Source organism: Ictidomys tridecemlineatus, chromosome X (genome assembly GCF_052094955.1).
Source record: "Ictidomys tridecemlineatus isolate mIctTri1 chromosome X, mIctTri1.hap1, whole genome shotgun sequence".
In the NCBI taxonomy this organism is placed as follows: domain Eukaryota; kingdom Metazoa; phylum Chordata; class Mammalia; order Rodentia; family Sciuridae; genus Ictidomys; species Ictidomys tridecemlineatus.
The window spans coordinates 88,083,338-88,190,096 of record NC_135493.1 but is presented as its reverse complement, the minus strand read 5'-3'; the positions used below and the strand labels follow the sequence as shown (position 1 = coordinate 88,190,096).

Genomic DNA, 106,759 nt, shown 5'->3' with positions numbered 1-106,759 from the left:
GAAGCAAGTTTTAAAGAACTCAAAAGGAGAAAAATAGCTCATGCTGCAGTGCAGTAGCACACACCTATAATCCCAATGGCTTGGGGAGGCTGAGGCAGGAGGAGTTCAAAGCCAGTCCTCAGCAACTTAGCAAGGCCCTGTCTCAAAATAAAATATAGTCATGTATAACTAATTAAAACAAATTCTTTAAAAATAAAAAAATAAAATATATAAAGGGCTGGGGATGTGGCTGAGTGGTTAAGTATCCCTGGGTTCAATCCCCCCACCCCACCCGCACAAAAAAGCTCATTATGTTTACCAAGATATTTACCATTCCTGTTGTTCTTCCTCCATTCCTGATGTTCTGAATTTCTTTCTTTTATCCTTTTTTATTGTCTAAAGGATTTCATTTAATACTTCCTCTAGGCCAGGTATGCTGCCTGCGACTTCTCTTAATTTTCTTTCATATAAGAATGTCTTTATTTCACCTTCATTTCTAAATGCTATTTTTACCAGATATGGAATTCAGGGTTGCTAATTCCTTTCTTTTAGCATTTCAGCATTTTAAAATGTGCCATTTCCTTCTGGCCTTCTTGGTTTCTGATAAAAAAGCTACAGTTGTTCCCCTTCAGGTAAATGAGTCATTCTTTTCTCACTGCTTTCAAAATGTTTTGTCTTTTGTTTGCAACAGTTCTGATGTGTCTGGATGTGGATTTGTTTGACTTTATCCCATTTTGAGTTTGCTCATTTTTTTGAATCTCTAGGTGGATGTCATTATCTAGCTTGGGATATTTGAGCCATTATTAGTTCAAATATTTTTACTGCCTCATGCACCTTTCTTTTTAGGAACCCAGTGACTTGAATATTAGACTTTTTGTTGTTTTGCCTGTGTTGAATTTTTTTCAATTTTATCCTTTCTGTTGTTCTGGTTCGATAATATTTCTTGATCTATCATCAAGTTCACTGGATTGTTCCCCTGTCAACTTTATTCTATTCTTCTATTGATCTCATCCAGCACCCAATTATCTTTCTTTGGCAGGGGGCAGTACTTGAACCCAGGGGTGCTTATTTTAGTCAGCTTTTTCACTGCTATGTGCGGCAGCCTGTCTGGCTGGGCAAAATAAGGGGGGGGGTGACGAATAATTTGTGTACGATGATACAGCAGGAGAGGGAGCCGTTTATTGTAGGACAACAGAGCTATTTATACATTTTGCACAGCTTATCTTAATTAGCATAAACTAGATACATCAGTCGACCAATAAGGAATCTCCACACTTAATGGCTTGCTTTTGTTACTTCTCAAACCACTCCCTCTGGCATTTTGCCAGGCACCATCCAGACTTGTTTACCAACTCTAACATTCCCCTGGCAAAATACCAGGTGTTTTTTGACTTGTTTACAGACCTTAACAGCTATGACTAAAATACCTGACAAGAACAATTTTAAGGAGGAAAAGTTTATGTGAGGGCTCACAGTTTCAGAGATCTCAGTCCATTGACAGCCATTTCCACTCCTCAGGGCTCAAGGTGAGGCTAAACATCATCACAGTAAAATGTGGTAGAAGGAAGCAGTTCACAGGATGATCAGAAAACTGATCTACTTTCCAGATACAAAATATATACCCCAAAACCACACCCCCAGGCACTCACTTCCTCCAGCCACACCCTACCAGCCCTCAGTTAGCACTCAATTAATCCCTGTCAGGGGTTAATTCACTGATTGGGTTAAGGCTTTCATAACCCAAACATTTTTCCTCTAAACCTCTTGTGTTGTATCACACATGAGTTTTTGGGAGATACCTCATTTCCAAACCATAACAGTGCTCTACCATTGAGTTATACCCCAACACTTTTTATTTTTTATTCTGAGACAGGATCTCACCAAGTTGCTGAGGCAGGCCTAGAACTTGGAATCCTTCTGCCTCAGCCTCCCAAACTGCTGGGATTACAGGCATGTGCCATCCAGCCTGGCCACCCAGTTATCTTTCTAATTTTATCTTTCATTTCTAAAATTTCCATTTGGCTGACCTTTACATGTTCTCTTTTCTATTCAAATACTTTCCATTTTAATATTTGTTCTGAGAATTTTCATGATTGCTCATTCAATCATTTTTTAATAATGACTGCTTTAAAGTTCTTCTCAGATAATTCCAGTGTCTGAATGATCTCATTCTTGGCATCCATTGGTTGTCTTTCCCCATCTGAAGGGAGCATTTCATTGTTCTTTGTATACTCAGAGATTTTGGATAGTATCTAGGACATTTTGGATATTACATTGGGATTCTGAGTCTTGTTTAAATCCTCTGAAGAATGCTGGTATATTTGTTTTAGCAGGCAATGGTTATTGGATAGCTTCAGGCCACCAGCTCATTCTGTCTTCTGTGGATGTGGTTTCAATGAAAATTCAGCTTTCATGGGCTTTGCAATGTTATTCAAGTCTTTCACATTTGTGTACCACCCACTGGTTAGTCTTGGACTTGGACAGAGGTCTAGCATTAGCTCAGTTCTCAGTCTTTGGTATGTTAATTAGAACCCCTCTGGGTGAGATGGCCCAGCAGCTCGGTGGTAATCCCAGCAGCTCCAGAGGCTGAGACAGGAGGATCCTGAGTTCACAGCCAGTCTCAGCAAAATGTGAGGTGCTAAGCAATTCAGTGAGACCCTGTCTCTAAGTAAAATTCAAAATAGGGTTGGGGATGTGGCTCAGTGGCTGAGTGCCCCTGAGTTAAAAAGAAAAAGAAAAAAACAATGCATGAAAAGCAACTCCATAAAGTGCATGAAAAGCAACTCCATAAAATTGTTTCTGAACACCTGAGCTAAAACCCAACCTGCAAAGACCTTTTTGTAGGGGATCTCCAGGGAACACAGTGGATTTGTAAGCTTCAGGCTGGCCTCTTCCTGCCCACTCCCAACCCTCACTGCAGTCCACTAATTATCTGGTCTTTAATTAGTTCCTTCCCATCCCCATTTCTCAATTGAGAGAGTTCAGAGAGTAACAGAGCTGGGACAGGGTTCCAAAAAGGGCATAGACTTTTGTGGACTATCAGAAGAGCAGAGATAATCTGAAGTTTAAAATTGGGCATCTCACAGGGCGTGTTGGAACATGCCCATAATTCCAGTGGCTCAGGAAGCTGAGGCAGGAGGATCACAAACAAGTTCAAAGCCAGCTTCAGCAAAAGCAAGGTGCTAAGCAACCCAGTGAAATTCTGTCTCCAAATAAAATACAGAAAATAGGGGTGGGGCTTAATGGCCAAGTGCCCATGAGTCAATCCCTAGTACCCCTCCCACACACACACACAAAAGATCAGACATTTCCTCCACCCATACAGCTAGCTAGCCTCCTAGCAGTTACTTTCTGCCCATTTCTCTGTAAAGGTGGGTTAGAAAGTAGTGGAATGGCCAAGGAGTTCTAGGGGCTATGGTGGAGTATTCTGAGAACTCTGAGGAGCAGATCTCCTGGAAAAGCCTCCACTGCCCCTGGACCTGGATACTCAATCTTGTGAGCCACAGGCTCTGGCCTCTTTCCCCAGTGATAGAACACTCTCTCTGACAAACCTCTTGCACTGAGTCTTTTCTGGTCAGTGGTCTAAATAGCCATGGAGTCAAATAAAACTTCTAAAAAGAACATCTGGTTGATAGTAAATCAAGACATCTGGTCAAACCTGTGAACCCAGACCTAAGGTCAACACCCAAATCAGAACATTTTGTCAAACCACAGAGTAGGCCATCTGGTCAATCTGACTTGCCAAAAGACAATCTGCCAAGGTCCCTAAGGGTCCCTACACATTCTTTTGAGACATGCCAAGATAAAAGGCCTTGGATCTTTACACAGTCAATTGCTCAGTGAGCTCCCTTGAGAAATGAAATAACATTTCCTTCCAGAGAAAAAGCAGACTTTTTACAGCTCTATAAAAGCCATGAGGAGGCTGGTGATGTGGCTCAGTGATAGAGTGCTTGCTTAGCATGTGTGAGGCCTTGAGTTTGATTCTCAGCACCACATAAAAATAAATCAATAAAATAAAAGTCCATGGACAACTAAAAAATAATTTAAAAATACATGAATCCCCCACACTCAGCATTCTTCTAGAGCAACTCCACTCACAATGTGTACAGCCATGCATCTAGGCCCATCTGCATTACTCCCCTTAGTCCTGGGAGCATGGAAAACCAGCCCAAACATCGTGCATACTCTGACTATGGCTCTTTCTGTGAATAGTAAAATTCTTTATCTCTAACTAAGGAGAGTCGCGTCTTCTGATTGCATCCACAAAATGGGATAGCTTATTGTCTTATAAGTAGAATAAAATCTCAGACTGTTTATAGTTCTGAACATCTCCCATCAGACATTTGAGTCCAAAGCCAGGAACAAACACCAGACTCCTAATACCAGGCACTAAGTCCTATCTTCCCTCTGCCAGATATCGACTCCCAACTTATGCTGCCAAGTACTGCTTCCCTAGTTCCCCCGTGAATGGCTAACTCTACATTATTAGCTCCAGAACCTAAATCCCACTTTTTGCTACAGAGACTAAGCACTAACCTCTTCCTCCAGAGAGTGAGTCCTTATTTCTCCTGCCAGAAATCGAGGAAGGATCTGTGCCTCCAGAGGATAAATCCCAACTTATGCCACCAGCATTTGGTTTCCCAATTCCTTCTCTAGGGGCCAAATCTCCACTCTTTCTCCAGATAATAATTCTTGATCTTAGCCCCAAAGTCTGGTGCCTACATTGTGGGTATGGGGTTGGGGGAGGGTACTGGGGATTGTACCTAGGTGTGCTCCACCATTGAGCTACATTCTCAGCTCTCTTTTATGTTTTTTATTTTAAGACAGGGTCTCACCAAGTTGGCCAAGCTGGCCTTGAATTTACAATCCTCCTATATCAGCCTCCCAAGTCACTAAGATCATAGGCATATGCCATTATGCCTGGCTAGTCCTTACTTCTTTTTTATTAAATATTTTTTAGTTGTAGATGGACACAATACTTTTATTTACTTATTTTTATGTGGTGCTAAGGATCGAACCCAGTGCCTCACACATTCAAGGCAAGCACTCTGCCACTGAGCCATAATCTCAGCCCTAATCCTTACTACTTAACCATGAGATAAAGTCTAATTTTCTCTACAGAGGATAAGTCCTATCTTTCACAAGCAGTCATTGAAACTCTCCTACCACCCAGCCTCAGCCTGGGCATTTCACAACCCCATTTCTTTTCTTTTCTTTTAATAAGTATTTTTTAGTTGTAGTTGGCACAATACCTTTTATTTATTTATTTATTTATTTATTTATTTATTTATTTATGTGGTGCTGAGGATCAAACCCAAGACCTCGCATGTGCTAGGTGAGCACTCTACCACTGAGCCACAACCCCAGCCCCAGCCCCACACCCCATTTCTCCTGCATGGGAGAAAGGAGAGAGGAGGGATGGCAGAGATAGCCCTGGAAACTTCCACAGAGGATTCAGTTCTTTTAGAAATGACCCTAGGGAAAGCAGGAACAATAGGAAGACCTAATCAGGGCCTCCCATCCTCTGAGGCTAATTGGTTTTACATAATAACCCAGGCATCTAGTGGCCCCATTTCTAGGGTAGGGGAGTTTGGAGAGGAGCAAGACTGACAGGACAATGCCAGGAGTCAACACCAAGGGTGCCAAGGCCTTTAAGGAAGGGCCCACTGGGAACAGAGGCAAACCCATACACCAGCACTTACTTCCCCAGCAGAGCCATACAGACATGCAACCTGATACTTAGTGGCCCCATCTCTTGGACAGGGAAGAAAAGAATTGGGGAAGAATAGCACAGGTAAGTCCTGGGGTTCTCCATGGGGAGTGTTGTCACCTTTAGGAGAGGCATGATAGGAACTAGGGTATCTGAAGCCACAAGAAGCACCCCTCATGCAGTCAGCTGGTTTTGCAATAACAAGCACAGATTTATGGCCCTGCTCATTATACAGAGGAAGTTGTAGAGTATTGGAACCCTAGGGACAACCCCAGAGGCCAATATGAAGAATGCAAGAAATTTTCAGGAAAGCTGGGCATAGTGGTGCTCAGAGGTGACTCTGGAAACTGAGGAAAGGAGAATTGCAAGTTTGAGGCCAGCCTGGGCAACTTAGGTAGACCCTGTCTAAAAATTGAAATAAAAAGGTCTGGAGGGCTGGGGCTGTAGCTCAGTGGCAGAGTGATTGCCTAACACGTGTGAGACCCTGGGTTCTATCCTCAGCACACATGAAAATAAATAAATAAAATAAAGGTATTGTGTCCATCTACAACTACCAAAAAAATGATTTTTTTAAAGGGCTGGGGATGTAGCACAATGATAAAGCTCCCAGGTTCAATCTCTACTACTTTAAAAACAAAACAGCAACAACAACAACAAAAAAATTCCAGGGAGACCTTCTGTGGAACAAGGTTCCATTTGAAACACCATCTGAGTTCCACCCTCTTTAGTCAAACTGGTAACTCTCTGATGTCATGATCCGGAAGGTTTATTGACATGGTCAACTCATTTGTGGAGGCTGGATTGATTTGCTCAGGCCCCAGGGACCTCCACACAGGGTGCAGAGGCCTTTTTGGAGGTCCTCTGCAGGTATCTAGCTCTAGGAAAAGTCCCAGATCAAGCTCTTCAGGGGGCTCTCTCTTCCACCTGTCCATCCCAGCAGCCATGGCTTTTTAGCCCCTGTTCTTAGGCACACAAGATCAGATAGAAATAGGACAGTTTTACTAGTCCTTTGAAGGCTTCAACAGAGGATAGGCTTGCTGGGCCTCCTGCAGTGAGCGGGACCAGCATCAGCATCTCCTGGGGCTTCTGCAGACGATACAGAGGGCTTTTTGTGTGTATGGTACTGGTGATTGAACCCAGGAGCACTCTACCACTGAGTTACATCCCCAGTCCCTTTTTTATTTTTTATTTTGACACACGATCTCACTAAATTGCTCAGGCTGGCTTTGAACTTATGATCCTCATGCTTCAGCCTCCCAAGTGGCTAAGATTCAGAAGCCTTTTTAAGACATGACCCAACACCCAAGACTGGTTCCTGCAACCACAGCAGGATAACAGTGCTACTTCTATGTAGTAACTTCCCAGCTCTGGCCCTCAACTGGGAGAAATTAGAGTGCCTGGAATGACTGGGTGAGTCCCTGCGGAACTCTAAAGTGAAGAAGACTTTTAATCTGGGTGTGGTGGCACACACCTGTAATTCCAATAACTTGGGAGGCTGAAGCTGGAAGATCACAAGTTCCAGGCCAGCCTGGATAACTTAGTGAGACCCTGTTTCAAAATAAAATAAGAAGGGCTGGAGGGGCTGGGGATGTGGCTCAAGTGGTAGCGCGCTCGCCTGGCATGCGTGTGGCCCGGGTTCGATCCTCAGCACCACATACCAACAAAGATGTGTGTCCGCCACTAACTAACTAACTAACTAAATAAATAAATATTTTAAAAAATAAGAAGGGCTGGAGATATAGCTCAGGGATAGAGCACCCCTAGGTTCAATCCCCAGTGCTACAAAACAATGACAACAACAACAACAACAAAAAAAGCCTTTTAGTGGGGATTACAGTAGACCAAGGGCCATCCAAAGCTCCATATTGTGCTTCCCAACTGCAGATAGCTACCTGATTGTCCTCCCACCACCATCTTATTTCAGTGAGAGAAAGGAGCAGGACCAGCACCAGAAGGCTTGAGGTACTTGTGAAGAGGATGCAGAGGCTGTTTGTGAGGGATGCCTCTGAGAAGTCCACTGCAAACAGACAATACAGGGTTTAGAAGTTTTTCAGAAGATGTCTTTCATGGAACTGGGGTGATCCAAATCCCTAAAATATGCCTCCCAAATCCCAGCTGTAGCCAGCTAGTTAACCAATGTGAAGTAGGAAACTGCCCACCCCTATTTCTAACCCATACCAAATCTTCATCTTGACAGTAAAATCCAACCCAACCTGACCTCAAACTAAACTTAACCCTAACACTGACCCTTACCATATACCTGACCCTAATGCTAATCATAACCATAAACTTGATTCTAATTTGACTATGAACCTTAATTTGGAAGCTAACTATGAACTAGATTCTAAACATTACATGATCATGATACTGGCTGACTCTAACCCTTAACCTAATGCTAAATGTGATCTCTACCCTAATTATATTCCTAACCATGAGCCTGACCCTAACCTAAACCTAACCAGAATACTGACATTGGACTAGAACCTGACCTAAATCTTTTGGTACTAAGGATTGAACCCAGGGACACTTAACCACTTAGCCACATCCCAAGCTCTTGCTAAGTTTCTGAGGCTGGCTTTGAACTTAAAATGTTCCTGCCTCAGTCTCTTGATTTGCTAGGATTATAGGCATGCACCACCATGCCCAACCTAACCCCAATCTTGAAATTGACAATAAACTTGACTCATTCTGACATTGATCTGAAATTAACATTTATTCTAACTGATCATGAACCTGACCCTAACTTAACACTAATCATGAAATTAACCTGGCCCTTACCCTGATCCTAAATCTAACCATAACCCTGAAACTAACATTATCCTTTAACATAACCTTAATGCTCACTTTGTGGAGAAATGTGTTTTTCTGATCTTATTTTCACATATACTGTTTATAATAAGGTTCTTTCTAATTAGCCATAAGAAATTGCTTTTAAATTTGGTGTGGTGACACACATCTGTAACACTGGCTACTTGGGAAGCTGAGTCAAGAGGATCTCAAATTCAAGGCCAGCCTGGGCAACATGGCAAGACCCTGCCTCAAAATAAAAAATAAGAAGGCTGAGAATATAGCTCAGTAGTAAAGCATCCCAGTACCACATGCATGTGCATGCACACACACGCACATGCACATACATGTGTGTGCACACACATACACACTCTCCCCTCTCTCTCTCTCTCTCTCTCTCTCTCTCTCTCTCTCTCTCTATATATATATATATATATATATATATATATATATATATATAAAATTTCAATCCAAGAGAAGATATTGCCAGACTGGATTAAAAAGCAAGACAAGCTGAGCATGGCATACACTTGTAGTCCCAGCAGCTCAGGAGGCAGAGGCAGGAGGATAGTGAGTTGAAAGCCAGCCTCAGCAACTTAGCAAGGCACTAAGCAACTCAGTGAGACCCTGGAAACCCCCCTCCCACAAAAGAAAGCAAGACAAAGCTCAATGCTGCCTACAAGAAATGTACTTCAAATATAAACACACTCATAGGTAAAAATAAAAGGATTAAAAATCTGGGTGCAGTGGCACATGCCTGTAATCCCAGAGGCTCGGAGGCTGAGGCAGGAGAATCACAAGTTCAAAGCCAGCCTCAGCAAAAGTAAGGTACTAAGCAACTCAGTGAGACGCTGTCTCTAAATAAAATACAAAATAGGGCTGGGGATGTGGCTCAGTGGTCGAGTATCCCTGAGTTCAATCCCCGGTACCAAAAAAAAAAAACCAGGCTGGATGTAGCTCAGTAGTAAAGTGCTCCTGAGTTCAATCCCCATTATGCAAAAATAATTAGTTAAAATTTAAGAAAATCTGGGGGTGTAACTTAGTGGTAAAGTGCCTCTAGTTTCAATCCCCAATACTACAAAATTGAAACACACAAAAACCAAACCAAACCAAACAGTTACAAAATGCATGAAGCACAAATTGATAAAACTGCAAGGAGAAAAAAGTAAATTAACAATTACAGTAAGAGATTTATATAAGCTTCTCTTAATAATTAATAAAACAAGTAGTCAATCAATACTGGCAAGGACATAGTAGACCTGATCAACACTACTAACCAACTTAATTTCATTGACATTTATGGAACATATTGTTCAACAGCAACAGCATACATATTTTTTTTCAAGTGCACACAGAACTCTTACTGATACATCATATTCTGGGCCATCCATAAATTTCAGGCCTGTCATGGTGGCACACGCCTGTAATCCTAAGGACTCGGGAGGCTGAGGTAGGAGGATTTCAGGTTTGAGGCCAGCCCCAGCAACTTACCCTAAGCAACTTAGCAAGACCCTGTCTGGAAATAGAAAATAAAAGGGGTTGGGGATGTGGCTCACTGATTGAGTGCCCCTGGGTTCAACTCCTGGTACCAAAAAAAAAAAAAAGTTTCAATAAATAAAAATGAATTCAAGTGAAAGAAAAAAATGTTCTCTAACAACATAGGGATCAAATTTAAAATCAGGGCTCGGGGATGTGTGTATCTCAGAAGTAGAGCACTTGCTTAGTATATGTAATGCCCCAGGTTCCATTCTCAGCTCTGCAAAAAAAATCAATAACAGAAAGACCCTTGTAAAATCCCCAAATATTTGAAAACTAAATAACACACTTTAAAAAATTCATTGGTCCAAGAAATCAAAAGGGAAACTAGAAGGCATCCTGAAATGGATGAAAATGAAAATATATCAAAATTTCTGAAATAAATGCAAAAGCAGGACTTACAGGGGAGTTTATAGCACAAAATGGTTATGTTAGGGAAAAAAAGGAAAGGCTTCAAATCAATACCCTCAGATTTCACCTTCAGAAACTAGAAAACAAAGATCAGATTAAAGCCAAGGTACACAAAAGAGAGGAAATGTCAAGATCAGGGCAGAAACCAATGAAATAGAAAACAGAATAAATGAAAAAAAAACCAATAAAGCCCAAAGCAGATTCTTTGGGTAGATAAAATTTATATCTAGCCAAACTTATCATGAAAAAGTACTAAGACACAAATCATCAACATAAAAAAATGAGAGGTGACAGATCTACAGATATTAAAAAGGATATGGAGATATATATCTGGGAATTGAACTCTACCACCAAGCTAAATCTCTAGCCCTTTTTATTTATTTATTTTATTATTTTATTTTTTTTTTACTTTGAGACAGGATCTCACTAAGTTGTTTAGGGTCTAGCTAAATTCTTGAGGTTGACCTCAAACCTGAAATCCTCCTTCTTTGGCCTCTTGAGTCATTGGGATTACAGGCATGAGCCATCCACACCTGGTAATATGGGCATATTTTGAACAACTCTTTGCAAATAAATTCCACAGCATATATGAAATTGGAACAATTTACCAAAGCTCATTCAAGAAGAAATAGGGCTGGTGATATAGCTCAGTGACAGAGCACTTGCCTAGCATGTGTAAAGCCCTGGGTTCCATTCCCAGGGCTGCAAAAAAAAAGGAAAAAAAAAAACAAAGAGAAGAAGGAGACATAGATAACTTGAATAGTCCTATATCTGTTAAAGAAATTGCAACTACAGTTAAAAACTTCTCTCTCCACTACTGAAAAAAAAAAAAGAAAACTTCCAGGCTCAGATAGCATAATTGGTAAATTAGAAAATTTAAGGAAGGGGCTGGGGATGTGGCTCAAGCGGTAGCGCGCTCGCCTGGCATGCGTGCGGCCCCGGTTCGATCCTCAGCACCACATACCAACAAAGATGTTGTGTCCGCCGAGAACTAGAAAATAAATAATAAAAATTCTCTCACAAAAAGAAAAAAAGAAAAAAAAATTCTCTCACTCTCCTCTCACTCTCTCTTTAAAAAAATAAATAAATAAAAAATAAATAAATCTGGCTTCATTTGTACATGTTTAAAAAAAAAGAAAATTTAAGGAAGAAATAACTATTCTATTTGAAGATGAGGGACTACTTATAAAGTCATTACATGAGGCCAGCATTAACATGATGCCAAAATCGGATTTCTCATGTACATTGATACAAAAATTCAGCAAATCCAATCTAGTGATATATTAAAAAGATATACATCATGACCAAGTGGGATTTAATCCAGGATTTCTAGGCTGACATAACACTTCAAAATGAATCATTGTAGTTCAGAGTATTGACTAACTGAAAAATAAAAACCATATGATCATCTCAATAGATGCAGAAAAAGCATGTGACAAAAATCAAATATTCTTTTCTTTTTCTTTTTTTTTTTGTCCTAGGATTGAACCCAGAGGTGCTCTACCACTGAGCTACATCCCCATTCCATCTACATTCCTTTGTTTTGTGTGTGTGTGTGTGTGTGTGTTTTGTTGTTGTTGTGTTTTTTTGTTTTGTTTTTTGAGACAGGGTCTCACCAAGTTATTGAGAGTTTCTCTAAATTGCTGAGGCTGGCCTTGAACTTGTGAGCCTCTTGCCCTAACTTACCAAGTCGCTTGTATTATAGGAGTGCACCACCATAGCAGGCTTTTTTTTTTTTTAATAAAAACTCTCAAATGATAGGCACAGTGGCACATATCTGTAATCCCAGCAGTTTGGGAGCCTGAGGAAGGAGGATTGCAAGTTTGAGGCCAGCGTGAGCAATTTAGCAAGATCCCATCTCAAAATAAAATAAAACAAGATGGAGTGTATCTCAGTGGTAGAGCATCCCTGAATTCAATTCCCAGTAACACAAAACAAACAAAAACCTCTCAGTCAACTAAGGACTTCCTCAATGAAATAAAGGGTGTGTAAAAAAATTCTGCATCTAAAATAATGAGGTAAAAAAGTTAAAGCTTTCCTCATACAATCAGGAATACAATAGAAATAGCTACTTTTGCAGGGTGCAATGACAGATGCCTATTTTCCCAGCAGCTCAGGAGGCTGAGGCAAGGGGATCACAAGTTTGAGGTCAGCCTCAGCAGTTTAGTGAGGCCCTAAGCAACTTAGTGAGACCCTGTCTCAAAATAAAAATCTCTGGGCTCAACCCCCAGTACCTCTGCAAATCAACTCTTCTCTCTTCTCTTCCATATTATACTGGAAGTTCTAACTAATTTTATCAATGAGTTCTATCAAGTATTTAAAAGGAAAAAAAAAAACACCAATCCTACACAAACTTTTCCAGAAAGGATATCACAGACCTGAGATAGCACAAATAGTATGAGGAATTATTGTGTTAGAAACAATTTTACATAAAGGAATGCCTATACTTCTTCTCTCCACAGTTTCAATTTATCAGCTTCTGAATGTACATCTCAGACCTTTCTGCAGAGCCCTAGACACACACATATCTAAATGCCTACTGAACATTACCAATGGTTTATGAATATGTATGTGTGTGTGTGTGTGTGTTCAGAACATATATTTTTTTCTGTCTGTGGGAGTTCCATGAGAGCAAGGTCTTTGCCCTACCTTGTTCACAAGTGTATATGTGTTTGAGGTACATGCTTGGCATCATGGGGTTTACCTGTAATCCCAGCTACTAAGCTTGGCATCATGGGGTTTACCTGTAATCCCAGCTACTGAGGAGGCTGAGGCAGGAGGATCAAAAGTTCAAGGCCAGCCTCAGCAACTTAGAGAGACCCTCAACATCTTAGGAGATCCTATCTTAAAATAAAAAAATAAAAAGCTGGGAATATAGCCAATGGTAGAACAACTCTGGGTTCAATCCCCAGTATCAAAACATACAGATATGTACACATGCACACACAGTAAGTGCCTGAAGATTTTCTTTCTTTTTTCTCTCTAGTATTGGGGATTGAACTCAGGGCTTCATGCATACTAGATAAATACTCTTCCACCGTCTGCATCCCTGGCCCTTCTTAAACTTTAATTTTGAAGCCAGGTGTGGTGGCACATAACTGTAATCCCAGCAGCTCTGGAGGCTGGGACAGGAGGATCACAAGTTCAAGGTGAGCCTCAGCAACTTAGTGGGACTCTGTCTCAAAATAAAAAATTAAAAGGGGGATGGGGTTGTGGCTCAGCTGTAGAGTGCTCGCCTAGCATGTGTGAGGTGCGATCCTTAGCACCACATAAAAATAAATAAATAAAAATAAAGGTATTGGGCTGGGGATGTGGCTCAAGTGGTAGCGCGCTCGCCTGGCATGCGTGCGGCCCGGGTTCGATCCTCAGCACCACATACCAATAAACATGTTGTGTCCGCCGAGAACTAAAAAATAAATATTAAAAATTCTCTCTCTCTCCTCTCTCACTCTCTCTTAAAAAAATAAAATAAAGGTATTGTGTCCAACTGCAACAAAAAAATTTAAAAATAAATAAATAAAAACTAAAAAGGGTTGGGGATATAGCTCAGTGGTAAAGCACCCCAGGGTTCAATCCCTGGTACCAAATAAACAAATAAAATTTTATTTTTAGACAGAATCATGCAAAATTGCCCATGCTGGCCTTGAACTTGAGATCCTCCTGACAGTCTCTGGGTAACCCGGCTAAGAGTTTACTTCTTATTTTAAAAATATCTTCCGGGGCTGGGGATGTGGCTCAAGCGGTAGCGCGCTCGCCTGGCATGCGTGTGGCCCGGGTTCGATCCTCAGCACCACATACAAACAAAGATGTTGTGTCTGCCGAAAACTAAAAAATAAATATTAAAAAATAAATAAATAAAAATAAAAATATCTTCCCACAAAGAAAATAGTAAGCCTAGAAGTTTCACAGTCAAGTTCTATAAAACAGGGCTAGGGATATAGCTCAGTTAGTAGAGTGCTCACCTTGCATGCACAAGGCCCTGGGTTCTAACCCCCAGCACCCCACACACGCACAAAAAAAAAAGTTTCTACAAAACATTCAAGGAACATATAACTTAATATCTTATCAGTTCTTACAGAGGATTGAAAAGAGGTTGGTTAAATCCCTAATTCATTTTATGAATATAGTGTATTCATTTCCTAGGGCTGCTATCTAACAGAGTGCCACAACTTGGAGGCTTAAAAATAATAAAAATTTGAAAAAATTAACTCACATACACACACAACAGAAATTTCTTCTCTCTCATGATTCTGGATGCTAGTAGTCTGAATTCAAGCAGTCAGCAGGAATGAGCTCCCTCTGAAACCTTTAGGGGTTTCCTTCCATCCTCCTTGCCTCTTCCTAACTTCTAATAGTTAGCTGGTAATCTTTGGTGTACCTTGGCTTACAGCTGTATAACTCCATTCTCTGCTTTTTGGTTTTTTGTTTGTTTGTTTTGTTGTTTTGCTGGTACTAGGATTGAACTCAGGGGTGCTTTTCCACTGAGCCACATCCCCAGCCCTTTTTATTTATTTATTTTGAAACAAGATCTCAGGGTCTCATTAAGTTGCTTAGGGCCTCTCTTGCTGAATTGCTGAGGCTGGCCTCAAACTTTTTTTTTTTTTTTTTTTTTTTTTTTTGGTACTGAGGATTGAAACCAGGGGCAGTTTACCACAGAGCTACATCTTCAGCCCTTTTTATTTTTATTATTTTATTTTGAGACAGGGTCTTTCTAAATTGCTTAAGGCCTCATTAAGTTGCTGAAGCTGACTTTGAACTTGCTATCCTCCTGCCTCAGCCTTCCAAGCCACTGAGATTACAGACGTGTGCCACCATGCCTAGCCAATCTCTGCATTTTTAAGGACTCAACAATATCAGATACCTGCCAATGGTAGGCAGCACAGAATGTTTGTCCAACACTTTGACTCTTGACCATGGTTGTGTGGCCTTTATAGCAAAAGGCACATCACTATCACACTGCAAATGATCTGCGTGGAAAACGTGGAGTAATATTGAGGGGGGGAGATGGGAGAGAACCATGATGGTAGATGCATTGCCATATTCGGGAGACAATGGTAGTGATGTGCTGCACAGACTCCATCAGCTGCTTGATTCCAGTTGGTGTCATCAGACAACATGGGTGACCCAGACTGACCTCAACCACTGTCTCCATCACTCATCTCCCACAGACCTCCATCATTGTCCCCAGAACTCCCCATCAACCACTACAGAGACCCTTTCTCAGAAACAAGTCCCCTCCAACATGGCATGGTAGTGCACACCTGTAATCCCAGCTGCTGGAGAGGCTGAGACCAGAGGATTGCAAGTTCAAGGCCAGCCTCAGAAACTTGGTGAGACCCTATCTCATAATTAAAAGGGGTGGGACATAACTCAGTGGTAGAGTGCCCCTGGGTTCAATCCAAAGGAAGAAAGAGCCCCTCTCTCTCATAGACCAGGCCAGGCAACCTCATATCAAATTCCATTCCTATATCAACTCCCCACCCCTAAGACTCTCTTTCCAGGGGCTACTGAATAGGAAGCCACGTTTCCATACAGCACAGGAAAGCCAAACTAATTCTAAAGCTGTGATTTTTAAACAGATAAGTGGGCGGGGCTACCGATGGAATTAGGGTTTCTTAAAGCAAAACAAGAGTCAGTTAAGGTTTTGTTTTGTTTTTGGAACTGAGGTTTTAACCCAGGGGCAATTTACCACTCCCCTTCATCCTCAGCCCTTTTTATTTTGAGTCAGGGTCTCACTAAATTGCTGAGGATCAAACAAACCCCGTTTTTTCTTCCATCAGTCGCCCCACACCCACCTCAAGCAGACCTGCTTATTGGATGACAAGTGAGTTAGTCAAAACAAGAACCTACCCTTTACTGCCAAAAGACACGTACTACCCAAGGGACCCTGACTCGGAGGTTCTCACTGAATGGAAAGACTCTGTCAAGCTCTGATCCCCGCCCACTTCGCGCAAAAGAGGGGCGGGTGCAAACCCGGGGCTCACTGCTCAGCCACTTTTGTCAATCAGCCCTCATCCTTTAGCTCAGCACACCCTGGCACCTCAAAGCAGTCTCTGGGTTCTTGATTGGTCCTCCTGGCAGTCTTTAAAGAGTGTCAAAGTTCCTCCAAAGGACAGGGGACAAAACTAAGTGCTGTCTCTGGCCCACAGATACCTATCACCACTGGCTCCGCCTCTATTGGCACGGACGGGCGGGTCTGGAAATACTCCCTGAGCCTATCCCAGTTTTTCTCTGCTGGTGTTTTGTTTTGTTTTGTTTTGGTAACTGAGGTTTTAACCCAGGGGCAATTTACCACTCAGCTACATCCTCAGCCCTTTTCATTTTGAGACAGGGACTCCCTAAATTGCTGAGGATCAGGCAAGCAAGTTCAAGGCCAGTCTCAGCAACTTAGTGAGGCCCTAAGCAATTTAGTGAGACCCTGTCTAAAAAATAAAAGGGGCTGGGGATGAGCATCCTCCTGTCTCAGCCTCCTGAGCCACTGAGATTACTGGCGTGTGCCACTCTGCCTGGCTCAAGCGGTAGCGCGCTCGCCTGGCATGCGTGCAGCCCGGGTTCGATCTTCAGCACCACATACCAACAAAGATGTTGTGTCCACTGAGAACTAAAAAAATAAATATTAAAATTCTCTCTCTCAAAAAAAAAAAAAAAAAAAGGTGTCTTTTTCCGTGGCCAATGTTACCGGAGGAAGGAAGGCAGCCCGGCAGTGTTTGTTTTCGTGATGTAAATGGCAGCGGGGCCCAGAGTCTCAATGCAGCCACAGTATGTAAAAACAAAAATCTGGGGACGAAAATCAAAGGGAGATCTGCAGAGGAAAGGGACTAGCAGGTGGGAGGAGAAGCAGGAGGCGGGGGAAGTACCGGGGAGTGATGTGAGCCAAATTATATTGTTAAATTGTGTGCAAGTACGAATATGTAACAACAAATCCTATCATTATGTGCAACTATAATGCACCAATAAAAAATGTGGGAAAAACCTGGGGATGGGGCCAAAACACTCGATGTGTTGCTGTTATAGTTTCTTCTGTAGCGTTTAGGTATTGGCTTTTATCCAAACTGCCAGGGTTGAAACCCTGTATGGGAAATGATGAAGGTTTGTGTCTGAAACTGTTTTATAATACATTTAAATTTGATGAATCAAAGCCTTTTAGAGGCCAGATGTGGTGGCATAAACCTGTAATCCCAGCAGTTTGTGAGGCTGAAGCAGGACGATCGTATGTTCAAGGCGGTCCTCAGCAGTTTAGCAAGGCCCTTGGCAATTTAGCGAGACCGTGGCTTCAATGAAAAATAAAAGGAACTGGAAGCTCGGCACATCTGTAATCCCAGCAGCTCGGGAGGTGGAAGCAAGAGGATCACTCACGAGATCAAAGCCAGCCTCAGCAAAAGTGAGTGCTAAGCAACTCAATGAGACCCTGTCTCTAAATAAAATGCAAATAGGGCTGGGGATGGGGCCCAGGGGTTGAGTGCCCCTGAGTTCAATCCCCGGTAAACCCCCACCCAAGGAAAAAAAAAACTGGGGATGTGGCTTAGTGGTTAAGCATCCCTGGGTTGAATGCCCAGTATCAAAAATAAGTAAATAAATAAATAGATAAATAAATAAATAAATAAAAATAAACAACCTTTATTGGGTTAGATCCCAAACTGACTTCTTTGAACTAATTTTTTCAAAATGAAAGCTTCCCCCCAAAGAGGCCACGTTCATAAGGCAAGTAGAATTTTGGGGGGGGGAGAAAGAATTCTGGGTGAGGACAATGGTGGCCCCTGAGGTCACTATGACTTCAGATTTTTAACAGAAACAAAGGCTGAGAAGTGACCACAGACAGTGTTTAACATTTAGGTGGAACCTATTGGAATCCTAGTTTGGAAAGGTGAGAATGTTGTTGCACTTTTGTTTTTTAATAGTTTGGCCTCTTCATTTTTATTTGTTTTATGTTCACTTAGTTTTTAATCTTATAATTTTAGTTTTGCTATTTTATTTTCAAGTTTTATTATTTGTAAAAATTTTATAACTTTTAAAAATTTTATTGCTGCTGGTTTTTTAAATTAAAATTCCAAGAAAATGCATTTATGCCTCTGTTAACAGGTCTAAGAGTATACATTTATAATACTTTGGAGCCATTGATATAGAGTATTTATACATATTCATTAATTCATTCCAAAAACTCTGTTATATGTACTCCAATAATATGAAGGTCTTGTAGTAGATATCTTATTAACACTAGTAATTACTAATTATTAATAAGCTTAATTATTAATAAGCTTACTAATTATTAATAAACAGTTAATAGCTGGATGTGGTGGCACGTGCCTGTAATCCCAGCAACTAGGGAAGCTGAGTCAGGATGACCAAAAGTTCTCTGAGACTAGCCTGGGCAATATAGACAGACCCTGTCTCAAAATAAAATAAAGCAGGCTGAGGATGTAGCTCATTGGTAGAGCACTTGCCTAGCTTGTGGGAGACCCTGGGTTCAATCCCCACTACCACAGATAATAATAATAAAAGTTAATGAAAATAAAATAGAAACTCTGATAAGAAATGCAATTAAATGCTGTATTATTTAGTGTTGATGTGTGCTAGTAGGATTCAGTATGCATTGCAAAGAAATGTGATTGTCTCTTTTTCTCCTAGCTGGTTTATGTGAAAAATGTGGGCAGTTGTTTTTTTAAAGAGGCTTTAATGTCTGAATAACATTTTGTGTGTATGCATGTGCATATGCTGTCTCGCTGGGGATCAAACCCAGGGCCTTGTGCTCTAATCACTAAGCTCTCACTGAGCTACAGCCCCAGCCCTTGACTAATACTTATTGACTACTTGTTTATCCTAGGAACAATTCTAAATGCCTTTAGATGTTACCTCATCTAATCCTTACAAATAGGCAATAGGCACCTTTATTATCCCCATACTACAGATGCAGAAACATCTGTAAGTGATAAAGCTGAAATTTGAACCAAAGTCGTCTGTTTCTCTCTCTCTCTGTTTCTCTCTGTGTGTTTCTCTCCTCTCTCTCTCTCTCTCTCTCTCTCTCTCTCTCTCTCTCTCTCTTGATTTGAACCCAAGGCCTCTTTACCACTGAGCCACATCCCTAGCCCTTTTAATTTTATTTATTTATTTATTTATTTTTGAAAAAGGGTTTCCCAATATTGCTTAGGGCCTCGCTAAATTTCTGAGGATCAAACTTGTGTTCCTCCTACCTCAGCTTCCAGAGTCACTGGGATTATTGGAGTGCCACTACACCTGATGAACCAAAGCAGTCTTGAAGGTTTCACTGGAACAGTACATTGTTCTTCCCTGTAAAATGAGCACAATAATATGTGTAAAATGATTAGGATATATAGTCAACTCTAATTTGTGTCAACATTTATTAGTATTATAGTCTGCTGAAGACTCTAAACCATCCTCATGGATTAGGTACTAACATGACCCCCTCCCCTTGTCTATAAGAGGAAAAAGGTTCTGAGAGAAATGACTTTTCCAAGGCCACTCAGTTGGCACACAGTCTAGCTGTGCTCAAGCTGTGGTCACTTTTCTGCTATAAACTCTTAGGTTCCACATTTCTCTCTGGATAAAGTCTTGACTTTTCCAAGCTTGTGATTCTTAAAATGTCAGTATATTTCCAAAAACAAACAAATAAACAAACAAAAAAACCCCCACAAACATAAAAGAAAAAAGAAAAAAAGTTTGGCCAGGCACTGTGGGCAGGCATATAAGTCCCAACTACTCTGGAGGCTGAGGCAAAAGGATCACAAGTTCAAGACCAGCCTGGTCAATTTAAACAGACTCTGCCTCAAAAAACAAAAACAACCTTAAACACACACACACACACACACACACACACACACACACACACACACACACCAGTTCCTGCTTTATCCTAATGAGTTTTTTATGGTTTCCTTCCTCTCTCCCTCCCTATCTTCCTTCTTTTCTTCCCCTTTTCTTCTTCTCTCTCTTTAAAAGAACATAAGCATGCATGAGGCCCTGAGTCCAATTCCCAATAGAGCAGTAAAAACATAAATAAATAATAATAAAATAAGGTAGAGCTAGGGATGTAGCTCAGTGGTAGAACACTTGTCTATCATGTACAAGCCCCCCCCCTTTTTTTTTACTTTGAGACAAGGTCTCACTAAATTGGTAAGGCTGCCTTCAAAGTTGTGATTTGCTTACCTGAGCTTCCCCAGTTTCTGGGCATGCACCACCACACTGGCCCCAAATTTTATTTTTTAAGGGCACTTATTTTTTTAAAAAAACTTGCATGATCACTCATTAATATTAATGAGAATTAATTCACCTGGTCAATATTTACAAACAGCTAATCTGTGTGAGACAATGTTGTAAATACTCATTAATCCTCTCAACATCCTTATGAGGTCCAGATGTGATGGTGTATACCTGGGGGGGGGGTGGGGGGGGTAAGGCAGGAGGATTGCAAGTTTGAGACCAGCCTCTGCAACTTAGTGAGACCCTGTCTCAAAATCTAAATAAATAGGCGCAGAGGCACATGCCTGTAATCCCAGCAGTTTGGGAGATTGAGACAGGAGATGGCAAGTTCAAAGCCAGCCTTAGCAACAGTGAGTCACTAAGCAACTCTGTGAGACCCTGTCTCTAAATAAAAAATACAAAATAGGGCTGGGGATGTGGCTCAGTGGTTGTTGTCCCTGAGTTCAATCCCCAGTACCCTCCCCCCAAAATCTAAATAAATAACTAACAAGGTCAAGTGATGTAGCTCAGTGGTAAAGCGCCTTGGGTTCAACTCGCACTACATATGTATTCTTATAATATCATTAGCCCTTTTACAGAAGAAAGCAAGGGCATAAAGGCATACATTTGGTATGGAGGGGGTTTGGATTTATGTCCTGACAGTCTTGGCTGCCAGTGCTGTGCTCCTAACCATTAGGTTTATCTATCTTGAGAACTTAGCTCTTGTTCAAAGAGCTCTCTTTGGATTGGGGTGTAGCTCAGTGGTAGGGTGCTTGCCCAATATGCATAAAGCCTGGGTTCAATCCCTAGCACTGGAAAAAAAAAAGAAAGAAAAAAGAAAAGCCAGGCACAGTGGCACACGCCTGTAATCCCAGCAGCTCAGGAGGCTGAGGTAGGAGGATCACAAGTTCAAAGCCAGCCTCAGCAATGGTGAAGTGCTAAGCAACTCAGTGAGACCCTGTCTCTAAATAAAACACAAAATAGGGCTGAGGGTGTGACTCAGTGGTTGAGTACTCCTGAGTTCAATCTCCGGTACAAAACAACAACAACCAAAAAAATAAAATAAAATAAAACATAAATAACACAAAGTTTTCTCCTCAATTAAATACTTCCCTCAGGTCTTTCTGAATTTTTTTTTTTTTTTTTTTTTTTGCGGTGCCCAGGACCTTGGGCATGCCAGGCAAGCACTTTACCTCTTACCTCTGAGCTATATCCTTAGCCCTCAACAGTTCTTTCAGTGAGGACTTTTCCTTGGCCACTTGAACTAAATTTTCAACATATATACATGTGCATGTGGACACAAACAAAACCACAGATACACATATGCATATATGTGGGTACATATGATACCCTTTTCTGCTTCATTTTTCTCAACATTTATCACTGTTACATATTTTACTTATTTATCTATCAATTACCATTACCCCTAAATTGTTATTCCTTAAATGTATTGTCTGATAAAGGCCACAGCATGCTGAGCACTCTCCCTTTCTAGTTTGGCTTGATGCTCAAACCCCTTCTCAAAGCCCCAGTGATCATTCATTCTACAGGAACAAAGTATGGATCAGCAGCTAGCCTCCCAACGCAGGGGAGCTGCTCACAAACTACATGGCTGGTCCTGAAACCCTGGGCTCAATACTCACTGAGGCCTCTGCAGATGCAAATGAAAGATGGGACTAATAATAATGCCAGGTCTTCTGCAGAGTTATGTACTTTAAATAAAATTAAAGGGCCAGGTGCAGTGGAACATGCCTGTAATCCTAGTAGCTCCGGAGGCTGAGACAGGAGAACCATGAGTTCAAAGCCAGCCTCAGCAAAAGCGAGGTGCTAAGGAACTCAGTGAGATCCTGTCTCTAAATAAAATACAAAATAGGGCTGGAGATGTGGCTCAGTGGTTGAGTGCTGCTGAGTTCAATCCTGGATACCCCAAATAAAAGCCCCCTGTTTCTGCTGATGGGCAGAATCACAGCCTTTCAGAGAGGAGTCCCCTGTATTTTTTCTTTGCTAGCAAAGTAATAAACCTTCTTTTTCCTTTTTCTAAAAAAAAAAAGATATTTTAGTTTTATTTCCTGGACAATCCATGAGAAGAACTGTAAGCAATCCCATTTAGACAGTCCAAAATTTTCTGGGATGTGCTTTGCTAATCTGTTTTCCATAAGCTTCTGGCCAACTTTGTGCAGTGTATAAAATCTAAGCTCTTTCTAATTATGGCCCATGGAGCCTTACTGTTCTGGCCCCTGACCACTTCCATAACCTCATCTCTAAACACTCTTGTCATCATAATATTCCAGTCACACTAGCCTTCTGGTGGGATTTATCTGATGCTTTGTGTGCTTATTTATCCTCACCTTGCCCTTGTTAAATCAAGTTTTGAGACTAAGAGGCCTCTGAAATAAAGGGTTTCTTGAGCTATTACAGATAGTAGGCAAAGGTGAAAAGACCAGTGCTGGGACAAATTTCCTAAGTTACCAGATAACAGTTGGAAAAATGTCCACTGAACCTAAGGGGCCAGGGTGCTGTATAATGAATGAATTGTGGGGAGAAGAAATATAAATCATTTATATTGGACATACACTGGCTATAGATAAGAGGGGCAGGACACGGCCAGGTGAGCAAAGTCCTGGGATAGGCAGTTAGTCCATAAATAGAAGTTTTTGCTGCTTCTTGCTTGGTTGATTCAAAGCAGAATGCAATATTGCCTTGAGGGCTAATCTGTAGCATACAGGAAAGGAAATTTGGAGCAGTTTTTTCTTTTTCTTTGTTGATTTAGCTTGAACCTGTCGATTGAAATGACCTCCACATATCTCTGCCCCCCTCCATTCTCTGGCATGTAACTCAATTTAGGATATCTCAGAATGTCACCTACCAACCTATAAAGTCCTTGAGGACAGAGACTGTCTTATTTTGTGTCCCTGAGACAAGGATTGAAGTCAAGTAGTTTATGTAGGAAGTGATTCCAGGACATGCCCACAGGGCATTGGAAAAGTGAGGAAGTGAGACAATGAAGAGAAGGCAACCAAGGAAGTGTTGGAAGTGTTGTTTTGGTATCAGGGATTGAATGCAGGGGTGCTTAGTCACTGAGTCACATCCTCAGCCCTTTTTATTTTTCATTTTGACTATTTTGTTTTTTAGTTTTATTCTTCTTTTTCTTTTTTGTTTCTTATTTTTTATTTTGAGACAGGGTCTCACTTAGTTGCTTAGGGTCTCCCTAAATTGCTGAAGCTGGTCTCAAACTTTCGATCCTCCTGCCTCAGCTTCCCAAGTCTCTGGGATTACAGACATGTGCCACCACACATAGAAATCAATAAAGTATTTTTTCAGTTGTTTATCACTGTGGGCAACTGGAGCATATTCCCACTGAGGAGTTTTAGGGCCAGTGGTGAACATACAAGTTGGACCATCTGAGGGGTGAGAGGAGAAGAGTATTTATTCACCAGCTCTCATCAGTCAGGGTTGAAGGCTACTTTGGGGCAGGGTGGGGGTCTTCATTTCATGGCACCTGCAATCTGCCTTCCAGAAAAGCCACGTAGAATCTGATGGTTGGAAGTTGGCCAATGCACAGGCCTCAGGGCTATGGACAGGGAAATGATAGTACCTGCCACAGGGACCGCCTTGTTCACTGGGCCTTGTGCAGAAGAAATGCTCTGTTAGATTGAAGGATCAGGTTTGGTATCTGTTATGTTAGCAAAGCAAATCTGGGTCCCAAAATATCAACATTCAAATGGCCTTGGGGTCGAATGGTAAGATGAAACATGGTGATTATGTTCTCTGACTACTCACATCAAGCCCCCACCCTAGTCCTGGGATTCCTGAGAACAGAGGCTCATATCCATCAGTGCCTGGCACACTGTAGGGGCCTAACACTCCATAGACACTCAATTTCCACCCCTTAATCCCAATGTAGGCCCTAAAATATCAGTCACCTGCCAAAATGGATACACTGGAAAAGATGGAAAAGAATAAATGATGGTGAATCTGCCACAGGGGAGTGTACATTGGAAAATTGGCATGATCTACTAAAGCTGATTATGTTTACTCCATAACTTAGCAACTGCATTCCTAGATATATTTCCAAGGGAAATGAATGCATATGTCCATCAAAAGATGTGTACAAGAGGGTGTGGTGGTACATGCATGTAATGCCAGTGGCTTGGGAGGCTGAGACAGGAGGATTGCAAGTTTAAGGCCAGCCTCAGCAACTTAACAAGGCCCCAAGTCCCCTGTCTCAAAAAAATAAAAAGGGCTGGGGATGTAGCTTGGTGGTAAAGCACCCTGGGTTAAATCCTAAGTACCAGAAAAAAAAAAGATGGGAGATGTATACAAGAACATTCATAAAGAGCTAGAGATATGGCTCAGTGGTAAAGCATTTGCCTAGCACGTGGAAGGTACTGGGTGTGGTCTCCAGCACCACAAAAAATTATGTTAAAAAAATGTTCAGAAGCTGAGTGTGGTGGCACATGCCTATAATCCCTGCAACTTGGGAAGGGGAATTATAAGGCCAGCCTCTGCAACCTAGTGAGACTCTGTTTCAAGACATAAATAAATAGATAAATAAATAAATAATGGGTTAATGGTATAGCTCAAGTGGTAAAGCACCCCTGGCTTCAATCCCCAGTACCAGAAATCAAAACAGCTTGATGAGGGAAGTGTTCATCCTTAGGGCTATAAACCTGAAGGGCATGGATGGGCAGGGGATGTCATCTACATAAGAGGTAAGTACCAGAAGTTCATCAAGGGCTGGGGTTGTAGCTCAATGATAGAGCGCTTGCCTAGGATGTAGGAGGCACTGGGTTCAATCTTCAGCACCATATAAAAATAAATAAATAAATAAATAAGTGAATGAAGGTATTGTGTCCATCTACAAATAAAAAAATATTTTTTTAAAAAAGTTTATCAGACACATACTATGCCAGTCACTGCTCTAAGTAAGCAGAACATACCTGAATCTTTGCCCTTCTGAAGTTTGCATCCTGGTGTGGCGGGGTGGATTCTCTGAGCCACAGACTGAGATTATTATGGGTGCCTAGGTCAACATCCCCTTTCACTTCATTTTGGCAAATACAGGTTGGAGGGTAAAGAGTGCTCTCTTTGGGACCTATCCTTGAGTTGGTAGAGTGGCCCTAAGGAAGCACTCAGGTAATGATAGTCCTCATTTACAGGAAGGCTCATATGGATATGGTTCCTGCTTTAGTCACATACATATGGACTAGGGCCAGTCCTAACACTCACTCATCAGCCAGGAGCAGACTATTGCCTTGGTGGTGGGTCCAGCAGGCCAGATGAGCAGGGATGGGGGTGGAGGTAGGGTGTTAATGCCAGCAGACAAGGGAAGGGAGATAGTCTATTCTCAGAGAGAAAATGAAGGGAGGAAGATTTCTTATTTGAGAAAGAGAATTGGGGCCAGGAGAGAAACACACACACATGCAGAGATGTGGGTTTGTTTTTGGTGTTGCTAGAGATGGAACCCAGGACCTCATATATGCTAGGCAAGTGCTGTACGAATGAACTACACCCTCAACCCTGATGTGTCTTGAGTAAGAGACAACCCAGATTTGGAACAGAACGGAATAGAGAGCTACCTAGACTGATCAAGATATAAGACAGAGGAAGATCTCTCCAAAGCCAGAGAGCAGCAGAGAAGGGAAGTAGACAAATATTATTCACCCTCAGCAATTGAAAAGCTGTTCTCATGCATCACCCTCAATCTTTAGTCATCCCATTCCATCTTCAAATGTAGGCCCCAATATGCTAGCTTATTTCTAAAGGTGGCTGCCATCAATATCTTCATATCTGCCATCCAGAGAAGCCCTTAACAAACCCATAAGAACTCTAGTCTGTGGAAGAGAAGCCATGTGAAAGAAGACTGAAATGCCAGACATGCGGGTGAAGAAACCATCTTGGATGTCTAGCTCAATTGAGTTTCAGATGACTCTAGCCCCAGCCACCATCTAATTGAGATCCCAAGAAGGGCCACCTAGTTAAGCCCATGCAACCCACAAATCATAAAAAAGATTATACTATATATTATAGTTTTCAGCCACTAAGCTTTAGGATGTTTGTTACACAGTAATAGATAACCAGAACACCCAGGAAAGGCTGCAGTGGCCCTTTTAAAGCTTGTGACACCCCCCTCTTCAAACCCCCTTCACAACAAAAGCAATGGTAGCCAGTCAGATTTTTCAGTCCCTTTAATTACGCCCTCTGAGGAGTGGGTAGAATGGCAGGTAGCAGGTAGGGAAGGTGGTGCATCTTGAGCCCCACTCAGCAACTGGTCAGTCATCATCAGGCAGCTGGATTTTGCTGGGGTCAAAGCAGTTGGATTCCATGACGGGGAGGCCATTGGCCTCTCGGTATTTCACAAGCCTCTCAGCTTCCCGGCGGGCCCACTCTCGCATGCTGGAAGCAGAAGCAGTGGGGGGATATGAGGAAACTTCACTAGAAAACAGTACCCCACCCCACCTCAGCACTCCATTTCCCAATGGTGCAGGGACAGGATTTCCAGCAGAGAGCCCTGCAACTTCTACCCCTTCCTCTGCCTCCTACCCAGCCCACTCTCTCAGATACCCCTTGTACCTGTAGTCAGGCAGATAAGCCACAAAGGTGGTGCCTAAGACCAGGACAATTGAGACACCAAAGAAGAAGATAACCCGCATGTTCCAGAGGTCCACAACAGGGTCCTTGTCGTAACCATGAGAGTCTGGGTTCTGTGAAAAAGGAGAGGTGAGTGAGGGCTTCCCTTGCGCCATACAGCTGTATGCTGGCCCTGTATAACCTGATCTCTAATCTTCCTTCAGATCCATCTCCTCCCTCACTAACTTCTCTATCTTTAGGATATGTTAAGTTCCTTCCCATCACACAGATTTTGCACTTGCTGTTGTTTCCTCTGCCTAGAAAGCCTTTCTCCCAGATCTAATCATGGCTGGATCCATCTCCTCATTCAAGGTTTTGATTTCATTGCCAAATGAAGAGTTGACTCCACCAATTCCTTTAGGAGGTATCCCCTAGTCACCTTGCTAATAGATAACATAGGAACCACAGAAAACTGCTATTTTTATAGGTTAAAAAATATGGTTGAATACTGACAAGCTCTTATGGTTCAACCTAATAAAATAGCATCCTGCACCCTAGTTACTCTCCATGTACTTACCCTACAGCATCCTATATATCCAATATCTTCAACCAGAGATAAGTGTTGATGAAACACTTAGTATGCGCCAGGTCTTTTCAAATATGCAAACCTCACAACATCTTAGAGGTAGAAAGTGGCAGTAATGAACACCTTTTAAGGTTGAGTACTTTCAAAGTGCCAGTTGCTGTTTTGGCCATTTTTGATTCATTTAATTACATGAGAACAGATTGGTTTTTTTTTTAAGGTGTCCTATTACTTTTCCTATTCTATAAAGAAATCAAGGCACCAAGGGTTTAAGCTACTTGCCCAAGGTCACACAGATAACTGTTAGTGCTTGGATTCCAACTTGGGTTGTCTGGGTCCAGAGCCTCTGCTATTGACACGGCACAGGAGACCTGGTAGCTCTAAGTTCAAATACCAGTTCCACATGTATTCAGTTATGTGAGCTTGGGCAAGAAATTTCGCATCTCTGTGCTTCAGTTTCTTCATCTGTAGAAGAGAGTCCCTACCTTAAAATCGGGTTGTTTTGCAGACTAAATGAGTTAATGTATATAAAATGTTTAAAACAGGGAGGGACACCAGGCAAGTGCCCTGTCACTGTTTAGTATTAACGTGATTCTATTTTTTTCAAACGTGCCTGAGCGCTCCGCACTTCAGGTTTAATTTCTGTTTCCAAAATAAGGTCAATCCAGCCTCTGGCCCTGGACCGAAGATATCAGGGCACAAAGGACGAAAACAAACTAGGCAAAATTCCCAAGTCTTCAAAGATTTTGCCGGCTGAGCAATTCTCAGCACCTAAGAACGTCCTCTACAACTCCCGGTCCTCGGGTCCCCGATTGACCCCTCCGGCGTCCCGTTCCCCCTCCCTCTCACCTTCTCATAGAGGTTCTCGTCCTCCGGTTCTGGGTCCTCCTGCCAGCGCATGGTCGGTTCCGGCGGCCGCTTTCCCGCCACAGCAGACGGAGCGACCACAGCCCTTGAGGAGCTGGATTCCCAGCGAACGCGGGCAGCGGGGAGCCCTCGTATCGCTGCTGCCGCCAAAAGGCGGCGAGCGCACAAACCTAACAGCTCGGTCGCCATGACAGATTGTGCTACAGGGTCTCAGGGGCGGAGACGGAAATGGAACTGTGCGCAGCTGCAGTTGACTCAACCGCGATCATTGTCGCTCCGCCCCCACCTCATTAAATAGATCCCGGGTTCAAGTTTGTGTTCTTATGAGGCGGGGCGTCGAGGAGTCCTCCTTTCTCTCCCTTGTCATGGCCTCATGGGACCAACCATGCTCTTTTCCTCTTGGTCAGGCTGAGAAATTTCATCTTGATAGGAAGAAAGCGGTGACATCTGGCAGGCCCCGTGGGGAAAGAGGTGGAGCTTCCGCTTCGCTTTCAACTTCAAAGGAAGCCAAGCTTCTAAAAAGCGGGCCTTGCGGGATTGGCCAATAGCTACTCTTTTTCTGGACTTGCGGGGCGTTTTCACGGGGAGTGGGGAGGTGGCATACGCTTGCCAATCAGAAGCGGCCAGGGCCGGCCGACGGCGAGCGGCGACCAATAGACGAAGCCGGCCAGAGCGCGCTCCCTTAGTAGGTGGATGGTGGTCGAAGCGCCGGCTCCCTTCTCCTCGTCGCCATTTTGTGCTGGTGATTGCGGCCGGCTGGGAGTAGGCGGCAGTGAGTTTCTTTGGGAGGGCAGCGCGCTTGGCGCTTCTCCCCTCCCCCCTCCTCCCTTCTGCCTCCAGCCTTGGACTTGATTGTTGAGCGCTCCGGCCTTGGCTGAGCTGGGACAGTTGGAGGAGGTGGCGGCGGGCCGAGGTGATGCCTGGGAGCCCTCCTTTGACAGCCCGGGCCGAGAAGGTGAGCGTCGACGCTGGTCGTGGGGGCGGAGGTAAGGGGTCCGGAGCGTGTGGGGGGTTGCTTAGAAGAGGCGCGAGGGCGGACTGCGGTCGGGGGGTTCGCGTGGAGCCAAGGGATGTCTGTCTGGCCTGAACCGAGGAGGGGGGTGTCTTTTTTTTTTTTCCATGTTGGCGCAAAAGCGCGTGCGCGATTGGGACACGGGACGGGTGCACGCGGGTTGGGGGAAGGGAGGGACGGATGGGAGTGGGCTTCAGTGGCTTAGTGCCTTTGCCGCCCCGAACTTTATCCACCGGAAGGCGCATGTCTGCGACTTTGGTTTTTATCCATAAGGGAGGTATGCTGACTGACCTGTGTTACTTTGCTACTTATCTGTCCACGGAGAAATGTCCGTGGCTGTGGTCCTTATTCGTCGGGGAGGGGGAGGGTGCGGGTGCTGAGAGAGACTATGACTCTGGTCTTTATCTTTGGGATGTATATCTGTGACTCTGGTGGTTATTCTTGCAGGGGTTGTCTTGTTACTTGCCCATACCCACTTTAAGTGCAGAGCGACTGTCAGGGAATGTGTGACTTGCGCCCCTTTTCTTGGGGCGTTTCTGTGACACGGACTTCCATCAGTTGAAAAGGGGCTCAGTCTGTTGATTAGGCTCTTAACGTGGGATCCTTCTGTGATTTTGGTTCGTAGTTATTTGGAGCTCGTGTCTGTAACTTTGGCTCCTATCTGTGTGGATGCCAAAGTCTGGCCTTTTTGCCAGAGTCTGTTGAGGGTTTTCTCAGCCACCGTGGCCTGCTTCGGATTCTCACTTTTACCCATCTGGAAGCAGGTAACTCTGGTTCCCCCTGGCTTGAGGAGGAAGAGAAAATTAGTATGTGTGTACAAGGAGGAAAGGTGTGGTGGCAACCTAGTGTTGGGCAGGTGCTGTAACCGCCTGACTTCACCTGATTTCTATTTAGAGGGTGGGGCATGATTCTGTGATACATTCTGACCCCTAGCAGGGTCACATGGCTCTCTAGACTCCCTTAGTTCTCATGGAAGCCCTGAAAGTTGGATGCAGTTCTTCTGCATCTCCATCCTAGCAGAAAAGCACAGTGTTTTGGAATAGTTCAGAAAGGGCCTCTTTTGCCTTGGAGAACTTGGCCTCAGAGCCCTGGGGAGAGAGCCACCTTGGGACCCGGCTGTATATCAGAATCGAGTTAGTTGCTGTGTTTGGCCAGGAGCCCAGGGAGGTGGTGGCTGTCTCTTCTCATACTCCCCCAAAAGCCTTTCATGGTCTCTGCTGACTTGTTGGGTGCCGCCAGCATTTTGTTGAAGGATGAAATGGTACCTTAGGCAGGTGGAAGGTGCCTGGTGGGGGCCTGAGATTTCCATCCTTGTGAAGTCTCATCTCTGAGGCGCCTAATCTCAGGCAAATCTTTCTGCACTGGGAGTTCCCCTGAGGCAAGTAGCCCCTGGCTTGAATTTGCCTACCCGACCAAAAGCCCTGATTCACTGAGAGACCCAACAGGTCTCTGCAGAATGCTCCCTGATGAAGGCTTTGCTGTTTTCTCTGGCAGTGGGCTCAAGCCTCATGTTTGCATGAGGGGGCCGCTTTCCTGCTCTGATGCACAGGAATAGTAGGAGATTAAAAACAATGTCCCTGGGCTGAGGGACAGCAGAGAGCCTTGACAATGAGGGTCTCTCAAGGAGACCCTCTCTGCCCCCAACTGCCTTGATCCCTTTCTTCCTTCCCTTCTCCCCAGAGTCCCTGCAAGAGGCATCACCCAGGCTGGCAGATCATGGTGGCAGCAGCGGGGGTGGCTGGGAAGTGAAACGGAGCCAGCGGCTGAGGAGGGGCCCCAGCAGCCCCCGCAGGCCCTATCAAGACATGGAGTATGAAAGACGGTGAGTTTACTCCCGCCCCTCCCAAGCAGCCTAGGCTTGTTCCCTTGTGAGAACTGATCCAGGAGGATGCTAGGAAAGGACTTCTGGGCAGAGGAAACACACATTGGACGAGTGGTTTCTTTTTGGCACACATTTATTTGGCACCTGTTGTGTGCCAGGACCTGTGGTAGGTTCTGGGAGTGCAGTGACGGATGAGACTTAAGATTGTAGGTCTCCCTTTTGAGACCTCTGTACTTAGGGTCTCATGAGGGAGACCACACACTTTACAGGTGATTACAAAACAGCTTGATCAGTACCATGGTTGGATGTGAGGGTGGGAAGAGATCAAGAGAAAGGGAGGAATGAAGGCTGAGGCCCAGATTTCCAACTTTGGGGACCCAGATAGGTATGTGGTGCCATTCTCCAAAATGAAGGCAGCCATTACAGGAGGATGAGGGGGAGGAGGAGAGGGAGAGGTCAGGCCTGGGTTTTAGAGTCAGGGATTTATTTGCCTGGAACATTGGGGCAAGCCAGATTAGAGTGGAAAGACTCCAGGAATGGTTGGGTTGCAGTTAGCAGGGTGCTTGTCTTAGAAAGGATACTTACATACAATTTTATTTTTCAACTCTGATACAAACAAGAAACATTTGGGACACTGGGTAAATACAGAGTTCCTGGGTAAAAGTTTGCCATTCCTTGCCATCCTAGTGTATCCTTGCCACCCCAGGTGATTCTAAGGCAGGAAATCCGTCCACGACAAGTTTACCTAGGAAAGCAGATCTAACTCTCCCAGAAAGCCTCTCTTCAGAGTCAGTGAATGTGTAAAATGTCAGGGAGAAAACAGTTCCTGAAACGTCTTACAGAAGGTTTCTCCTTGCTGGGTGCAGCCTGTAATCCCAGCAGCTTGGGAAGTTGAGACAGGAGCAGAGGCTGAGACAGGAGGATGGTGAGCTCAAACCTCAGCAATGACGAGGACCTAAGCAACTCAATGAGATCCTGTCTCTGAATAAAATAAAAAATAGGGCTGGGAATGTGGCTCAGTGGTCAGATGCCCCTGAATTCAATCCCCAGTACCAAAAAACAAAACAAAAGGCTTCTCCTGAGCAGGGGAATTAATTCGGTGGCAGAGCACTTGCTTAGCAGCTGCCAAGCCCTGGGTTCAGTCCCCAGTACCACAAAACAAACAAACATACAAACAAACAAAAAACAACAAAAAGCAAAAACAAAGGATTTCTCTTTTAAAGTGAAGAATTATAGTGTTATGTTTTTTGAGAGGTGAACCCATATTTGAGATAGTATCATTGACTAGTATGATTCAGTCTTGACCTTCAAATATGTCTTTTCAAAGGCATTTGATTTTGGACTGTATTCACCAAAAGGACTCCCCATGGCTGTTTCTGAGTTTGAGTACGTGACATAATTGCTTTAGACTTTATTACCAAGTAAAGCCACTGGCTTTCTTTTGGCTTTTCAAGGATCTGAAGTGCAGAGGTTTGAGTTAATCACACTTTGCAGTTCAGGGTAGGTTTCTATCATAGGCCAGTCAGTAGAAAAAGCCCTCCTCTTGCTGTGTTTATTTTTTTGTTTGTATTCCCAATTCCCACCTCTGTGGGCAGCTGCTCTATTTTGCTTGATGTGTATCCTTCTAAAATAGGTAGTGTTGTTTCAAGTGTCTGTGTTTTCAATTTACACAAACTGCATAGTGCTACAGTCCTGTTCTGCTTCTTGAACTTCGTATTACTCAGCACTGTATTTTTAAGCTGTGTCTGGATTGCCGTTTGTATATTAGTGCTTTGCCTCTAATTGCTGCCAAAGGCACCATGGGGTGTGCTGGCTGCATTTTACTTAACGATTCCCCAAAGGATGGTTACCTGTTCTTAATTTTGATGTGCTAAAATCAATACTTTATTGCCTTTTAATTTGTGCTTTCAGAATCTTCTCTTTTTTTTCCTGCCCCAAATCACAAAGATTCTTATACTCTGTAGTTTTACCTTTTGCATTCAAGTCTTTAGAATCTGTTTTTTAATATGATATAAGGTGGATTCTGGTTTTATTTTTTTCATATAGTGGGCAATGCCCAGTACCACCTCCTAAATGTCCATTCTTTCTCTATTGATTTGTGGTATCTCATCTGATTTCAAGTTTCCTCGTGTGATCTAATTTGTTCCATTGGTCTACTTGGTTATTCTTGTGCCAGAACCTCACTGTTTTCATTATTATGCCTCTACAGAATGTCTGAATAACTCCCTCTTTGCTCTTATTTTTTAAAGTCAATTTAGATGGGGCATGGTAGTGCATGCCTGTAATCCCAGTGACTCAGAAGGCTAAGGCAGGAGGATCACAGGTTTGAGGCCAATCTCAGCAACTTAGTAAGGCCCTAAGCAATTTCATGAGACCCTGTCTCAAAATAAAAAGGACTGGGGATGAAGCTTAGTGGCAGAGTGCTTACCTAGCATGGGCAAGGCCCTGGGATGGGTCCTCAGCCCTGGCGGGGGTGGGGGCTAAAACAAAGGATTTAAAAAGACAAAAAAAAAAATTTAAAAAGGTAACATTCATGTGGCCCTAGGTTCAATCCCCAGTACTGCCATAGAAATTTATAAAGGGATAATGGGAACATGACATCTTCTGTGGGCCCTTCCCATGCCAGTTGTCTGTATTTTCTTAGTTTGTGCACCAACTAGATCCTGAGTCAGTTGATGTGATAATGAAAAGGAGGATGCCTGTGCCACAGATCCAGAGAATTCTGGAAGCTTTCATGCTGAAATTGTTGTAAGATATGAGGCATCTGGATACTTCAGCAGGATCCAACTACTACTTACTTTCATCTTTCACCTACATTAAGGCATTGACTACTGTCATCTCAGTTAAAATTCTTGTTGAGTTTGTTTTTATTTTTATTTTATTTTTTGCAGTACTAGATGTTGAACTCAGGAGCGTGCTCTACCACTGAGCTATATCCCAGCCTTTTAATTTTTTTTGTCATGTATTTTGAGACAGAGACTCATGAAGTTGCTGGGGCTGGCCTCAAAACCTGGAATCCTTCTGCCTCAGCCTCTTGAGTAGCTGTGATTATAGCATGTGCCTCCATGCCTGGCATCAATATCAGGAAATTTAATAATGATATAATACTTTCATCTTATATAAAGCCCATATTCAGATATCATCAGTTTTCTCAATAATGTCCTTTATAGCTGGTTTTTCTCAATCCAGGATTCAATCCAAGATCACACATTGCCTTAAACTCCTTTGTATTTTTAGGCTCATTTAATCTCTCGAACAGTTATTTGGTCTTTGTCTTTTATGACCTTGGCATGTTTTAAGGTCAGTTGTTTTGTAAACTGTTTCTTAGTTTGAGTTTTTTGAATACTTAGGAAATTTGGGCAGAAATTTATTTAGTGATCTCTGTATATTTACTAAATTTGATTTGTAATTGTAATATTTAGGGTATTTGCATTCGTATTTATCACTGATCCTATGATTTTCTTTTCTGTATTTATCTGGGATTGGAATCAAGGTAGCCTCGTGACATGAATTGAATAGCCTTTATTTACTCTTTCTCTTTTTATTGGAGAAATTGTACAAAAATGTTACTTTTAAAAATTTAAAACATGGTAGGTGTTGATAAGATACACACACACACACACACACACACACAGGATTGAATTCAGGAATACTGTAACACTGAGCTACATCCCTAGCGCTTTTTTGTTTTTGAAACAGTCAGTTGCTGAGGCTGCCTCTAACTTGGGATCCTCCTGATTTGCTGGGATTACAGGTGTGTACCTCCAGGCCTGGTTAGAACTCACTTTTAAAAGCATCTAGAGGGCTGGGGATGTGACTCAAGTGGTAGCACGCTCACCTGGCATGTTTGCGGCGCTGGGTTTGATCCTCGGCACCCCATACAAATAAAGATGTTGTGTCCACCGGAAACTAAAAAAATAAATATTAAAAAAAATAATAAAAGCATCTAGATCTGGGACTGGTGGCACACACCTTTCATCCCAGCAACTGGGAAGGCTGAGGAAACTAGCAAGACCCTGTCTCAAAATTTAGAAGGCAGAGGGGGCTGGGGATATGGCTCATTTGTAGAGTGCCCCTGAATTCCATCCTCAGTACTACACACACATACACACACACACACACACACACACACACACACACACACACACACATCTGGACCTGGGTTTTTGTTTGTTCAATTTTGCAGTGCTGGAAATTAGACCCATGGTCTTATACATGCTAGGCAAATGCTCCACCACTGAACATCCCCAGCCCAGGACCTGGGTATTTGATTATCATTCCGTCTCTTTTTTTCTGTCAATTTTGGTATTATGTGTTCTTAGAAATATACTCATTTTGTGGAGGTCCCCATGTATTGTGTGTCTGTCTTCCTCTAGTTGTGTTATAAAATAAGTCTGCCTTTGGAAGGTTTTTTTGCTCTGTGGCCAATTAAAAGCATTTCCCACTATCTAAATATTTTTTGTCATCCTGGGTGTCACAGAGTTCAAGATTTCATCCAAGAATTTAGGGGGCTGGGGGCATAGCTTAGTGGTAGAATGCTTCCCTGGATTTGATCTCCAGCATTGCCCCCATAATAAATAAGTATATAAATGAAAAAATGAAAATTTATTTGTATCAATTTAGTTCTTATATTCTGATAAAGAGTTCAGATAGCAAGGGATACCTATAGTAAACAAACATGGAAAGACCATTATATCCACAATCTTAAAAATAACTCATGCTATTGATGGGTGACTCTTTTTCAGTGCTGAGGATCAAACCCAAGGATTCTCTACCACTGAGCCACATCCCAAGCTCCTTTTATTTTTTTAGTTAGAGACAGGGTCTCACTAAATTGTTGAAGCTGACGTTTAACTTGTGATCCTTCTGCCTCAGACTCCCAAGTAGCTAGAAATTGCTGGGATTATAGGCATGTGCCACAACTGGCTTGACAGTAACTTATCATTTAGGCTTTTATAGTAAAGAAACAATTGGGGTCTCAAGCCAAGCTCATGACAGACTTCATTTTGTTCATAGCAGTATCTGTAGCACCTAAATGGTGCCCAACTCATAGCAAATATTATGATAATAATTGTTGAATGAACAAGTGAATGAACAATTATAAAAAAATAGAAAACAAGAAAAATGTCTGGAGGCATTTTTTTTTTTTCCATACCAGGAATTGAACTCGGGGCTTCACAGATGATGGGCAGGTGCCCTACTATTGAGCTGCATCCTCAGCCTTTTCCAGTATTTTAATATGAAATTTCAAGCATATAGACAAATTAAAAGACTTTTACAGTAAATTTCTGTCTACTCATCCATTAGATTATACCATTTCACTATACTTGCTTTATCTCAAGTATGTTATTTTTTACTCTTTAGATTTTTTTTAAAAATATTTATTTATTCATTCATTTATTTTAAATGGTAGTTGGACACAATACCCTTACCTTTATTTATTTATTTTTATGTGGTGCTGAGGATCTAACCCAGGACCTTGCATGTGCAAGGCAAGCACTCCACCGCTGAGCCACAACCCCAGTCCCCTCTTCAGATATTTTTGATTTTTACAAAGCCAATTGTATCTGTTTTCTTTTATGATTTCTGCTGAGGAAGGCCTTTCCCATGCTTGAAGTAATGAGTTTTGTTGTTAGATTTCCTAGTACTTTTTATGTTTTTCTATTTGGGGATTTAAATTTTTGATCTATCTGGAATTCATTTGGAATAAATAAGGTAGAGGGCTGGGATGTGGCTCAGTGGTAGAGCACTTGCCTAGCATGTGTGAGGCAATGGGGTCAATCCTCAGCACTGTATACAAATAAAGGTTCATCAGCAACTAATAAAAGTATTTTTAAAAAGGTAAGGTAGAGACACAGTGGTACATGCTTGTAATCCCAGCTACTTGGGAGGCTGAGGCAGGAGGATCACAAGTTTGAGGCTAGAGGTAAGGTAAGTATACAACTTTATTTTTTGGTGGTTAACACATTTTTTTCTGTAGAGATAGTGAATATTTTTAGCATCGCAGACAGTATGATCTCTATTGCAACTACTCAACTGAAAGTACTCATAGATCACATGTAAATTAAGGAGTATAGCTGTATTCCAGTAAAACTTTACTTAAAGTAACTGGATTTGGCTCATTAACTGTAATTTTCTGTCCCCTAGGCCAGATAGTTATCACCACTATTTATTGGCTAATCCATTTTGCCTTGTTAATTTCAGACATAACTTTTGGATTGTACTAAATTTCTGTGTGCATTTTTATGTGCTGTGGACTCTATTTTGCTGATCTGTGTGTGGTCTTTTGTTCGTTTGTTTGCTTGTTTTGGTACCCCAAATTGAACCCAGGGGCACTTAACCACTGAGCCACATCCCCAGCTCTTTTTTTAATATTTTATTTAGAGAAAAGATCTTGCTGAAGATCTTAGGGCCTTGCTAAGTTGCTGAGGCTGGTTTTGAACTTGAGGTCCTCCTGCCTCAGCCCCCCAGCCACTGGGATTACAGGCATGTGCTACTGTGCCCGGCTCATGTTTTAACTGATCTACTTTTATAATATGTTCTAATACTTGATAGAGCTCCTCTAGGCATTTTACTCTCTTTAATGTTTTTATTATTGCATTACAGTTATATATACTAGTGAGGTTCATTTTGACATAATCATAAATGTATATAACAGTTTGCTCATTTTCAATGCCTCTTCCCTCCCTCTGGTCCCCTTCCTCTACTGTACTGGTTTCCTTTCTGTTTATTTGTTTTTTGAACAGAATTTTTCTGACTTTGTAAAGTTGTTCCCTTGTCCTCTGCTATATTTTGGCTTTTTCTAGAGTTGTTTTTGCAATGCCAGGGATTGAACCTAGGGGCCTGAGCATGCTATGCAAGCACTCTATACTGAAGTACCTGCCCAATCCATTTAAATTTTATTTTGAGGCAGGAGCTTCCAGAGTTACTTAGGCCAGCTTTGAACTTGGGTTCCTCTTGCCTCAGCCTTCCAGGTTCTTGGGACTACAAGTGCATACCACTGTGCCTGGCTTCTTTGCTGTTTCAACAGTGCTGTGATGAATAGTGTTTTTATGTATGTGCAAGTATATCTATCTGTACTTTAAACTCCAAGAAGTAGAAACATGTCAGAGGACCTATAGATTTTTTTTAGTTTTGCTGACTATTGCCAAATTTTCCTCCTTAGGAATTATTCCATTTTTACCTCTACCATCTACATTATTGAGAGCTTGTTTCCCATACAGCTTTGTCAACAATTCATTGTCAAACATTTGGACTTTTGCAAATCTTTTGAGTTAAAAAAGTTGTATCATTAATTTTCATTATTTAAAAAAATCCCAAATATTATATGTATATATTCCCCCCTCTTCAGGAGGCAGAGTGTAATCCCTTGAATGTGAGTTGGTGTTAGTAACATGAATAGAGAATAGAAAGGGGAAATTAAGAATTTTACTAGGGAGAAACCTGGCAGACACTGCCTTAACCAGGTGATGAAGGTTAACATCAAAAGATAAATCATGTTTGATATGTACACCCTGCTATGATCTGATCAAAAGAGCATCTTTCTATTGTATGCTTCTCAAAACCCAAACTAAACCTATAATCCCAACTTTAATCAGGAGAACATATTAGAGAACTTCAGGGACATTCCACAAAATACTTGACCAGTGCTCTTCAAAACTCTTATGGTCATTAACACACACACACACACACACACACACACACACACACAAATGCTGAACATGGTGTCACATGCCTGTAGTCTCAGCAATTTAGGAAGACCCTGTCTCAGAAAGGACTGAAGTATATATATATCTCAGCGGTAAAGTGCCCTTGGGTTCAATCCCCAGTAGTGCTAAATAAACAAAAATGAATGGATAGCAATAAAAGACTTTCACAGACCAGAGGGGACTAAGGGGACATGTTGACTGAATGAAATACAGTATCCTGGATTAGATTCTGGGACAGGAAAAAGGACATATGTGAGAAAACTGATAGGATCTTAATAAAGTATAGTTCGGTTAATTTCTTAAGTTTTGATGTGGGCCATGGTTCTCTGAATATTAGGGAAAGCTGATAAAGGGTATACTATTATCTTTGAACTTTTTTGTAAATCAGATTGTTTCAAAATAATCTTTGACTTCATCATAATTAGAAACTTTTGTACATGAAAGGACACCATCAAGAGAATGAAAAGACAACCCACAATGGGAGAACATATTTGTGGGTATGTTGGTAAGGAATCAATACCCAGAATATAGAATGAATGCTTACAGCAACAACAACAAAAAAAAAACCCAACCCAGTTGAACAAAGGGTAAGGACTGTCAGATGTGGTGGCTCATGCCTGTAATCCCCTTGGCTTGGGAGGCAGGAGGATCACAAATTCAAAGCCAGCCTCTCCTTAGCACCACAAAAAGAAAGAAAGAAATGATTGTCAGGTGTGGTAGTGTGCGCTTGTAATCCCAGCAGTTTAGGAGGCTAATATGGGAAGTTTATAGGTTTGAGACTGTCCTCAGCAACTTAGTGAGACTCTGTCTCAAAAATTAAAAAGGGGCTGGGGAGATAGCTCATTAGTAAAGCATTCCTTGTTTAATTTTTGATTAATTTCCCAGTTCCAAAAAAAGAAGAAAGAAATTGTTGTTTTTTTCCATGTTTTCATTTCTTCTATTTAAATATCTGATTGATTTTAAATGTATCTTGGTGTATGTATGAAATATAGTCCTAGGTCTTGCACATGTTTAGGTATTTAACCTTTTTAATGTAATTGTAGTTGGTATTTTTCTATGTTCTAAATAATGGTTATCTCAGTACAGCAAGGTATTTATTTCTATTAATTTCATATCCAGCATCCTTATTTAATATTTTGTGATGCTGGGGACTGAACCTAGGGCATGCTTGGCAGATGCTCTACCACTGAGCTACACCTGTGGCTCCTGATTTATTGTTTGTAATCACTTTTCAATTGATTTTCTTAGGCTTTGCAGGCTGACCCTCATAGCAGCTACAAATAATGCCAATTTTACCTTCTTTTCAGCTTTTAACCCCTTTTCTTCCTTCCCTTATTTAATTGCTTTAGATAGTATCTTTAGAATAATGTTAAGAATGGTGTCAATGATGGGACATTCTAGTATTATTTCTAACCAGATTTGGAATTCTATTGCATTCTTCTCTAGGGTCTGATTTTTGTTGATTGCTCATATTTTCTTTTTTAAAGTAAATATGTTGGTTGCTTTTTTTAGCCATGATTTTATCTGAAAAATAATTGTTGGTTCCTACTGAGTTAGGTACTATGCTAAACTTTTGGGAATAAGCCTCTAGGTATGGTTCCCTCATTTCCTAGAATTTGCTGTCTAGTCATGTTTTGTGAGTATGTATATGTATATGTATGTTTTGGTACCTGGGATTGAACCCAGGGAGTGCTTAACCACTGAGCCACGTCCCCAGTCCTTTTATAGTTTATTTTGAGAAAGGGTTTTGCTAAGTTACTGAGGCTGGTTTTGAACTTGTGATCCTCCTACCTCATCGGCCTCCCAAGTTGCTGGGATAACAAGCATTCACCACCACATCCAGTTAGTCAGGTTTTTATTTTGTATCAGGAATTAAACCCACTGAAACACATCCCTAGACCTTTTCATTTTTATTTGTATTATGAGACAGCATCTTACTGAGTTGCTTAGGACCTCACTCTCAAGCAGCTGGGATTAAAGGTGTGTACCACCTTGCCCAGCTAAAGTTTTTTTGTTTGTTTGTTTGTGATGCTAGACATCCAACCACAGCCTTTTGTATACTGAACACAGGCTCTACCACTTAACTGTATCCCCAGCTCCATTTTTTTTAAGGTGGGATCTCACTATGTTGCTTAGACTGGCCCTAAACTCCTGGGCTCAAGTGATCCTCAAGTCTCAGCTTCCCAAGTAGTTCAGATTATAGACAGTAACTTTTTTTTTCTTTAGTGGTTCTGATTGAACATAGTGGGGTCTTGAACATGGTAGGTAAGTACTCTACCACTGAGCTATATCCCCAACCCCAGTAGGATAATTTCGATGAAAGAACTATCACTGTTAGCAAGGTGACTGTGAATCAGGCAGGGTGGCATGCATGAGGCACACAATGAGAGAGGTTGGCCAGAGACCTCCACACGCAGGATCCTGCAGGCCTGGTGGGACCTTGGTGAGCATTTCAGTATTTTATCTGGAGTCTAGAGGAAGCCACTGAAGGGAATAGCAATATTTGGTTTGATTTGTTTTGCTGTAGAGAACAGTCCTGTTTGGGATGCCAAGACTGAACTGGGAGGGGTCTGGGTGGAGATGAGGAAACCAGTCAGGAGGCCACACCAGAAGTGTGGGGGACCAGAGAGGTGGGGGAGGAATTGAGAGGTGGGTTGGCTTTGGGATGAGGTTTTCAGAACCCCTATCTGTGGGGGTGGAACTTAGGACCTTAATTAAGGAAGGGGAATTAAGGACTGTGGGGATCACCCTTGCCTCTTGAACGTTTCAGAAAGGGTGGCCCTCTAATCCCCATCCTTCTTCCCTAGAGGTGGTCGTGGTGACAGGACTGGGCGCTATGGAGCCACTGACCGCTCACAGGATGATGGTGGGGAGAACCGCAGTCGAGACCATGACTACCGGGATATGGACTACCGCTCATACCCCCGCGAGTATGGCAGCCAGGAGGGCAAGCACGACTATGACGACTCATCTGAGGAGCAGAGTGCAGAGGTGAGGACAAAGCCAGGCTGGGCCAGGCCTGGGGGCAGCACTCCTGAAGGGCCTGTGTGTCTGACTGCAGCACCAGGTACAGGCAGCACTCTGCTCCCGTGCCTTCAGACTGTGCTCAGTGGCTTTACCTTACCTGGAGGGTCTGTTCCTCTCCCTTCTCTGAGGGTTCCTCTCCCAAGTTGGGTCTCCCTGGCTTCCATATGCTTGCCTCTGTACTTCTGAGGGCCCCTGGCCACTACTTCTTTCCCTTCTTCCCTGTTGTTCAGTTTGGGCCCACGATTCACTGCAAGACCTGTACTGCCTGCTCCCGGCTAATTTAGGGCATTCAAAGAGTCTCTCCTGTGGCACCCGGCGTCTTGGGTTGGGAGGGCAACTAGGGGCAGGATATTACCCAGTTGAGCAGCTCTTGGGAGGCCAGCTGTGGGCATTCCTGGTGTTTGACATCTCCTAGACAGAGAGAGGGAAAGGACCCCTAGGGGGAGCCAGTTCCATATGAGGTGTTTACCTCTAACCTGAGGGGGTGAGGCATAGTGCTTACCATCAGGGAAACCCCAGTTTGAAGGGGCAAACAGGCAGCTCTCCTGTCTAAAAGGATGGACAGGGTATTCTTGTAAGCCCATCTGCCTGATGGTTAGAGTGTGAGCCACCCTCTGCCCTCCACAGGGCCCAGTGCAAAGACCCCATGGTGAACTGCCATCTTGTTCAGGAACCAGGAGTTGGAAGCAGCCAGGCTTTTCCAGGAGCCACTGTCAAGCTGTGCCTAGATGTCTCCAGGGCAGATTGGGCGCTGGGGAGGGCCTGTTGGCAAGTGTGGGAGTAGAGCACCTAGTTGTCTAGCTCTGGCCTGCTTAGTTTCTGGAATGGGTGAGTTGGGCAATACCAGAGAACCCAGCAGCCACACCCTGTTTTGAAGGAAACTCATGGTGATGGAGACTCAGCCAAGGGTATGGTCCATGGCTCTCATATCTTTGCCAGCTCCTGCTGGCTGCCTCTGGCCCACATCTGAAGCTGTTCCTGTGTGCCCTCAGCTTGGGTGTAGGGCCCAGTCCCAGGTTGGAAACTGTAGGAGATAGGTGTCACAAGGAACAACTGTGTACATACCAGCTGAGCTGGCAAGGGAGGAGGGGGAAGAGAAGGGGAGATGTCGAGGGCAGAGTCTGGTGTGCCGACCCAGGCCAGTGTATCCCAAGGAGGTTTAAGCTGTGTCTTGTCACCTGCCTCTGGGAGTTCCTCCCCCACACCAATACTACCATTTGGAAAGCAGTTTCTAAAAGTGTCCCGTGGAACATTCACAGACCCAGAAGGGTTGCAGTCCAAAACCTACGCACCCTGTCTGCCTTGAACCTTTAGCCGGAGCCCGCCCACTCCTGGCTTTCAGAGCCTGCTTGCCTCAGAGAACCAGCGGCCAGCCCCTAGGCCCGCCCAGACTGACTGCCCGTCTGGTGTCTCTCGTCTCATTCTGTCGGCCAGGATTCCTACGAGGCCTCCCCGGGCTCCGAGACTCAGCGTAGGCGGCGGCGGCGGCACAGGCACAGCCCCACTGGCCCGCCAGGCTTCCCCCGAGACGGCGACTATCGGGACCAGGACTATCGGACCGAGCAAGGGGAGGAGGAGGAGGAGGATGAGGAGGAGGAGGAGGAGGAGAAGGCCAGTAACATCGTCATGCTGAGGATGCTGCCACAGGCAGCCACTGAGGATGACGTACGTGCCCCCCGTGGCCCTGGGCAGGCGGCAGAGCAGAAGGCCAGGCTGGGTCTCTTCCAGAGCCCTCAATTTCTTCTTACCCCTCCCTCATCCCCACCCTCATCACCCTTCCTCCCTTCTCCACCACAGGTTCCTATCCCTGATCATTGTCCATCCTCTGTGGGCAGGCCCTGTTAGCTCCTGGTCTGGAAGGGAGGAGTGTCAGATAGGCCGGATTGGCCCAGGGGCAGTAGCTGTGGGTGTCTGGCACTGGTGGGTGTGGGGGAGAGAACATCCCTCCTGCACATTCCATTGGTTTCTATCCTTTCTGCATGTGTGGATTGAGGGCCAGATCCTTACCAGGCCTGGTGCTGGATATTGCTGGTGGCAAAGATGATGTCAGGGCCCTGTTGCCATGGGGCAGTAGGGAGTGGGGGCCCATGGGAATTTCTGAAATTCTATTTTCATTCTCCCCTACTCCTTTGTCAGCAGCATCAACTCTCATCTCCAGTCTGGCCACAGCACCTTGAAAGGCTGCTAACAGCCTTTCCACCCTGTTTGCCTTTGTGATATTCTCTCCTTTCCATCTTTCTCTCTTTTCTCCTGTTCCTTCTCATAATGAGCCATATTACAACCCAAAGACACTAGATTAGCTTTATGGCTAGCCTCCCTGATCCAGTGCCTCTGAGTTCTCTGAGCAGTTCTCTGCAGTCTACTAGTTGCCTGTTTTATAGCAGTAGAAATCTTGGGTATGTGAAGGCTTCTAAAGTCTGACCCAAGCTGGGCATGGTGGCACACACCTTTAATCCTAGTGATTTGGGAAGCTGAGGCAGAAGGATCATAAGTTCAAGATCTGCCTGGACAACTTAGATTTTGTCTCAAAATTTAAAAAAAAAAAAAAGAGGGGGCCGGGGATGTAGCTCAATAGTAGAGTATCCCAAGTTCATTCCCCCAGTACCACAAAAATAAATATTTTTTTGTCCTAATTAGTTATACATGGCAGCAGAATGCATTTTGACTCATTGTACATAAGTGGAGCACAACCTTTTCATTTCTCTGGTTGTACACAATTGCCCCATTCATGCAGTCATAGGTGTACATAGATTAATAATGTAAATAGACTTTAAAATGCCTGGCCCACCTACCCTGTTCAGGGTCAGATAGTCACTGGTTGTAGATATTCACTGAGGATTTAAAAGCAGGCTGGGCCACGTACCAGGTCTGACTGAAACCTCACAGTGGCTCTGCTATGAAGGTACCTCTGTAGTCTTTCCTACCAAACCCCAAGCAGCAAAGTGAATTGCCCCCAAGGTCCATAGATATAGATAGCAAGTGGTAGGATGGATTTGGGAGTCTGAACCTGGACAGCTGGACCCCAGAGCCCACATTCTTGCTGCTTCTTGAGTTCTTCCTGAGTGTTTGAAGTCCTCATAAGTTCTTCTGGATCTCTTTCCTTTTCAACCTTGTGTTGGGTGCATGTGTAGGCACGCATGCATGTATACTTACATAAGGCTATTTTCTTGTATGTTCTTTAACTTGATGAGGAAACTGAGGCCCCAAGGTGTGGAGACTCCTCCCCTGAGAGTGCCCAGCATAGTCTCTTCATCTTTCATTCAAGGCGTCGTTGACCTAGAGACTTTGCCTCACCTGGTCCCAGGTTGCCCCTGCCCTGTTGCTCACCTCATCCAGGAAGGTTTCCAAACCCACAACCATACCTTTTGTCTCCATCCTAAGTTCCCGTGGTTCTCATGGTCTAGGGCATATGGGTGGAATTGACTCAGGCTCTTCTCCCTGGTTTGCTGTTTGTGTCATGGGTGTCTTTTAATGCAAGCCAGGGGAAGGAGCAATCCCCTTGCAAAGGGCTAGAATTATATCCCAGCTTTCCTTGCTTTATGGCTGCCCCTAAGCCCCTTTTCAGGTCGCTCTGCCCACCATTCTTCAGTTGCTGGCTCACTTGCTCTCCTTTTGTCTTTGTGCCCATGGGAGTCATCTCGCTGCCATTCTTTACCCTGCCCTGTGACCCTGACTTCATTTGACTCATTTTCTGCAAGTCTGGGGCTGGAAGCTGAGGATGGGTGTTTGGTGTGGGTCTGGGTCTGTCATCACTCAGGGTAAAGCTCTGAAAGAGGCAGAGGAGACTGTGTGTGTATCATCACTGATGACCACTCAGGGTTCGGAGGCCTCCAGTGGGCCTCACATACCCAGCTGCGCCCTTATGCTGAGCCCACCTCCTCTGTATCTCCCCATACAGATCCGTGGCCAGCTGCAGTCCCACGGGGTCCAAGCTCGGGAGGTCCGGCTGATGCGGAACAAATCTTCAGGTGAGCTTTCGTTCCTAGTGCCCTCCCCTTCTGCTGGCCAGCCTCAGCCTCCAAATCTCCCTCCTGCCTCTGCCTCTCCCTCACCCTCCCTACCCTGCCTTCCTGCCACAGCTGGGAATGGGCAGCTTTGGGGGGTACCCTCTTTTCTCCCCACCCCCACTCTCCTCACAGCTCCAGCCAGCAGCTTCTATGGGGGGCTGTTGGGGAGGGGGTGCGGCTCTGGGCTGAGCTGAGTGCTCCCCGGGGGCAGGGCCAGGGCCAGGCTCCGGGGAACCTCTTCTTTGGGATTCTGAGTATCTGAGATGGTGACCCCTCCCAGTACACTCCCTTCCCTCTCCTTTCTCCTGCCCCTTGCTCTCCTCCACATTTTTCTGGCAACAGCCTCTGACCAGAAAGTGGGTCTGACATAGACCCACTCATGTATTCCAAGAGGGGAGGCAGGGATGGTTCTCATCCAAGGGTGCATCCCAAGGAGAAGCCAGAGCTTTCTGGCCTTGACTGTTCCCTCCCTCCCTCTTGCAGGCTGCTTGGAGCTGGCCTGAGGTTAGCAGGGTGGTGGGGGGGGAGTTATCTCTGCAGGACCTCTGCCTAGGCACCCCAAGGCAGGCACAGTGGGGCCTCACTCTGCCTGGGCTTCTCTCTCCATCTCAGTCTCTCTCCTCCCCACACCTCCTTTATCTCTTTTCTTTCTCTCCCTCCCCTCTGAGTTCACCCTTCTCTGCCATTTTTTCCATCTGTCTTTCTCTCTGACTATACCCTTCCATCCTATTGTGCATCCTAAAGGTGATTTCTTTTGGAGATCAAGCGAGTCCCCTCTCAAGTCCTACCACATCCAAAGCCCCAGTATGTACCCACCTCTGAAGGAGATGCTTTCCTGAGGCCTCAAGTCCCAAAACCCTTACTCAGCCCTGGCCAGGCCTAGAATCTGTCTTTCTTACTGGCATATAAGTCTTAACTTTGCTTTACTCCATCTAGACCACACACCAACAGATCCTGGGTCTCTCCCCACAGAGATGTTCCAGGTGTGGCTTCTTAATGTCCCTGGACACTTTGCCAAGGCACTCACTGATTCATACCTCTAAGGTCCTCATAGCCAATCCTGGCCACCAATTCTTCTGTCTAGGAGGAGCTGGACTGTTGTTGGCTGTAGTCTCCCTGCCAAGGTAGCTCCTAGCAAGTCCTCTCCTTCCCCTGTACCATGATGAGGCAGAGATGACATTGTGCCCCTAACTACCGCTATCACACCACCTGTTCCCCATGGGCCAGGATCCCCACTAGCCTCACAGAGCAGCCTGGCCCAGCCTTTCTTTTGTTCCTTTGATTAAACACCTGAACCAGGACCCCTCCTGTGCGTCCCTGGCCTTCTGCTGAGCTCGCCCTTGAGTTATTTGCCCTGACCTGTATGGAGCCAGCAACCTGCCCTCCCTCCTCTGAAGCTAGATCTCTCCTTGTATCCTTTCTTTCCCAGCTGCTTCTCTCTGTTTCTGTCACCCCAGGCAGGCCTGGCAGGTCGGCCTGAGCCCCATCTCTCTCCATCTCTGCCCAGTTGGGGTGTTGTCTCTTCCCCTACCTGGATTTCCTATTTTCCTTCCCTTTCCTACCCCTCCCAGCCATCTTCCTTGCCTCCCACACTCCTTACTCTTTCTCTGATTGCTTCTTTCTCTTCCTTTCTCCTCTTTCCCCTTCCCTCTCTGCCCCTGGTCCTCTCCCCTCGGGTCCCGCCCCCTGGAACGCCGTGTGTCCAAAGCTGTTGACTAACCCACTGCGTCTGTATCTGAATGCTGTCTCCAGGTCAGAGCCGGGGCTTCGCCTTCGTCGAGTTTAGTCACTTGCAGGACGCTACACGATGGATGGAAGCCAATCAGGTTGCTTTGCCGCACTTGAACCCCCCCCCAAACAAATACTACTTTGTAATCGAGCGCTCCCCATCGCCTGATTCTTATGGACACAGTTCCCCGCCCTGTGGCCCTGTGTCCTATCCCCTCTGTCCCCTTTCTCCCTCTTCCTGACCCTCACTATCTCCTCTTCCCATCTCTTGCTACCCTACTGGGCTTCCCATCCAGAGCCCGCACTCACCACTGGCCCCTTCCTACCGCCAGACTCTAGTGCTGTCCCTCCACCTCTCCCGGCTGAGCTTTCAGAGAAAGAGCTGCCTGGGTGGGTTTGTTCCCCTAGCTTCCCATGCTCCCGGTGGGTGGGTGAGTCCCTGGGGGACCGCCCTACTCCAGAGTTATCCAAAGCCAGGACTTTGTTTCTCTCTCAAGACCACTGGGGAATGTAGCTTTTGGCACATGAACTAGCAAGGCCCATTTTGTCAGCCTTCTCCCTGCGTGTGCATTTGGCCTTTCGAGTTCCATGCAAATGGACACTGTTAGTTGAAAGTCCCAATCAAGTGTGATAGTTTTATTAACATCCTGGACTCACTTTGCTGTCCCCTCCCTTCCTCTCCCCTTCCCACTGCCCTTTCTACCCACAGTGGGCACCGCCTCTGCCTTCCCAGCAAGGGTCCCCACACAATCAGCAATGGAGGGAGCCTGCTCCCCTCACACGGCATGGAATCCCAACCCAGCAACTTTGGGACCTTATGAGACCCAAGGATCTGCCTTTGCCACCCAGCCCAGACCCCAGATCCTAGACCCCTGGAGTAGAGCACTGGAGAGAAGCTTCAGGGGAGGAAGGAATAGCTGTGGTAAAGTGGAGGGTCCCAGCAGAGGCAGCCCTGGGGCCAGCTCTGTGGGTCATAGGCTAGTGCGGTGGGCCCAGGACCCAGCCAGCCTTGGGAAGGCGGCCTCATTCAAGGCGGGAATTTCCGTCTGTTAAATATGGCTCTTTCTTTTTCCCCTTCTCCAGCACTAGCGCGCGCGTGTGCGCTCTCTGTCTTTCTCTCCCCTTCTTTCCCTCCCCTCCCCGTCTCCCCTCATCCCCAAGTGTAGCCTGTGTAGTGCTGGCCCTGGGTGTGGCCTGGCAGTGTCAGGGCCGAGTGGGGGGTTCTCCCCGTTGTCCACAGGCGTCGGTCAGCCGAGCACTGTGTGCCTGGTGGTGTGTGTTCACGTGTGTGTGTGTGTGCCCGGAAAAGCAGCAAGCAGCTGCGCCCGAGAGCTGTGGCGCTTTCCCTCCCTCCCTCCCTTCCTTCTTCCCTCCGTCAGTTCTCCGACCTCCCTCCATTCCCTGTCCCTCATCCATCCAGCTGAAGGGCTCGCTCACTCTCTTCTCCTTTGCTGAAACGGTGCGTGGGGCACTGCTGCCTGGACCTCACTGCGCTCTGCTTTTTCCCACAGCACTCCCTCAACATCCTTGGCCAGAAGGTGTCTATGCACTACAGTGACCCCAAGCCCAAGATCAATGAGGACTGGCTGTGTAATAAGGTACAGAGGTGTTGGGCATCGGGTACTGTGGAGAAAGACAGCCCCAGCAGGGGTGGTAGCAACTCTCTCTGAACCTGTGAGGAGGCATGGGTGTCAAGGACTGGTTCTCCAGCCCTAGCTAGGCTCTGCCCTCAAAACAGTCTTGCCTGGATTCCTAGTGGGCTTGAAATATTCACATAAATGGCTACTAAGTGATCATGTGGGCCTATTGCAGTGTATAGAATGTGTGCTCTGGAGCCAGACTGGCTGCAGTCACACCATCCTAGGTCTGCCTTGATGATGGTCGAGGTGCTTTTCCTCTCTCTGCCACAGTATCCCTGGCTCTAAGAGGCAAGTTCTAATGAGGTTGTGGGGAGGTGAACGGCATCAATGGGAAGGTAACAGCCCACAGGCAACACAGTGTAAGTGTTCACTCTTACCATTGAAGAAAAGCACACTACGTTCAGAGGACCCATATCAGGTGACTCAACCTTGAAGGGAACCCTGACATAGCCACCTCAAATGTGAGCCTGGAGGGTACAGCATGTAGGTTTTGTGGTTACCTTCATATTCCCTAAGAGAATGCTAGGACTCAGAGGTAGAACTATGGATGTATTTAGCCAGGATTTGCTCCTGATCACAGGGACCACTGGTTCCCTAATGGCTTCAGGTCTGCCCCTGAGGGCCAGCTTTGCAGTTCCACAGCCTCATCTCCCATGGCCATCTGTCAGTCTCCAAACCAAATTAGAAGAAAGAACTAGTGGGGGTGCTGACCCTTTCCCAGAAAAGTAATCTGCCTATTCAGGGGAGAGTGGCATCTTCCCGTCCTAACATTAAAAAGTCCTGTCGGCGGGTGAGTGCTCAACCTTCCTGAAGAGGTAGGGACAAAGGAATAGTGGCATTCCATCCTTCCTATATTTTTAGATATTCCTTGAAACCAAGGTTCTCTTTGCCTCCTTCCCCTCCTTTATGCCCCGCATTCCTGTTGGTTGCCAGGTCCTGTTGCTTTCATCTCAGAAATGCCACCTTCCTTCCCTTGCCATTCCCGCTGCTCATGCCAATCCTCACGCCCTCCCACCCAGTCGCCGCGGAGCCCTTTCTGGTATGCTGGCCTCCTGCTTCTTTTTCCCACCCTCACCTGTAACATTGCAGGTGACCAAGCTCTGACCATGCCCCTCCTTTTCTGCTTAAAACCCTTATAACTCTGAGCTTAAGCATGAGATCCTCCTGTCACCTAGCATCTTCCCATCCCAACTTTGTCTCTTGCTTCTCTGCTTGCTTCTTTGTGACAGCTACAGAAAATCTCTTGTTCCCTCTGCTAGGAATATCTTCCCAGCAAAACTAAACTTCTGGGCCTCCAAGATCAAACATCCTGCTTCTGTGTAGCCTTCCCTAAGCCCCTGTTGGTGCACAGTCCAAGCAGACCCAGCTGCTCTCCCTATGCTACACCTACCTCCGTGCTGTTAGGCTCCCCGGGCAGTTGTGACATCCTAGCCACATATGGCAGACTTGGCAAGGAAGCAATGTTTAGTACCTGATAGGGATAGAATGTGGTAGAACTGGAAGAGGTTTACAGAAGCTGGAATATCCAAGGAAAATTTCTCAAGAGTAGTAGGATTCAACATAGTCTTAAAGGAGGGGTTGATAGGAAGGAAAATTGATGGTTTCTGATTAGAGAAGCAAGTCTTGGGAAGAGAAACCTACTAAAAGGACTGAGCTGGGCACTCCTGGGAGTTGGTACCCCCAAGGATACAGAAGGAGTTATAAATTAAGGGAGTTGATTGATGATCTGGGGGTGGCACTGAGGAACCAGTTTGAGACCATGTAAAAGAAGATTCACAGGACTGAGAATGACAGCAAAAGTTCCAGAAAAGGCCCCTGCCACCCCTACCTAACCCAGGGACCCCACTTCCTGGACTGTTGTGGGGAGGATCTCTGGATCCAGGTTTAGAGGGTACAATGAAAAGCCCTGTCCCCTCTGACTGCCTGGCCTATGCCTCACAGTGTGGCGTCCAGAACTTCAAACGCCGAGAAAAGTGCTTCAAATGTGGCGTGCCCAAGTCAGGTGAGACCCACCTACCTCCCCAGAACATGGGAATAAAGGGCGAGGGGCTGGTGCTCAGGGCTTGGTGTTGTGATGTGTGTGAGGGTGACCAGCTGTGGAGCCTCCCTCTTTGTTACCAGCCTATGTCCCACCATCCCCAACAGAGGCAGAGCAGAAGCTGCCCCTTGGAACAAGGTTGGATCCACAGGCGCTGCCACTGGGTGGCCGGGAGCTAAGCCAGGGCCTGCTCCCACTGCCACAGCCCTACCAGGCCCAAGGAGTGCTGGCCTCCCAAGCCCTGTCACAGGGTTCAGAGCCAAGCTCGGAGAACGCCAATGACAGTGAGTCAGTAATTCCTTCCCTCTTCCTACATGCCCTTGGTGTCTGGGCCCAGCCCGCCAAGGCCAGAGAAATGGTAATGAACAGGACTGGGGCCTCAGAAGTATCCACCTGGTATGGGGATATACATGTGATATAGGGAAAGCTGGGGGGAGGACCAGATGATGATGCAACTTTGGGGGTGTATTGGAAAGATTTTCAGCAGAAGAGCAACCAAGTTGGCACCTGGGAGGAGGAATTGAAGAAGCAGCAGGTGTACACTCTTAGAGGCCAGAGGACAGGGAGCTGTGGGGAGCCACTGGTTAGGGGCCAGGGCAGACTATCATGGATGTCTCCTAACACTGGGACCCTTCCCACAGCCATCATCTTACGCAATCTGAACCCACATAGCACCATGGACTCCATCCTGGGGGCCCTGGCACCCTACGCGGTGCTGTCCTCCTCCAATGTGCGAGTCATCAAGGACAAACAGACCCAACTGAACAGAGGCTTCGCCTTCATCCAGCTCTCCACCATCGTGGTGAGGGCGGCACAGGGGGGGGCCGGGCAGCCAGGGTCCCGGCCCCCGGGGTGGGGAGGAGGGACCCTTCCCCTACCCCCCACCGCGGCCCCAAGCCTGGAAATGGGGCAATGGAGCCGGGGGCCTCCCCGGGCCTGACCCTTCTGTTCCCTGCCACCTCTCTACAGGAGGCAGCCCAACTGCTGCAGATCCTGCAGGCCCTGCACCCACCACTCACCATCGATGGCAAGACCATCAACGTCGAGTTTGCCAAGGGTTCTAAGAGGTCAGGGCCCCACCTGTGTCCCCTCCCAGCTTGCCCCCCGGCTTGGGGCCTCCCATTTCACTCCCAGTCTCTACCATCCTCTCCAGGGACATGGCCTCCAACGAAGGCAGTCGCATCAATGCTGCCTCTGTGGCCAGCACTGCCATTGCTGCGGCCCAGTGGGCCATCTCACAGGTACTCAGCCCCTCTGCCCCCAGCACCCTGACACTTGGCTTTCTCAATCCTCCTGTACCCTCTCTGCAAACAGCAGGGCTGGCTTGCTATCTGAGGATACAAAGCCCTGTCACAGTGGCTGGTGCGGGCCCTCCACCTTGTTCCCAGCTCTGTAGACAACTCCGTCCTCTCCAGCTTCTTTCCAAGTCACCTCCCCGGCTTTCACTGACAGCACTCAGGGCTGGTGCTCTGTTCTATTGGGTGAAATTTTTTTATTGTCCTGAATTGGTACAGTGTATTACATAACACATACACACACACACACACACAAGTATGTATATATACCTTATTCCTTAATAAAAATGAATTTTTAAGTGGATGAAAGAAAATTGAGAGAAGAGAATAAAGAAGTGGGAGGATGGGTGTCTTCCTTGATCTCGCACCCAGCACACATGTCACTCCCTCACAACAATATCAACCTCAGGAGCATTGGGGCGTGTATTGTTTTTTGGGTTTTTTTCTTCTTGTTTTCTCCACTACCCTGTTCTCTCCTGGTTGGATGGCTCTGAATTTTCACTTGTCTTAAGGTTGCATGCTTATCAGTCAGGCAGATACATTAGCTTCACACATAGGACAGACACTGCCATCAGGTCTCCCCACTTAATATCCCCTCCTTTTCTAATGAGCCCCTCCCACCTGCCCCTCAGGCCTCCCAGGGTGGGGAGGGTGCCTGGGCCACCCCCGAGGAGCCACCGGTCGACTACAGCTACTACCAACAGGATGAGGGCTATGGCGGCAGCCAGGGCACAGACTCCTCCCTCTATGCCCATGGCTACCTCAAGGGCACCAAGGGCCCCGGAATCACTGGAACCAAAGGGGATCCAACAGGAGCAGGTGAGCCCCAGCTTCTCTCCCTGAGCCCAACTTGGGGCCCATGGGCATAGGATCCCCCACCTCACCATTCATGGGCATTCTCTCTCGGTGTCCCTCTTCCTAGGTCCTGAGGCCTCCCTAGAGCCTGGGGCAGATTCTGTGTCACTGCAGGCTTTCTCCCGTGCCCAGCCTGGTACTGCCCCTGGCCTCTACCAACAGTCAGCAGCTGAGGCAAGCAGCAGCCAGGGTACTGCTGCCAACAGCCAGGTGAGTGAGCTCTGGGGATATGGGGCGGGGTAGGACATGCAGGGGACATCCTGGATGGGCAGGGGTAGCATTGGCAAACACTGAGCCCTGTTCCTGTCTGGCCCCATGACCAGTCATACACCATCATGTCACCTGCTGTGCTCAAATCTGAGCTCCAGAGCCCTACCCATCCCAGCTCTGCCCTTCCACCGGCCACCAGCCCCACTGCCCAGGAGTCCTATAGCCAGTATCGTGAGTAGCCACGGCTTGTGGGTAGGGGGTAGGGAGTTCTTAAATCAGGGAGGAGTGTGACCCTCTCACGTTTCCTTCTTCCCAGCTGTTCCTGATGTCTCCACGTACCAGTATGATGAGACATCTGGTTACTACTATGACCCTCAGACTGGCCTCTACTATGACCCTAATTCCCAGGTGATGGGACAGCCCAAGGAAATCTGGGGAGGGGTCAAATGGGAGCTGACCCTGTGGGTCCCTTTCTCGAGTTCTTTCCTCATGCTCCCTCTCCTTCCCTGTCTCCCAGTATTACTACAATGCTCAGAGCCAGCAATACCTATACTGGGATGGGGAGCGGCGAACCTATGTTCCTGCCCTGGAGCAGTCAGCTGACGGACATAAGGAGACAGGGGCACCATCAAAGGAGGGCAAAGAGAAGAAGGAGAAGCACAAGACCAAGACAGCCCAACAGGTGAACCCTGAGCCTCTGCCTGGCTATTTGGTGTCTGTTCTGTCATCTCTTGCTCCTTCCTGCTGAGAGAAGTGGGATGGTGAGAGACCATGAACCTAACTATTTCAGACAAGGATTTATAAGCCAGAGGAATTCTCATAGGCCAAGTGAAGCCATTGCAGCTGGGTTCAGTGGCATACACTTGTAATCTCAGTAACTCAGGAAACAGGCAGGATCACAGTTTGTAACCCTGTCTCAAAAAATAAACATGCCTGGGGGTGTAGCTCAGTGGTAGAGCACCCCTGGGTTCAGTCCCCAGCACACATACACAAAAATAACTATTGTAGTGTTTTGTCATAGTAGGCAGTTGCAGGGAACTTCAGTATCTCTGTGGAGAAAGATTATGGCATTTGGGGCACAGTTTCTAGAAACAAGGACTAAGTGCTCAGCAACCCCCCTAGGAAGTCCCATCATCAACCTCACCATTCTAAACATGATAGCATGCCCCAAGGAAAACAACATGGAATATAGTATCGTGTCACACATGCAAATTACAATGGCATGCACAGGTAGGTAGACCATCCTCTGCATTGTAGAAAGATAAAGTGAAAGCACAGCAAATGTTAACAGTGCGGTGCCTGTCAGAGGAGGGGGGCAGCTAGAGGGACTTGATGAGTAATGCTGGTAACCAATGACACAGAATAGGAATTTGCACTGCCACCCTTCTCACCTGCTTGTTCAGCTTTCAACTTCATCTGCCTCCCAGATGGGCCCACTCTTATTCCCATATTGCTTCTGCCATCTTGTCCTTGCAAATCAAGGGGGGGGGGGCATAGAAGGGAAGTGAGGGAATGTTGAAAGATGGAGCCAGTAGGAGCCAGAGTGCCAAACACTTTGCAGGCCCTGGTCCCAAATTTGAGTTTGTTCTTGGTGGGATGTGACAAGAAAGAGTTTAAGGAAATTTTGTTTGGGGATGGTTTACAGTTTGTAGGAGAGCACTAGATGGTTGTGGAAGCTGTAGCCCAGAGACCAGTCATATCCCATTGCAGTCATTCTGACTAGAGAGTTATGGGTTTAGGGCTGTGGGAGAGTGATCTACCGTAAGGACTGTGAGCCAGCAGATTGTGGATGGTCCCAGCAGTTTGAGGGTTCTTAGGAGTTTCACCTCCACTCTCAACGTCCAGATTGCCAAGGACATGGAACGCTGGGCCCGTAGTCTCAATAAGCAGAAAGAAAACTTCAAAAACAGCTTCCAGCCTATTAGCTCTCTACGAGATGATGAAAGGCGGGAGTCGGCAACTGCAGATGCAGGCTATGCCATTCTTGAGAAGAAGGTATGTTGTGGCCACCCATCTGTACCCTGCCTGTGACCTCATCATTCCTCTGAGCCCTCTGTGGAACCCTGAATTTCTGTGTCCTCCACCCCAGGGAGCATTAGCTGAGAGACAACACACCAGCATGGATCTCCCCAAATTGGCCAGTGATGACCGTCCAGTGAGTGCCGGTAAAGAAAGGGGTAGGGAACTCTGATCTGGCCAGATCTGACCACCCACCCTCATTCTCTAACAGAGCCCGCCTCGGGGGCTGGTGGCAGCCTACAGTGGGGAGAGTGACAGCGAAGAGGAACAAGAGCGAGGTGGGGGCCCTGAACGAGAGGAAAAACTCACAGACTGGCAGAAGCTGGCCTGTCTGCTCTGCCGGCGCCAGTTCCCCAGCAAGGAGGCACTTATCCGGCACCAGCAGCTCTCTGGGCTCCACAAGGTGACTGAGGGGAAGGTTGTCAGGGACACCCTGTACCTGGCCCATCCCAGCTCAGCCACTTGATTCCATGTCCTATACCCCTTTGCAGCAAAACCTTGAGATTCACCGGCGAGCCCACTTGTCAGAAAATGAGCTAGAAGCACTAGAGAAAAATGATATGGAGGTGAGGTGTGATCTACTTCTCCAGTCCCTCTGTCCCTTCGAAGTCCCCATTCCCCAGGCAGTAGGACTTCAAGTCCGTACAGCCTGGTAGCCTCTGGTCTTTCTATCCCTATGAGGCCTCTTTCCAGTTCCCCTACCCTCAGGACCTGGGACCTACTGGCTAGATCAAGTTCCCCTTATGAGCCCATCCCATCCACACCCATGTTTCCTAAAGACAGTAGCCAGCTCCCCAACATTCTCACACATAAACACACACACAAAAAAATTTTCAGCAAATGAAGTACCGGGACCGTGCAGCTGAACGCAGGGAGAAGTATGGCATCCCTGAGCCGCCAGAGCCCAAGAGGAGGAAGTATGGCGGCATATCTACAGCCTCCGTGTGGGTACTGGGCTGGGTGCCAGGTGAGGAGAGGTGGGGCTGGCAGACCAACGACTCACACCGTACACTGTCCCCTGCAGGGACTTTGAGCAGCCCACTCGGGATGGGCTGGGCAGTGACAACATTGGCAGTCGCATGCTCCAGGCCATGGGCTGGAAAGAGGGCAGTGGCCTGGGCCGCAAGAAGCAGGGCATTGTAACACCCATTGAGGTGAGACTCCGTGAACCCATCCCTTTCCCAGTACTCGGCACTGTTGTGCCCCCCAACCTGTCTAAGCCTTCCTCTCTTTCTCACAGGCCCAAACACGGGTGCGGGGCTCCGGCCTAGGTGCCCGGGGCAGTTCCTATGGGGTCACCTCAACTGAGTCCTACAAGGAGACACTGCACAAGACAATGGTGACACGCTTCAATGAGGCCCAGTGAGCAACTGCAAAAGCAATTTCTAGAGATGTTGTGTGTCCATCCAGAGGCAAAGGAGGATGATGAGGTGTTGGGTGGTCTGAGGGAGGTCTTGCTCCTATATACTGGTCTGCTCCCTGGGCAGAGAGGCCCTGACCAAATCAAACTTTTGAGTTGGTGACTTTTGTTGGGAAATTGGGCTGGGATCATGTTCTTTTTGTAATAAAAGCTGAAAAGCCTGCACCTTATATCTCTTCTTTCTCATGCCCTGACATAGTTTATGGCCCATGCAGACACAGGAACACAAACATAGATGGACAGGAAGCCTCATCATCAGGTCAACACTAGTGGCACTGGTGGCATTAAATATCTAGTTCATGATTGCTACCAGAACACAGGCTTCTGGCCTGCACCACAATCCATAAGGTCCTGGTCAAGGCCCCTTTCCCTTGCCAGACTCTTGCAGGTCCTGCTGTACCAAGAAATCCATCACCACAAGGCTTGTAGTCCCCCAAGAAATCCAGCACCACAAGGCTTGGAGTGTCACAGCCGGGACTAGGAATCCCTCTTCCCCTGTCCTCACTGCCCCCTAGCAGCACTTAGGCCTATGATCCCAAGACCAAATTATGCTTTGCCACCCCTGGAGCTGGAGAAAATCCTCTCAGGCATCGCCATGGAGAAAACAACGGATGCTCAGGTGTGGTTGGCCCTGGGCCTTCAATATAACTGATGACACCAGAGGAAGCTCAGCCTGCAAATTCTGTGACCATTGGGGTCTACCTTAAGCCTCCTCTTCCACAGCTATTAACCAGTGCCCCACCCCTCTGGCCTACAACCTCTGAATCCCAAGCAGGTGTCTCATCTCTTGGCAGAGGTTCTGGATGCAGTGGAACATGAAGCTGGGGTTGCCCTCCCCCAGACCTCTGAGCGCTGAGCTGTGAAGTGGGGTCAGGAATACACTCAGACCCCCCCCCACGCTTATATAAAAGAACCATGGAAAGAAGGGAGTGCTAGAAAGCAATTGATATGAAATCCCTTTCCCACTTAATATTCTTACCACTCAGCACTAACTTTGCTTCCCCCCCCCCCCCAAAGAGGCTACACTCCACAAATATTCAGAATCAAAGCTGGCTTTTACTTATTTTTATGTGTTGCTGAGGATTGAACGCAGGGCCTCACAAGTGGTAGGTGAGCACTCTACCTACCGCTGAGCCACAACCCCAGCCCCCAAGGCTGGCTTTTAATAAAACATCTTAAGAGGCTGTAGGCAGGGCTGGGGTGGAGCGCTTGCTCTAGCATGTGTGAGGCCCTGCGTTGGATCCTCAGCACCACATAAAAGTAAAGGTATGAAAAATACAATGACATTTTTTTATAAAGAAAAAAAAAAGAGACTCTGGGTGAGGAAGGGTTTAAAGAGAAAAGGTCACGATGAGACAAAAGGCAGGAAATGTACATATGCAGATTTAGTTAAGCCCCTGCAGGGGGTAATCTCAATTCTGTTCTCTGGGCATCTGCTAGGTCAGTTGGGGCAGCACTTCAGCCTTTCCTCTCAGCCTGCGGAAGTTGCTCAGTTGTAGGGGGGCCCAACTTCAGTCTCTCACTGTACATTGTGACACTATCCTGCATCCTATTGTGAGAGGCAGGGCTAGAAAGAAGGGGTACCAGGAAGTGAGATATGCTGATCTGGGATAAGGTTGTTGCCCTGAAGGGAGGGAATGGAGAAAGGAGAGGGAATGGAAATGGGAATAAAAAGAGGCCACCTGAGCCTGAGTCTCAGGTGTGTCTTTAATCCGGACTCTAGAGCACTTACTTCCTTCCTACCCCAGAATACCAACCAGGAACCCTTATGCTTCGCTGGCGGTAGTGTACAATAGTATAGCCACTCTGAATGTGTGAAGTTACACATATGCTTAACCTATGACCCAGCAATCCCACTCCTAGATATTTAGCCAGCATAAAAATGAAAAACAGGGCTGGGGATATAGCTCAATGGTAGAGTGCTTGCCTAGCATATGGGAGGCTCTGGGTTTAATTCCCACCACTACCAAAAAAAAAAAAAAAGATACTCGGCCAACATAAATGAAAACATGTCAACAAAAAGACTTGTAGCTCAGCTGAGTGGCACATGCCTGTAATCCCAGTGGCTTGGGAGGCTGTGGCAGGAGGATTGTGGGTTCAAAGCCAGTCTCAGCAAAAGGTAGGCACTAAGCAACTCAGACTCTGTCTCTAAATAAAATACAAAATTGGGTTGGGGATGTGGCTCAGTGGTTGAGTGCCCCTGAGTTCAATCCCTAGTACCCCTTCCCCCACAAAGAAAGACATATGTATATTCATAGCAATTATAATAGCCCAAAACAGAAAACAGCCCAAATGTCCAATTAAAAGACAATTGGTAAATTGTGTTATATTCATATAATGAAACACAATTCAATAATAAAAAGGAACAAAATGTCACTACAATTATTGACATGAATATTATAAACAGTTGAGTGAAAGAAGCTGGACACTAAAGAGTGCATACAGGATAATTCCATTTATATGAAGTTCAAAATCAGAACAAATTTATGGTGATAACAGAGCATGATTGTTGGGCGTAGGGTGTTACTAGGAAGAGTTGCATGGTAGCTTTCTGGAATGATTAAAAGGTTTTATATCTTGACTGGGATACTGGTCATGTGAGTTCATACTTTATGTAAAAATCCAACCTCAGCATTTTATCATATGTAGATTATAAAGAAGTTGGAAAAAGACTGCCAAACCAAACTTCAACTAGAAGAAAATAGAGTGGTTCTTTGGTATCTGCAGGGAGTGGGATACTAAAATCCTCAGATCCTCATGTCCCTTATATAAATATGGTGCGGTATTTGCATTAGAACCTATGCATACTTTAAATCCTTTCTATATTACTTAGAATATCCAATACAATGTAAATGTTATGTAAATAGTTTTTAAGATTTTTATTTATCTTTATTTGTTTATTTTTATGTAGGGCTAGCTAAGGATCGAACCCAGTGCCTCACACATGCTAGGCAAGCACTCTGTCACTGAGCTACAGCTCCAGCCCATGTAAATAGTTTTTATACTGTATTATTAGACAATGATGACAAGAAAAGAGTATGTGTTCAATAGAAATGCAACCCCCTACCCTGCCCCAAATATTTTCCATCTGTAGTTGGTTGAATCCTCAGATGTAGAACCCACAAATAATGACTGTACTTTTTAATTCCAAGAGGAAAAATAGTAATTTTACAGGAGAGAAAGCTGGCAGACACCATCTTAATAAAGGAATTAAATTCTTGAAAAATACTGGATTGTAATTTTAATTTTCTTTGTTCTTGAAAAAATAGAATTGTGAAATGTTTCAGTGTATATGTACTACAAATCACTGTTATCCAATACATACAATTTTATGTCAGTTTAAATGAATAAAAACTACAGAAACAGATATGAAATATTTGATATATACAAAATAATTTGTGCCAAATGTATATAATAATGAAGTGAAATAATAAACACCCAACATGGGAAACAAAATTCTTGTAAAATACTATGTAATTTACACTCCTTAATTTCCTTCATTGAATCCCTCACTAGAATGAAAGCTCCATGGGGGGAGTCTGAAGGAAGGGACTTGTCTGCCTCCTTACCACTGTGTCCCCAATATCTAGAACAGAAATTGGCACATACCAGAGCTTAGAGGCAGGAATAAATGCATATACAACTGTCTAAATTCATCTCATTGTCAGTATTCTTTCACACACACACCTTTGTATGAATATTCAGGGCTGAGGATTAAACCAGGGCCTCACACATGCTAGTCAAGTGCTCTACTAGTGAGCCACACCCCAGTTCAGGATTCTATTCTAATGTTTGTTTGTTTATTTTTGGTATTTGGGATTGAACCCAGGGGCTTTTACCATTGAGCCACACTCCCAACCCTTTATTTTAAGACTGGGTAAGTTGCATAGGACTCACTAAATTGCTGAGGCTGACCTCAGATCTGTGATCTTTCGGCCTCTGCCTCCTCAGTCCCTGGGATTACAGACAGATTCCACCATGCTCCTTTAAAGAACTCCATTTTTTTTTTCACCCCGGGGGCACTCCACTACTGAGCCACATCCCCAGCCAGTTTTTGTATTATTTAGAGATAGGGTCTCACTGAGTTGTTTAGTGCCTTGCTTTTGCTGAGACTGACTTTAAACAGGCGATTCTCCTGCCTCAGCCTCCCAAGTTTCTGGGATTACAGGCATGGACTACAGCACCCAGCCAGGAAGTCCATTTTTAAGAAAGCTTTGCTGTGTCTGTGCTAGCCTCTTGAGTAGTTCCAGCCACTAGGAGGGTAAAGTAGAAGGATCACTTGAACCTAGGCATTCAAAGCCAGCCTGAGCAACCCAGAAAGACCATTTCAAAAGGCCAAAACAAACAAAAACAAAAAGCGAGGGCTAATATATAGAATTCCCAAGAAGCCATAAAAATTCATCCTCTCAGTGAGGCTTTACATTTCTGGAGGCAGTGTAAAATGCTCCAATCCTTTCTTCCATTCCCCCTCTCCTTTGCCTACTTTCCTACTTTACAGTTAGTTTTTTTTCTCTCTCTCTAGCTGTTCCATCCAATTGAAATGTCCTTCCCTCTCCCATGGGAAAGTCCAAATCCTGTTTCAATTACTGTGTGTGCAATATGACTATGTACAATATATAGTATATACTTAATTATACTTAATGCATCACTGATACAACTGAAGACAATTCAGAGAAGAACTTAGCCATATTCATAGCTTCAGGTGCCACCTCTGCTGCTCCCCAAATTCAGATCTCCAGTGCAGACTCCACCCCCTGAATTCCAGACTCTGTCCCCAGACCAACATCTCTACTTGGTTGTCTGACAGGCATCTCAAATGTAACAGCCAAAACCAAACTCTTGATCTTGCCTCTCATCCACTCCTGTTGGAGTATTTCCCATGTCAGTTGATGGCAATTCCATCCTTCCAACTGCTTAGGCTAAAAACCTGGAGGCTCAGCCACAGAACTTCTGTTTATCATACCCCACATCTAATCTCAGTAAATCTGGCATTTTTGCCTTCAAAATAAATTCATAAACCCGGTGTGATGACGCATGACTACAGATCCAGTACTAGGAGGGCTGGGGCAGTGGGGAAGATCACTTGTGCTCAGGAATTGAGACCAGTCTGGACAACATAGAGAAACCACGTCTAAAAAAAAAAAGTTTCTGGACATGGACATGGTGACATATGCCTGTGTGCCTTTAATCCTAACTACTCCAGAACAGGAGGTTTGAAAGTTAAAGGCCAGCCTGGGAAATTTAGGGAGATCCTATTTCAAAATAAAAAAGATGTAAACTCAGTGGTAAAGAGCCCTGGGTTCAATAACCAGTACCACACACACATAAAAAAAAAAAAAAAACTTAAAATGGTGAATTGGGGGCTGGGGATGTAGCTTACTGGTAGAGCCCTTGCCTAGTATGAGAGGCCCTAGGTTCCATCCCCAATACCACAAAAAATAAAACTAACCCAAAGGATCCCACCCTCTCCACTTCTATTTCCACCACCCACCATGGGCTGATTGATGATGTCTTATCATCTGCTGCAGTCTGGCTGGGCACAAATAACCGAGCCGCCACAAAGCCTTGTAGGTTCAAACCGCAACCCTTTATTCCCCAATTCTCACCGGCACTGCACCACACACTACTCGGGAACACACTGCTTCCACCAAGCTCCGAGCGCCCAATCTCCCCGAACCCCGCGAGAACTGCACGGGAACTCCAAAGTAGCAGGCGCCCAAGGCAGACTCCCCGAGCCGCCCTATTCCTGCAGCAGGGTCCATATATAACTCAATCAATCCAGCATCACAGCAATTATATACAGTTTAACTCAAATCATCATCTCAATGGTTCGCTGGTGTCACCTTTCAACCATTCCCTTTGGCAATATGCCAGGCATCATTTTGACTCAGCTGTGGCTCCCAACAATCATCACTTCTTGGACTCTTGTAGATGCCTTTTCGCTGGTTTCCCAGCTTCTACCTTTCCCCCTATAGTTTGGTCTCTCTCCACACATAGCAGCCAGACTGTTTATTCTAAAACATAATTAGGGGTGGAGCTTAGTGGCAAAGTGTTTGCCTAGCATGTTTGAGGCACTGGGTTCTATCCCCAGCTCTGCAAGAAAAGTCAAATAACACAAAACGTAATTTCTATTTTGTGATTCCCTGTTTAAAACTGTTATGGCTCCTCACGGATCGGTTCTTAGACTAAAAGGCAGACATCTCAGCTGGCTTGCAATGCCCTGCCTGGCCTGGCCTTGCCTTTCCCAGACCTCATGTCATAATCCTCCTACTTTCTCTTTCCTCTTCAACTCTACAGATTTCTATGCTCTTCCGCAAAAATGCCAAGATGCACCTGGGCATGGTAGCGCACGCCTGTAATCCCAGCAGCTCAGGAGGCTGAGACACAGGTTTGTGAGTTCAAAGTCAACCTCAGCAAAAGCAAGGTGCTAAGAGAGACCCTGTCTCTGAAAAAAATACAAAATAGGGCTAGGGATGTGGATCAGTGGTCAAGTGCCCCTGGGTTCAATCCTTGGTAACCTCTCAAAAAAAAAAAAAAAAGTGCCAAGATGCTTCTAACATCAAGACTTTTTGTACCTGATATTTCCTCTGCCCGGAATGTTTTTCCTCCATGTTTCCACATGGCTCACTTCCTCACTTCTCACCAGACATTTCCTGACTACTTCAAATGGTTACCAGAAAGGTCTCTCTGAGGTGAGGCAAGGAATAAATAAGAAACCAATCTGAGGGAAAATTATTCTCCATGATTGTCAGGTTAGTCAGTCTCCTTGCTATAGGTCTTGCTATGTCACCAGTGCCCTGCACTTAGAAGGTGCTCAATATATCTTTTTCAAATGTGAAGGTCATTGAAAGGATGTGAGATAGAGAATTTGGGATAAGGTGATAAAAGCATTTTGTGTTAAACACCTTTGCTCATCATCACATCAGTGAGGCCTTCTTTAATTTCCCCTTAACTTCCTCTTGCTCTATCTTTTCTCCATAGCATTTAGTAGTCATCATATATAGTGATATGCCAAATATTGTTTCCATCAACAGACTGCATATATGACAGTAGTCCAATAACATTAAAATGAAACTGGAAAATTCCTATTGCTCAGTCTTTCTTTCCTTCCTTCTTTCTCCCCACTCCTTCCTTTCTTTTTTATTTTTATTTTTATTTTTTTTGGTACCAGGGATTAAATCCACAGGTGCTTAACCACCGAGCCACATCCCCAGCTCTTTTTTGTATTTTATTTAGAGACAGGTTCCCCTGAGTTGCTTAGGCCCTTGCTAAGTTGCTGACATTGGATTTGAACTCATGATCCTCTTGCCTCAGCCTCCAGAGTCACCAGGATTACAGACATGCACCACAGCACCTGGCTCCCTCCCTTTCTTTTTTGCAAGTGCCGGGGACTGAATCCAGAGTCTCATGTGCACAACCTCTGACCTACACCCCCAAACCCAAACCCAAGACCCCCAAAGTCCTGATTCTTTTTTTTTTTTTTAAGAAGGGGTCTCGTGCTGGGATGTAGCTCAGTGGCAAAGCGTCTGCCTTGCATTCGCAAAGTCCTGGGTTCGACCCCGAGTTCCAGAAAAAACAAACAAACAAAAAGAACCCCACCAAGAAGGGGTCTCAATGTATTGCCCAGGCAGGATAAAAGCTGGGTCTAGAAGTGGGCACCACATGCATGGCTCTAAAATGCAGCATTCTGTTGCTATTTGTGTGCTTATGTGTGTGTGTGTGTGTGTGTGTGTGTGTGTGTGTGTGAGAGAGAGAGAGAGAGAGAGATTGGGGATTGACCCTAGGGCTTTGTACACGTTAGTCAAAATGCTATATTATCTAGTGCCTTTATTTTTATTTTATTTATTTTTATGTGGTGCTGTATCATTACTATGTTTAGATGCACAATACCATTGCATTACACTTGTCTACAGTATTCAGTACTGTAATGTGATGTACACATTTGTAGCCTAAGAGTAAAAGTTAAACCACAGATCCTAGGTATGTAGTAGGCTATACCATCTAGATTTATGTATGTTTATATCTATGATGTTTATATCACATCATTAGGCAATGCAATGACTTTATATACAATACATAATTACTGTTACTTATATAATTTATACAATATATATTCACATATGAATTTATATATATTATTTGCAGTGTTGAGGATTGAACCCAGTGCCTTGCACATACAAAGGAAGTACTCCACCACTGAGCTACAACCCCAGCCCTCGAATACATAATATACACACTGAATTTACGGTAAGACATTCATCAGATACAAATGCATGTGAATTATTTACATATTGATACTAGCTATCACTTTATGCAAAACGTGGTCCTTATGTGTATTCTTTTTTTTTTAGTTGTAGATGAACACAATACCTTTATTTATTTTATGTGGTGCTGAGGATTGAACCCTTGCCTTCCGCATTCAAGGAAAGCGCTCTACCATTGAACCACAAATGCAGACCTTTATGTGTATTTTATAATTTATATTATAGATGTAACTTTTAGTGGTAGAGGGCTTGCCTAGAATACCAAGGTCTGAGTTTGTTCATCAGTACTGCAAACAAACAAAAATCAAGCCCACCTAGAGACTTGTTTCGTCCCAGCTACTTAGGAGACTGAGGGAAGAGGGTCACTTGAGCCCAGTATTTTGAGACCAGCTTGGGCAACAGAAGGGAGACCCTATATTATAAAAAATAAAATAAGTGACTTATATTATATAATCACAGATACCTACTATGATACATATTTATATGTGAAACTATAATTTTTACTTATTTTTTTATGTTTATGGTCTGTCTCACTCCAAAATGTTAGTTTCACGAAGGCAAGACTCCCCATCACTTGGCCCACAGTTTGAGCTCCATAAACGACAAATGAATGAACTCCTTTGGCTACCTGAGCCTCAGTCTCTCCATCTGTAGGATGGGTGTGCCTTTTAATTTGGAGGCACCATCACTTTCCGTTCCCTTTTCCCACCGCACAGAGTACGGCTCCCGGAAATCCTCAGCTCATGCTTACATTTTCCCGAATTCTGCGCGCTGATACCCACCACGTGCACCAGGCACTGGCCAGACAGGACTACCAACCCCAGCATGCCACTCGCGTTTGGGACGTACCATAGCTTGTAGGGGTAACTGGTTCTGAAACGGGCGCCAGAAGCACTGGAGCAGAGGCAAACACCCCTCTTGCCAAGCATCTGTGGTACATTCCAGACCGGGGGCCCTCTAAGGCCCCGCGCTTCCGACCTCCGCGCAAACTCTGGTTCTTCTTGCACGACGGAGGTGGTTTGCTCTTCCGTTGCCCCGTGGCTTCGGCTCATCTCCAAAAAGAAGGCGAGGCTTCCGCCCGGCACAGGGGGTGAGCTGGAGCACCTTTTCCCCAAGCCCCTTGGACAGCATTTGGAGGAGGGCGCCCCCCAATCCCAACTTTGGGGATCCCTTAATGGGTATATCTGGTGGCTACGGGCCCGGGGTGGCATTTATGGGATGTCTGCTTTTGAGAAGACCCTTAGTAGGCGGCCTTTGGGGGACCCTGGGGTGGATTTAGGAGTCAGTTTCGAGGAGTACCCCTCTGAGGCAGGCATAATTATACCCCTCGGAGGCAGGACTTAGGGGAGGCTAGGGGAGACTTAGGGTCTGTATATGTGTACTCGTCCGGCAGGATTTGGGGTGTTTCCTTGAGAGAGAGGAGAAGTTGAAGATTACTAACGTCTAGGCGAGGTTTGGGGAGGGCTTGTTTCAGGACAGGACCCGGTGACAGTGGGAACGTTCGGGTCCGACGTGGCATTGTGGAGGTTATTTGTGGTCTTTGTGACCTCGGGTTCTATGATGAAGTCTCCGCACCTGATGAGGTTACTCGGGACTGCGAGACTGGACACGTTGGGGCTCAGACCCAGGGAGAGGAGGCCCCCCAGCTCAGGCTGGGAAAGAGACCGTCTGCTAGGCTCTTCCTGAGCGGACGTAGTGCTTCCCGGCCTTCGTTGGTCGCGGCTTTTTTCATTATTCATGAGGAGGTGGGGCTGTGGTGGGAAGCAGTTTTTGGTCTCTTTCGCACCTGGTTCGCCAGAGGTATCTGCTTGCGAATTATTCTCGAGGGGGCGGAACAGCGTTCCGAAGGGGCATGCTGAAGGGGTGTTCCCAAGCCTGCCGAGCAAACTAGAGTTTATTGCTTATTTATACAACAGTCAATCGAGGTGAGTAGTGCCCCGAGTTTTCTGAGACTTTTCTAGGGGCACTGTGCCCAATTTACGAGGGGCGTGGTTTTCACAGCTTCATCTGCATGATCCGCGGTTAGATTTCTCTTATAGATTCCAGGATTTAAGCCCTGTGTCTGGTGAAGGATGAGGCCTCGGCATTTCCTTCCTTCTGGCCCAGTAATCCCAGATTATCAACCGAGCCTCTGGATTCAAATCCCATGGCTTCATGCTAGTTGTGTGATATTTAGTCAAACTTTGAATGAGCATGAAAAATGGGTATCTGGATAATGGGTATATGGATAAAATCGCTCATTTAGCGACTTTAAAAAAATATTTTTAGTTGTGGATGGACACAATACCTTTATTTTATTTATTTATATGCGGTGCTGAGGATGGAACCCACTGCCACACACGTGCTAGGCAAGCACTCCACCATTGAGTTACAACCCCAGCCCTTAGTGACTTTATAAGTCCATTTTATCTTCAGAAAAATCCTAGGAGGTATGTTATTATTATCCCACTTTATAGATGAGAAAACTGGTTCGCCAGAGGTATCTGCTTGCGAATTATTCTCGCAAAACTGGGACACAGGAAGGCTAAGTAATTTGCCTAAGATCACACAGTGGCCCAGCCAGGATTCAAACCCAGTCAGTCTAGTTCCTGAGTCTATAGTCTTAATAATCAAATGCTATAACATCCTTCCCCCAAGTTAATAGTAGCACCACTGCTGGGCACAGTGTTGTACACCTGTAGTCAAGCCACTAAGGAGGCCAGGGCTGGAGGATCACTCGAGCCCTGGTGAGATCAGCCTGAGCAATACCCTATTTTTTTTTAAAGGACACTACTATTGTTAGTTATATAGTATTTACTATGTATCAGTATTCTAAACCCTTTCTACAAATTTAGGCATTTAAACTCCAACCCAAGCCAGGCGCAGTGATGCACGCCTGGTCCCAGCAACTCGGGAGACCAAGAGAATCTCAAGTTAGAGGCCAGCTTCAGCAATTTAGGGATACCCTGTCTTAAAATAGATAGAGGACTGGGAATGTAGCTCAGTGGTAAAGTGCCCCTGGGTTCAATTCCCAGAACAAAAAAAGAAAGAGGGAGAAAGAGGAAAAAGAAACTCCAATGCAAGGTAAGTTACTGTTATTTTGATTTTCTGGATGGGGAAATAGTGGCCTAAGTTGGGGGTTTCTGTAGTAGCTGGAGATATCCTCACCCTTAACTAGTTTTATATTAATGTAAATATGTTTGTGTGTCACACACACATATAGTATTTTAAAGATATACATATATGTAATTTAAAAAATTTAGCAGTGTTTTGTGGCGATATTGTTTTAAGGCTTATTCCATAATTCACTTTTTCTGATTTTCATAACAAATTCATCTCTATGAGGTGGATGGGTTCAATCACAATTTTAATCTTCACAGTTGGGGAAACTGAGGCACCTGTCAAAGGCAAATAGTGTCTGGATTTGGTTGGACCAAGGCGGCCCTGGTTCCTGAGCAGTTAGTGAGGGAAGGGAAGGAGGGGCTTATGCTTTCCACTGGGTTTCCCTGGTCTCTGCAGGGTCATCTATTATTACTCATGAACAGGAAGGCATAACCACATTGCCTTGACTATATATCATAAAATCCTTATTTGCTGGGAGGGTTATCTATGAGTGTTTATGGCCATTCAACCTCATGAATAATTAATAAACTGGGTGGGACCTTTCTTGACCTCTCTGAGTTTCCAGGTTGAGCTGCTGCAACAGCATCATTCATTATTCAGGAGCCAGGGGAGCACGGTTTTCCCTGCAGTAGCCCCATTTCCCTGAGTACAAGGTATTAGATGCAGCAATAGGCGGTCCTGCCTCTTTTGTTCCAGCCCACTGGGCCTTATGCATTATTCATGAACAAGATGCAGGCTTGGTCTCCTTGGCATCCAGGCTGCTGCAAGATCATTCATTATTCATGAGCAGTGGGTGTGGCTGCCATGTTTTAACATCCGCTCTCTGGTTGCCTGGTGTTAGAACCAACTACCTGACTTCGTGTCTAATTCACAATCAGGAAGCGTGGCCTTGAGGTTCTTCCTTGGTTTCCATGACAGTCTGAGTACAACAATTCATTCCTTATTCATTTTCCATGGGGCGTGGCCTCTTGGTTTACCTGTTTTCCTAGTTACTGCCACAGTACCCACCAGATGGAGCTGTTCCCCTTCTAACGAAATAGTCACAACCGGGCAGGGAACATACATGATTCATGAGTGGGCGCGGCCCTCCTGCATCCGGGTTTCTGGGGGTGGGGCCCAGGGTTTTGTTCCGGCCTTGGGCTCTGCGGCCGCCATCTTGTGTCGGCAGAAGGGAAGAAGGTGGCAGGGAGCAGCACCACAACCACAACGGCTGGGGGAGGAGAAGGCGGCGGCGGCGGCGATTCTACGCGGCCCAGGCGGCGGGGAGGAGGAGAAGGAGGAGGGTGGCGGCCGGGCTTGGCTTCGGCTCCTTGAGGAGTTGGCGGCGGCGCGACCCGGGGAACCGGCATTGGTAACAAACAGCCTTTCTCGGCACCTGGCCCGGGGCAGGGGATTCGGGAGGCTGTGGTGAGGCCTGGGTTGGCGCTGTGCCAAGCTGATGTCTGGGCGGGCCGCTGTGACTCGCCAGTGATCAGCCGAGAAGGGAGCATGCCAGATTCAGGGGCGCGGCCGATGTTTCCCATCTGGGACCACCGGCTCTCTCTCAGGGGCTACAAAATCTGACCTTGGGGTCAGACCCCTCAGATGTGCTTTATGGAGACTCAAGTTCAACATCCTTAGTCAGGTACCTGACTCGATCTCGAACCTTGTATCAGAGCATAACTTCCTCCACTTTCCCATAAGGGCACTAGGATCAGCATTGCTGGGTTAAGCCCTTTCCCATTGTGTGCCATTAAAGACTTTCCCAGAATCTCCAGGGAAATCTTTCTTCAGACTCCTCGTGGCTTCCAAGAGGGGCCAGACTTTAGGGAGGGTCCCTAAGGCCATTATTTCTGAGAGAGCACCTTCTCTAGTATTTCCCTTAAGACATCTGCTGGCCCACCCCCCTCCTCTTCCCCTTCCATACACTATCTGCCTTTAATGGGATTAGACCCTTTGAAAAGCCATTTTGCATTTTGGCCCTGGCCATCCTTTTGGAGGCCCCTTTATACATCTGAGGTCTCCCAACCCCACCTGACCCTAGCATCTTCTATCAGATATCCCCTCTGGGCCCAGCATTTTTATTCAGAGACTGCTCTTAGCATCTCTGCCTTTAGAGATTCCTTTCAGTTCCTAGAATCTGCCCATAGAAACTTTCACTACTTTGGGTGATTCTCCCTGTTATGTGTTTCTGGTGTTCTCTTCTGATACTGCTCACAGGCCTTAGCAAATTCCACATCAGATATCAGGGAGGAACTATTTAGATAGTGATCCTCCATTAAAAATACCCTGCCATCATCTGTTCTTGCAGACCCTGTTGGCTTCTACCCCATTCTGTTGGACAATCCTCTTCCTGACCCAACCTCTGCCTTCAGAAGCCAACCAGGGTTTTAACTTCTCTTTTAATCTCACATCAGGCTTCAGAATCTGGTCTCAAATCTTTTCAGGATCCCCAGCATCTTGAGTCAGAAGCCCTCAGCTTCTGCTTCCAGCCTCATAGAATACCAGTATCATACCCTAACAGGCCCACTAGACCTCCATCAGAATTGAGGGGACCCCCCCCCCCCCGCCAAGCATCTACTTACAGAGCTTGCATGGGATCGAACATAATTGGTCAGAGAAACTAACTCTACTTGAGGACCTAGCCAGTGTTTACTTACTAATGTTTTTAAGGCTAAAACTGTCTGGATTCATCTTTCTTTCTCTGCCTTGTCTGCAGCTATGGTACCTAGCATATCCTGTCAAGAGAGATCCATGCAGGGCCTTTGTGGTCCATTAGAAATCCCTCCCCAAGGGTCTGTCCTCAGAGACCTCTCCAGCCCCTCAGCATCCATTCTCACAGCCTCCTGGGACTTTAGGCATTAGTGTCATATACCTCTCATCCTGAGAAACAGTTATTTTTTGGTGGAGGGTTTTTCTGTGCCACCAGCATCCTTGGGCTCTAAAATCTCCCACCCATTCCTTGTGCAGCTTCCCCCAGCAACTGACCATCTTCCTCCTTGCAATGTCTGGGGGGCAACTGAAGTTTCTTAGACCTCCCCAAAAGATCCTTTTCCAGAGATGCAGATTTGAGTGTTTCCTAACACCATGGCTGGGTCCTCCTGGAACTTCTATTTCCCTCAGAGCTCCTTGGTTCAGACAACTTCTTCCTGATTTTCCTTTCTCACATACCCAAGGAATTATCAATTAACCCTTCCCAGGAAGCTTGGCAGGCCTTAGTATCTCTTTTCTGTGCCCTAGCTTCTCCATCCTGATCACTTGGCCCTGTGCCTGCCACTTCTCAAACCTACTTCAGGACTCTACCCTCAACTGTGGTTTGAGGGTAGAACATGCTCTGGCTTCACAATCATCAGTTTGGAGACTGTAGGTCAATTTTGAAACCCTCTAAGCCACAGTTCAGCTTTGCTAAACAATTCACATAATATGCATTTGATAGGGGCCTAAGCGCATGTTGAGGGTATACATGATGATGGTGGTTGTGGTGATGATTTTTGCTGGATGTGGAGATGTTTAGCTCCTTTCTGGGGGTTTCTACACCAAACTCCTCCTCACCTTGAGAAAGGGCTTTTCCAAACCTTGGCAATTGAAATCCACTTTTGATCAATTATCCCAAACCTGCTTAGACCCTTGTTGCCAGCACTAGGAGTCTAGAGATAAAAGTTCTAGTTATTAAAGAACTTTCTGGCCCTGGATCATCTCTGATTTAAGGAGTAAGGAGAGCATATGTCCTAAACATACCAACCAAATGGCAAGGCAAAGATATAACTAAGTATTGGAGGTCCCTGCAGGTGTCCTTGCAGGATCTCACGTGTTCTTAGGTCCGAGTTCTGACCACAGACCTTGACTTCTTTAACTCTCCCAGCAGTCCCTTGAGGACAGTTGTATTTGTCCCAGCTTTTGGATAAAATGGGGCTCAGAGGAAATGAGATCCCTACACTGAGTCAGGGAGCCAGTGAATGGAAAATAGTAATTGCCTTTGTCTCCTTCCTAACTCACCAAGCCTCTTCCTATCCAGGTTGGTTCTTAGCATTCTCAGCAATTTGATCAGCAGACTCATGGGCCCTAGCCAGCCTCCTACCTCCTCTTGTCCTTTCCTTTTCCTTCTCATCCCTTAGCCCTCTGGGCAGGGCCTGGAGCTGGGTCCTGTTTACCCAGGAAAATTCAACAAACTATTCTCCACAAGCTATGTGACTCTGGGCAAGCAAGTGGAGTTGTTTCTAAGCCTTTGTTTTCTCATTTGTGATTTGGGCATAGGTTTATGTGGTTCATGAGCATTGTTAGGATTAGACAAAGCCTTTTACCCTGGGATTGACTGGCAGTAAGCTTGGGGTAGACCATAGGGAGCTCTTGTCATTGTGTTTAGTGCTAGAGTGTGACATGTGCCAGGGTGGAATCTTAAGTACTTGGTGTGGTTGGGTATCATAAAAGGCTTGGTGGAGGATCAGTTATGTGAAGTTAGGTAAGCAAAGGTTCAGTGCTTTGAGGAGGGAGTATTGGGGGTGAGGGGAAGTGATTGTGGGTCCTCTAGTCTCTAGCATCTAGATCTAGCCCCCCCCCTCCCGTGGCCCCTCAGAGTTCATTGCCACTGCAGGCTGTATTCTGTCTCTGCAACCTAGTGTATGACCCTTAGTAAGTCACTTGTCTCTGAGCTTAGGTTTTCTCATTTATCCAGCAAAGACGCTAAATCCTGCCTTGTGGGGTCAGAGCCATTGAGGGGATGAAACTTGATAATACTGGGAAGTAGCTTGGGCTTCAGAGTCAGCAGATCCTGGTCAGGTCCCAGTTCAGCCATTCTCTGTGGGAATCTTGGTCAAGTCATCAAACATCTCTGAATGAATTTTTTTCTTCCTGTGTGAGTTGGGGGTTACTATTGTAGTCTAAACTCCACAAAGGTGACCTGAAGACAGATTGGAGACAAGGCTTGTACGATGTTTGGTATGGTATCTGGCACAGGGAGGACTCCTAGTGAATGTTTATCATACTGTTTACCTGTTTAAGGGATTCCACATGTAGATGAGACTTGAAGTGTTTTCTGTCTTCTTTTTTTAATTGGCCTGGGCTCATTTTCCCCTCCCAAAGTTTGATGTTGGATAGTTGGGCTTTGTAAAATTCCTCCCTGACCCCCTGGGGACTGTGTTCTCAGTAGGGTATCCCCTGCCATCACGCCACCCTGATGAGTGTGATACCCTGATAACCGTCCAAGCATTGTTTCCCTCTTGCACATTCCCCTATCCCCATCCCTGGGATTAAGGGAGAAGAGAGTGAGGAGAATGGCTGCTTGGTGCTGCCTACCTCCTCTGTGCCAGGTCTGTGTTTTTTCTCGTCTCAACCCCTTGAGGAAGGTAAACTATATCATCACCCCTATTTTACAGGTGAGGAAATCGATCCCCATAGGGGTTAAATGATACCCGTCAAGAAGCAACATGGTCAAGATTTGAAACCAAGTCTATCCTGAATCCACATCCCTCCTCTGACCTCCCCACAAGTAGTCTTGTCGTTTCTTCACCCCACAGGATTGGAGTCTCTCCCTTATTTTCCTGGGCTGGGGAGAGGCAAATGGCTTAGTGGTCAACAACGAGGATTTGCAAGCCAGACCACCTGGGTTCAGATCTTACCCCCAACAGTGGTGTGACCCTGGGCAAGTCACTTCATCTCTCTATGTCAGTCTCTTGTAAAACAGGGTTGCTAATACATTAGTCTTCCTAACCCCATAGTCATATTAACAAGCAGGAAAATGTTCTTGTGTGCCCCAGGCTCACTTTGAACCTCCTTTTCCCCTCTAGATGTCCAGCTCGCCGCTGTCCAAGAAACGTCGCGTGTCCGGGCCTGATCCAAAGCCGGGTTCTAACTGTTCCCCTGCCCAGTCCGTGTTGTCCGAAGTGCCCTCGGTGCCAACCAACGTGAGTATCTTCTTCCTGGAGACTGACAGGCATGGTGGTGGGTGGCAAGGTCCTTTATATCATTGTGCATCTCTCCACACCCCATTCCTGCACATCTCCCTAAACCTGTTCTTGCCCTCGATCCCTAGGGAATGGCGAAGAACGGCAGCGAAGCAGACATAGATGAGGGCCTTTACTCCCGGCAGCTGTAAGTGGGGCTAAGGCCTGGCTGGGGTAAGAGGGTAGGGTTGGGTGGGCCAGGCCCTGACCTGTAGTGCCCCCTAACTTGGCAGGTATGTGTTGGGCCATGAGGCAATGAAGCGGCTCCAGACATCCAGCGTCCTGGTTTCCGGCCTGCGGGGCCTGGGTGTGGAGATCGCTAAGAACATCATCCTTGGTGGGGTTAAGGCTGTCACCCTACATGATCAGGGCACTGCCCAGTGGGCTGACCTGTCCTCCCAGGTACCTCTTCCCAGCCCCATTCTCCCTGTTGAGGCACCAGCCCCACTGCCTGCCATAGTCTCTTCACTTTTTCCCCCTACTTCCCTCTTTGTAGTTCTACCTGCGGGAAGAGGACATTGGTAAAAACCGGGCTGAGGTGTCCCAGCCCCGCCTCGCTGAGCTCAACAGCTACGTGCCTGTCACTGCCCACACTGGGCCTCTTGTTGAGGACTTCCTTAGTGGCTTCCAGGTACTTGGGACACCCCCCACCCTCCTGCTTAATTCTCTCCGAGCCCATCTCTAGTCTGTTCAGTGTTATTCAGGATTTAACAGGCCAGCCTGGGCGCTAGGTTTTGTGTTAGGAAGTCTAGATGATGGATGAACTCTAGCTTTACCTGCTGTATTTTGGCGCAGGTCACTTTGACCCTGTGCGGTAGTTTTCCCGTTTGTAGACTGGGCATGGCAGTAGTACTGACTTCATAGGGCTTCTGTGAGGGTTAAGCGTTTAGAATAACAGCTGGCACATAGTAAGGGCTATATGGATGTTTGCTAAATAAAAATTCTGAGCTGGAACAAGGAACTGTGGGAGTTGAGGTTCTGCCTTAGGAGTCCCTGAGGGCCAGGGCACTAGAGCTGCACCCTAGTGCAGCAGTAGCATCCCACCTCAGTGGGCAGGGATGGGCTCTTGGGGAGAGAGCAGAGACTCAAAAGATCACTGCCTGCCAAGCAGGCATTGTCTTGAGAACCAGGAGCAGGTGGGTGTGGTAGGAGTGAGCTCAGACTTTGGCTCGAGACAGTTTTACTCCTCCTGGGTCTTGCAGGGCATCCAAGGTTGTAGGCAGAGAGCAGTGGGTGTTTGTCAAACAGGTGAGTCAGCTGTTCTCCAGGCTCTGCGCCTAGCTATCTCTTTAGCTTTCCTGACATAATGTAGGGATGCATTTTTCTCTACACTGAGTTTCACCCTTGCTAAGTGGAGTTGTACCCGCAGCAGTCTTCCTTAGGAAGACTGAATCAGAAAGACCCCGGACATCTATACCTTAAGGACTACTTGAGCCCTCCCCACCTCTGCCATTGTTTTCTCCCCCTTTCCCCCGTTCCCCATAGGGCTGGGCCCTTGGCCTGAGCCTCCACTTCTCCACAGGTGGTGGTCCTGACCAATACCCCCCTGGAAGAGCAGTTGCGAGTGGGTGCATTCTGTCACAGCCATGGCATCAAGCTGGTTGTGGCAGACACACGAGGCCTGTTTGGGTGAGTGCTGCCCCTGGACCTCTTTCCCACTAACCCATGTCAGGCCCAGATCAAGACCCCCAGATTGTCACTGCCTTCATCCCTCCTCAACCACCTGAATTTTATATTTTGTGTGTTCACCTTTCCCCATATGGCATTAGCACTGTTTGATCCCCCCAGTGAGACACTGAGTTTGTAGATATTGACTGCACTTTGAAGGATGTGTAGGGCCTGTGTGCATGGGTTTGGCCATCAGTTTTGTCATCTTCCTCTATAGGCAGCTCTTCTGTGACTTTGGAGAGGAGATGGTCCTTACAGATTCCAATGGAGAGCAGCCTCTCAGTGCTATGGTTTCTATGGTCACCAAGGTGAGGAGACCAGCCTCAGGAGGCCTGGCATGCAGATGGGAAGTGGTAGTTCTCCCTGTCTTCTCCCTGAACCTGCTTCTGAGGCTCACTCTTCTTTAACCAGGACAATCCCGGTGTGGTTACCTGCCTGGATGAGGCCCGACATGGGTTTGAGAGTGGCGACTTTGTCTCCTTTTCAGAAGTACAGGGAATGATTGAGCTCAATGGAAATCAGCCCATAGAGATCAAAGTCCTGGGTGAGCTAAGGCCATGAGGGCATCGGAAGAGAACTGGGTAGGATGTTATAGGGAGGAAATGTATCCCTGGGTTCAGAGTGAGGGGAGACACATCATCCTGAGTGGCTGAGATGAACCAGAAACAGACTCCATCAGTGCTCGTGGGCATGGGAAAGAACTTCTTTATGTTTGAACTGTCATTCCTGGGAGAAGGAATATGTAGTGTTAGAGTTGAGCAGGGGAAAGATGCTTGAATGGGGCAGATCAGGGGATCCACTCATGTCTGAGCTCATTTGGGTAGGAGTAGAGAAAGGGTCTCCATTGGAGACTGGGGGCCAGGGACTACTCAGGGCCTCATGGGGTCTGAGCTGGCTCTGGGGTAGAGGCTAGATGGTTTCTGATGTCCAAGTGGAGCCCTGAGGGGAGGGCGAAGAGATGGCTCTTGATGTCTGGGCTGGGGCAAGGATGGTTTTTTCATTATCCTGTGGGCATTGTGGATTAGAAGGAGGGTGAATAGACTGATGACCTCCCCCATCTACCATAGGTCCTTACACCTTTAGCATCTGTGACACTTCTAACTTCTCTGACTATATCCGCGGAGGCATCGTCACTCAGGTCAAAGTACCTAAGAAGATTAGCTTTGTGAGTGTGTAAGGGGAGCAATGGGGCATGATTCTAGGCATTTCCAAATTCTTTGATCCTTTCTTCTGGTTCTAATGCCCTTCCCCCATCCAACTCCCCAGAAATCCTTGCCAGCCTCACTGGCGGAGCCTGACTTTGTGATGACAGACTTCGCCAAGTTTTCACGCCCTGCTCAGCTACACATTGGCTTCCAGGCTCTGCACCAGTTCTGTGCTCAGCATAGCCGGCCACCTCGACCCCGCAATGAGGTAGTGGGGGGTGGGTGAGACAGCCAGGGCATAAATCCTTGGCTCTAAAGGCCCACCATGCCTCTCAGTCTACTCTCTTCCCTACCAGTGGCCTGACAGGGCCTCATTTGGTTCCTTCTGCCCCCCAGGAGGATGCAACAGAACTGGTGGCCCTAGCACAGGCTGTCAATGCTCGAGCCCTACCGGCAGTGCATCAGGATAGCTTGGACGAGGACCTCATACGGAAGCTGGCTTATGTGGCTGCTGGGGACCTTGCACCCATAAATGCTTTCATTGGGGGTCTTGCTGCCCAGGAGGTCATGAAGGTCAGCATGGGTGGAGTGGGCCTCATGCTTTCCTGACTCCATCATTTGCTGTCCATCTGTATCAGGCCCCAGTGAACCACTGACCACCTCCTTCCCCTCTCCTTCCCCCTTGCCAGGCCTGCTCTGGGAAGTTTATGCCCATCATGCAGTGGCTATACTTTGATGCCCTTGAGTGTCTTCCAGAAGACAAAGAGGCCCTCACAGAGGACAAGTGCCTCCCGGTATGTGAGTGGAGCTCGTGGCTATGGGGAAGGCATCCTTGGTGGCATATCTAGGAAGGCCCCTCTCTGATCCTCTTTTCACATTTCTCAGCGTCAAAACCGTTATGATGGGCAAGTGGCTGTATTTGGTTCAGACCTACAAGAGAAGCTGGGCAAGCAGAAATACTTCCTGGTGAGTAATCCCATTGGAAAACTGCTACCTTCCTTCCCCTGGCCTCTAACCACTTCTTACATGCTTTCTACATCCTTAGGGGGAAGGTCTTTTTGTTTTTTTAACCACCTTACACCTTATTTTTGTTACCGTAAAGGAAATTCAGGTGTAGCCCCTGTTTCCGTCTCTGGTGCCTTGTCATTAAGATGATTTTGGGTCAGTTATTTATTTATTTATTTATTTAGATACTCAGGGGCACTTAACCACTGAGCCACATTCCCAGCCCTTTTTTTTTTTTTTTTAAATTTTTTAGTTGTAATTGGACACAAAACCTTTATTTCACTTATTTATTTTTATGTGGTGCTGAGGATCGAACCCAGGGTCCTGCATGTGCGAGGCGAGCGCTCTACTGCTGAGCCACAACCCCAGCCCCCTAGCCTTTTTTTAAAAAAACTTTATTATTAGGGCTGGGGATATGGCTCAAGCGGTAGCGCGCTCACCTGGCATGCGTGCGGCCAGGGTTCGATCCTCAGCACCACATACAAATAAAGATATTGTGTCCGCTGAAAACTAAAAAATAAATATTAAAATCTCAATCTCTCTCTCTCTCTCTCTCTTAAAAAAAAAAAACTTCATTATTTATATGCAGTGCTGAGAATCAAACTCAGTGCCTCACACGGGCTAGGCAAGTGTTCTACCACTGAGCCGGCCCCAGCCCTTTGTTATATTTTATTTAGAGGCAGGGTCTTACTAAGGTGCTCAATGTCTTGCTAAATTAGCTTTGAACTAAAAAAAAAAAAAAAAAAAAAAAAAAAAAAATTGGCTTTGAACTTAGGATCCTGTGGCCTCAGTCTCCCAAGTCCCTGGGATTCAGGTGTTCACCACTGTTCCTGGCTATGGGTCATTTCTTTTTTTTTTTTTTTTTTTTTTATAAAGAGAGAGTGAGAGAGAGGAGAGAGAGAGAGAGAATTTTTTGATATTTATTTTTTAGTTCTTGGCGGACACAACATCTTTGTTGGTATGTGGTGCTGAGGATCGAACCCGGGCCGCACGCATGCCAGGCGAGCGCGCTACCGCTTGAGCCACATCCCCAGCCCCTGGGTCATTTCTTAAAAGTCCTGGAACCTGCAGACATGGTGCCAGACCTTCTGCTGGCTATAGGACAAGTAAGGGGCCATGGATACTTCATATCAACCTATGTCACTCTGATTTGCTTTCATCTATCTTGTCTGTTTCTTAGGTGGGTGCAGGCGCCATTGGCTGTGAGCTGCTCAAGAACTTTGCCATGATTGGACTAGGCTGTGGGGATGGCGGAGAAATCATTGTCACAGATATGGACACCATTGAGAAATCAAATCTGAACCGACAGTTTCTATTCCGGCCCTGGGATGTCACGGTGAGTCAGGTGTTGTGAGAGTTAGGAAATAAGGCTTTTTCCTTAACAGTATTTTGGGATTCACAAAACCACTCCCAAGCTCAGTGTGTTTCACTAAGAGGACTCCTACAACTGAATATTTAGTTGTACTTGTAGCTATGATTTATTACAGTTAAAGGACACACTGCACTATCAGCAAAGGGAAAAGGAGCATGGAGTGAAGTCAGTTGCAAGTTCTTCTGAGTCCTCCCTCTTGAGGACATGCTTTATTTCCCCAGTTGCAAATTGTAATAAGACACATGAAATGTTGCCGATCAGGGAAGCTTGTTAGAGATTAGCCACCCAGGGCTTTTATTAGCAGGTGGTCATGTATGGAACTCATGTGTCAAACTTCTGGACTCCAAGAAGGAACAAAGGTGTTCAACATAAACTGTGGTGTTTGCATCAACAGTTCAGGTTCAGTGAGTCAAGGATGAAAGTTTCTAGACTCTAGCTAAATGCCAACCTTGGAAGCATGCCTTTCTACAGATTGTGGTTTAGTCAGTTAGGGTCACTCCTCTGCACACATTTGTAACTGAGTTATACAGGGTTCTAGCGAGAAGCCCATAGGGGACAATTTATATTTTAGCCTGCCCAATAATCTACTTTCCTCCCTTACTGGGTCATTCATTTATTATATGCCAAATAGTTATTAAGGTAGCAGGTACTATTCTAGATATGTGAGATACATTAAAGAATAAAAGTTTCTGGTGGGGGAGACCAAATAGTAAATAATATATAAAATATTGATAGAATACATCCGTGAACTGTACTGTTCATTTTGCTGGTGAGCAGTTCTGCAGATGATACAGCAAAAACACTATAAGGAAAGTTGAGTATACCAAGGTCAGTTTGCAGCCTTGATTACTGTGGTTAAGGAGAGGGCTGGGGTTGTGGCTCGTGGTAGAGTGCTTGCCTAGCATGTGTGAGGCACTGGATTCGATCCTCAGCACCACATAAAAATAAATAATAAAATGAAAATATTTTGTCCTTAGTCAAAAATATTAAAAGTTAAGGAAAGCAAGATGTTGCCCAATGTCTCTAATATGTACTTGTCCTCTGCTTCCCTGGCCATGTGGCATTGTCATAGGCTATCTCTTCTACTAAACCAGGGAGCTCTTGAACTCATGGTCTACTTCTTCTCCAGTATTAAATGCTCAGGTGGATGGCTCTCTATAGATATGTATCAAGATAGCACAGAAATAACTGGGCCATGTTCCTCCACACTCACCTTGGAACTCTTTACCCCCTTAGAAGTTAAAGTCTGACACAGCCACTGCAGCTGTACGTCAGATGAATCCACACATCCGGGTAACAAGCCACCAAAACCGTGTGGGTCCTGACACAGAGCGCATCTATGATGATGATTTCTTCCAAAACCTGGATGGCGTGGCCAATGCCCTGGATAATGTGGATGCCCGTAAGTTTGGAGGCGGGTGAGGAGGTCAGGGTTAAAGTTGTATGTGGATGTGCATGTATGAGGGCTGTGGGTCTTCCTGTCCTTTATTGATGTTAAGTTTCCTGTTCTCATATCTTTCCCCCTGTCTCCCCACAGGCATGTATATGGACCGCCGCTGTGTGTACTACCGAAAGCCGCTGCTGGAGTCAGGCACATTAGGCACTAAGGGAAATGTGCAGGTGGTGATTCCCTTCCTGACAGAGTCATACAGCTCCAGCCAGGATCCACCGGAGAAGTCCATCCCCATCTGTACCCTGAAAAACTTTCCCAATGCCATTGAGCACACTCTGCAGGTGAGTGGCTGTGGTGGGGAAGGAAAGAGGGTAGCCCCGTGGCTGCTGCTAGTCTCTCAGCCACAAGGCCCTTAGCCTTCAGATGTTGTAAGCCTAAGTGAAAGATGTGCTTTTTCTCCAATCTCTCCCCTTCCCCCACTTCTTGCCTGGCAGCCTAGGTTTCTAGGATGACTCATTCTTTTTTTCACTTCTATTTTTAAGTTTTTCTAGCATGTAGACAAGTATAAACAATACTATGCTGGGTACTCAAATGCCACTCCCTCTCTAGGTTTAACAATTGTTAATGTTTTACCACATTTATTTCTTAGATTGATATAGTTTTTTCTTCTTTGTGCTAGAGTGTCTTGGATATCACAACACTTTACTTCCTACTATTTCACTCTGCCTCTGCAGAGTAAGGATATATATTTCTGTATAATAGGGTCTTTTAACCTCAGAATGATTGACATTTGGGGGCTGAGTATTTCTTTGTCCTAGGGATGCTGTCCTGTGCATTGTAGGGTATTACCCAGCATCCCTGGATTCTACCCACTAGATGTCAGTAACACCCCCTCATCACTGTAACAGCTAAAAATGTCTGCAGACATTGCCAGATGTCTTGGGGGATGGGGGTGTACAAAATCACTCCTAGTCGAGAACTACTGCTATCTAAGCAAAGCACCATTTTCGTAATGAACAAAATTAATAGCCATTTTTTTACCATCTCCAAGTTATTTGTTTTCTAATACTTAGTCCATATTGAGTTTTCCCTAACAGTTGTTTAAAATTAGTTTTACAGCTTGTTTGTCAGGATAATTCTGTCTGTATGACACACACACATGCGGAACAGCACACATGTCATCTAGCTGAAGTCTTACAAAAGTGAACCTGCCAGGCCACAATACAGAGTCTAAGGATAACCAGTGTCTATCAGAATAAATCTCAGCACAGTGTTGGAGGCCAAATCATTAGGACTGGTTAGGAGTATGGGGGTGGGAAAAAGACCAGTTCCACCTGTCACTTTCCCTTGTGACTCTGCGGTTTCAAAGTGGATGTGTCTATATTTGTGCATCCACCAGTCTCATTAGACCATGTATGACCTTGAACTGAACCTCTTTGTGCTTCATATTCCTCCTCTAAAATGCGGGGATAGCAGTAGCAACTACTTCACAGTGCAGCTGTAAAGACCTTAACACTTACTATATAAGTTCACAGGGAGCTGGGGCTATAGCTCAGTGGTAGAGTATTCGTGAGTTCAAGGTCACACATGGTCTAGTGAGAATGTGGTAGATGCACAAATATAGACACATCCACTTTGGAACCGCAGAGTCACAAGGGAAAGTGACAGGTGGAGCTGATCTTTTTCCCACCCCCATACTCCTAATCACACTGTATGGTTTGGTTTCTAACACTGCACTGAGAATTATTCTGATAGCACACTGGTTATCCTTAGATTCTGATTTGTGGCCTGGCACGTTCACTTTGTAAGACTGCAGTGGGTTAAATGCCCAGCTCTACAAAGAATATACTCACTAGCAACCCCATGAGATAGGTTAGAGGTAGGGACATGGAAGTCAGGGGATTGACATGTATGCCTGAAGTTACAAAACTACACATAATATACAGCAGAGTTGGGATTTGAATTGCGATCTCTAAAGTTTATATTCTCCAAACTACGTCACTAATGACTATTTCCTATCCTAGGAATTCTCAGAGGATAGAGCCTTTGTTGTGTTTTCTGCTGAGTCCCAAGAGCCTTTTTGTTTTTTTGTACTGGGGATTGAACCCAGGGGCATTTTACCACATCCCCATCCCTATCTATTTATTTACTTTGGTACCAAGTATTGAAACCAGGGGCACTTAACTACTGAGCCACATCCCCAGCCCCTTATTACATTTTATTTAGAAACAGGGTCTCCCTAAGTTGCTTAGTGCCTCCCTAAGTTGCTGAGGCTGGCTTTGAACTTGAGGTCCTCCTGCCTCAGCTTCCCAAACGTGCGCCACCTCAACCAGCTTATTTGTTAATTTTGAGATGGGTTCTAAGTTGCTTAGGGGTTTGGTAAGTTGCTGGGGCTGGCCTCAAACTTGTGATCTTCCTGCCTTAACCTTCTGAGTCACTGGGATTACAGGTGTGTGCCACCACACACAGCAGATATTTTTCTTTTTTATTGTGATGTAGCATATGTAGAGTAAGATACACAGAATTCAGTTTTCTTTTTTCCTGATACTAGAGGTTGATCCTAGAGGTACGTTACTGCTGAGCTATATCCATAGTTTTTGTCATACATATGTTGGTGTAATTACTGTTCAGATCTCTTCAATTGTTTTTTTTTTTTTGGTACTGGGTATTGAATTCAGGGGTACTCAACCACTGAGCCACAGCCCCAGCCCTATTTTGCATTTTATTTAAAGACAGGGTCTCACTCACTGAGTTCCTTGGTGCCTCAAAGTTGCTGAGGCTGGCTTTGAACTTGGGATTCTCTTGTCTCAGCCTCCTAAGCCGCTGGGATTACAGGCATACACCACCATGCTCGGCTTAATTCAGTTGTTTTTTTTTAAATTGCAGTGCTGGCATTGAGGGAATGGGGAAGGTTGTAGGTCCTTCCCCTTCCAGAGCAGCCATGTATTTTACTTCCTACTTGCTTTATTCACTGGTGGGCTTTCTCATGCTCTTGTCTGCAGTGGGCTCGGGATGAGTTTGAAGGCCTCTTTAAGCAGCCGGCAGAAAATGTCAACCAGTACCTCACGTGAGTAACTCACAAACGCCCTCGCCCTCTTCCCTGCCTGCCGGACAAGGTATCCTGTCTCTTCTCCATCACTGTCACCCTCAACACCAGGCACACTTTTCAAAGGAACCAGTGAATGCTTGGGCCTCATACTGCTGGGGGTCAGGAATAGCTTTCCATGGAGAAGGTGGGATTGCCCTGGAGCCTACTCCTAGGGTCTCTGTGTAATCTTGCCCCTCGGCCCCTCCGCTCCCTGATAGAGACCCCAAGTTTGTGGAGCGGACATTGCGGCTGGCGGGCACCCAGCCGTTGGAAGTGCTGGAGGCCGTGCAGCGTAGCCTGGTGCTGCAGCGACCACAGAACTGGGCTGACTGCGTGACTTGGGCCTGCCACCACTGGCACACCCAGTACTCTAACAACATTCGGCAGCTGCTGCACAACTTCCCTCCTGACCAGGTAATGCCCACTTGCTGGTTCCATTTGACCGCATGCATTTCCCTGCAACAGGAGCCTGCCATGGGCTCTCCAGGTGGCACCTCCCAGTTACTGGTCCAGCCATGGCCAGTACCTTGAATTATGGGGATCTCAGAAAAATGATTACGCCAGACCTGTTTGTTCCATTTCCCACTCAATAGAGATGAAGTTTCTGTTTTCCTTACCTGTGGTGTGGGTTGAGTTAAATCCTTAGGCCTCATCAGGACTGTAGGAACTATGGGCTCAAATCCCAACTCTCTTTGAACTTAGACAAGTCACTTCTCTGCACCTCAGTTTCCTCAGCTGTGAAATAGGAACAATGATAATCTACCTCATGGGGTATTTTGTGAGGATTGATTAATTAGTATTTATTGATAATAAGTTAGTTCATTGCCTAGTAATCAATAAGAGTATTTTTAATGGCTTCCTATCTTACATAATGTAAATGCTAAACAAAGCCCCTGGTTCCCCTGGCTTAGGAACTTCCATCTAGAGTTCACTACAGTGTGGGTGTTTTGATATTGACTCCAGTCAACTTTGAGTGCCCAGCCAGGGATAGTGAGGAAGATTGGAGCCAAGATAATGAGTCAGGATTGTCAGAGAAGCCTCTAATTGTAGATGCTGCTTCACAAAAATTTCTCTCTCCTTTAGCTCACAAGCTCCGGAGCCCCCTTCTGGTCTGGGCCCAAACGTTGTCCACACCCACTCACCTTTGATGTCAACAATGTGAGTCTCCTGGGGTTTCTTGGGGTCAGGTGGAGGATGGGAAATGAGGTGGTGCTCCCCACCTGAGGGCCCATATGCTTACCCTGCCTCTGCCTTCCCCCAGCCCCTGCATCTGGACTATGTGATGGCTGCTGCCAACCTGTTTGCCCAGACTTATGGGCTGATGGGCTCTCAGGACCGAGCTGCTGTGGCCACACTTTTGCAGTCTGTGCAAGTCCCCGAGTTCACCCCCAAGTCTGGTGTCAAGATCCATGTTTCTGACCAGGAGCTGCAGAGCGCCAATGCTTCTGTTGGTGAGGGTGTTTGGCCAGTAGGCCAGGAGTTATGATCCCTACTTGTCTCCAGCCCTAGTCTATCTTCCCCACCAGTCCTCTTCCCCTGGCTCTGTGACCCCAGGCCTGAGGCTAACCCCCACACACCCCTTCTTTTGCACATCTTTTTCTCTGTATCATGAAGAGGATCAGTTGAATCAGATTATCTCTCTGCTCCTTCCCACTCTGGCCCTCAGGAGAAAGCCTTTTGTTAAGTTCTTGCTCTGTGTATATTTGCCTTGGTTTTATTCTTTACTCTTTTTTCTTGATCTGTTCATTCAGGGTTTTGGTCTTCACCAGTGATCTCCCCTGATATCTACCTGCTTTGTCGTTTTCCACATCTCTCCCATTTCCCCATCCACACATCTCAGCCCCCTCCCCACCCATTTCTCCACATACATCTTCACCCCGGTATTGTCCTCCATACTTAGGCCGAAGTTTACTGACACCTTGTCTATATATTTATTCTCCTGTCTTCCCTTATATATCTGTAATGCATCTGAAACTCTCTACATTGACCTTCCATGTATCTCTTCCCATCTCTCCTGTCCCTGTCTAACTTCCAGAATATCTGCCTTTCATGTTCTTCTCTGTATATTGTTGTAGTCTTTCCTTATAACATTTTCTTTCATCTGCACATATTCTTCTGTTTCTTCTCACACATCTCACCCTTGGTATATACCCTTTTCTTCCTCATTCTCTATCTGCCTCTTAGCTGCTTTTTCCTCTGTCCATTCAATTCATATTTCCCCCCATCTTCCTCTCCATATATCTTTTTTTGTGTGTGTTTGGTACTGGAGATTTAATCCAGGGCCCTGTGCGTGCCAGCATGGTAGGCAAGTACTTTACCACTGAGCTGTATCCCAGCCTTTTATTTTATTTTGAGACTGGGTCTTATTAAATTTCCCAGGCTGGCCTCAAACTAGCCATCCTCCTCAGACTCCTGAGTAGCTGGGATTACAGACATGTGCTACGGTATCCAGCTCTTCCATGTCTTCCTATCTCCCTCTACATCATTTCCCATAAGATCTATACTTCTCCTGTTTGATCTGTCTCCCTTTCTCCTAACAGCTTCATTCTGTTCTTAGAGAAATCTCTCTTCATTAGCCACTATCCCCCTCTCTCCATCCTTTTCAGGTTTGTACTATTTTCCAGCTCTACCTCTCTGCTTTGCCCCTCTGCTTTCCTAGAATATCTCTCCTTTCCAAATCCTGTATCTACCTAAATACCTTTTGCCCCACATTTCAGACCCTTGTTTGGATCAAAGGGCTGACAGCATCCTTCTCTTTGTTCAGATGACAGCCGTCTAGAGGAACTCAAGGCCACGCTGCCCAGCCCAGACAAGCTGCCTGGATTTAAGATGTGCCCTATCGATTTTGAGAAGGTGCTTGAAGAGGGCCCTGGGTAGGGCAGGGGTGTGGGCTGAGAATGGATTTCTAGGGATCTGGAGTCAGTGGGGATCAGATCATGAGTTTATCATGTGGCTCTGAATCAATAGGTGGTTCTTGGCCATCCCTCTGTGATCTGAGGAAGTCTAGCAAGGTAACTGCAATGGAGAACACTTGTGTTGCTAGAGGCTAAGAAGTCTCTTCCTCATCTGATCCATTCTTCCCATTAATAATAGGATGATGATAGCAATTTCCATATGGATTTCATTGTGGCTGCATCCAACCTCCGGGCAGAAAACTATGACATTCCTCCTGCCGACCGGCACAAGGTGAGGGGAGTCTCCCTCTCCTGGGCTTAAGTTGCTGCATTCTTCCCTTTCTGTAGACCCTGAACCTCTTGCTACTTAAACACTACTACCTTTGTTCTGTTCCTATCTCACAGAGCAAGCTGATTGCAGGGAAGATCATCCCAGCCATTGCCACAACCACAGCAGCTGTGGTTGGCCTTGTGTGCCTGGAGCTGTACAAGGTAGTACAGGGGCACAGACAGCTTGACTCCTATAAGAATGGTTTCCTCAACTTGGCCCTGCCCTTCTTTGGCTTTTCTGAACCCCTTGCTGCACCACGTCACCAGGTAAGGGCCTGCATTGGGAGATGGGGTGTGTCTCTATAGAGCTGGCTTTAGTTTTTCATCACACCTTATTACAGGGTCAGAGTTTCTGTTGACTCTGTTGACATGTAACCTACTCCTTTTGTGCACTCTTTGTTCATTTTTTCATTAATCACGTTGTTTAAGTACCTGCTACTTGCTGAGCACTGGTCTGCTTCCCTCCTGTGGACACCCTCAGAAAAGATGGGGTATATGAATTGTGTCCTGAGAGATTATTAATTATCAAATAATTGCAGCTGACATTTTTTGGATGTATACTAAATGCTTCACTTGATTAATTTTCAAATATTTATTGAGTACCTACTTTGTGCAAATCATCTTTTAGGTGCTGAGGTTATATTCATAAAATAGGTTATATAAATATCAATTTGAATGATTTTGGAACTCCCAAAGAAGAACAGGATAGGGAGAGGCTTGAGAGTATCAGGGGTTGGTGAGTTTGGTATTTTATTTTATTTGATGCCAGGAATCAAACCCAGAGTATTACATGCTGAGCCTGTGCTCTACCACTGAGCTCTAGCTCCAGCCTCAGCCAGGAGTTTGGGGTTTGAAATGTGGGATGGTCAGGAAATATCTTGCTGTAAAAAATTGATATGTTAGCTAAGACTTTGGGGGAGGAGAGGGGATAAGCCATGCAGGCCTTCGTGGAGACTGGGGACCAATCCTTGCACAGGGGTATTGAAGTAGTAGTATGCCTGGCATGTTGGGGAATTAGGTCAGAGGATGAAGCAGGTAAGAGATGAGAAGACTATAGGGTTCCAGTGGCATAAGATCTTGTCAGTCATCAGTAAGACTATTTTGCAGGTTACTCAGAGTGATGTGGAGTCCATGAGAGAGTTTTAACAAAAGGGTTTTGTGATCTGACTTAACATGAGTGTAAGGAGATGGAGGTGACAGGGGCTGGCCCTCTGGGGTGACCCTCATCTTAATCTCCCCTCTTTGTGCTGCAGTACTATAACCAAGAGTGGACACTGTGGGATCGCTTCGAGGTACAGGGGCTGCAGCCTAATGGTGAGGAGATGACCCTCAAACAGTTCCTAGACTACTTTAAGGTAAGGACCCTTACTCTTTTATCCTTCCTGGGGATGAGATGTGCAGGGGACTTGCTGGCCTGTCCCTTCCCCTGACACTGCTATCCTCCATCCTTCCCCTCCAGACAGAGCACAAATTAGAGATCACCATGCTGTCCCAGGGTGTGTCCATGCTCTATTCCTTCTTCATGCCAGCTGCTAAGCTCAAGGAACGGTTGGATCAGCCGTGAGTTGGCTGCTGGGTCAGCAGGGGAGGTCTTGTGTCTCTTGGGGATTCTCAACTGTACGTCCCTTCACCTGCTCTGTCCCCCACCTACCTCCCCTCTTGCTTTCTGCTTTCCTGAACCTTTACCCTCACGCTCACCCCCAGGATGACAGAGATCGTAAGCCGTGTGTCGAAGCGAAAGCTGGGCCGCCATGTGCGGGCGCTGGTGCTTGAGCTGTGCTGCAACGACGAGAGCGGCGAGGACGTCGAGGTCCCCTATGTACGATACACCATCCGCTGACCTGCCTATACTCACCTAGGCTGGCCCCAGTCCCCCCTCCCCAGGTCCCTTCCATCCCTGGGTTCCCATTTGGCAGTGGCCCAACTGGCCAAGCCTGGTGTCTGCTCTTCACTCCCTACCTGAATCCCAATTGCCACTGCTTTCTACCTTGTTTGGAACCTGACTCCTAATAAAAAGATATTAACCCAGAAGTGGCCTGCCCTGCTGGTTCCAGGGAAAGAGGGGCTTCCTGGAGCTATTTGGTTCTGATGGTGGCCAGCTGCCAATTTCCTAGCAGAGAAAATGTAAGAGTTGCCACCTCTTCTTGCTCTTTTCTCTTATGAAAATATGGAGGCACCAGTGAGGCCATAGAGAGTAGGTACCTGGGTCCATGTGAGTTTGATTGGAGGTGGGTTCAAATCCCACCTTCTCCAGTTTAACTGCAAAGAGGAAAGTTTGAGCAAGCAGGCTGCCAGGGCTTGGTCAGTGTTTTTTGTGTCCTTGGGGTAGATCCCTTCCCATCTGGCTCAAAGAACTCAGACCTGGGTAGGCCTTTACAAGATTCCTGGTGGTACCAGCAATGGCTTTGGTGCCTTTACTTCAGATCTCTGCTCCAGGGAGCCTGAATGGCTCTGCTGGCTTGAGGAATGTCACTGCCTTCAGACATACTGTGCAGTTTTTTGGAAGTATTTGAGAACATCTAGAGAGGAAAAGCCTCTTTTCTGTCTCACCCTGCCCTCCTTGGCTCCACATCTGCCTATATGCTTCTTGAGTGCTCAGGCTTCCTAATCTTCGAGGGGGAGACCTGGCTATGGGAGCAGAGAAGTAATCATTGGTTAGTGCAAGCAGGAGGAAGCTTGCCCTCACCCCCACTGGGACTGCAGACTATAGAGTTGCCATATTCTGGCTTTGGTCTTGGCTGAGAGCTCCAGATAGTTGAAGACACCAATCTGGCTGGCCACTATCACATAGGTATCTTCCTCCATTGGTACTAGTGCCTGGTTCCTAAGGATACCACTCATAAATCTGTTCCTTTCCTTCAGGAACCAGTTTCTCTGCCCTCCTTAGAAATAAGACTCCTCACTTTTCCACTCAACTGAGTGTTGGGAATATCTCAATACATTCCTGAACCTGGCTAGGTTCCCATCACAGCCTGTCCCCACACCTGATGCCTCCTGGGCCAGCTCCTAGCCCCCAGGCACAGTCTATGCCATTGACTGCCTCCCTCTCATGACCATTTTTCCCCCCTTTTGTCTACTCTGCTTGGGTCACCTCATCCTTCCATAGTTGCCATTTAGTCCTCACCAGGACACTGGGGCTAACAAGCATTTTACCTCTGGTGTCCGATTAATGGTGGTGTTAGCTGTCTAGGTCAAGTGGAGAGACTACCACCATAAGCACCTTTCCAATATTAGTGCTCCTTGTATGGCAGGCACTCCACACATCTGTCCACTGTCTCTCCTGTTACAAATGAGGCTTGCACACATGCTTTATTCCTCTCCCCCATTTCTCTACTGCCCCAGCTTTAGTACCCCGCGTACCTCGTCCAGTGGACCCTCCCCCACATTACAACTCCGGACTCTCTAGAAACTTGTCTTTATAGCTCCTATTTTATTTGTTTTGTGGTACAGCAGATTGAATCCAGGGCCTTGTTCATGCTAGGCAAACTCCTATAACTGAGCTACTTCTCCTAGTGGCCCCCCTTTGGTACCAAGGATTGAACCTGGGCTTCTTTACCACAGAGCAACATCCATCCCCAGCCCTGTTTATTAATTTAATTTTGGTACTGGGGATTGAACTCAGAGGCACTTTACTATTGAGCTATATCCCTAGCTCTTTTTAAATTTTTTGTTTTGTTTTGAGACAATCTTGCCAATTTGCTTAGGGCCTTGCTAAGTTGTAGAGGTTAGGCCCAAACTGACGATCTTCCTGTCTCAGACTCCTGCACCCAGCTCCCCAGCCCTTTTTACAGCTCCTTGATCCCCTTGATACCTTATACCTGATACTCTGCCCTTCATCAAAACCAGCTTCTGAGTTACCCATTAATCCTGGCTGTATATTAGTTCCTTTCCCACATACTATTTTACTGTTTGTCTACTGTTATACCTGCCAGACAGTAGAAGACTAGGGCTCAGACGGCCCCAGTTCGGTCACTGCTGAGCCCTCTGCACCTAGCAGAGACAATGGACAGGTGGGACAAGGATGTCTCCTCTTACCTCTTCCTGAATCTAATTGCCACTCAGGCATTCAACATTTATTTAGTACCAACTATGTGCCAGGCACTGTTGCACACATTTGGGATCCAGCAGTGAATTAAAAAACAACAACATGGATGTGAGGGACTCCCTTGGAATTTTGCTTTGGCCTGGCATTCCTAAGCCCCATCTCCCTCCCTTTATTCAAATTTCAATCAGATTAGTGGTACCAACATTGAGCAATGACCAGACTTTAATTATGGGTAAGGAAATGATTTGTGAAATTTCAGAATAAAACTTTTCCTCTTAGATAATAATAATAAAAACAACAACAACAAAAAAAATCCACGCTGACCTCTGGGGACTTACATTCTGCTAGGTCAAAACCCAGAATAGCATAAGTAAATTGTTGGAAGTGGATTGGGGCTGGAAATGTGGCTCAGTGATAAACCAGATTCCTTAGCATGTGCAAGGCCCTGGGGTCCTCCCCAGCACTGCGAATGGGGGAAAAACTTGGTGCTTTAGAAAGGTGAAGAACAGAGCCAGGTCTGGTAATATGGAGTTATGGGGATAAAGGATTTTTAAATAGGTACTTAAGGAAGTCATCCTTTGGAAGGTGACTATGATTGAGGGACTTGGAAGAAGGGAGTGAATGAGGCATTCTGATATATGGGGCAAGGGCATTCCAGACAAAGGGAACTAGCCAGTGCAAAGTCCTGGATTGTTCTTGCCTTATTCAGAAACAGAAATACCGCTGGAGTGAAAGAGAGGAAAAAAAGGGTAGGAGACATCTATCCAGCGGTGGTGATTTGTCTTTGTCAATATTTCTACCCCCATCATGGCCCAGGAAGTCCTTACTAACATGAACTTTAATGAAAATCCTAACTGGTATGATCAAGGCTGCCGTAAAGGGAAGCTCAGAAGAGGCAGGGAGCCTGCTTTTGAATTGGGATGCAGTGTAAGGAAATCCCAGAAGGCCCGCCCAAAGGCTGCCGCCCCTTGAGTTGGACTTAGGGATAGTGTAGTTTTTCCACGCAGAGAGAAGTGAGGGGTTAGGTATGCCTAGCAGCGCCTGGCACACAACAGAGAACAGTAAATAACAGAAATAAAGCTACGGAGGGGAACTGCGGACAAGAAGAGGGAGTTGAGGTGGCTGGAAAAAGCAATTCAGTGCATGCGCTCCCGGGAGACAGGAGGAGGCCCCGCCCCACCCAAAGTTCCAAGCTTGCGCAGTAGTGGAGCCCGCCCATTTAAAGGTCCACCTTTCTTCTCAGCCTAGGCTCCACCCTAAGAGGTCGGAGGAGATAGGAAGGGTTAAGGGCGGGATGGTGCCCGATTGAATGTTCTTTGGACCAGTCACCTTGCGGAATATTCAGCCTGTAGTTAGGAGTATAGAACAAAAACGAGCTTCCCCCCACCCCAGTAAAAACCAATGAGAATCGGGCAGAGGAGAAGGGGCGATTAGGAGGAAAGGCGAAGTCACGCCTCTTCAGTTCAGCCACGCCCTTCATTCTTGCTCTGCCTCACCACAGGGAACAAATCCGATTGGCTTGGAGACAACCTCAAAGGGCGGGGCTGCACACGTTCACAGTGGGAATGAGCAGTGGGGGGGAGGCAGCAGGGCGGGGCTAGGCTGTCCTATCTAAGGTGGTAAAAGCCAATGATTATCCAGGCCATCTCTTTTAGAAAAGTCATCTTCTCTTGAACCTTTAAAATTCCTACCTCCCGGGGCATCTCAAGGGACTAGAACTGATTGTCTCATCTTTTTTCCTCCTTGCAAAAGTCCCGTTTGCCACCATGGGAATGTACCAAGTGAGACCGACTAGGGGTAGAGAGTGGTGACCAGCAGCCTGGCCACTGGCTGCTGCTCACCTCGGCGTTAACAAACCTCTGGCAAGATCGAAACTGAGTCCTAAACCTCCACATTTACCCCTGGCGCCGTTCCAGGGCCGGCGCCACATTCCCCTGTGGGCGCGCAATGGCCGTGCCCCCTCCCGCTGCGGACGCGTCTTTTGGTACAAGCAGTCAGAGGTGAGTCCCCTCCTTCCCACTTCACCCTTTCCAGCGCGTGCGTGCGCATGCGTGGAGCGCAGCGCGCGCGGCGGTTGGGCCGTTGGCAATTCGGCCCTGGGATCTGCCGCGTCTCCGCGAGCAGTCGGCTCTGAGCCTCGAGCCGCAGTGAGCACTCGGATTCCAGCGGGCGCCAACGAGCCCGGGGGCATCGCCCACAGCGGCCAAGCTCATGGCCGGCTGAGCGGGACGCCGCCTCCGCCTCAGCCACCGCCGCCGCCGCCGCCTCCTCCTCCTCAGCCGGCGGCGGCCCGGGCCCAGCAGCCATGGCCGAAGACTACTGGGACGGGCGCCTGCGGCGAACTGGAGGAGAAGGAGGTCGCGCGGCCTCATCCTGGGCCGCCGCCCCAGGCGCCACCGCGCCGGCCCCGCGGCTCTGAGGTTGCTCGCGCGCCCCCGCCGGTGAGCGCGTCTCCAAGACCTGGGGTGGGGGCTGCTCCTATAGAATCAACCCCGACACCGGGCGGCGCCCCGGGGTCTGGACTGCCAGACTGGCAGGTGCCCCCTTCCTCCTGCGAATTTCCCAGAATGCATCAGGGTGGGGGGTCATTTGTGGCCTCCCTGACCTTGGCCCCGCCCTGGGCCCGTCCTGGGTGCTGGGGATGGGAAGTGCTGTGGGTGCTAAGGGGGAGCAGGGTGACCAAAGGACCAGAGGATGTGGAAATGAGTGACAGAGTAGCGAAAGACTCAAGGTTTGCTAATGGGGGCCTGAGCTGTGCAGGGGTCGGAGCATTAAGGTTTGAGGCCCAGGGTGTGTTAATGGCAGGGGATTGCAGGTCCCCGAGGGATCTGAGGTGTGTTTAGGGGGTAGGGTCCCGGGACAACTCTAAGGACTTGCTAGTGGAGGTTTGGGCTGCAGGGGCCCAGTATACGTTAATAGGTGACAGGGTGGTGGAGGTAACAGAAAGTGTGGCGATAAGATCAGGGCTAAGAGGCCTAGTGTGTGGTGATAAGGGTCAAGTTGGTATTAATTTTGTGTATTTGTTAATGGTGGGGCTAGAGTGTGAGGGTCCAAGGTGTGCTCATGGAGGGGCAGATAATTGGAGCCCAATGTGTGCTAAAGAGGGTCATGGCCTTAAGGTTGTATGCATGTAGTAATAAAGATCTGGATAGTGAGAGGTCTGGTGTATGCCAAGGGTGTGTAATGGGGACAGGATGGTAGAAGATCTGGGCTTGTGTTAATGGGTATCAGAATTGCATATATGTGTGAAGGAGGGTGATGATGAGGGAAGTGTCTTAGTATGTAAGAGCTCAGCACACTAAGGGTCAAGGTGAGGTGTGAGTCCACAAAGGGAATGTGAGACTCCAGAAAGTGCAGGGTAATACTGTATATAAAGTTCTAGTGATTGACTGCTAATGTGGGTTTAAAGTCATAGAGACATGTAAATGTGTACCATCTGGGGGAGAGTCAGCCATATGAAATCTGGAATATAAGGAGTGTCAGAACATTGTAAAGACAATGTGTGTTGGTGTGGCACTGGAATATATTGAGGTTCAGGGGGAACTGTGGTAGAGCTGTGGAGGTCATTTAGTGTATAATAGGGGGAAGCAGGGCTATGAAGAGGGCCTAAGTGTGAACCAACAAGGGTTAAAACTGTGGAGGGATTGAAGCAAAGAGAAACAGGTCAGGAATATGTGATGGTGTAGGTGTGCCAAAGTGGATTAGAGCCATGGAGAACTGAAGTGTGTGCTAATGGGGGTCAAGGCTGAATGGAGAGCTGTGTACACTTAATGAGGGTCAGACCATTACAGAACAGTGTGTTGTGTATCCCTGGGGAATAGGGCTGAGTAAGGGTTTAGGGTGTGCTAATGGGGAGGCAGGACTTATAAGGCTATGTGTGTGCTAATAGGGGTCAGGGTGGAATGAAGGTCCAGTTTGTGCTGATGGAAGGGATAGGGTAGTAGAACGACTTGACAAGATATATGTTAACGATGGTCATGGGTGAGAAGGGGCCTGAGTGTGGACAAAACCAGTCAGGGATCTTCAAGGTTTACTTTGTGCTATTGAGATCTAGAGCAGTGTGAAGGATCAGTGAGTATTAATTCAGGTCAGCTGTAGAGCGTCCCAAGTGCATGTTAGTGTGGGCCAGAATTCTGGGGGGAACCATACATTGATAGAGGATCGGTACTGTGAAGTGAAGGAGCTAACAAGCAACTGGGGCAGGGAGGGGCCTATGAATGTGGTACCAAGAGTTACTTAGAGGGGCTGAGCATATGCCAACGGTGTTCAGTGCAATAAGTTAGGGCTTTGAATGCTGCAGTGGAGTTAGAGATAAAAGGAGAAATCATGGATGCTAATGGGAGTTAAGATGTAGTGAGACCTTCTTGAGGGTATGTGCCCATGACGGTCAGAATGAGGAGTTATATGACCATGGGAGTAATAGAGTGTAATAATAACTGTCCCCAGTGGATTGTGTATTATGAGGTAGCAAATATCCTTCAGTATGAGAATAGTCGGAGGAGAGGTGTGTGTCCTTGGGGGTCATAAAGGACACATGCCCTTTTAAAAATAGTTGTAGATGGACACAGAATCTTTATTTTATTATTTATTTATTTTTATGTGGTGCTGAGGATCGAACCCAGTGCCTCACATGCTACAACTGAGCTACAACCCCAGCCCCCTGGGCATATGCCCTTTTTGGAGTAGAGTTATATGTCCAGTTTCTTGCCCCCTTCTTCACTTATTTCAAAATCTATAGGCCCACAAAACTGAAATGATAATAGTCTTGCTGCATATAAATGTTGAAGTGTCTGTTCACAGGGGCCTGCTTAGCTTCTCTAAACTCACCACTGGGAGTATTGCATGATACACAGATTTCCTACCACATCATCCTAAAGTTTTCAAGAAATGGAACGCCATAACGTATCTAGCCCTTGAGGGTTCCAGAAGTCATGACTACTCTTATCTCCCTCTCTATCTTCTATTCAGCCCTACTTAGAGTTTCTCCAACCCCTCCCCCATTCCCTGTCACCACATTCAAAGCATTGGGTATCCATGCCATATGGGGACACAAGGTAGTCTTTGGGAGCTGGCCATGATTTACCTTCCTTAGCCATAGGTCCAGTGTTTAGCCTCCCAGGTCAGGATTTTGTTGTTGATATCCTGGGTTCTCTGTGGATGGACCTCTCATCCTCTATCTGGGTCTTTCTGTTAGGCTAGACCCTCTTCCCTTCTTGAGGGCAGTGAGTTTAAAAGGCAGACAGAAGCAGGGGTGGGAGCTGCTGGGTTAAGCACTTGATTTCAAGGTTCCAGATGACCCATTTCTCTCAAATGCAGCCACAGCCTCATCCTCGACCTCCTATCTAGCTCTACTTCCCTTGGGCCCAGGGCCATCTTAGTCCCTGCTGTTAGTCCAGATGGTTCCTGGGCCAGGTCTTTCCCCCTCTTCACTGGCCCAGAGCCCAGGAGGAAGCAGAAGAAGGCCAGCTTAAACCTTTTGGTGGCCCCATTCTCTCTAGCAGCCCATCTAGGTCATATTCCTTAGACCAGCATCTCTGGGCCACCTTTTTTGAGGTTGTTCATGAGTAGCAGGGACTCAACCACCTCAGCAGAAGTTGGTCCTATGTGATTATTTGTTTCTGTCATATGTACTTTTTGAGCATATTTTCTGTGTCAGTAACTATTTCAGGTCCTCAGGATATATGTGTGACCAAAACAGAAATCTATCCTGTTGGTGCTACTATCTAGTTGTGGTGACGAGATAGACAGTAAAGAGCAAAGAGACCAATAAATAGATGGTGTCATTTCTAAGGAGGTAATAAGTGCTGGGTGATCTACTTCAGGATGGTTGAGATTTTTAAATAGGGTTATTCATGAAGAAGGCGACTTTTGAGCAATGAAATGAAGTGGGTGGGGAGTGAGCTATTTTACATTCTGCATGAAGGGTGTCCTAGGTATCAGGAACAACCAGTGCAAAGGCCCTGAGGTAGGACTGCTGAGTGTAGTTGTACAATGACAACTGGGAATGGTCAAGGGGAAGGTGAGACCAGAGAGGTAACAGGGGCAAATGAGATAAGTGCCACATTGAGGACTGGGGCGTTAATTTGGGGGGTGATAAAGGAAATGTACATTGTCTAGTAGAGGGAAAAAAGTGACCTGGCTTGTGAAAATCTGAGATGGACACTGTGGGTCCCAACTGGATGGAACCTTTCCAGCAGCTCTGAGGACAACTAGGGTATACTGAGATGGCCCCTCCCAACTCCACACAGTGGTTGGGTCTGGACAGGAACTCTGCACCCCCTATCTGGGTAGAGCAGTGGGGTAGTCCACTAGTCACCATGACAATGGTTGCTGGGGGAGGCCTGAGGGTCCTTGTAGCCACAGGGAGCATTCTGCCTTGGCAGTTGGGGGCGATGTGGGGCTGGTGCCAGCGGAACATGCCATTCTATGGGCGCGCCCGGGGCTGTGTCACTGGTCCCTCAGTTCTGGGCGAGCCCCTTGTCCCACCTGTGGCTGGGTCCATCACTACCGCTGCACCTGAGATTGCCTGCTGTGGAGCCCTCTGCTCCCACAGTGAGGTTGCCACCGTGGAGACCAACAATCTACTGGGTGGGCCCTTGCCCTCAGCCAGCCACCCAATTCTGAGTACCCAGGTGGGCTACTTAGGAGTGTTTGTATCAGTGCTCCCAATAGGTTGTCATAGGTTTTAGTGTGCCCATGGTAGTCAAGCAAATGCTAATGTGGGACCCATTTCTATTCATGTCCCCTGCTCAGGTCGCCATGGATCGGATGAAGAAGATCAAACGGCAGCTGTCAATGACACTCCGAGGGGGCCGAGGCATAGATAAGACCAATGGTGCCCCTGAGCAGATAGGTCTGGATGAGAGTGGTGGTGGTGGTGGCAGCGACCTTGGAGAGGCTCCAACACGTGCTGCCCCTGGGGAACCTCGCTCTGGACGGGGCCCACTTAGCTCTGCACCAGGTCAGTCCACTGACTACTACTTCTCCTTGCTCCCAGTCCCCAGGTGCTGTCTTCCAGCCAAGTTCTTCTTAGACTTGTGTTATTTTCATTTTTTTGTCTTCTTTTTCTCCCCTTCCCTACAATTCTTTTTTAACATACTGTCTGTCTGTCCATTGGTGCTCCTTTCCTTGGCTTTGTGTCCATGCTCCACGGGAAAGGGTACCTTGCCTATTAGAGTTGCCCCAAGACTCCCTCTGCCCTTCTTCACTCTGTGATATGATAGCCCTAAGGCCTCTTGGCACTCTGCCTGCCCTGGCCTGCCTTCCTAGGGCCCTTGGTTACCTCTGCTGCCACCTGCCTTCTGGCCCTGGGCCAGCCGCAGTCTCCGCTCATCCCTGGAATGAGGTGCACTAGGTGACTACTGTTGCCTGTCATCCCCTCATACACCCTTTCAACCTCTTCTGGGCCCACCTGGGCTTCCCTGGGCTCCACTATCCTGTCCCTGAGGGACTCAAGGCTGTTTCTGGGGCCATGTGCATAAATGGGAATGATGAGGGAATGTGTTGTGTGTGAGGGGGGTGTTCTTGACCCCACCTGGCCTGCCTTCCCCCATCCCTACCACCAGAGATTGTGCACGAGGACTTGAAGATGGGGTCAGATGGGGAGAGTGACCAGGCTTCAGCCACATCCTCGGATGAGGTGCAGTCTCCAGTGAGAGTGCGCATGCGCAACCATCCCCCACGCAAGATCTCCACTGAGGTGCTTAACCCCCGTCTTGGTGATGGAGTAGCTGGAAAAGGGGTTGGGTCTGGGGAAGTAGAACTCATGGTCCTGTTTTTCCCTTGTCTTGCCTGCTAGGACATCAACAAGCGCCTGTCACTCCCAGCCGACATCCGGCTGCCCGAGGGCTACCTTGAGAAGCTGACCCTCAATAGCCCCATCTTTGACAAGCCCCTCAGCCGCCGCCTCCGCCGCGTCAGCCTGGTGAGCACCTTCTCTTCCTGCTCTCTCCTCCTCTTGTTCCTCTCCTAAAACCATCCCTTGGGCCTGCTTCAACCTGCCTCCTTCATCCCACAGTCTGAGATCGGCTTTGGGAAACTGGAGACCTACATCAAGTTGGACAAGCTGGGTGAGGTGAGAGACAGCCAAGAGGTCCATGGTGGGGATGGAGGTCAGTAGAAACTCCCTGCAGCCTCATAGCACCTCTCGTCACACTTCCTCACACCCCAGGGTACCTATGCCACCGTCTACAAAGGCAAAAGCAAGCTCACAGACAACCTTGTGGCACTAAAGGAAATCAGACTGGAACATGAAGAGGGGGCACCTTGCACCGCCATCCGGGAAGGTACAGTCCCCATCTCATATGGGGGTTATTCCCCATGGCATACAAACACTCCATGGTGAGGATAAAAACTAGAGGTTCTGGGAAACCTTTTTCAATGCTCTGGACTTCCTGAGAATGCCCATCACCCACATATCCAGGTATTAGAGTAACCAGGAATCTGTAAATGAACCAGGGAAGGTGAATGAATTGCAAACCATGGTGCCTGCTTTGGTTCTGAGAGTACCCCTTAAAGTGTTCAGAATAGCACCTGGAATGGATTTGCGTTGTATAGAAAGTAAGCATGAAGGCTGGGGATGTGGCTCAAGCGGTAGCGTGCTCGCCTGGCATGCACAGGGTGCTGGGTTTGATCCTCAGAACCACATACAAATAAAATAAAGATGTTGTGTCCACTGAAAACTAAAAAGTAAATATTAAAAAATTCTCCCTCCCTCTCTCTCTCTCTCTCTCTCTCTCAAAAAAAAAAAAAAAAAGAAAGAAAGAAAGTAAGCATGAAAACTCAAGTTTCACACTGTGCTACAGGCCTGTATACTGAGGATTGGAGCAACTCCCCTTCCCAGAAACCAAAATCAGACTGTAAAAACCTAGTATCTTATGAACCTGGTGCAGCAATCCAAGGTTCTTATTTCGTACATGTCTCTGTGCTTTATTTTCCACATTTGGAACATGGAGGCACCTTCCTGGCATAGGGTGGGTTAGAGCCTGTTGCTGTGAGATGTTACCTCATGGGGAAAGAAGGAAATGCTGGGCTTATCCCTGTCTGGTCCATGTCCTCACCTTTGTCCTGAGAATGGGACTCTGACTCTTGCTTCATCTCATTCCCATGCTTCCTGCAGTGTCCCTGCTCAAGGATCTCAAGCATGCCAACATTGTTACACTACATGACATTATCCACACGGAGAAGTCCCTCACCCTTGTCTTTGAGTACCTGGTAAGGTTGGGTGGCAGTGGGTCCTGGAGGGAGGTGGAGAGATGGCCAAGAGCTTCTGGATGTGATGCTGTTCCTATATTGCCTCTTTTCTCCTCAGGACAAGGACCTGAAGCAGTACCTGGATGACTGTGGGAATGTCATCAACATGCACAACGTGAAAGTGGGTGTGGGGCAAGAAGCAGGGACAGGAGGGGGACTCCACCCACTCCACTGCACCCCCAAAATCTTCCAGAAATGGCCATTCCCATTTGACTTTTTTTTGCTGGGAATGCTTGACATTGGGTGCCTGTCCTCTTTTGTTTAACAAAGCTCTGGGCTCAATGTGTTTGGGAGGGAGCAGTTCCTGCCTGCTGGGGGTTGGGCTGCTGGATATCCTTTGACCTCTGCCTGTCATTACTGGGTTCCCAGCTGTTCCTGTTCCAGCTGCTCCGTGGCCTGGCCTACTGCCACCGGCAGAAGGTGCTACACAGAGACCTCAAGCCCCAGAACCTGCTCATCAACGAGAGGGGAGAACTCAAGCTGGCTGACTTTGGTACCACCAGCCTCCCCCTTCTTCCTCTCTTTCCCGCAGCCTTATTCTCCCAGCACTCCCCTTCCCCATGGCCACTTAGTTTCATTTCCCATCAGCTTTTCTAAACTTTGCCTAGGACACCCTCTACCCACTGCCCGTGATCTCCTTATTCCAGCTGCCCCTTCTCTTTGCTGCCCAGGCCTGGCCCGTGCCAAGTCAATCCCAACGAAGACATACTCAAATGAAGTGGTGACACTGTGGTACCGGCCCCCTGACATCCTTCTCGGTTCCACGGACTACTCCACCCAGATTGACATGTGGTGAGGAGAGGTGGAAGTATAGCAGGGCCAGGTGGTGAAGGGGGTGGCTGTTGCAGCCATACCACCCAGCCAACTGCCTCCCTGTTCACTGTGTCCTCCCTGCCCAGGGGTGTGGGCTGTATCTTCTATGAGATGGCCACAGGCCGGCCCCTCTTTCCGGGCTCCACGGTGGAGGAGCAGCTGCACTTCATCTTCCGCATCTTGGGTGAGGAATACGTAGGCCCTAGGAGCTGTGGGCACATGAAGGGAGGATATGAGATGTTTGGAATCAAACAACTCCTCCCTGTTAGGAACCCCAACTGAGGAGACATGGCCAGGCATCCTGTCTAATGAGGAGTTCAAGACATACAACTACCCCAAGTACCGAGCTGAGGCCCTTTTGAGCCACGCACCCCGGTGAGGCTGGTGGGTGGGGTGGGCATTAGGGACCAGAGTGTCCAAACTCAATGTAAAACAGATTCCCTTGTCCTTGTGGTAGACTTGATAGCGATGGGGCTGACCTCCTCACCAAGCTGCTGCAGGTGAGACCATTTTCCTGGACCAGTCTTGGGGGTGGGGAGGTTCCAGGTATGGGGACACAATGACCCCCAGGGGCTCTGAGGCTGGCAGGAAGGAGAGACCTTCTCATTGAAAATACTAATGCACCTACTTCCCCCCAATTCAGTTTGAGGGTCGCAATCGGATCTCCGCAGAGGATGCCATGAAACATCCATTCTTTCTCATCCTGGGAGAGCGGATCCACAAACTTCCTGACAGTAAGTAGAGCTGGAGAATGGATGAACTGGGGCAGGGATTGTGGGGAACAAGACTCCTTGGGACAGCTGAGCTGGTTGTGAGGGTTCTAGCTGTGCCATCTCTAAAAAGACATCCTTGTTCATACAGTATAATGGGTTGTATTTACTAAAATATTTTTTTTGGTTTTCAGTTCCTTTATCTTTCACAAAAATTTTCACACAGTACATAAAAAGACATTTCCTTATATATATGCTAAAAAATGCACAAAGCTTAACTGTACAATGCAGTTAATTGTCACATACTAAGCACACCCATGTAGCCAACACACAAGTCAAAAAATGAAGATAGAAGCTTCCCTTGAGCTCCCTCACGTCATCGTGGTTATTCCAGGCCCATTGTTTTTTTGTTTGTTTCTTTGTGGTATTGGGGTTGAAACCATGGGCAATTTGCCACTGAGTTTCATCCTCAGCCCTTTTTAAAATTTTGAGACAGGGTCTCATCAAGTTGCCCAGGCTGACCTTGAATTTGCCATCTTCCTGCTTCAGCCTCCCAAGTAAGAGTAGCTGAGGTAATCAGCAGGACCATTTTTAATGCCATTTTTTAAAAATAAGAAAATTCATTTAACCCAATAAATGCTTGTTAACCTTTGCTGGTCATGGTAGCGCACCTAACTACTTGGGAGACCGAAGCAAGAAGATGGCAAGATGTTATAAACAATAATAAAAATAAAAAGGACTGGAGATGTAGCTCAATAGAGTATTCTTGATTTCAATCCCCAATACTGCCAAAAAACAAAAACAGAAACAAAAAATATAATATGATGAGTTCACACAAGTACTATAACAATTCATCAACTCAGCTAATGTGGTTTTCTCTACTTCCCTCTGATTATTTTGAATCAAATCCAATCCCATAGATATATATTCATCCTTAAATAATTTGGGCATGTTTATCTATGAACAATTTTTTAGAAAATGTTATCTCACCTAAAACAATTGGCCCACTGGGTTAAATCATATTTTAAAAATGCAGGACGTTGTGGCACACACCTGTAATCCCAGTGGTTATGGAGGCTGAGATAGGAGGATCACAAGTTCAAGGACAGCCTCAGCAAAATAAAAATAAAAAGGTCTGTGAATGTAGCTCAGTGGTAAAGGGTCCCTGAGCTCAATCCCCATTATCAAAATAATGGTTTAGATCAGATTCTAAAATACCATCCATCACCTGGACTTAACAGGTAGTCATTGCAATACCATTATCACTCTCGAAAATAACTTCTTTGTAACATGCAGTAATCCACATCCCATATTCTCTAGTTGTAGCTGGTTTGTGTGTGGAATTATTTGATGAATGAAAGGCCTCTTGAAAAATGGGCAACTTGGGGTTAGGGTTGTAGCTCAGTGGTTGACAACATGCATGAGGCACTGGATTCTATCCTCAGCACCACACATACATACATACATACATAAAATATTGTGTCCATCTACAGCTAAAATATTTTTTAAAAAATGGGCAACTTGGTCTAATTCCTTCAGTGGGACCATACAGGGGCTGGTCTTGGATGGCCCCATGGGTTATCCCTTACATAGGTGTCTCTTCCACCCACAGCTACTTCCATATTTGCACTAAAGGAGATCCAGCTACAAAAGGAGGCCAATCTTCGGTCCTCATCAATGCCTGACTCAGGTAGGTGTGGCACCTCCCTTGTCCCTGCCCCTGCCCCTGCCCCACCCACCTACCTGCTTGCCCACCAACAGCCATCCGCTCTGCTTTCCCCTGCAGGCAGGCCAGCTTTCCGTGTGGTGGACACCGAGTTCTAAGCCAAGTTCTAAGCCACAGACCGAGGTCCCAGCAGGCAGCGGCTGGAGGGATGCCACACCCCTCACAGGGCAAACCCCAACTGCATCCTCCCTGCTTGCTGCCTGCCTACCTGCCTGAGCCACACTCACCTGCCCACTTGTCCCCTGCCACCTGCCCAAACACCCAACCATTGGCCTGTCAACCCACCCATTGGCCTGTCTGCTGGGTGCTAACAAAGCTCTCATCACTCCTTTGCTTGGTCTGTCTGTCTGTCTCTCTTTCTCTGTCTCGGTAGTTGCCGGCGGACAGCATGGCCGTGCCAGCCTCCCACACTGAGGCCAGGCCTACCCCTCCTCATCATATCCTCTCCCAGGACCACTACCCCATGGCCAGCCAGGGGTCTGGAGCTAGCCCAGGCTGGGGCTCTTGACTCAGACAAGAAGGTGGCGATGCCTTGGGTCTGAGGCATTCTCTACCTGCTTTCCTGCCTGCCCCATCTGCCTCATGTTGTGTGGGCCTTTTTTTTTGTTTGTTTGTTTCATTCGTTGTTTATTTTTTAATTATTTTAAATGAGGTTTTCATTTTTTTAAATGCAATATCTCTGTATACAGACTGGCTGGGCCCCACCCCCTGTGTGAGGCCCTCCCACAGTATTTTGTGCAATGAAGCCCCACTCCTAGCCTTTAAGAGAGGCAGGGACACAGCCCCTATTTGGAACCCTGATCATCACCAGACCCTGGGATCGGCTATGGGAAAGCATGCCTCGGCCACTCGCCTTCCTCCCTTGCCTGCCATTCCCAGCTGCAGGGGGATCTGTAAATTGCTGGAGACTCTGGGAGATGGACAAGGTGTGGGGGGAGATCCCACTCTTTTCCCTCCTACAGTCCTGTAGCCGGACCTCCTTCCTTCTCAGGGTCTCCCCAGCCCAGCCCAGCCCTCCTGCCCTGTCTCACTCGGTGCTGTTGAGTAGGGGCCCTGCCAGGAAGGAACTGACCAACTTAGCCAGGAGCCATAGTGTGTATACGTGCATAAGCAGGGACAGAGGGACACATGGGGGGTTTGTGCCCAGTTGTTGCTCCCTAACCCCTGGGAGGGTGAGACAGGGCAGGGACAGTCTCCAGGGTCATCCCTGGATGGGTGGTTACCTCCCCTTCCTCTACCCTAAGCCCTTGGGACCCTTAAATGGGGTGGGAGGGCAAGGGTGGGAGCCTTCCTAATGGGATTTGGGGGGTTGGGTTCCCGAATGCACCATAATCGCTGTATGAAATATTAAAAAGTTTAAAGTGAAAAGCCTGATTGCAAATCCCTGTAAAGGGGTGGGGGCTCAAGCTGGGGTGATTACTAGAAACTTGGAGAATTCATACCTGGTCCCCATCATCTAGGAGAGCATTGGGAGTAGGCCAGGGACATGGTATGATTATGAACAAGACCTGATAGGTTGTACATATAATGGTGGAACATCCAATTGAAGCAGAAAGGGCAGGCTGAAGAGTGTTGATGTTCTGAGAATCAAGCAGAGAGGAGTTAGATATATCCAGCAATAAGAGTAAGCCTGACAGGGTAGAGGCAAGGGCTGTAGAGAAGCTGTTTGAAGGACACTGAAAGCCCCAGGGTGTAGGGATGAAGCAAAGAGGCCTAGTGTGACCACCACATATCTGACCAGGACTGATGGGAGAAGAAATGAGATAAGGTTAGATTTTGGACTTCTGAGTAGGTAGAGGAAGAATCCTTTAATACATGGATTAAGTTCAGGAGTGGGATCACAGAGCTGGAAGTTTTGGATTACTGGTGTTCAAGAAGTAGTGGAAACCATGGGCATGGGTGAGGTGATCTTGGGAAGAGGTCCCAGACTGGGACTTACCCTCATGTGGGGATAGTTGAGGTTTTAATTTCTGTCCTGTAAATTCTAGCTCATATGCCCTGAATCAAGAATAGACAACAGGCTGAAGTGGGGTGGGCAGGGCAGGCAAATGCTGCAAGTAATTGTAAGCCTAATTAAGTGGCTTTTTCCTGAAACTCAGTGGTGGTAACCTGAAGACCTCTAATCACACCACTGTGTCCTTGTATGCATTTTGATGGTATTTCAGCTTGTAGTTTCATGGTGCCATAGTGGCTGCCATGTCCCCAGAGATGGGAATGCAAGCCTGGAAAACAGGACACCCTGTTTTCTTGTAACAGGGCTGGAAATTTCACAAGCTCCTCAGCAGATTTCCTGTGCTATCCATCTCTGAGGTAGAATCAGAAGATCTCGGCCACCTATGGCAGCAAGAGAGGCTGGAAAAATGAGGACCTTGCAAAGGGGGATGAGATTGCCAGTCCAGACATAAGAGAACTGGAATTCACCCAACTGCTCTAGGAATCGGTAGGGTTATTGGTATGAGCAGAATTTGGTTTCTGAAAGGTGAAGAAACCAAGTCTAGGGCTGGGGGTGTAGCTCAGTGATAGCATGTACCAGGCCCTGGGTTCAACTCCCAGTATCACAAAAAAACAACAAAAGTCTAGGGCTGGGAAGGAAGGCTTCTTGAATTTACCTGGTT

General features: G+C 46.4%; 4 protein-coding genes across 19 annotated transcripts; 3 read left to right on the top strand and 1 right to left on the bottom strand.

Moving 5' to 3' along the window:
• Nucleotides 1–26,790: 26,790 nt before the first annotated feature.
• Ndufb11 (NADH:ubiquinone oxidoreductase subunit B11) lies at nucleotides 26,791–29,118 on the bottom strand. The gene is made up of 3 exons (XM_005324014.5): nucleotides 28,620–29,118; nucleotides 27,191–27,321; nucleotides 26,791–27,013 (listed from the first exon to the last, which is right to left on the bottom strand). The coding sequence occupies exons 1-3, from the start codon at nucleotides 28,824–28,826 to the stop codon at nucleotides 26,890–26,892; spliced, it is 462 nt and encodes a 153-aa protein (XP_005324071.1). The 5' UTR covers nucleotides 28,827–29,118; the 3' UTR covers nucleotides 26,791–26,889.
• A 189-nt stretch (nucleotides 29,119–29,307) lies between these two features.
• On the top strand, nucleotides 29,308–57,584 carry Rbm10 (RNA binding motif protein 10). 11 transcript variants are annotated; one of them, XM_005324008.4, is made up of 24 exons: nucleotides 29,308–29,623; nucleotides 31,330–31,471; nucleotides 41,988–42,171; nucleotides 43,642–43,872; nucleotides 46,106–46,175; nucleotides 47,967–48,040; nucleotides 49,454–49,540; nucleotides 51,524–51,584; nucleotides 51,728–51,904; nucleotides 52,262–52,419; nucleotides 52,590–52,687; nucleotides 52,774–52,861; nucleotides 53,548–53,734; nucleotides 53,838–53,980; nucleotides 54,094–54,211; nucleotides 54,297–54,388; nucleotides 54,498–54,662; nucleotides 55,826–55,975; nucleotides 56,070–56,135; nucleotides 56,211–56,402; nucleotides 56,491–56,565; nucleotides 56,837–56,943; nucleotides 57,024–57,153; nucleotides 57,240–57,584. In XM_005324008.4, the coding sequence occupies exons 1-24, from the start codon at nucleotides 29,554–29,556 to the stop codon at nucleotides 57,363–57,365; spliced, it is 2,991 nt and encodes a 996-aa protein (XP_005324065.1). In that variant the 5' UTR covers nucleotides 29,308–29,553; the 3' UTR covers nucleotides 57,366–57,584. The 11 variants fall into 11 exon arrangements, with proteins under 11 accessions (XP_005324065.1, XP_005324064.1, XP_077891005.1 ...); XM_005324007.4 differs by having other exon boundaries at nucleotides 52,262–52,422; XM_078034879.1 differs by having other exon boundaries at nucleotides 51,704–51,904.
• Nucleotides 57,585–66,628: 9,044 nt separating this feature from the next.
• On the top strand, nucleotides 66,629–89,629 carry Uba1 (ubiquitin like modifier activating enzyme 1). Of its 3 annotated transcripts, none has more exons than XM_005324016.4 (26): nucleotides 66,629–66,773; nucleotides 74,548–74,664; nucleotides 74,793–74,851; nucleotides 74,937–75,105; nucleotides 75,200–75,334; nucleotides 76,226–76,332; nucleotides 76,589–76,679; nucleotides 76,783–76,915; nucleotides 77,439–77,536; nucleotides 77,638–77,784; nucleotides 77,913–78,089; nucleotides 78,206–78,310; nucleotides 78,402–78,482; nucleotides 79,702–79,857; nucleotides 81,130–81,295; nucleotides 81,431–81,627; nucleotides 84,289–84,353; nucleotides 84,593–84,788; nucleotides 85,458–85,532; nucleotides 85,636–85,825; nucleotides 87,139–87,227; nucleotides 87,468–87,560; nucleotides 87,674–87,865; nucleotides 88,852–88,953; nucleotides 89,058–89,158; nucleotides 89,303–89,629. In XM_005324016.4, the coding sequence occupies exons 2-26, from the start codon at nucleotides 74,548–74,550 to the stop codon at nucleotides 89,436–89,438; spliced, it is 3,177 nt and encodes a 1,058-aa protein (XP_005324073.1). In that variant the 5' UTR covers nucleotides 66,629–66,773; the 3' UTR covers nucleotides 89,439–89,629. The 3 variants fall into 3 exon arrangements, with proteins under 3 accessions (XP_005324073.1, XP_005324072.1, XP_077891000.1); XM_005324015.5 differs by lacking the exon at nucleotides 66,629–66,773 and adding an exon at nucleotides 69,925–70,136; XM_078034874.1 differs by lacking the exon at nucleotides 66,629–66,773 and adding an exon at nucleotides 74,272–74,402.
• Nucleotides 89,630–93,314: 3,685 nt separating this feature from the next.
• Cdk16 (cyclin dependent kinase 16) lies at nucleotides 93,315–105,512 on the top strand. 4 transcript variants are annotated; one of them, XM_078034877.1, is made up of 18 exons: nucleotides 93,315–93,643; nucleotides 97,312–97,326; nucleotides 98,250–98,292; nucleotides 98,397–98,604; nucleotides 99,209–99,342; nucleotides 99,442–99,567; nucleotides 99,661–99,717; nucleotides 99,814–99,928; nucleotides 100,762–100,856; nucleotides 100,954–101,016; nucleotides 101,265–101,388; nucleotides 101,567–101,687; nucleotides 101,795–101,892; nucleotides 101,978–102,083; nucleotides 102,166–102,208; nucleotides 102,352–102,442; nucleotides 104,031–104,108; nucleotides 104,205–104,477. In XM_078034877.1, exons 1-18 carry the CDS (start codon nucleotides 93,591–93,593, stop codon nucleotides 104,240–104,242), a joined length of 1,608 nt encoding a protein of 535 aa, XP_077891003.1. In that variant the 5' UTR covers nucleotides 93,315–93,590; the 3' UTR covers nucleotides 104,243–104,477. The 4 variants fall into 4 exon arrangements, with proteins under 4 accessions (XP_077891003.1, XP_021581260.1, XP_077891001.1 ...); XM_021725585.3 differs by lacking the exons at nucleotides 97,312–97,326; nucleotides 98,250–98,292; nucleotides 104,205–104,477 and adding an exon at nucleotides 104,518–105,512 and having other exon boundaries at nucleotides 93,317–93,643; XM_078034875.1 differs by lacking the exons at nucleotides 93,315–93,643; nucleotides 97,312–97,326; nucleotides 98,250–98,292; nucleotides 104,205–104,477 and adding exons at nucleotides 93,686–94,084; nucleotides 104,518–105,512.
• Nucleotides 105,513–106,759: the final 1,247 nt, after the last annotated feature.

Coding starts and splice junctions, on each gene's coding strand:
- Ndufb11 (XM_005324014.5), bottom strand. CDS start 28,826: ATGGCGACCGAGCTGTTAGGTTTGTGCGCTCGCCGCCTTTTGGCGGCA. Junction 27,322..28,619: donor ACGAGAACCTCTATGAGAAG/GTGAGAGGGAGG, acceptor CCTTTTTCACAG/AACCCAGACTCTCATGGTTA. Junction 27,014..27,190: donor GCTTATCTGCCTGACTACAG/GTACAAGGGGTA, acceptor TTCTGCTTCCAG/CATGCGAGAGTGGGCCCGCC.
- Rbm10 (XM_078034878.1), top strand. CDS start 29,554: ATGCCTGGGAGCCCTCCTTTGACAGCCCGGGCCGAGAAGGTGAGCGTC. Junction 46,176..47,966: donor GATGCGGAACAAATCTTCAG/GTGAGCTTTCGT, acceptor TGCTGTCTCCAG/GTCAGAGCCGGGGCTTCGCC. Junction 49,541..51,523: donor AGGACTGGCTGTGTAATAAG/GTACAGAGGTGT, acceptor TATGCCTCACAG/TGTGGCGTCCAGAACTTCAA.
- Uba1 (XM_005324016.4), top strand. CDS start 74,548: ATGTCCAGCTCGCCGCTGTCCAAGAAACGTCGCGTGTCCGGGCCTGAT. Junction 81,628..84,288: donor CCATTGAGCACACTCTGCAG/GTGAGTGGCTGT, acceptor TCTTGTCTGCAG/TGGGCTCGGGATGAGTTTGA. Junction 84,789..85,457: donor ACAACTTCCCTCCTGACCAG/GTAATGCCCACT, acceptor TCTCTCCTTTAG/CTCACAAGCTCCGGAGCCCC.
- Cdk16 (XM_078034877.1), top strand. CDS start 93,591: ATGGCCGTGCCCCCTCCCGCTGCGGACGCGTCTTTTGGTACAAGCAGT. Junction 100,857..100,953: donor CCCTTGTCTTTGAGTACCTG/GTAAGGTTGGGT, acceptor TTTTCTCCTCAG/GACAAGGACCTGAAGCAGTA. Junction 101,017..101,264: donor TCAACATGCACAACGTGAAA/GTGGGTGTGGGG, acceptor CTGGGTTCCCAG/CTGTTCCTGTTCCAGCTGCT.